Source organism: Onychomys torridus, chromosome 3, assembly GCF_903995425.1.
Source record: "Onychomys torridus chromosome 3, mOncTor1.1, whole genome shotgun sequence".
NCBI lineage: Eukaryota > Metazoa > Chordata > Mammalia > Rodentia > Cricetidae > Onychomys > Onychomys torridus.
Window position 1 is genome coordinate 140038909 of NC_050445.1, and position 144179 is coordinate 140183087.

General features: G+C 44.7%; 1 protein-coding gene across 1 annotated transcript; it reads right to left on the reverse strand.

Moving 5' to 3' along the window:
* Positions 1 to 260: 260 nt before the first annotated feature.
* Positions 261 to 70129, reverse strand: Ntf3 (neurotrophin 3). Its single transcript, XM_036182386.1, has 2 exons — positions 69903 to 70129; positions 261 to 1373 (listed from the first exon to the last, which is right to left on the reverse strand). The coding sequence occupies exons 1-2, from the start codon at positions 69918 to 69920 to the stop codon at positions 576 to 578; spliced, it is 816 nt and encodes a 271-aa protein (XP_036038279.1). The 5' UTR covers positions 69921 to 70129; the 3' UTR covers positions 261 to 575.
* Between the last annotated feature and the right edge of the window lie 74050 nt (positions 70130 to 144179).

Here is a 144179-nt window from a genome sequence, read left to right on the forward strand (position 1 = left end):
AACAAATGTGCTGAAAAGTAAAATTGCCAGGTTCATTATTATTGGCGCAAACCACAATTCTAATTGTCAGGCCCCAGGGCTGAGAGGAGCAAGTGAGGACCCGATTGTGAGCTTGCTGTCCAGAGGAGAATGCCAAGCCACACGCTACCAGGTACCTTCTTCAATGGAGGCCATAGTGGTTCTTTTTAATTAATTAATCCAACATGGAGTATATCAGAAGGAGGATAGAACTCTGTTTATACACAACTCTGACATCGTCTGATTTTAAGAAGTTTTACTAAAACCATGGTCATGGCCTTGACAATACTGAATGCAAAATACTGGTGTACACAGGTTTTTACAGAAGGGGTCCCGAGAGCCCAGTCACAAAACAAGGTTAACAGATGGGAGAGGCCTGAGGGAAGGGCAAGCACACGAGAATTTTATTGAGAAAAAAGCTTATATACTGTAAGGGTTGCTGAAGTTTAATAAATAAAGGTCAACTTATAATATATAAAAACAATATAAACATTTATATGCTACATGCATATCATATAATTTAAAGTAATAATTTATATGTAGGGACAGATGCCAATTCATGTTCTTCCGATTTTTCTCGACAAGGCACACACACAGGACGTGTCTATTCGTATCCAGCGCCAGCCTACGAGTTTGTTGTTTTCTGAGGTCAGTGCTCGGACGTAGGTTTGCGATGTCTTGCACTGAGAGTTCCAGTGTTTGTCATCAATTCCCCTGCAACCGTTTTTAACTGGCCTGGCTTCTTTACATCTTGTTTCATAAAAATATTGTTTGACAGGGGAGTTGCCGGTTTTGATCTCCCCTAGCACTGTGACCTGGTGTCCCCGAATGTCAATGGCTGAGGACTTGTCGGTCACCCACAGACTCTCACTGTCACACACTGAGTACTCTCCTCGGTGACTCTTATGCTCTGCGTACCGTTTCCGCCGTGATGATGTTCTATTGGCTACTACCGGGTTGCCCACATAATCCTCCATGAGATACAAGGGAGGGGGCTCCAAAGGGGTGCTGTCACTCAGCAGGACCCGGGGCGAATTGTAACGTCTCTGTTGTCGCAGTAGTTCTGTGTCTGTTGCAATCATTGGCTGGAATTCCGACCTGGTGGACTCTCCCTGCTCCGGTTCTCTAGGGGCTTCTGCTTTGGGCAGGGTGCTCTGGTAATTTTCCTTGACATCCACCATTTGCTTGGAGAGCTTGTTTTTCAAAATATCTGCCTGGATCAGCTTTATAATGAGGGAATTGAGCGAGTCTTCTGGCAAACTCCTTTGATCCATGTTGTTACCTTGGATGCCACGGAGATAAGCGAGAAATATCACATAAAACAAGATGGACATCACCTTGTTCACCTGTAAGATCTGAAAAAGGAAACACAGGTATTAACAGCTGGCTGCGAGAGTCTGGGTCATTCTGGTATCAGCTGCCTGAGGCTGGTCATCTCTAAGAGTAAAGAGAGGGAACCACCCTTTATGGAAGCAGCGGACTTCTCCTTGCTCTTTAGAAGGGGCAGTTTCCTCCCCCAGCCCCTGAGAAATACTGGGAAACACCCCACACAGGTCTTCTGATGGCTTGCTTCCTAGACTGAGCACCAGTTGCTTTTACATTAGATGTTTGGATGGTTCTCCAGCCTCCTGCTGTGCACCCATGACATCTGACAAGTCCCTTGAGCTTGGGAAGTCACTTATGGTCCACTGTACTGAGGCAGCAGCGAGGACTGCATCAGTGGATGGCTTGATCTGCTCAGAGCTTTACAGCGTTCTCAAGACATGGAATTCTTGTCCCCAATTCTAGCCTGTGGGGTCTTCCAGAGGGACACACTGAGGCTGGGAATTGGGTCTGTCGTTTTTATACTGTGGCTTCAGAGAGGGGCTTGTTCCTGGCCCCTTCTGTCCTTGGAAACAAACACAAGACCACTGGCCACCTGCCGAGAGGGCCTAAGTGTCAAGGTGCTCTGCCAGGCTCTCAGAAGGACATGTGTCACCAGGACACCCCTCAGATCTACCAACCCTAAAAGCCACAGCTCTGAAGCACTTCCTGCAGGAGACAGAGAGACCCCAGCTCCGCCTGCTCTGAGAAGCAACGGTTGATATTGGTTCCTTTTTTCCTCCTAGGGATTTTTAGTTTCTATTATACTATTTCTTTTTGTGATCCTATACTACTCCTCTGTAGTCCTCCCTTTTTAAATGGTTCTTTAACCCACCACACTCTTCTTCTGTTGCCATAACAGAACCTCAGCACAGGGCTCCTGGCGAGTCCTTGTGGAATTGCAGAGGGATCCTGAGTTCCTCCCCACTCACCTCTCCTGCCCTGGGGCCAAGCCCACGTTTCCAGCAGGTTAGCCCAGGAGGCAGATTCTCAGGTGGAAAGACAGCTGAGCCGGTGACCCTGACCTTACAGTTCCCTCACCCCACCCCCAGAGTGCTCACTTTTTAATCACCCCTGCTGCCACCCCAATGGCCCCATGGGTATTTTTTCTTCCGAGTTCTGCCTTCACATGGAAAATAAAATCCTTTCCCTTGGTTCGGTGTTGGTATTTTCAGAAAGATCTTCTAAGATCCAGAGGGAAAACAAAGGAACAAACAACCTTGACACAAGCTGTAGGAAAGGAGTTGTGATTCAGAATCTTCACCCAGGAGCCTGGCCCCAGAATCCACCTCACCCCCCCCACACACACTCCTCTCAGGTGGGACTTTCTCTCTCATCGCCAAAGGCTAACAAAGGTCCAGGCATTAACTGGACCGTCTACCCACTGGCTCCTGGCCTGCCTCTGTGATAAGGGGCCCATCTTCCTTCCCTGGGAACCACTCTTAGGATAACTGACTCCTTCGAGGTCAAAGCTAAGGGGAGGGTTCTACCATGGCCGCCTGCCCTAGAGACCACTCCAGGAATTGTGTTATCCCAGGAAAATGGCTCCCTCAGGGTAATTCCTCTCCCTCCCACTCTGCAGAGAAGTGACATTTCTGCCAGTCTTGTAAAGCTAGCAAAATGAAACTTTAAGAACACAAAATAAACAGCATGCACACAGCTTGAGTCTCCACCCTCACCCCAGTAGAGCTGCAATAAAACCATCTGAAACTGGAAGTCTATCAAAAAACAATTTATCAAATTATCCCAGAGCCTGGACACATGATGCTGCTTGCTTACAGGAAAAAAAAAAAAAAAAAAAAAATCAGGGATGATATTTGTATATGTGAGGTCCCAAATAAAATAAAAGGCTATACAGAGAGGTTGCCAAGGTAATTGTGAGGGTGATTTGGCAAGGTGGATATTGGATGGTGTGATGGACTTAGGATAAGAAGAAAGTCTTTGGGATGGTAGCTTGAACTTTGAAGCAAAAATTTACTGCTAGCAAAGACTTATTGAGGGCTGGAGAGCTGGCTCTGTGGGTAAAGATGCTTGCTGCTCTTCTAGAGGACCCAAGTTCAGTGCCTGCACTCATGTTGGGTGGTTTACAACTGCGTGTAACTATAATTTTAGGGGAGCTAACAGCCTCTGCTGACCTCCATGGGCACCAGCACACATGTGGCGTGCACATATACACACACATACAAATAAAAATAAAAGCAAACCTTTTAAAAACAAAAGCACATCTAACTTCATGCCTTCATTGGTTTGCTAGTCAGCATTCAGCTACTATAACAAATACCAAAGAGGATCAATATATAAAGAAAAAGAAAAGGTTTTCTTGGCTCACAGCCTCCAAGGCTTCAGCTCACAATGAATTGGTCTTGTTGCTTGGGTTTTGGTGTATGGCAAAAGAGTGCTTGAGTGAAAAAAAAAATTAATCATGATCTGGAGCTTAAATTAAAAAAAAAAAAAAAAAAAAAAAAAAAAAAAAAAAAAAGGAGGAAGGAGAAGAGAGCAATACCCCAGGGCACGCCTCCAGTGATGTGAAGATCTCTCACAAGCTTTCGGTACCTACCACCAAGTCAGGACCAAACCTGAACACATGGGCCTTTGAGAGAAATTCTAGGTAACTTCTAGCTATTTTACAGGGAGAGGAGGTGGGGTGTCTTTGCCCTCTTGCTCCGATTTCCCATCACAGTTCTATCTGGCTCTCATGCCCCACACTCCAACCCGATTCACTATTTCTCTGCTGCTTGAGCAAGCTTTGTGACTCATGGGTAAGTCTTCTGTCCTTGTTGAAATTGTTCCCATTCCTCACTTCTGGCTTCATAAGTTGGCCTTTCTCTGGTGCTCTCCAGTTACCTCCAACAACAGCAACCGTGCTCCCTTCACATTCTGTCAGCCTGTCCTCCAAGTGGCTACTTCAGTAGGTCTTGCCTCCTTCATAGACCTATGGAAGACCATGGCCTGGAACTCACACATTCCCTCATCCACACGGTCACTTACCCTCTATCCACTGTGGAGTGAGTCATGACAGTATGCCAGGTGCAGGTTGCTAAGTGTTTCTAAACTGTCTGCAAGGCTTTCTCAAATCCCAGCAGGCATCCTCTGGACTCCATTTTGAAAATCTATTTTTATCCTTTCCTTTCCTTCCTTCCTCTTTCTTCCCTCCCTCCCTCCCTTCACTCCTTTCTTTGTTTTTGGAAAAAAGCAATCCCAGGAATATTGGAACAAGAATTTTTCAAAATATCACATTTCAGGATGCATAGGATCCTAGATACCTCATTTCTGCAGATAGGAAACTGAAGCCTAGTGGACTGTTAGTTAACTGCAGGGCTCAGAGGACACTTGGTTCTTAAGCTCTGCAAGGCTTTTTCATCACCAGGTAACTGGAAGGACACAACCAGGCACACACTGAGTGTATTAGAATAGCAGTTGAACATGAACTTGAGTTGTCCATGGTAACAGGAGGGCTGTACATCTGCTCCTACTGCATGTATGCACAGAAGACCGAACATCTGGAAAATTCCTCTTTCTACATCTGGCCCCCAGCAGTCTGTACCTGCATGGTGCTTCCCAGTTGTCATTGCTCACACATGCTTGGAGCTCAGACCAGTCATGCTGGTTGTGGGAGAGAAGGAACACCATGAACTGGATACACAGGGATGGGAGATTAAGGAAACAAGTGTGGGAAGTGAGAAGTGGGGAGATTAAAGAAGCAAGTATGAGAAGTGGGAAGTAGAAAGTGGGGAGATTAAGGAAGCAAGTGTGGGGAAGTGGGAGGTGGGGAGATAAAGGAAGCAAGTGTGGGAAGTGGGAAGCAGGGAGATTAAGGAAGCAAGTGTGGGAAGTGGGAAGTGGGGAGATTAAGGAAGCAAGTGTGGGAAGTGGGAGATTAAGGAAGCAAGTGTGGGAAGTGGGAAGTGAGGTTCATGACTACACTGGCCATGAGGAGAGTCGAAGAGTGACTTCTGGTCCTTTTTGGGACAGCAGTCCCTACACTTCCTACCATGTCTCTTGGGGGTAGGACTCTCCCCTAGGGACTATTTCCCCAGGGTGGGGAGTGAAAACAGGAAGGCTGTGTCAGCTGGGCCAGGCAGACAGTGAATTTGCTTTCACTTATGGAGTGCTCACAGTCATCTGAAGAAGGTTCAACTTCAGCAAGTGTCCTATGGTTGTTATTAGCGGTAGGTCCCCTCTTCTGTGATGGGGAACCCTGTCTATTTAATCCACACATCCTTCAAGCCCAAGCCCAGGGCTCGACCTCACTGCAGAGCTTCAGTGTCTGCTGACTGAAGGGCACTGCCACCAATCAAGACCCACCCAAGGCATTGCTTACTGGCTTGAAATCCTGCATGGGCTTCTGCCAAGCCTGGATTGGAAGCCCATCAACTCTGCCTTATTTTCCCAAAGAAAATATAGGCTTGGCTCTGAAGCAGGCCACAGTCCCCAGGCTCTTCTTGGCTATAATTAGAAAAAGACCTGTTAAAGACCTCAGTAAAACCCCCTTCCTACCCTCTCTCTAGTGCCCATTTCCCTGCTTAGACTTTTCCAAGATCCGGACCAGCATACACATGCTATTTCCCTCACTTAGCAATGCTTTCCCACATATGGTGTTTTCTCAGTCCCCGGAGCAACATTCCTAACAAGGTTTCACCATCCTTCAAAATACTCAAAAGAGAGCAATTTCTGATTCCTCCTTTTTGGCTCAGTTTCCAACACATACAGAGGCTTTCTGGGTATTCGGCAAGTGGCTGAAATGGGAAAGGGAGCCGGGGCCCGAGGTGGTAGTGCACTGGAGACCACAACAGTCTGTATCTGTGCTGGCACTTGCAGAAGGGGTTTTGCCTCTCTGGGACCAGCTTCCCTACCCAGGAGCTGACTCCTGATTATACACCTGCAAATCACTCTTGTTGAACATGCATAGGGTTTTTTTGTTTGTTTGTTTGTTTGTTTTTTTTAATGAGCATACAGTCAGTCAGTCATTGCACAAACAAAGCAATGGGTTTCATTATGACACTCTTATCCACCAATGTCATGTACTCGGAACATAGTCACCTCTCAGTACCCTTATTTGTCCACTCCCAAGTAGTCAACCTTTCTGCTTGCACATCTCTTTTATATGAGAACAACCATATGATAAGTCTTTCCAAGTCCAATTCATTTGCTTAATATGGGGATTTCAGTGTACGGAGTACATTTTTTTAGCCCGGTGATGGTGAGCTCCTCGACAATAAAAATGCCAGGAGCCACATACTGCTATCTATGATATTGTTATTCTTGAGAACCACCCCATTGAGGTAGGTAGTTTCATATATCCCATTCTGGGGAAACTAGGAAGTGGGGTTAAATAAATAATAAGCAGGAGAGCTAGGGTTTGAGTATACTAGAGCTCGTGTTCCTCAAGATTACATCTGTGACCTCTTTGCCTTCCCTGCTCTTCCGTGTTCTAAGAGTTAAGTGCAGCCCCGACAGCTGCTGTCCAGCAGGTTAAGCACCTCCCAAAGATGCCTGGGCCATAAAACGAGTTTCTAGGGATTTGAGGCCATCACTTCTGTTTCTTCCTCTCTATAGTTCTTACGAAACCATTGCTCATGACAATAAATAAGTCAGTTGGCCCCTGTCCCCTCTCCACCTGGGATTCTGCAATGCGATCCCTCTAGTGGTCACCAATTCTTGCAGAGGTCGAATGTTGTAAGGGACAGAACACTGAGCATTCCATCTCATGTCCTGGATTTGCAGTCATCTCTGGAAACCTCGGGTGACTTCAGAGAAAGTAAAGAGGCGATGTTGGTGTTCCTCAGAGGGGAGAGGATCAGTCTGACATCAGCTTTTAATCTGACAACATTGTAAAATGAAAACCCAAGAGATTTTGTTATTTCTTACACATCCATGGTCCTCTGGAAGCAAATACATTGTTGTGGCTGGGGTTAAAGAAGAAGCAGTCCAGCCGTACCCAGATGGGTCTATTATTATCTGGAGGATTTCTGCCTCTGTGATGTGGCCTCTGACTAAAGCTAAGGACTTAGGACATACACAAAGCTAAATGACAAAAAGAGAAGGGATGTGGTGGAAATTGTAAATCGGGGCCATATAAATGGCTCAGCTTGTTCCCTGCTTCTTAATTGCAGATGAATTCACCCTGGCTTTGCTCTAGTCACAGGTCCTGAGGCTTCAGAATGAGTCAACAGTAACACAATGATGTTTTGACCTATGGCAAGGCTAGGAGGTTGGCCAGAGTGAGACCCTGGTGGAGCCTCTAGAGGAAATTGTTTGTAATATTCCTAAAGAACTGGAGATGGTGGGGAAAGAGAGGCAGATTCATTCAAATGCGCAAATGACACGGGGGGGGGGGGGAAGGCTCTGTAGATGCTGGTGAGGTCAGACCAGTTAGGCTCTACCATTCATGGGGGTGGGCAACCTGGAAATAGTGTAGTTCAATTCAAAGTGAAAACACACTGGCCAGCTCTCTGGAGGGAAGAGGAAACCAGATCCAACAGGGGATGGGGGAAATGTTTGGAGAGGGTGAAGGAAGGAACTTGGGATTGATGAATGAGAAATGAAGTCCCATCCATGGGACCATGTGAGTTCCCACCTTCTGCCTTCCCATTCAGCTCTACACTGGTGCTGTCCTTATTCATTCTCAGCATAGCTCAGGAGAGGAGGGGGGCACTCCCTGTCTTACAGTGGACAATAAGGAAAAGCAACTCCTCCAGCAGAGCAGTTAAATAATACCCACCCATCACTCAGATCATTTACAGGGCTGTTAAGAGTGAGATTGCATAATTATTACTATTTAAAGATATACAAGGTTACCCAATGGGGGGAAATAGGAAATTATTTAATGTGGCCATCTTACATGCATATATGTTTTCCAAAAACCTCAGTATCCTAGCGATGGTCTAATGAAATGACAGCCATCGATCACTGCAGACGTAGGCATGCTCTGATTCCTGATATTGTTTGGTTGTCGCAGCGCTATAGAGGGATGCACAAATCAAAACTTAAAGACAGGAAACAGAGGGTAAGGAGCAGAGAGCTGTGATCAAACAGCCCAGGGACTAGCCCAGGAAGCTGCAGAGGTGTGGGAGCACATTTTCGGGTTCCTCCTGGCTTTACCCAGCAGGTCCACATAGAGGATGATTAGGGCTATGGGCCTGGGTGCAGGTGTCTGAAATGGTCTGCACTTGGCTGTGCTGGGGGAGGAGGTCTTTTGCTCCACTCCCTTGGTGTCTCTATAAATACCCTGAGCCAGAGATAGGGCCCATTGGAAAAGGTTCCAGGCCCTCTCTAGGCTATCCTTTATTTTCTATCTATGTATCTTCATAATATAAATCCTTCTATCTAATATTTCCTGCTGCTCACACTCAAGAAAACTCTGGGGAGCTGTGGGGTTGGTGGGTAAACGCACCACACAGAGAAATACTTTAGATGTTCACAGAAAACCAAGAAACATCAGCAGTCAAGACAAGAACTAGCTGCATGATCTCTGCCTGTATTTGGTGGGAACTCTTCTGGGTCTCCCTGAGAATTAGGCAGGTTAGCATGAGCAGGTGCTGGCAGGCTGGCCCGGGCCAGGAACTGGATTCTTAGCCCGTTCTTTAAGATCAGGTTTTGCATGGCTGCTTCTTGTTAAATCTTACAATAGTCTGCCATAGTGAGTCATTCCTGCAATCCCAGGACCCTGAAGACCAAGGCAGGAGGAGGATGAGTTTGAGATCAGCCTGAGATGCATAGGAGTAACCCGGATGCAAACAAACAAACAAACAAACAAACAAACAAAAAAGCAGTAACAAAAAGCCTCAACACTTCAAAATAAGAATTTGGAAACTGGCTGACAGTGGATGCTTGTCCTGGAGTATAAGGTATGAGACAAGACAAGAGCCTCTAGCTTCATGAGATGCTAATTTCCCAGTGGCAACAGAGATCACAGCCAAGTGGAGTTAGATAGCATATGTTTGGATGAGCCAAAACAAACCAGAGACCCTCAGAAAGCTGACCCATCTCTGAAAGTACAAAACCAGTTTGTCCCAAGATCAGGCCGAGAGAAACAGAACCCCTTTGTGGACTAGAAACCTATACCTTCATCCCTGCTTCCAGGAAAGTTAACTATGCTGAGGAGGAGGTGGGAAGCCAGGAGTTCACTGCGTGCAGATGCTTGGGTAGTCCACAGAGTTGAAAGCACACCTTCCTCAGGCCCTCAGGCAGCGTGAGATGGAAGGCATGGTGTAGTGGATAGTCATCCCAGCATTGGCCTGGAAATTCCAACCCCCATTGAGGCTTCAGTAATGATCACACCCACAAGGCGGGGCAGAGGAGGGAGCGGAAGACCGAGGATCAAGAGGAGGTCACTCGCTTGGTACCGGGACCCTGGACGCAGGAGGTAGACCGAGCAGAGTTCTCCAGAGAACACCGCCGGACTGTGCTATACCTTTGCCAGACCCTGCAACCTACCCCTTCATTTGTAAGTTACCCTACAAAATAAACCTCCCTTTTAATTACGTGGAGTGGCCTTAATAATTTCACCAATAGCATGGCACATGTCAAAACAATGTGCACCACAGCCCCGAGCAGGGAGGTAGTGTGCTGACTCCCAGGCCAGGAGCCCTCTGGCTCAGCCTCCTCTTGGCAGAAGATCTAAAGGGTGCCTGGTAGGCCCATCGGAGCCCCAGGAAGCTCTTGTTTACATTATTCCTTGCAGGGCTCATTTCATGGTCAGAGGGTGGACTAGAAAGAAATGGTAGAGACTCATTAGTCCATCCAGCTACTGGTCATACTGGGCCTGTCTAGTAAATATTGCTCTGATCTAGATGGTCATTCTGGCTGCCACTGTTCACAGACTTGCTGCATTCACAGGACTGGACACACACACATACATATGGTATCTCCCTCTTGACAAAGATGGATGACTTATAATTAGACTATTTTCTCCTTCTTCCTCCCTCCCTTCCTTCCTTCTTTCCATATTTCCTTCCTCCTTCCTTCCTCCCAGTCCCTCTCTCTGAGACAGTGGCCTCAAAATCACCACATCATTGAGGATGACCTTCTGATCTCTTTGCCTCCACCTCCCAAGTGTAGGGATTATTACAATGTGTGGCACCACACTTGGTTTATGTTGTGTTGTGGATCATTCTCAGGGCTTCGAACATGCTGGTCAAGCACTCTACCAACCGAACTACATCCCTATCACTAGTTAGGCTTTTCCAAATCATTTAATGTTTTGATACATGCTAATTTGGAAGATGGTTTTCTGTGACTGGGTTAACTCCATTTTCCAAGGACAAATACACACGAGGGAAGGAGCTGCCCACAAGCTGCTAAGAAAGTGGACACCAGAGACTAACTTTAGCTTCAGAAAGTAACTTTCCCACATCAACATTTTTTTTTATTTTGTAAAAAAAAATTAATTATACATATCAGTCACGGATTCCCCTGTCCTCTTTCCTCCCCCCCCCCCCCCAATCCACCCCCATTCCCATCTCCTCCAGGGCAAGGACTCCCCTGGGGATTCAGCTCAGCCTGGTAGATTCAGTCCAGGCAGGTCCAGTCCCCTCCTCCCTTCACCACAGCTGAGCAAAGTGTCCCAGCATAGGGCCCAGGTTCCAAAAAACCAGTTCATGTACTAAGGACAGGTCCCAGTCCCACTTCCTGGGGGCCTCCTAAACAGTTCAAGCTCATCAACTGTCTCACTTATCCAGAGAGCCTGGTCCGGTAGTTCCATGGGGGCTCCTCAGCTATTGGGTCATAGTTCACCACATCAACATTTTTTTACGTCAATTTATGCCCAGTGTCTGCATTAGGCTTATGTTAATCCTTTGGTTGTGGGCAAGTGTTAGGTTACTGAGAGGAATGCTACCACAAGGCTGCTGAGAAACTGCTCTGTGATAATTACAACGGCTGGTAATGAGATGAATAATAATAGAGATGATGCCAAGGTACCCATCTTGTCTGCCCAGCAAACGGTGGGTCTCAAATCCAGAGAATAAGGACGCTGGCTGAGGGAACGCCCAGGGTACGGCTGCTATTCCGTGTATACTCCTGTCCTCTCTTCTAAACCAAGAACACCGGTGGCTTGGCAATGCCCATCCCGCTTTCTGCATCAGCCGAGGTGGCAGAAGGAAGTCTAGGTCAGGGACACCATCCTGGTTTGGCCCTGAGAGGATGTGGCTGTAGAAAATGTGGTCAGATGGCAGGCTTCCTCCTCTATGCTTGGTGACCTGGCTGGTACCAGGCATAGTCCCTCACAGACCCTTTCTTATCACAAGGCCAGCCTCCTTCCACGAGGGTGGGACATGCCGCGTTGAGGTGCTGGTCTGAAGACCATGGGAGTCACGGCCACCTTTCACTCTGCCTAGTAGCTCTTCTTTCATTTGGTGGCTGTCTCTCTTTGTACTCACTGTGGCCACCATCATTCACCGGAACACTTTCATAATTCAGGAGGCAGAAGCAAAGGAGGTATCTATTTGGTGACTTTATGGGTCTGTTCTCACCCACTCGCCCAGCAACACCAGGATATGTGTGTGGGAAGATAACCAGTCTTTCATACAAACTGGAATGAGAGGCAGGCCCTTACTAAATATTATGACTCCAACCCCAGATCGTCTAAGGGACTTTCTGGGCAGCAGGGCAAAACTCAAAAAAAAAAAAGTCAACCCAGAGCTTCTCCTCCGAAAGCAATTTTGGCACAAACACACTGAATTCAAAGCTGTGTTTAATCACAGACACAAGTCACGATAATCACTTGTACTAACTGCTAACCTTTGGTGAGCCTTCCCATATGCTAGACTCTGTGAGACACTTTGCATGGATTATCTCAATTTATCCTCCTAGATACAATTGTTATGCCCACTTTGCAGAGGAGGAAACTGAGGCTCAGAAGGATTAAATAATTTTGCCCAAGCTCACACATCAATTGAGATGCAGAGCCAGGATTTAAACCCCCATCTCTGTGACCTCACAGCCCTACCATTCAGCTAATATTGCATAATTCCTCCCACTTAGCTCTGAATCCAAGGCACCTGTTACTTCTTCGCAGCAAACTGGCAGCAACACCATGATGTTTTCAATGGTTCTTTCCATGTTTAGAGAAAAGAGGCATTCTAGCCTAGTCCCCTGAAGTGTCAGGAGGACATTCCACAGGCTGAGGCTGGCATCCCTGATTCAGAGTGGCTGGGAAAGAGTATTCATTCACCTCGAAGCTTGTAGTTTCATGTGTCTGTGCTTCCATTTTTCAAAGTTAAAGTATTCCTTTCCTTATTTGATGACAAAGAAGACCAAGTGCCTTGGAATTCCTTAAAAAACAAACAAACAAACAAACAACAACAAACACCGGCCCAGACTAGAGATCTACCTTAGCAGTAGAGTGCTTGTCCACCAAAGACAAAGTCACAGGCTCAATCCTCAGCACCCAAATGGGCTAGATTTTCTGAGATGAATGTTCTGGACTCTTGGTTTTCATAGATTGCAGTATCATTTTCAAAATGAGATTTGAAAATAGTGTGGACTCTAGCACATCTCTTGGTTTGATTGATTAATAAAACTAACTATGCCACTAACTAACTTTGGTGCTGATAGAGAATCATTGATGATTTGGGGTGGGGGGTGTCTCAGTTCCTGGCAGTTTCTCCAGTAGGGATGGTATTTGTATTTTAGGTGGGTCAGCTGTATTTCACACACATGAAACTTGCGTTCCTACCTGCTCAATACCTGTCACATTCCCCAACACAGATGACAACCCTCATCAATGTGCACTTTTCTAAACATTATCTGGGGAGGCTTACCCATCCTTTGTTAAGAATGCAGGTGGATGTGATTCAGAATTGTAATTAAAATTAAAGGCTTACGGGTTCAAAATGTACACACGTAAATAAAAAGGGAAAATTTTGCAAAATAATTTCAATGTAGTTTATAGACTCCCTTAAACCCAATTAGTGGCTCACAGATCTTAGGTTTTAATTTACTAATTTTGCAAGTATATGCGTGTGGTGTGTGTGCACATGTATACATGTTCATAAGAGCTTGGGTACACTGTATGTGTGTGCTTATATGTATGGAGACTAGCGAATGATAAAGAATGTCTTCCTTGATCATGCCCCACCTTATATATTGAAGTGGAGTCTTCACCTTGAGCCTGGGGCTCATTGATTTGGCTAGTCTAGATAGCCAGCTTGCTCGGGGATCCCAATGCTGCCTTTTGAGTACCACCGTGCCCACCAGACATTTATATGGCTTCTGAGGATCCGGACACCTGTCTTCATGTTTATAAAGCAAGTACTTTACCTACTGAGCCATCTGTCCAGCCCTGGAATTCTTGAGCTAAAGAATGTCTAAGGTTTTCTAACTGGAACATCTTGTGTTTCTATTGTTCATGCTAATCCCTAGTCATTTCCTCACCAGATCAAGTGATCCCTGTTGCTAGCCTCGTTTTCTGGCCTTAGTTCTCTGTCTCCTTGAAGACATGGAGGTGGGAACTGGCATCATAATCTGGTCTTGTATAACAACAGGCTGGGTATGGATGGAAAATGGTCAGTGGAAAGCCCAGGGAACCAGCCCTATGCTAAGTATATGATAGCATAAGCAAAACACATGGAAAGAAAACTGCTCATACTGGCCAGTAGGCTTTTCTTGAGCAGAGAGCACGGGGCCATAGGTGAATGTGAACAGCCTATAATGCTTAGCACTACTGTGAGAAGACGGGCTTGTCTAGACCCAGAGGTTGCCGTGGGGACAGACTCTGTAGCTACATCTATGACATTTCTACCCTCCATGCGTTAGAAGTCTGCATTTTTTATTTGTTTTCTTCATTCTGGATGGCGTCCTCTCCAACTTGATGGCTTTTTTTTTTTTTTTTTTTAAATCTCTTTGATCTCTCTGCTGCTCAATGTACTCTGGGCAAACACCCTTCCTGATATTTGAAGTTGCCACTGTTTCTGAAGGTCCGGCTTTTCATCTAGTCCTCTGCCATTGACATGGAGAATAGGGAACTGGCCTCTTGAGAAAAAAAATCAAATGGGGCAGGGTGGCTACAGGCTGCTGATCTCAGGAGACACCCCTGGAAAACCCGAGAGAGGAGGCTTTAGCATCGACAAGGGGTCCCTTGCTATAGCAGACAGCATTAAGTGGCAAAGAAGTTTTTTACAAGAAGTTCAGCAGTTAAGAATACTTGTATTCTTACAGATGACCCAGCAGACACCCAGCACATGATGACCAGACATACACAAAATAAAATAAGAGAGGAAAAGAGAGAAATTTTATACAGAAAAATACATTCTGTCCAGATACTTGCACATGTATGTTGGTTGCTAATTTTAAAACCCAGTGGTGGGTTTTTGACCCTTGTCCCTACTCACGATGGTAAATATGTCCCCTCCTTTGGTATCTGGGTGAAGTGGTGACTATTTTGAACAACTTGACACAAACTAGAGTCACCTGGGTAGAGAGAACTTTTGTGTGGGGGGTGGTGGTGGTGGTGGTAAAGCTAGTGAAAAAGAATGGGTGACTTCTTTATGGAGAGGACATTCAGTTGTTCAGCTGTCCCAAAGGCCCTTGGACAAATGTCTCATTACTGGACCAAAGAAAGAGGGGTAGATGAGGGACAGCAGGGACAAAACCCAACCACTACAGTTCCAGAGTGACACTCAAATTTGTAACTGTTCTACTCTGTTGACCCAAACCATCAGCCAGCTACCCCCACCCCCTTAGCACTATCTGGCATTGTTTTCCTGCCTCCAGAGACACAGCAAACAGGCACTGAAGACACAGCAGGGTTCCCAGATCAGGAACCGCAAAAGGAACTTCCTGCAGTGTCAGTACAGGCCATCTGTGTCTCAAGAGTAGACAAGGGGACACTAATCAAAGGCTGGGAGGAAGAGGCTCTCAGACAAGACACACACTGGGACATAGACAGGCAGTGTGTTTCTGTGTGAGTGGTGTGTGTGTGTGTGTGTGTGTGTGTGTGTGTGTGTAACACATGTATGCACGCTTCTATGTGAGTGCTTGTCTCTGTGTGTATGGTGTGTGTGTTACAGTGTTGTACATAGATTGCTGTGTGTATGAGTGAGTCTGTGAGTATATATTTGCATATGTGGTGTATATGGTATATACCCATATATATAGTATATAAATCTCTGTGTATGTATCTAAAAATTGTGTGCATGTGTGTGATATATGCATGAGAATGTGTGTGTGTGTGTGTGTGTGTGTGTGTGTGTGGTGCATATCTGTGTGGTGTGTCTGAATAAACATGTGTGTATGTGTGTATATATGTATGTGTAAATATATGTGTGTGTGGTGCATGTCTGTGTGGTGTGTCTGAATAAACATGTGTATATGTGTGTGTATATATGTATGTATGTATGTATGTATGTGTGTGTGTGTGTGTGTGTGTGTGTGTGTGTTTTATATGTTTAGAAAGGGCATTGAGAGAACAGAAAGGACTAAACACTCGAGGTCATCACCTGGAATCCCTTACAACCCCAGTGAGTCCTTGGGCAAGGCTTTCCACATCCCAGGGGACACCAGTTTGCTCTGTATAGAAGACAGTCATCCCTAGGGTCAATCCATTTCAGGCAGTCTGCCTGTCCCCAAGGCTCTGCAGTTGAGCTATATTTCCTTGAGCACAAAGGAATGAGACTATTCCAGGGTTCTTCTTAACCCCAGGCCAGGCATGCTGTCCACACTGAATGTGTGGGCCTTCTTGGGTCCCAGGAACTGGAAATGTGAAAACAGGCAGAGGAAAAGCCAGAGAGATAGAAGAAAACTCTGGGTCAAGTTTGCATTTCTCATTATCTCTCCAAGCCTTCTCAAATTTCTTTTGTTTAGAAAGCTCCTTGAGTTTCCAGAGGCTCCCTTCCCCCACCCCACCCCCTGAATACCCCTAGGAACTCCTTCAGACTGTAACCCTTCCAGATAACACGGTCCATATGTCGGTCACTCTCTGCATGAGACGCATGCACTCACTTTTCTGGTCACCTCCTCTGAGGTCTGCCAGGCAATGCCTCTTCCCAGAACAGCTCCTCAACCTCCTCTGGGGCCTTCCATCCAAGAAGCATGGACAACCAACCCTCTCTTTGCTTCCCTCTCGCATCTCTCCCAGTCGGGAATCCCACAGGTTTGCCTCCCCACTGTCCCGGAGCTATGGAGAGCTGCCCGCCTCCGCTCCTGCCTGCCACCAACAGCTGCGGGGAGACCCTCCTTTAAGCCCTGGGGCTAATTGAGCAGTGCTCTGAGCAGCTTGCCACATCATTTGGGAGAGCATGCTTTTATAGCAGGCAACACAGAATTCTATTGTCTCCCTTTCCCACCCCGCCCCCTCTCTTCCCTGTGGCTACCCACCACGGTAAACAGAGGCTAAGATTTTTTTTTTCCATAGCTTCCACCAGCTCCTTTGTGGATGTGAACAGACATCCTCCCCCTTCTGGCTTCAACCTCCAACCCACACATCCTGCACTCCAGCCCACCCCCACACCTTGTTGATACACCTTGGCGGCTTTAGATCAATGCTGAGCACAGCTTTATGATTGTGTTTATGGCTTCCCTGCAATGAGAAGGTGGGTTTCAGTGATGTTAGATGGCCTGCTAGGGCTGAAGATAACTTCCTATTAGTCACAAAAGCCTGAGAGTAGCCTGAAGATCCTCTTCCTTGGAAGCATTGTGGTCCTTAAAGGTACCAGGTTCCCAGAGATGTTCTAGGGACCAAGCAACTGCCACCTTGAAACAAGCAGGGGGGTTCTATTCAGCTTGAGAAGTCGGACAGAGCAGTGGGGCAAACCTGCTATACCAGGGACCAGATTGAGGGCACCCAGGGCTTCCAAAGGCACTTGGGTCTCCATTGAGAGACAGTTGTTGGACAGAGACATCAACTCTTAGAAAAGATGAGACTGAAGACCTACTATGAGCTGCAGTCTGTATTTTAGCACTTACTTCCTCCTATCTCTAGCTTTGGGAGAGAGATGGGATGGAAAAAATCCTACAGAGGAGACATTGCTATTTTTAAAGCTGAGAAAACCAGGGCATAGAGTAGGTGAGTGGTGAGCTAGACGGTGTCACAGCTGAAGTAAAGTACAATCCGAAAGCCCTGCTTCCAGACTCCTGAGACTGTACTTTCCCCAACGATCCCTTTCTATGACCAAAGTCTTATCATCCAGAACAAAAACCGAGCCTGGGAAAGAAGCAGTGACCCTTCATCCAGCTGTGAGCACAGGGGAGGGCGCGTGCGCTATGGACGGACTGCTCTTTTTCTCTGTTCTCACGGCATCATTTGATGGACCAGTTTACACCAAGCGGATTCTATCCCAAAGATGGACCACTGCTGGCTGCAAGAATATGTCTCCTGTCCAGACAGGCAGACTAGAGCTGTCTGCTCAGGTTCTGCATCCATTCATCTCTAATTTTAAGGAGAGGGATGTCTCCCGGCTTCCCTCCCCCTCCCCCAAACTCAGTTCTATTTAGTCTGCAGATTTATTGTATTATGAAGATCAAACAAGAGTTAAGCCAAAGTGGGTATTAAAAACAATCCTGCTCAACAATACCTGCATTGAGCAAATGGCAACAACTCGAAACAAAACACATTTGATGTTGGGTTTGGGTAGTGCTGGGGAACTAATGAGACTACTGAACTCATATGGCTGGGGGATTCTGACTTCACAAGCTCCGATTATGCCGATGGGCTTGGCAAGAAGCCCTGTGATTCGTTGCTAATGAATGGATTAATAAGGAGGATAAGTTGGAAGTCAAGGATGTGTAGGAATGTGCCCTGAGACTGATGGGCATTCCCCATGTGGTGCCAAAAAGGGCCTGATATATTGAAGTTCAAGGAGGCTGGAGCCCTCCTAGCAGGCAGACATTTCCGGCCAATAGGCTAGCTCTCAGGCCACTGGACCGATGAGCAAAATGTTGGAGCCATCCATTTCAGAAAGATCCAGTTTGTCGTACTTTCAAGAACGCTACAGTGCGTTTCTAGGATGCAGTCAGTCTACATGACTGAATTAACTAGAAGAAATGGCAAAGAAGTTCCCTGTAGACCTTGGGGAGGGTCTGTGGTTCTATGTTCACGCTGTGAATGCACAACCCTTCACCACGGGAGGCAGATGGGCCATGGCCTTGGGAGAGCAATGAGTGACCCTCACCCCACAATGGAGTGAGTCATCGGGTTGGTGGGAAGAGATCCCTGCTGCCTGTGGTCAGACCGAAGGGTCTGGAAATTCTTTGTATTGCTGGCACCGTTTCAGAGACTGGAACTTTTGATCCTATAACATGATACATTTAAATTCCCCTTGGTGGTGTTAATAATGGAGTTGGCCGATGCCCACACTAACAGAATTTATGACTTGTGGGCTCTTCCAAGAAAAAGAAACAGCAGTCCTAAGGGCTGTGCAGGTGGACCTCCACTTTTGCCTCATGTAGGCTTCTGCAAAGCTTGAATGTACATCAGTTTTTGTTAATTCAGTTGTAGTGTAACGGTATTAGAGACTTTGTAAAAAAAAATTAATTGTGAATTTCTACTGAAAGTACATAACAACTCTTTTGTTTAAAACAAGATTCCATGGGCTGAGGATATGGCTCAGTGGGTAAAGTATTTGGTGTTCAAATGTGAGGATCACAGTTCAGGTCCCCAGAATACACACCAGATGAGTGTGGCAGTCCACTTGCCTTCAAAGCATACGGGAGGCAGAGACAGGGAAGACCCAGTGAGGGGAAATGGCAGTCTAGTTCCAGGTTCAACAAGTACTTTCTTCAGTATATCAGGTGAGAGCAATTGAGGACAACACTCAATGTCAGCCTCAGGCCTCCAGACATACCAGTGTGTATTCACACAAGCACACACGGACACGCACATCACACACACACACACAAATCACATCCTGAGCTAGTTTTAGTTCAAAGCAAAGTACTATTGAAAATGTAGAACAAATATGCTATAAATACATTATAATTTCATTGTGAATAAAAAGGCTCTGAGGTTAAAATCCTTGTCAAGAAGAAAATGTTTTTAAGCTCTTCAACTGCTTAGGTACTGTTTTCCTGTTTCTTCCTTCCTTCCTCCCTCCCTCCTTCCCTCCCTCCCTCCTCCCTTCCTTCCTTCCTCCCTCCCTCCTTCCCTCCCTCCCTCCTCCCTTCCTTCCTTCCTTCCTCCCTCCTTCCTTCCTTCCTCCCTTCATTCCTTCCTTCTTTCCCTTCCCTCCCCTCCCCTTCTCTCTCTCTCTCTCTCTCTCTCTCTCTCTCTCTCTCTCTCTCTCTCTCCCTTCCTTCCTTTTTCCTTAATTTCTTCCTTTTTTTTTCTGTCAACTTGACACAAGCTTGCGTTATCTAGAAAGAGGAACCTCAGCTGAGAAAATGCCTCCATCCAGATGTTTGTAAGGCAATTCTGTAGGGCATTTTCTTTATAAGTGGTTGATGTGGGAGGGCCCAGGCTACTGTGGGTGGTGCCACACTTGGGCAGGTGGTTCTGAGTTGTATAAGAAGGCAATCTGAGCAAGCCTCGGCAAGCAAAGCAGTAAGCAGTGGCCCTCCATGGCTTCTGCTCCAGGTCCTGCCGCTAAGCCCTTACATTTAGAGTTCCTACCCTGGCTTCCGTCAGTGAGGGACTGTGACCCGAGAGTTGTAAGATCAAATAAACCCTTTCCTCTTCAAGTTGCTTTTGGTCATGGAGTTTTATCATAGTGATAGAAACCTAAGGCAACTGGTAATGTGCTGTACTTCTTGTGGCTAATTCCAAAGAATTCTAGAAACCTGGAAGAGGAAAGGGGGCAGGGTCATTCCCTTCTGGACATGTACATCCACTCCTATCTCCTGAGCATTCCTCACACTCCACCACACAGGCCACCTCAGTGTTCTCCCATATCCCGACAGCAAGAAGGGGCAGGCAAGCAGAAGACTCCCAGTCATACTTGATGACATCCATGCTTGTGATGACCAGCCAGCATCATGGAACACTTGCTGCCTGCTAGGAATTATATAGTCACAGTCCAATTTAGCCCAACACCCCTAGGTTGCAGATCCGACAGTCCAGTCTCATCTTTCAAACCTGAAAGTTGACTCTGAGCAGTATCCTACTGCAAAATAATAACTCTTCCTGTAAGTGAAACAGTGGCCATGTCAATTCAGGTTAGCTTTGAGACGAGATCAGTTCTCAGAGCTTTCTGGGTTTCAGAAGTGTAAAGAGGAGCACTGGGACATACCCCGCTGAACATCACAAATGAAGAAAGCCAGCCTGAGGTGTCCCCATGCCCCTACCATTGCCTTGACAGCAGAGCTGGGCTGCAAATCCAGGCATGCCTGACACTTACACCCAACCTCCCAGTGCCATCCCGACAGTCTCCATTCTGGAGGCAAAGGCAGTGGGACTAGTTCTCTCAAGAGGAAAGTTAAACTGTAATTGCATACCATCTTTTTTATATTTCAACAATTTTTTCCTTAAATAATTTCTCTTACATTTTATTTTGACTTATTATAAAAGTAATACAAGCACATTAAAAAAATTTCATGAACTCAAAAATGGATGCCTCAACAAACTCCTACAAGAAAAGGGATTCAAAGGACAGAGAAGTAAGGAAGGGTGATGTTGGGGATGAGGATGGTGGAACACTTGCTGCCCAAGCATGAGGACCTGAGTTTGGATCCCCTGCACCCATGGAAGGTACCAGACATGGTGGCACATGCCTAGAATCCTAGTGCAGGGGAGGCAGAGACAAAAGGATCCCTGAAACGTGCTGGCCACTCAGTCTTCTTTGTTCCCCGCATGCATTTTATTTTAGTAAGGTATCTCTGTTCTGTAGATACTATGTGTAACTGCTTGTTTTTGCAAGCAACCACCATTTAATTAAGAATACAGAATCTTTCAACTTAAGGTCTTTGTAAACATACCACACCACACACACACACACACACACACACACACACACCTATTTGTTACAGTTAAGGTACTCATGAATGAAATGTCCTTTCTTGGGTCTTCCCAACACTTTCGGCAACTATGAGGAAACATCATCCATCATGTTTACATACCTGAAAGTCAGGGATACTCTTTCATTTGGCTTTTTATTTCTTTTTAATTTTTTAAAAGATTTATTTATTTACTATGTGTACAGTGTTCTGCTTGCACGTATCCCTGCAGGCCAGAGAGACCACCAGATCTCATTACAGATGGTTGTGAGCCACCATGTGGTTGCTGGGAATTGAACTCAGGACCTCTGGAAGAGCAGCCAGTGCTCTCAACCTTCTAGCTGTCTCTCTAGCCCTCTCATTTGGCTTTTTAAAGAGTGATATGAAATAATTAATTCGTTAGCTTTGAGATAGGGCTTGTTTTCCAAGCTGGCCCTAAACTTGCCATCCTCCTGCCTCAGCCTTCTGGAAAGCTGGGATTAAATAGGTGTCTGTCACCATGAGAGATGGAGTTTTAGAGTTAGTATATTTAGATGTAGAAGTCTCCCACACACAAGTAACAATGTGAATTTTAGCTGCTCTGAATAAGGAAGTGGAGATAAAGGCAGGACTCAGTGGTCAGCACACTCATTGTTGATTGGCACTGGTGGCTGTGGGAAAATCCCCATCAAGGTCCACTCCAAAGTAACTGAGACTTGGCACTCTACATCTCTTCCTCTGCAGCCCTCCAGGTAATGACTCTTCCTCATTTCCTTCAAACTCTGAGTAGACTGGAGGCCCACCTGCTTCCCTGTGGTTGGTTACACCTGTAAATCCTCCCTCCCACACCTGTGGTCTTTGGATCACGAGACTTATTCCTTAGTGCACTCATACTCCAACTCTGGCTCTCTCATCCTTCCCTTCCTGAGTGTTTTAGCTCCCGCCTCACACGGATCTTCTCTCCCAGGCTACCTGGGGCGAATTCTTATGATTTCAGTATCCAGGTTTGTGCTTTGTTTTCACGGAGACAAGGCTTTGCTCTGCAGCCCAGGCCTGTCCTTGAGCTCACAATTCTCCCGTCCCAGTCTTCTGGGTGCTGAGACTACAACATAACTTCTCTGTCTTAAGTGCATGCTCTTGGTGCTCGGCTTTCTCAGCCCCTGGCTGCCTAGCTCGATTATTTATCTCTCACTAGGCTAGTCAGCCTTGCTCACCTTAGTGAGAGATCCTATATCAAAAAAAAAATAATAATAAGGTGGACAGAGATAGAGGAAGGACACACCCAACATCAACCCTTGGCTTCCACAGCGTATACTCTCACACAAAGGTACATGGAGACACATATACACGTGTACATGTGACACATCGCACACACACACACACACACACACACACACACACACACACACACTTTTAAAACAGCAGTGGAATACATATGACATGAAGCAGAAGGGAGAGCTAGTCAGGGAATGAGGGATGGGAGAGCAGCAGGAAAGGAAGATGGATAAGAACCAAGTAGAATGACTTATATGTAAGGAAATGTCATAGCGAAATCCATTACTTTGTATGCTAACGTAAAAAAATTAATTTTATAAAAGGATACTATAATTTACCGGGTGACATTCCCTTGTTGGACATTTATTATTTTTAATTCTCCACTCGTACACAATGAAGCAATAAATATCTTCCTGAACACAGCTCACTGAGGGCCTGAGTAATCCTCATGGCCCATCACTCTACCATTCCCTTACACTATGGTCACATCTGCCTGAACACTTGCCTCTTCCGATCAGTTCAAATGTGTTCTCCATGCTGACACTTGCCTTGCTGAGATGGGGAGCCATAACACATGGAATGGTTGGCCCCGAGCAAACTGCAGCTCTCAGGGTCAGTGGAGCATTGCTTGAAGTGGGTCAACAGTATGCTACCATTCTTTCCAAACTGAGCCTTTCTTCTTCAACATTCTCACAGCAGAATGCAGAAAGAAGATCTTGCTTCCTACTGCACACACACACACACACACACACACACACACACACACACACTCCATAATAATAGCAACACAAGATCTCTGAAGGTAGGAACTCTTTCTGTTTTAAATCCCATCTACAAATCTACTTGAATAGATTGTAGTTGAGGTGGCTGGGCACTGTGGCTTCTAAAACAGTATACTTCTAAAAGCCAGTGAAGCAGATCCATTAAGTGACCAGGGTCCCAGAGCCATTAAGTGACCAGGGTCTTGCTCCTGAAAACATTCATGCAAGCTTGTTTGACGGGTCACAGGTTCCAAACATTTGGGAACCTGGCCACAGATAGCCCTGAAAGGCAGCAGAATCCAACATCTCTGCCCTCTGAAATGCAAGGAAAAAGAGCAGTATGTTGAGGAGATACATTAGAGAGAACCCTGCTAGACCAGAATAACAAAGGGCCCAGAAGCTCCAGTAAAAAAGTATCCCCAGGTTCCAGACAGACCATGCACAGGGCCTTCTACTTCCTGTTACAATTGTCTCCCTAATTCTTCCTGCTCCACATTGCATTTGTTCCCTGGTTACTACCCCATCATTCTCCTGGTTGGCCACTCTTCAATAAAGCTGTGTCTTTTGGGAAAAACCAGGGCCTTGGGACTGTGCATCCTGCAGCAAGCCAGCTCTTCCACATACTAAAAGAGGGCATTACTCATCTTGTTCCGGATCACTCAGGATGTATGTCACACTGCATATAACCTCAGACTCTTCTTGAGGATCTTTTTCTCCCTCCAGGCTCTACACAGACATGTGTGTGCTCAACTACTGATTCCCTCAGATATTTCACTGCCATCCCCATCACCACCAGAACCACCATGCCAGCTAGAGCAGAACCCATCGGTCTCTGCAGGAGCTCCTTTCTTAGCATATACTGTTCCAGTGTTGTCAATCTTAGAAAACAAAAATGAAACAATTGTCCTCTAGTGATGAGAACCTGATCCTAGGACATCAGGAGAGCGCTGTGCCTGCTGTCTCCACTTGTAAACAGGCAATACCTGGGCCTTCCCTCATAGGTGCATCCGGAGAGCGCTGTGCCAGCCGTCTCCACTTGTAAACAGGCAATACCTGGGCCTTCCCTCAGAGGTACCAGCATCAGCATCCCTAGTGAAGCATTCTTCCTGCCTCATGGTTTCCCACTTGCCAACATCAGGACTTACCTTGGCTCTAGCGCCATGCTGACTCCCAACATTCCCTCCCCCGCTCTCGGTTATGAACGCACAGACAGTCTCACTTTCCCTGCTTACATGTGGATCCCTTTCACATCTACATCTCAGCAGAGGAGTCCATCTAATCTGCAATGCATGAGATGCAGCTGCCTGCAGAACACCTGAGGAAGCTTTGGAAGCAGCTCGAGGGTAGTGCTTTCAAAGGTGCAGTCGCCACCATATGCTCTCAACTACCCTTTCCTCACAGTTCCTGATTTATCTACAGAAAGGGCAACACCAGGGATGATCTTTGGGTCCTTTTTCTTTTCAGCCACACCCCACCCTAGAAACTGATTCTAATTCTAGTTCATCCTGCCTCTTCCTACAAAATCTAGCCCATTTCTTTCCACAATCCATGCTTTCTCTTGCCTGGATTCCATCAATACTCTTCAGTGCCTTCCAGGACCTTATTCTGCCAGCTTCCCTATTATTTTTTCCTGCACACTAGAATGGAATGATCCTTGTAAAGATAAACTAAATCAGACCACTTTTCTGCGAGGGGAATTTTGTTTCTTCTTTGTAACCTTTAAGAATAAGCCCAAAGTTCTCCGTATGGCACAAGGCCCTTCCCTAAGCCTCGCTCCCTAGCCTTGTCTGCCTCTGGCTGGTTCTTTCATCTTGCACACAGCAGCTACATTGAGGGACATCGAGTTCTCCATCCACAGCATGTGCCTGCTCATCTCTGTAACGTTCTGACTACTCCTGACTTCTGTAACATCCTTTCTGCCCCACCTTCCCTGGTCAACTCCTCTTGTCCTTCTGACCCTGCCCTGGCCTCCCCAAGAAGACTTCTTCTTGCACTCTTATAATCGTGTTTTTGCTTGCACATCTCTCCCACTTAAGTGCAAGCTGCATTTGTCCTTTCGCATTATGATGACCTCCACACTTACAATGATGCCCAGATCCCTAGGAATGTACCAGGAGCAAACTCATCAGCTCAAAAGGAGAAAGCTGCGAAGGCACATGCCCACTGGCAATTCTGTTCTGGCCTAACTCCTGTCGGCACTCATCGGAAGCCTTTAGGGTGTCCCACTTTGAGTGATGATTTCATGCCCATCCTGTGCCAAAGCTCATGTGCAGACTCCTTTCACTCTGTGGATCCTCAATCAGGAATGATAAAGTGGATGAGCGAGGCGGAAAACACAGAGTGGAGGGCGGGCTATGTGAGCATGATGGAGAAGAAGTTTCTGGGATGTTGTGGGACATGACATCTCCAAAGAAAATGTGTCAACAACTGTCCAGGATGGTCTCAGATGCCAGGACAGAAATAACATTTTACTTCCAGCAACCTTAGCATGGGGTCCAGATCAGCATGTCTCTGGAAAGAAAGGAGGATGGTAGCTTTCTAATGCACAGAAAACCACAGCTGTACTGAGGTGGGAAGCGGCTGTTCAGAAGCCACTCTTTTGCCCATTTCAGTCCCGAGTTTCACTTGTTTCCTCTCCACTTGATAGACTACCATTCCTCCAAGAAGCTTCCAGGCATAGAATCAGAATTAGACTTAAAATTCCTAGGTTTAAGAGAGAAGGCACACGACTAGATAAAAGACTAGCAAACAAAAGTAAGTGGGAACTGATATCCAAGATGCATCAGTCAACTTTTTATTACTGTAGCAAATTATCAGAGACAGTCTTCTTAAAAAGAGGAAAAGCTAATTCGGGTCATAGTTTCTGAGATTCAACCCACAGTCAGTTGACCTATTATCTTTAGACCATGTCAAGCGGTACATCGAGGTCTGAGAACATGGTGGAGAATGGCCACTCACCTCGTGTCGTTTGAGAAGAAAAGTCAATGAGGGCTGGGTATCCCACAGTCCCCTTTCCGGCCACACTGCCAATGACCTGACCTTTCTTCTGGGTTTCAATTCTTAAAGGCTTATGTCTCAGCCATCTCTATAGCACCAGTACCTAAAACAAAGCATCACCCCCGACACATCACACACTTATGTGTGAGAACTGAAAATAATTCAACCTCTGGAAGCTATAGAGGATCTGGGAATAGTTGAATAGGCAAAGGTCAAAGGTGAAACAGACCCAACTTCTTCCTGATGGCAACATGAGAGGCTGAGGTACTCAGCTGAGTCTGGGGTAGGGAAGATGTTTTTAGCAAGATCATCTAGACAGAGGAAGAGATCTGATATACCTTAGAACTTGGCTGCTGGGTCTCTTAAGGGTCATAAGCAAACTGGAGATGGAGAAATCATTTTTTGTTTTTAAGAAACTAACTGCTCTTAGGAGAAATGAATTCAACCAGTAATGGAAATATGAGGTCACTGGTTCTCAAGATGAATGGGAAATCCAGTTCAGAGACCACTCTCTGACAGTCATGGTGTCTGACCCTGCCATTTATCAATGCCATAGTGTCAACCCTGCAGGAACACTGAACATCAGAAGGAAAAGATGGGTGCCAGAGAGGAGGGAGCTACAACACTGGTCAGTCCCACTTTGAGACCCTCCTGTCCATCATCCAGTCTCCTGGGAGATAAATGCCTTCCTCACCCCAGGCAGGTCTCACCTGGAACCATGAAAGATCAGATTCAGGGAGACTTCGAGTGGGCAGATAGTCACTGGAGAAGAAAGGGCAGCTGGTGGCAATTGGTGACCCAAACATCATAGTCACTGCAGTGCTTTGAACGAGAATGTCCGGCCTAGGCTCAGATGTTTGCACACTTGCTCTCACTGTTTGGAAATGTTTAGGAGGTGTGGCTTTTCTGGAGGAAGAATGTCATGGGAGTGCTATTTGAATGATTATGGTATCATCCCACATCCAGTTCACTCCCACTGCTTTGTGCTTGTGGTTGAAGATGTAAGCACTCCGTTTCCTGCCCCTGCCACTTGCCACCATGCTGCCTCACCATGGCGGCATCTTACCCCTCTGGAACCCTAAGCAAAAAGGAACTTTTTTTTTTTAAATTGCCTTAGTTATGGTATTTTATCGCAGCAACATAGGAATAACTCTGACTTTAATCATTTCTGACCCCATTGCTGTATATTTTCAAGTCAATCATTACAGTAGCCCAAGAAATATAAAGAAAACTATTTTCTTCACTTTATATTAAAAAAACCCTGAATCTCAGGAAGGTTAAATGAACTAAATTTGCCATCCTCCGACCCAAGTTGTTTCTAACTACTCACTAAAGGCCTGTTCACACTCCCCCTCCCAGACCCCATCACCCAACAGGGCCTTGGGACCCTCAGCTATTCCAGGACAGCAAATGTGCATGTAGGAACTTCACATTGTTGCCATTAATACATTTTATAAGACCAAACCTTTTCCAGAGCTTGTTTATGTTCATATGATAACCTTCCCACTAGCCAAATATACTTCTTACCAGATGACACTTTCTTGGCCAGGATCCCAGGTGTCACATTCATCAAAATGAAACCAGGTAAACATGGACAACATATAAACATTCCAAGGCTTCCAGGCCCATTTCTGTCTGGCGTACAGAAACTTAGCAATCACCCTTGCAGCGGCTACATACTGTGCCAGGGATCTGATTCTCCTCTCCCAACCCTGGCCCAGAGGGAAGACCCCAGATGCCTGTGGGCCACTTTCTGTTTCATACTAGAAAAAAAAAAAAATCTATGTTTGAGTTCTCCAGATCCTGAAAGCTGTGAGCTAAGTCAGGCCTCTGTCCACACCTCTCCATGGAGATCCACTTTCTTCAGGACCTCCTCCACTCACAGCTCCTGCCTTGTCCCTGAAGAAGAGCTCCTGAAAACCACGGGGAGAGATGGAATGACACACAGCAGACTTAGAGGTGGACCCTTCGGAGAGGCCCTACTGTAGAGCAGTCTTTCCCCACTGTTTGCACAGAAGCTTCCTGATGAGAAGCCCGCCCCTTCCGTTTCTGTACGCTCTCAGAGGACAGCGCTTCAATATAATCGTCCTTCCATATTTTACCGATACTTTATACATTTTATACTATTTTATTCCCTTGGAGTTTCCCAAACTCACACAGGTCTTCTATGCGACAGACAAGGAAACTGAGGTCCTACAAAGAAAGTACCGTGTCTGAGGCTCACTGGTTGGTGACATGAAGGGAAATCTGAACCCATGTCTCCCCAGCCTCTGTGCACGGCTGTTTCCAAAGGCTGTCTGTTCCCCATTAATAGACCATGAAACAGTCTATAAAAGCCAGAGGAATGTCTAGCGCTAGAGGACCCCTAGCAGCCAGGGAGTTCAGGTTTCTTAACACGAATTACACTGTAGACAATTAAACTATTTAAAATGTTTATCCCCAGATCTGGTAATGGGGAGAGGAACGAGGGCTAGGGTGTGGAGGGACTTGAGCTGAAACTTGTGCTGCCAGAGGGAAGGGAGGAAGGCAGAGGGTAGAGCAGGCGCTGACAGTGGCCCAGCTTTCCTCAGTGTCAGCGATGGAAAGACATGCATTCTTCATTTAAAATCATACACTTTATCAGAACTCATCTGGGCTGCAGACAGCCCACCACCATTTCACTGGAAAGGAACCACGTGGCTGGGTGGCATGTGCTTATCATGTACGTGCTCCTCACAGGTAAGAGAGATGCTCTGTCTTATGGGCTCACAGTTCTGAGAAGTATAAGCCAGAGAAGGGGCAGAGGGGACAGACAGACAACACTAAATTCCACTGAAGGTCAGGCTAGTCCCTCAGACCTGGGGGAAGACAGGAACACCTTTACTTGGGGGCTGCAAATGAAGAGGAGGGTATGGCTATACCCAGACACTATGGAGGATGAAGTGGCTTAGGGGACTTAGCTACAAAATGCTCCAGAATCCAGATACCCCTGCTTCTGCCTTGGAGTCAGGACAAAGGATTTGGGAATTAGGCATCAGCTTGAGGGGTTGTTTTCTTGTTTGTAACTTGGATATTCTAGACATTCCCCTTGGAGTTTGTGACCATTAGTCCAGCCTTTTGCTCTCAGTGAGGAGGAGAGAGTAAATTCCCATCTTTATTTTGCAGAAGAGAATCCAGTAAAACTACAGTAAAAGTCTCTTAAAACACGACTGAGGCAAGAAGGAAGTGGGGTCTGTTTGTTGTTTTTTCGTTTTAATAAGATGAAGTCTCACTAAATCAAAGGCACGGGTCACCAGAAACACATGGATGCTGTGAGCCCAAGATGGTCTCAAAATAAAACGCTTCAATGTTAAAAGGCACTTGGTATTTCTAAACCCAGGGTCACACAGATGGCCTCACTTAAGCTCGGGTCACAAAACAAAGCCAAAGGGTATATATATATATATATATATATATATATATATATATATATGGGGGGGAGGGGAGGGGGGGGAAGGGGAAAGATGGCAGGGTGGGAGGTGACGGCAATTCGAAGCATTTTATACATGCTTAAGTAATAACAAAGCATGTGATTCAATGGTTAATTTTATATTGTCTCAAAGTGCAAGAGAGATACATTCGGCCAGATTCATGACCTTGAGAAAAACCTTCTAAATTTTACTTTATTGGTTGGGATTAATTGTAGATCAATACCAAAGCCTGTGTTTGCTATAGTTCAGTGAAGGTGTCGATCAAGTTCGTCACTGTGTTACACACTGTAGGACGTTCATGGTGTCCTACAGAATGTCCATACGCCCCACTGTGGTGGTGGAGGCCGCTAAGGAAACCTCAAGTGCAGTTCTCAGAGTCATCCCGACTTCTGTTTCTTACCTAGAATGTGGCCACACTCTGATGCCATGGGGCCCACCTTCTTCCCCAGCCTGCTGCTCTCAGGACATGATGCTGTGACTTCCCCAGACCTTGGCTTTCAATCCAAAAAGTCAAAGTTTTAGATTCTACAAAATACTTTTCTTTTCCTCTTAAGTGCCTTGCTCCAGTAGTTAAAAACCATGGCTTGGCAGAATTTCCGCTAGAGACTTGCAAAAGGGGTGGCTAATTCCTCAGACCTCTGTAGGTGTAGGTGTCCATTCTCATCTAGGAGATGAGTGTGGGGTTGGAGGATTTTTTTGCCACCCAAATCCCCGTGTCCCAGCATGGCCAGCAGAACTCAGCAGTTAGATGGTTACTCACACAGAGATGTCACTAAGTCACCACTTTGGAGTTCAGAACCCCGGTGCTGCTAATGGCCTCTACTCACAGACTTTCCCTGGCCACTTTACCTCTTTTACCAACAAATATGAGGCATTTACCACAGGAGAGAGTGGAACACTGTGTGGTATTGGCAAAGGATGCCTCAAATAGATACTCAGATCCTACCCCATCATAGGTCCATTTCCTGGGGAGGAACTGCTATGGGCATAGAAGTCTATCCTCAGAATATCACCAGTGTTCGACTTGGAATTAAATAGGTTACGAAAAAATAAAAAGTCCCCTGGTGTCCCCAAAGGGAAGCCAGTTTAGGTGAGATACATTAAAATATTGATCTAGAGAGATATAAATGGCAGTTATAAACATGACCAAAAGTGACTCTCTTTCACCATATTGTGCACCTACTTACACATATACAGGCCCCAGGAGTCACATGACCAAATCAAGGTAGAGCTGATATTATGGAAAAGATTGTGATGATGTTAACTGAAGCCAGCTTTAAAGGGACCAAGTACATTCATTTTGGAGCAGAAAAAAATGACCAGACTGTTCCTTTAGAGATGAATCTCAGCAGAAGAAACATCTGGGGTCCCCTATACTGGGAACATGACAGGGGTACCCTGTCCCTTATGTTAATGTCTAGGAGTGAAAGTGATCTCGGCATTCAAGGGAGGTACAGAAAAGGATGAACCTGGGGGACAGTGATGGGCAAAATGACATTTAGAGAGAGAGCGAGGAGTGGCCGGAAGGGCTGCCGAGAGGAACAGGTCCATTTACTGTTGCCTTGCTCATCCTGGTAAGCCGAGCCAGCTGTGGAGTAGTCACCTTATGCTAAGAGTCAGAATTCAAGGACGGATGCTCATCACAGGGAGGCTTGAAAGAAGGAAGATTAATGGGCAAGTCTAGCAGGGAGCATCAAAAGAATCTCTTTGGACGAGATCATGTGAGGAGAAAGATAGCAGAACCTGGCATTTGGCCAACTCCTGGGAAAAGAAAACAGCAAATTTGGAATTCCACCCCTCTAAGCCACTCAAAGCCACGTGCTTCTTTTGTGGTGACCGGAGCCTTACCAAAAGGCAAAACTTCAGGACAGTACAGCACAAGCTCACACTCATCAGAGGGATCTCTACAAATACACACTCCGAAATAGGGTGGCACCTAGCAGTCAGGGGATATTTGGATACCATCGAGTCCCTTCAGTCTTCAATTGAAAACTGGAGAAATTAAGGTCTGACAAACTGAAATGAAATGATTGAGATGCCGAGATCACACAGGAAACAGGGGAGGCAGAATTGGGTCCCCAGTCTTGTGACCCCAGTTAAATAAAATATCTATCTGTCTTTTTTTTCCCCTTTCAAAGTTTGTGTTCTTTTTATTACTATGTCATAATCAATGGATCAACTAAATGACAGAAGATGTCCCAGGGAGCGTCTCCTAAGAATATGGGAATCAAAAGCAGGAGACAACAGCCCTTTAAATGTGTTTTTCTCTCAGCCACTGAGATGCCTAACTTTGGGGAACCACTGACTGTTTGTTTTTTGTTTTTAATACAGTTCTGTTTTTTCCAAACTGAATTGGGGAGGGGTTAGGCAAAGGACTCAGAGAGTGACAGAAACACCAATCCCAGAGCTGCTTCTTTTCTGGAGAAGACCTGAGTGTGGTAGCTCCCCAGGGTGGAGAGCTTCCAGGGGTAGCAGATTACTGATGCTCCACCGGCTTGCTAACCCCTCCCACAAACAGAACCCACAAACACCCAGAATTCAGGTTCTACAGTCAGTCCCAGTCAGTGGTTTCCCTGCGAAAATCCAACTTGTGGCATTTCTTGCCTGTTCATTTTGAAGTGGAGACATTTCCATTTTCAAGTTTGAACAGGAAACATTTATTCACAAAAGAAGACTATCAAAAGACTGCACACAGTATTTGGATCAGTGAACAGTACTTTCTGGAAGACATTTCTTCCCAACATTTGAGTAGTCTGAGTTCTGTTCCTTGATTCTCTCCCCTCTGCTGCCTCCCTCCCCCGATGAAGAGTGTATGTGTGTGTGTGTGTGTGGGGGGGGTGCGTGCACGTATGCATGTGCGCACACACACAGGCACTTCTGAAAGAAGTAGGTGCTCTGAGAAGTTTGGGTCTGATGAGAACTTGTCAGAAGAGCTAGCTGTGAGGGGACAAAACCCTCATAAAGACACTCCCGGGGCTTAGAGGACATTCTATCATCATGTTTGCGAGCTGGCTTTAAAAGTGAACACTATGGAAACCAGACGGGCCTTCCGCTCCCATTCTGTTCACCGCACTGGTTGAAGGGGCTTACCTAGCTGTTTTCCCCTTAGGCTGCTTCTACCTCACCAGCAGAGCAGAAAAGACAGCTCCCAGCCATTCGGGAGGAACTTCCTAATGATGGTGTTAAGAGAGGCTACAGTGTGGGCCACATGATACCCAGGGGCCCCTATTTGGTCCCTATCCTGCATTAGGTCATCTTGGCTTGACCCTTCAAGGGACCCAGGTGTAAGGATGGCTGGGACCTGTCTTTGAACTTGGGCTCTATGGTTTCCAGGCTCTCTGAGTCTCCGTGTGGAGCTAAAAGGAGAAGTTTCTGGTGGGAATGCTTCTTAAACATATGCCCCCTGCGGCACGGGTCCTATTAGATGGACACAGATGCTGGTGTGCGATCCATGCCAAGTCCTTGCTGCAGCAGCTGCTGCCGCCGGGGCTCCCTCGCTAAAGCTGCTTAAGTGAGCTCACTGGCTTGGAAGCCAGATCCAGCAGGTGAGGTGCACATTGTGGGGCGGTGGGGGAGTCCAAGGGCTTGCTATGCCCTCATCAGTAGTCAGACAACAATTGGATCAGGATCTCTATAAACCTGGGAGTTTGTAGTCATAAAGTCAGCAGCAGTTATGAAGAATAAGGGGTGCACTGTACAGTATATGCCCACTGTGCCTACTGCCTGGTAGAGTGTGCTTTTGAGAAGTGGCAGTCTGTCCTTTGCTTTTAGTAGGCATCCTACCTCGGGCCTCAATTTCCCGTGAGTATACTTCTGAGGAATAAGTTTGCCTTCTCTTTGCATCCTGCAACAGATGAAGTAGTAAACACATGCTTCCTGGTGGGGCTACCTTGGAACACATATATGGAAACTGTCCTCAGCAGCAAGAGTCGGTGCAGAGCAAATAGAGTCACATGTCCTGTTCTATGACTACTCCACCTTGCTGAACCTTGCTCTCCCAGAAGCTGTCCCCAAAGACTCCAGCCTACACTGCCCCCTTCCAGAGTCAGGCTCCACCACTCGTGTGGAAGGTTTCTTTTCACTTGCTGTGGAGTAGGTAGCAGTCCTGAACTAAGGGAAGGAGATGCATCTCTCTCAGCCTAAGTTACATTTTTAGGGACTCTTCTCTGTCTCTGCTGATGAACTGTGAATTTTAAGTAAGTGCTGAAATGATGCCTTCAATTTCTACGTGAATAGCTTTCCTTCCTAGCAAGGCAGTGGGTGGTCCGGGTGCTCAGAAGCGAGTATTCGAACATGGTCTGGCTTGTGTTTTCCATATCCACATCATCCCCAGGGTGTATAAACACCAGTATCAGGACCACAGGGTACTTAGTAAACTTATGTAACAATAATTACTTCATATTATTATTATTATATTATATGAATGCATATAAATTCATAAAAATGAAAGCAAGCAGGAACATGAGAATTTCCTTTAGATCAGGCACTTCTAAACTTGGCCTTGAACCCCAGTCTTCTGGAACAGTTAATAGAATAGATTCTTGAGGTCCCCTTCAATCACTCACTGGTCTACCATCAACAAGGATGTGGCTTGGGAACCTGTTTGCTAAAGCAACCCTGTCCTATGGGGGTCTCAATAAACATCACGTCTGAGCCACGGGCCTCCTCCCAAGCCTTGAGTTTCTCCCTCCACTAATCTAAGGCAGCACAGCACAGGAGCTTCTAAGGTAGGACTCTAAGTTGGTGCGACACAGAATCTCCCAAGTCCTCCACATGGGAAGCAGCAGCCTTGTATCCCTCTGTAGAGACTTACACTTTGGTAAAGTATGAGTACTGACCCAGCACAGAAAAACAGGTCAAGCCCCGCTCCGCAAAGCCCAGAATCAGCCCCCAGACTTCTACACCTCTACTTATATTGGCAGCAGATACAGTTTTTCATATTCCATTTTTGGAGTAATATTCATATATATATATATACACACTTCTGTAAGCTTTTCATTATTATCACAAAACCATAGACCTAGAACAGGCTCATTCAACTTTTTAATCTTATAGACATGAAACTGGAGGCCCAGAGACAGGCAGCCACATAAAGTCACAAAGCAAAGTGACATTGCCTTAAGTGTGGTATAATGTAACTAGTCAAAATGTTCTACAGACTGGCCAAGACCCCACCCACACTAGATTCTTCTTAGTACCTGCTGGTACCAGAATCCCCTCCTCCAAAACTCAGCCTCAGCTTGGGGCCTCTACACAAGCCTCATCCCTCACACCCTACACCCTCATAGCAGCCATCACCATTCAGGGCTGTAGCTCTTCTACCTGCCACTCTCTGCCCTTAGTTATCTCTCTCCTGCTTCCCAAGGCCTTTTTTTTTTTTTTTAAGATAACGTTGCATGTAGTCCAGGGTGGCCTCAAACTAGGATGACCTTGAACTTTGGATCCTTCTGTCTCTATCTCTCAAGTGCTGGGATTATAGACATGTAACCGTCATGGCTGGTTTTTTTTTTTTTTTTATTATGCAGTAAATGCTGTTGATTGAATCCTGAGCTTCCTGCATGCTAGACAAATACTCTACCAACTAAGCTATATTCCCAAGCCCTGTCCATTTTGGTGCCCTTTTGTTAATTTTTCTATTTTTGTCTTGTCCATCATGTATGAGTATTCCTAAACTACATCATGGCATGGATTGTGTTTATACCTATCAATATCCTCAACATGAGGAAGCAGACACTTGGGTACTTAATATGCATCTGTTTCATTAAATTGAATTTTGATTGCATGTAGTTGTCTGAGTCCTGCCTCTTTGATGTCAGAAGGAAGAAGACAAAGCCTTTGGATGACCTTTGAAAAGTATGTCCATGCTGGAGAGGATTGATAAACAGAGTGAAAGTTGAGAAAATCTGAGACCATGTGGAAGAGGTCCCCTCAGCTCACCCTTTCAGTGAGTCATTAGGATGTGTGGTTGTTTAAAAAAAATGGCCCCCAAAGGAAGTGGCACTATTAGGAGGTCTGTCTTTGTTGGAGTAGGTGTGGCCTTGTAGGAGGAAGTGTGTCACTGTGGGGATGGGCTTTGAGGTCTCCTTTGCTCAAGTTCAGTGTGGTAGACAGTTCACTTCCTGTTGCCTATGGATCAAGATGTAGAACTCTTGTCTCCTTCTCTAGCACCATGCCTGCCTGCACGCTGCCATGAGGATAATGGACTGAAAGTGTAAGCCATCCTCAATTAAATGTTTTCCTTTGTAAGAGTTGCCGTGGCCATGGTGTCTTTTCACAGCAATAGAAACTCTAACTGAGACAGACAGGACAAAGATGAAGATGGCTGCTTGAGAGGGTAAAATGGCGGAAGCCATCCCCTGAGACAAGTGTTGGGAAGTCACTTAACCTTAGGATGTGTGGGTTTATGAGAGTAAGAGTTTGAATTGTTTAATGGATGCTCTCTGAGTTTGTTGCTATGAAAATGATTGTCTTGCTTGGGGAGGCAGGCCCAAGGCAGTGCCAGGGAAGTGTGTTTGGGGCCCAACAGACCACTTCCCATTTTTTGACTTTGGACCATGGTAAATGGCAGGGAAACCTCTTCTGGAGAAGCCTGTCCTCCTGCCCCAATATCCCACAAGATCTTGGTTTTCTCTCCCAATGGAAGCATCACCAACACAAGTCATATCATCAGCTAGTGGTTGCTCTTCTTGGCTACGAAGGAAGGGCTCTGGACAAGTGGAGTGTTAAGGCAAACCTGGTGTTAGCACACAGCTCTGAGAACCTATACACTGTGTCTTTCAGAACTCTGTTCACATCACCAAATGATGTGATTAATTTTGTGCCCCCCTCTCCAGGGCAACAAGGTGGCATTAAGAGATTTCATGCGCCCTAAGGATGTGAGGTTAAAGTAAGAGAGAATGGGAGGATCATCTGTTCTCCACCTGCCTGCAGTAAGGATGGTAAGAGAATCAAGAACAAGACTGGAAGAGGATGTACATCCTATTGTTCTGCAGATGGTGATGAGGTATGATGGATGAATGCACAATGTGCCCGTGCTACCTCAAATTCCTATGTGCCTATCATTTGCTGAGTGCAGACAATGTTCCCGGCACCATGTAGGCACTACCACATCGGCTTTCTTATGTCTTAAGTAATGTCTTACTTGATCATTACCTGGGGCCTCTGTGATAAGCATTGCTCTTTTAATTATGGAAAGGGAAACTGAGACTAGAGAGTCCTTTTTTTTTTTTTTTTTAAACTGGCAACTCAAATTCAGGTATGCTGCTGCTAAACTGAATGGTGTTTCTATTGAAGTAAGTGTGGCAAATGGGTTTTGATCCAAGTTTCAATAAAATTTGATAGCTGTCAGGATTAAAAGACCTTTTGAACCTCAGTGAGAAGCAATATTGTGATTGATTAGTGATGTCTGCTATTGGCAAAGGTGCAGGAGGTGAGATGTTATGACTGATTAGTGATGTCTGATTGGCAGCACATGTGTTGCATTCATTTGTCAATCTTGTGAAAGGACAGGTCTCTATATTGCAAAGTTTTACTGCAAATCCAATTCTCTACCATGTATGTCATTTTAAATCTCCCCATACATATACTCTGCAAAATAGTTTCAACATGCTTTTGAAAAAAATCAAGCATTTTCATTGTTTTTCCAGTTCTTCACAGTTCTCTTTAAATAACTAGCCTGAAAAAAAAAATCCCGGATCAGGATGGCTTACTGCCACAGATTTCCTTTCTAAGGACTTCTTCCTGTAGACTGCCCCAGTTTGACCTTCCTCATTATCGAGAAAGGCCCTTTGGGGATGGAAAATATTCTCAGGACACAGAAGGGGCATGCTTCATGTGACCCTTGGAAACTATTCTCTGGAATGGTCATTATTGACTGAAGGCTGTAGTTGATGGGGCCTGAGGAACTGACTTAAGGAGACTACAGTGTGTAAGCGGGTGGAAGGATGGTGGTGGAGATGAGCTTAGGTTTAGGTATCACAAGGTAAGCCAAGAAGACACTTTGAGAGTTTGAGCCTGACAATGCTGCCTGCTTTGAACAGAGAGCTCAGGAGAGCAAAGAGCATGTGTCACTACCAATTGCCTGTTCAGTCTTAATGTGGCCTACTGCTTTATGAACACAACCATTTGAGAAAAACTAGGAACACACAGAGGAAACATGCCTCTCCTTCGTTTTAACTCCATTGTCTTAATCATCTGAGTCATTTGAACATGCTGCATGCAGATCTGACTGCAGCTGAGCACGTGGAGAAACCAGATCCCACCCTAGACCCTTCTTAAATGATTTAACGTGTGTCAAGCCAGACTGGACACCCCCTCCCTAACAGCAAAGACGTCATGCTCCATGCTCGGAGCAGCAACCTTGAGAAATGCTCACTGGGCAAATCAAGATCCTAAAAAATAATTACAGTTTGCACACCCTGAAACAATAATGACTTCAAAACCCCCTTCACGCGTGATTTATACATGAGTATATTTCCCCCTTGACCCTTCTTCCTCATTCCCATTCTGCTCACTACACCCAAATCCAAATGGTTAGGAAGTCAGTATTCCTAGGTCCTGCTAGAAAGTCCAGATGGAAAAGTCCCTGGCCTGTATGAAGAAGCTAAAAACTAACACCACCTGCCACTAAAATTCTTTACACCCAATTGTGCAAGGACACGAGTATGTGTACAGTCCAAGAAGTTCAAAGAAGAAAAGAGAAAAATTAATTAAGGCTACACTGCAGTGCCAAGGAATCAAATGCTCTCTGGGGCCTGGTATCGAAGCAAAGAAACACACTCTGACAGAGCTGCTGGTTCCGATCCAGTGTGCTGTGGAAAGAAGGGAACATGAGGTTGAAGGTGGGATAGGAGGCTCTCCCAGTAAGAGAGCCTTTTCTAAGTAGTGTTGTCCTTGGGAAAGTGTCCTAGGACACGAGAGAGATCATTAAATGTGCATCTAATATATGCCAAGTGGTAGCACTCAGGGAGCTAGGAAAGAGAAAAGCTCTTTTGTATCACCAACCTTGTGTGGTAAAGGCATGAAACAGGTGAGTTCTGCCCCATGAGGTAGTGTGTGTGTGTGTGTGTGTGTGTGTGTGTGTGTGTGTGTGTGTGTTGATTAGGTGGGGTCAGGACAAAGGAATTGGCAAGAGGATAAGGTAGTATTTTGGGACACACTGCAAATCCCAGGCAGTGTCTGGAAGTGCTCATTGAATATATGTTCAATGTTGGATTTCAAGCCATGGACTGATTGCACACACAGACTTCCTGTGTGAGAATGAAGATTGAAAGCAGAGAACCTACAGAGAAGGCAGCTCAAGAGACAGTCCCTTCAGTCCCTGATGAGGCAGCCTGCTTAGGACCTCATCCCTCTTGGGAACCCACAGCCTTAGTGCCTTGATAACCCAGCTTTGGTCTTTTTTCTCTCTTATTGCAACCGCAGGTGTAAGAAATGGAAATGAAATTTCACAGCCAGGCAGCAATCCAACAGGCACATTCTTCCCTGAAGACTACTGAAACAGAAACAGCCCAGGCGATGATGGAACGGCTTCAAGGACCTCCAGGAAACGGCCGCCTGCTGTGAGGTGTGAGTGTGTGCGTTTGTGTGTGTGGGAGCTTGGGTTAGTGTGTCACCTTAGAAAAGGAGTCACAGCAAAATCCCTGCGTGTGAGGGACAGATGTGTCTTGACTGGGAGACTTGAGATTCCCCAAGGCCTTTTTCCAGTCACTCTGTTTTTACCAACAGAACTGGCTGCCTCTGGGTCCAAGGTTCCAAAGAGGCTTTCTTGGGATCAAGGAGAAGGGAATGGTCACCTTTCACATTTCTAACCTCATCCCACCTGATAAGTCAGGCAAAAAAAGAGGAGTCCTAAGCACAGAAGAAGTGGGTTCTGAAGGGCCAAACAGCATGAAAGGAAGGAGAGAGCAGGGTGGTGCTCCCAAATGAGATATAAAAAGAAGAGCCCTACAGAAACTTCATTGTAGGAACCAGGCTTGCCCCTCCTTGAGAGTTCTAGCTAATGAGAATCTCCATGGTATGCCAAAGAGCCCAGACTGCAGTACAGGTTCCCATCTTGTGAAACAGAAGAGAGGTTAAGGCATGCCCATTGATGAGTATGGATGTCCATCAGTGTGTGTGTGTGTGTGTGTGTGTGTGTGTGTGTGTGTGTGTGTGTGTGTGTGTTGTGCATGTGTGCCTGCATGCTCCTTTTCTTCACACTACTGGCCACAGGGAAACAAAGACCAATTTATCTACCTGCCAAAATCATTTCAGAGCTTTAAAGGATTTTCAAAGGGAGTCTAAGCTCCTTGTGAGAAGGAATTAATCCTCATTCAGCTTTTTGCCTGGCTATGGAGCATGGAATACATGTTTGTCAGAGTGAATGAAGGTTAGTCATCTACTCTGGGAATTCATAATGTTACCAGGAGGAACTATTTCCTTAATCTAGCTCTGGCCTTTCATCGTCTTCCAGGTCTTTGCTAGGAAAGTACCTTCCATCCACTCATCCATTGATTGAACATTTATTTGTTGGCTGGGATACACCAGGCACTAGGTATGGCTGGCAATATGTTCATAGTGGCATACACTGCTATGAACAGCAGAAACATTTCCTACCTTCAAGAAGCCTAGCATTCAGTGACAGGGGTGTTGAGCCAAGAGTTACAATAAGAAATGTTGGGAGTTAGGAAAAAGTTAAGGTATGATGGGAACATGTAGCAGGGAGCTGGAGCTAAGACAGGATTGGGGAAGCCTCTGGGAGTGATGCTCAAACTATCATCTCAAGGATGATGAAAGTCAGGATGCCCAGAAGTAGAGAGAGGGGTGGGTATCTGAGGAGTGGGACCCAAGACCTAGGTGCTGAGGCTCAGAGGTAAAGGTGTGGAGAGCCAGGAGAAGGAGGAGGAAATGATGGTGGTGGTACTGAGGCAATGCTGTGTTTCAAGTAGGACAATGAGCCAGTGGGCTTTGCCAAATGTGGAGAATGGTGAGATATTACAAGGTAGCTTTTATTGGGGTCGTGACACTTGGGAAGAGACAGGAGAAATTAAAGAGATAATCTTGGAGATTAGGGTTATGAGGCTTATGTGGTTATCTGATGACAGAGAGGGAGATCACCTGCAGGCATCTCCCACGGTCCTGACTTGACCATGCTTGTTTGTTTGTTTTGTTTTGTTTTTTGAGACAGGGTTTCTCTGTGTAGCTTTGCACCTTTCCTGGAACTCACTTGGTAGCCCAGGCTGGCCTCGAACTCACAGAGATACGCCTGGCTCTGCCTCCCGAGTGCTGGGATTAAAGGCGTGCGCCACCACCGCCCGGTTTGACCATGCTTATGAGCAGGTGGTTCCTTTATTAGAATGGAAAACGATGGAGAAGATTCACTGGAGGTGGAGAGGCTTGGGGATTCCTAGCTGGATTTGGGGAACACTTGTGAATTTAAGGGACCTATCAGTCACTTGGGGGAACACTTGTGAATCAGTTGGATATGTGGATGTGCGGCTTTGTGAAAATCCTTGAGTATTCGAGAGTCCTGCTCATGAAGGCTAAGTTCGTTGGAATCTTTGATATCAGCCAGGGATGGGGGTGGGGGCTCTATGAAAGGAGGAGTGAGCCTGGGGTAGAGGTGTCTATAGAGAAGTGAGCCCAGGTTAGAAAGAGGATAAGAGTCTTCAGGGAAGAGCCAGAGAAAAATTGCAGAGGAAGGATGAAAGTCAGGGCAGTGGAATGCCACCAGGGAGAGGGGAGATTTTGAGAAAGATGACATCCTCAAAGGCCAGGCAGCGCACTATCTCCAGGATACTGTGGGTCTCAACACCAAACAGGAATGTGGAAATGGAGATAAGTGACATCCTCTATGAAGATGTGAAGAATTACGGTAGGACCTGAACAGAGAGAGCCCAGCCAGGGAAGGGGACACCAGTAGCCACCAGACCACAGGTTCCTAGAATTTTCTGGCAATGAGGGCACTTAGCTAATGTCTAGCTTCTGGCCATGCACTTCTCATCTGCTAATATGTCAGGGGCTACACTCTGGCTGTCCATTCTAAATTCCAGAAGACACTAGAGAAGTCTGTGTCCCTTGCAAATATATGGATCCAGGTATAGATTATCTCAGCTCTGAAGCCATTGAGGGACGGGTGTAGCAACAGCAGGCCACTCTTCCTGCCATTCTCTTTCTGAAGCCACTTCTCTTGGATGAATTAGCAACATACTTACACTGGTCACAGAACACTCATTTAGGAACACCCGTTCAACTCGAGTCCAAGTCACTTGTCCTAAGGAAGCTTGCTCTGTTTCTCTGTCTATTCCGGGAAGCCTGGGAAAAGTCTTGGCAAATATCAGCACTCAGACACTGAATCTGGTCCTTGTCATCCCACAAGAGCAGAGCTCCAGGAAGAGAATCTTACATAAACCTCCCTCCAGCAGCCAGACACTTGACAGATTCATGTCACAGCTCTGACCTCAGGAACTAAGCCAGTGAGGCTGGAGGAGGTGGGGGTGGCCCCAGAACTCACAGCCAGAGATAAAAACAGAAGGCATGGAACATGGATGCTGTACACCTGACTGTCTCAAGGAGTTGGCCTCTGCTCTGCCTCAGGAGTTAATGCCATTGGTCCTGAGCAGGAGATGAATTAAAGAACACTGTTGAAATTCTACCTGGGGGACAAGAGTTGACAGATCCTGGCATCTGATAAATTCCAAGGATAAAAAATTGCAAAAAGAAAAAAAAAAGAAAAAAGAAAAAAGAAAAAGAAAAGAAATCCCCCAGTGAGCTATCATTCCCTTTTTAGGCAGTAATTCATGTTAACCTACGAGATCCCTAAAAGGGCTGGTATTGATTTCCCCATTAAAAGGCATTTGGAAATACATGCAGGTGTTTCTGGTTGTCATAGTAACTGAGGAAGCCGATGTTACTTGCTTGACATTTGCCATACAGTGTACCTTGTGCCAGTACATACCAGCTCATCCTAAGGGACCCAAATGTCTCTGTACAACTCAGTTCTATTTGACCACGGCTAGCATATCACCAGCTGTACGAATTCCCAGCGCATGGACAGGATGAAGTCACCAGTATAGAACAGCATGCCTCCCTGCTGTGGGACCACACTCTTCCTTTGCCCTTCTACTTAGACAGTGATAATGTCTACCAGGTTGGTGTTGGCTTTACCACCCTCAGCCTGCCGGAGTTAACACTGCTCTCCTAAGCCCTCTGTACTGCCCCCCCTCTAAAGCACCCTCATTTCTGATGCTTCTGTTGGCTTATCCTTCACCATCCCTGTCAAACTTTCAAGGGGCTTTGGAGGACAGATGGACAGAGGTCACTGTCTTAGAAATCACATCTTTGAGTCAGCAACACCTCTCAGTTTAGCTATTGAGTGCTCTGAGCAAGACTGGAACTTCTGTGAGTTACACCCTGCTCCCTTTCTCCATCTTCCATATGAACAAGGTTCAAGTCTTAGGTATCTGTAAAGAAGAGTACATGTAAGTTAGAATGGCATGGGTAGGCTTAGGGTCCTTCAGACGAGTTGCGTGTCTGTGTGTGTCTGTGTGTGTGTATGTGTGGGGGGGTGTTACATGCATGTCTATGTGTATGGGTATAACCCTGAGATGGGGTAGGCAGGTAAATATGGTCCAAAGATCCATTTTTCCCTCCTCTCCTGGAGTCTGAGGGGAGGCCAGGCCTTGGCACTGCTACTTGCAGCCCCAAGTCCCAAGCGTCTTCCTCTCACCTCACGGTTGCCTCACAGTATATAACCCAGGCAGTCTTAGTCTGCACTCAAGAAGCTTGGCGTAGTCTCCCAGAGCTGACAGCGATGGAAGACAGATGTGTACAGTCAGAGAGTAATGGGAATCATGAAAAGGAGTAGCAGGCTTCCATGCGGAGAGAGCCAGGAGCTGGGAGGGGGATAGTGGGGGCAGTTTAAAGACACGCAGGCAGGCGCCAGATGCGCGCTATATGACCGGGTGGGCAGGGCAGCCTTGCTCCCTACTTCCCACTTGAAGATGTCTCCACAGGAAGACAGGCTGTGCTCTTTGCAGGGGGGCGACCCAGAGCGCCCATTTGCTCTCCATGCTCTCCATGCTCTCCAGCTGAGAATTCTGCTTTGGCCAAGAAGGGATTCCCAAAGACACCATCTGCCTTAGTCTTCCTCACAGAAGCTGTTGGCCTAGGTAGTTCAAGGCCAAGCTCATGCAGGCCACGGGCAGGGCCAGGATGAGAATTCACAGTCACCTTCAATCTCTGTACCCTCCCCAAACTTCTGTTCAACTCCTTGCAAGTTTTCTGCTCTCCACCCCATCCCCCACACCCGTTCCTTCCTTCTGCTTCACACCACTCTCTATTCTCCCATAGCAGCCCACTTGTTTTTCCTTCACAAGCTTCAAACTCCCCAGGTGCTGATAGTGAAAGGCAAAAGTGGTGCTGTGAATATAAAAAGCTGAGCTGAGTCCTGGAAGGAAGGCCCCTTCCTCTTTGGCACTGCTGTTCTTGGATTGAGAAAAGTCCCAGCTCTCTGGGGGCTTTGTTCCTGGCAAGCGTCATCCTAAAAATAATTGGCTGTGTGACTCCACACAGCCCACCATGCACTTCACAGGAGTGACAGGTCCTTAGCCTCTTCTCTTCTGTTGTAAATTGAGTTGGGTTCCTCAAAGGAGGTATATAGGAGTCCTACACCCAACTTGGAACCTCAGAATGCTGTCTTATGCACAAGTAAAGTCTGTGTAGAAGAATCCAGTTAGAGTCAAGTGAGGAACATAGATCCAAATCCAGTAAGATTGGTGTTTTTATGAACACAGGGGCAAGTACGGAAGAGGTAAGGGGTATGAAGACAACCCTGAGGAAGGATATCAGGGCTAGTTGATAAACTAGGAAATGTCCATGGCAGATACAAGAAAGAGGCAGAGCCAGTCTTTTCTTTGATGTCTTTAGATGGAGCATGGCTCTGCTCACACCTTGCCTTTATATATCTGGCCTCTAGAACTGTTAAAAATAAGTTCCTGTTGCCTTTAGATGCACAATGTGTGGTGCTTTGTCATGGCAACCCCAGTAAACATGTGCATGTCCCAACTCTCAGTTGTCTGCTCAAGCTTACTGCTTCTGTGACGGTCTATTAACAGGCCAGGTAAGGTTAGGTTTCTGCTAACACGCCATAGAATACAAGCTATGTCATGTCTACCCTGGATCAAAAGCGCTCCTGGAATGTGTCTAGGAAACTCCATCTGCACCCTGCAGGGATCTCTAACATCTTCCCCCTCCTCCCTTGAAGTCAACACTTCAGAAAGTCCTGGTTGCCAAGCTTCTTCTGGTGCTGTTGGGCCTGGGAAACCTTAACAACAGATGGCTCTTCCCTGTGGTCAGCTAGAGACATGATCCCAAGTGAACATAAGCTTGAAGGGGCATGAGGCTAGGCAACTGGGAGAGGAAAAATCCTCTAACTACTCAGAAACATCTGCTAGGAGAAAAGATACAGCTAAACATGGATCAAAGAGATTTCTAAGCAACAGAGGGAACAGTTTTACAATGTGGCACAGAGGTAAAGCCAACTGTAAGAGCTGCCGGCCAGGCTCCAGTTCTTCCTAAGTGGAACAAATAAGCTGATAAGGAGAGAAGGTCCAAGAGGGATGGGAAAGAGAAACATGCGCATGGCATGTGGGCAGATCTGGACGCCAGAAAAACCCACACTTTGCAAAGCAACAAGCCCTACAGTGGAGGGGAAAGAGAAGAGTAGAAAACTGTGATAAGGGAGAAAGGGATGAGGACCAGGGTGGTGTCTAATTAGTAAGTCACCCACGTACTTGCAACAGACTTTGATTCCAAACAATATGAATATAGATGATAATGTTTATCTGTAGTTATTGTTTTATACCGTCTCTTATACAAGCACAAGTCAAAGCCCTTTGTGTGTATTAATCACTTAATCCTGATACCTTACATATCATGAAAATGAGGGTAACACAGGCATCACGTATCTACTCTAAATACTGCTGCATGAAGCTGAAGCTGGATTCAAAGCCAAGCCAGTCTGGCTCCTCTCCCTGCCCGCGTCCCCCCCCCCCCCCCCCAGTTTTTTTTTTTTTTTTCCAAAAACATAATGTCAGTTGTGCACTTAGCTGACATCCTGGGGGTGTGTGGGGCCCAAGAGACTGGAGGAGAAGCATTCTAAGATGAGATCAAGAAAGCATATACATCTAGATGATCGAGCTACTGGAGTAAAGGGGGAGGGGCTGTCCTTTCCTCATAATCTACAGTGCCCTGCACTGGCTGGCCCTTGTGTGAGTTAACCAGAGGCTTCTCTGCTGTCCTGTGAAGACCATCATCCTAAGTTCCCCACACAGCAGTGCCATAGATTTCAAGAATTGCATCTTTCTTAAAAACACTGACATCCCTCAGCCCAGAAAGATAAAACTTGTAGAAACTTGCTCTAAGTGAATGAACAGGGATGCCTATAAATGCAATGTAAAAAGATGGTAACTGCAGTACAAGAGCAAATGTGTGTACCAGTCATGAGATGGTTAAATATGGTACAGAGCAGAATGTGGTCTAGTGATAATCAGTGCAATAGTAAGTAGAAGAGACCAGGCAAAAATTCTGTATGTTGTACAGTGGGCTCCTCACTTTAAAAGCAATGAGGAGTTTGGGGTGTGACTTAGTTCCTAGAATGCCTAACATGCACAAAGCCCTTCATTTGATATTCAGTGCTACATTAAAAAAAATAGGGCATGGGGACACACACCTGTAATTCCAGCTCTCAGGAGGTAGAGACAGAGAAACGTAAGTTCAAGGTCATCATTGGATCCATAGAGTTCACGGCTAGCCTGGGTCAACTGTAAACCTGTCTCAAAAAAATTATGCATCTATACACAGAGAAGAAGAAAAAGAACTGAATAATACATACTGTCATGCTGGTGCTTCCTGTTAGGATTTTTATTTATTTATTTTTAATATTTTACTAATTCCATGTACTAAAATCATTAGAAAAGACAGTGCATGATCAAAAATCAATGTTGTTAGTTACAGTTTCTTCCAGACCCCCACCCTGGTTCACCTTTCTTGTAAAACCCTGACCAAGTTACTTATGAGAAGAAAGGGTTTATTATGATTACAGGTCATAGTCCATCCTTGAGGGAAGCCAAGGCAAGAACCCGGAGTTGGTAACTGAAGCAGAGACGGTGGAGTGATGCTGTTTACTGGCTTCCTTGGGGGTTATATCCAGCTGTCTTTCTTATACAACTTCAGACCACTTGTCTAGGAGTAGCACCACCCATAGTGGGCTACATCTTTCTTCATCAATTAGCCATCAAGAACCCCCCCCCCCCCCACACACACACACAATATACCAACAGGCTAATCTGATGGAGGCAAGTTCTCAGTTGAGGTTTCCTCCTCCCAAGTGTCTAGTTAGTATCAAGTTGACAAAAACTGACCAACACATACTCCAGTGCTAGAGCCCTGTGTCTCTTTTTCCCTTGCCCCCCCCACACCCCGAGTTCAAGAAAGAGCAATATCCTAGCAGTGGCAACCTACTGTATGGGGAATGGCTCACCCTTATTATTAACCTAGGAAAAGCCAAAACTGGTAACTTAGGGAAGTCAATATTTTCTATTTCTGATAAGGGAAAAGAACAAGTGAAACGTTAACTGTGTCGTATGACCTTGTTGAAGGAGTGAAACAGAAGAGCTGGCCCACAAAAAAGCATCTGTGTCTAACAAATGGCAGGAAGAAAGGCAAAGGGTGAGGGCACGAGGTGTGGGAGAAGGAGAGCTGCCCACAAGTGAACGAACAGGGGATGTGAAAGACTGGCTAAGACAACCTGGACCCCTGCATCAGAAGAGTGGCCCCAGGCTTCATGCCACCTCTTCCTAACCACTGGACTCCAGGAGAGTTGTTCAGTCATTCCACAAATCACAGAGCATCCAGCTACTGGAGCGGAACATGGATGGGCGTGCTCTGCCTTCTTGGAACATACATTCTCTTAGAGAGAACAGAACAGTGTGTGCATCAGAAAAATGAATGATGTGTCAGTTGTCAGAGATCCTAGGTGCAACTTTGAAAAATCATTGGGAGCCTTGGCTGTCTCATCGGCAAACTGGAATGAGATGATAAAATAGGTATTGCATGGATTTGTAGGCAGAGTCGGAGTCCACACAGCCTCTCGCTCGATAGTGAGGAACCACCTCCATTCCTGAGATGTTGACAAAGCCAGACTTAGAGTTCTTGCCTGCACGGTAATACAGTGAGAGTCTAAGAAGTGGGAGCAGCCATTTGGAAATGGCGGAGGCAAAGTGGTGAGAGATATTAAGGCAAAAGCCGAGCAGCAGGATTTGGGGGGCGGGGTTCTAATGGCTGAAGTTAAGAGCAGTGTTTCCTTCACTGTGGAATGTACCTAACAGCACAAGAAGCCAGAGGAATCTCTGACAAGCTCTGCCACTGAATAAAAGCACTGTCTGCTCCATCAGTGTCTCCCATTCCAAGGGATGGGTCCAGGTGTCATCTAGAAAGACCTCCTCTGCCAGGTTCCTAAAGGTGGCTCCGTACCCAGCTGAGCCTACAGGGAAGCAGTCTGTTGGCCTTCTGAGACCAAACATTCCAGGCCATGGCTGGTAATTGGGAGATTGACACATGTTCTTCCAAAGCCTTCAGTGGACTACAGGTCTCCTGGTAGATGCCCATCCAGGATCCAGGGGCAGCCCTCCGGATTACAAAGGCAATGCTGACCTTTGCTCCACCAGTGGAACAAGAGAAGGCAGTTCTCCAGGGAAGGGAAGGAATGACACCCTGACTGGACAGAAGGACAAGCTCTCTAGGTGTCAAATATGTGTTGGATCCCAGCCTGCCAAGAGAAAAAGTCTGGAAGGGGACAATAAGAGATAGATACATTTGATATTTGTATGTACACATGTTAGCAAACCCATGTTCTAGAAAATCTCATCTGAGTAAATACAGAGTGTAAATCAGACAGTAGCTGGTGACTGGTGAACCACAGAGAGTAAATGATTTGTTTGCACTTGACACCAAAGAGCAAGGTTTGTGTGGGTCCCTGTTCCCTGCATGGCCTAGCTTGGCTAAGTGCAGGAAAATTGGGTGGGCATCAGTTTTCTCTGAAGCCCTGCCTGCAATCCAGGTAAGCTTTTGCTCTTCTGGGCCTGAGATGGTAGAAAGACAGAAAACATGTATGGGATATTCAAGTCAAAAGAAAACCTCAGGATCTCAAACATTGCAACCTCCATAGCAGAACCCTACCAGATGGAACCACATTAAACAGAACAAGTTTCAAAGGAGGTGGAGGTGTCCCCAGAGTTCAAAGAGGCTAGCCTGCCTGTCTCCCTGTCAATCTGTCTCTCTCTCTGTCAGTCTGCCTGTCTCCCTGTCTGTCTCTTAGGGAGGACATGGTAGAAACCCAGACTAAGGAGAACTACATAGGGATGCAATGGGCTCTTTACTCTTTACCAAACCCTAGCTCTGCTGAGTGGGTGAAGCAGTCCCCAACACAGCTCCAGTCAGTTCTCCGCATGAATTTTCTTTAGGGCACACTGTAGAGCTCTATCCACCCCATGCCTCTCTGTATCTCCGCGTTTCCATCTGTGTTATCCTCAGCCCCCATAATGTTCTCACCTAATCTAGGACTCATCCATTACCTACCAGAAGTTTCTGGAATACCCACTGCCATCCTTGGGCTCCATTCCCATGACTCTATCACTTCTATCCTGAGTATTACTCAGTTGGCGATGCCTGGTTCCCTTACATATACTGTCCGTCCCAGGAGGTAAGGAAACACACATTTTTAAGGAATTCCTCACTGCCCAGAACACAATACCTTACCATATCAGGCCCTCAGAGGCCAGTCACTGAATGAGTTGCATTTTAACAACGGAGTTTATGTCCATTAGGTCAGTCGGCAGAGTTCATTTTTCAGATTAGATAAATGCAGCATACTGAACATTCTATTTTTCTTTTGCTGGGATGCTAGTAGCAGCACACAGTTCTCAGGCACAGAAAGTAACGTCTTTGGGGGCTTTAGGAGAACAATGTCCTAGTCTGACAAAGTTCATCTCTCTCTGAAGTATTGGTTGCTGTTTCTTCCAATGTATTTTTTTCTCCCACATTGTGCTAGCTCTACCTCCAAACAGGCCCTTGGTGTCCCGGCTTCTTGAGTCCTCCCTCCCGACCAGCCAGGTCAAGACCATTGTTCTATCTTAACCATTGTATTGGCATAAACTGGTGTAACTCTTTCCACAGCCCTTCTGTGGCAGAGGAAGCCAAGGGACCTTTAAAAGATGTTAATCAAATGGCACTATTCCCACTTTTATTTGTCCCAATAATTGCTTCATATCATATTTGTGAGGAGGATAAACCACGGGCTTCCTGGTCTGTTCAAGGGAGACAGCTGGGTGGAGGCTGCCAGCTTCCTACCCTAGGCCTCAGTTCATCATGACCAACAAGATGCAGCAAAGAACATATTTTCTACCACCCAACCTACCCCTCTGCCTTTCTGTCTTAGCCAAACAGCCTTCTGCTGTGTCCCTGTCTTTTTACCCCACTGTTTGTTTTTTCAGAATGGTACCAATCCCCACAAGGAAAATTTCGTGTATCTATTTATATGCTTGTATTTATGAATGCTGCCTACTGGAAGGTGAGTTTAACAAGGGCTGAGGGTGACTGGAGTTTGCTACTCTGTCCATTGCATTCATTCAGAACTGTGCCTAACTTACAGCAGAACTTGTTAGTATTTCCAGAATTCTGCTCCCAAGCTTAAAGAAATGAAGCATATTATACAGAGGAGCTGTGGGGCTGAACTTATGCACATAAGACACTTACCACATGCAATAACCAGGACTCAGGGCCTCATATGAAAATAAAGAAGATGGTAAATCCTAAACAGATTTTTAAAAAATTATCGCATTAAAAACCATCATATTGGATCAGACTGATGATCTAATTGCCTAGGATTTAAGGATCAAAATCTTTATTGTTTGGGCTCTCCCCAAGGCTTTCATTGTTTAAGCTGCTGTTTAGCTTGAAAACTACAGGAAGTTAACAGTAGAAGGTTCATACAGGTTGGCAATGGAATGTCTACAATGAGGATTGTAGCACTTTTTGAACTTAAGTGGTAGGGCTCAGTGCATTTTCTAAAGAAGAACATAAAATGTGCATCTGAAAAATGAAGGCACATAATAGAGGATCTGTCTTGAGCCAGGGAGTCCTGAGTTTTGGATCTGCTATCCTTAGGGAGTCTCATGGGGCAGCCTAGCCTTTCTAAACTTCTATGCAGAACTCATTCTGTGCTGATTTACCCCATAAAGGTCCTGACAGGCAATGGCCCTGACCAAATAATTATCAAGAGGTCAAGGACAGGGACAGTCTTGCTATGCCTTAAGTAAGGCTCAGTAACAGCTAAGGCCCTGCAGGCTAATCTTTCCCCTTCCTAGCTGGAAGCTCTAGGTCACCTGCTTATTTGTAACCCATATTGGTCTATGTCTTGGTCAGGGCCCCTACTAACCTTTGGGTAGAATCTGTTAAGAAGCAAAGGCCCTGCCTTATAGTTCCACATAGGTGCTTGCGTGCAGCCCAGGAAAGACTGGTTCTCTTCAGGTTATCCCTATTTAACCTCACTTAAGACTCTTCCTATCACCCACATCTGCGTCCGGTTATGACATCATTTTAACACAGATAGTTGTGGGGCATTCTTATCCTACCACGAAGAACAACTGCCCATTAGTTGAAGGTGGGTCCCTGAAGCAAACGTCTATTTTGATGGCAGTATAGATGGGTTGTTTCTCTGGTCCACAGCTTGATGAACTAGTGTGAGTCTCTGACTCAGGCTGGGCCAATCAGAATCTCTTCGCAAGGGATTTGGAATTCAGGATTCTGGGAGAACCAGTCAAAATGCTTAGATCCAGACAGGCAGATGGATGCAGAGCTTGGAGCACACATTGTTATACAGGTGGACAATGGTGTCCTGGTTTCTGATTTAGCCTCTTATGAAGTCTTTGAAGTTCCTGTCTTTGTATTACTTAAATTGGCACAAGATCCTTTATTTTCTCTTTAGGTTTATTCATAATATTCTAGACAGTCATCCCAGGACAGTGTTGGCTAACATCCCTTGAATCCCAACCTCATTCCAGACTTAGAAGCTATGGTGACTTTATCTTGTTGGGGACTCGCAACAATATGCTGGGATAATCATGGCTATTATCTAGCCTCATGTCACTTTGTACTTATAAACACTGACTGAATCTTGAAATTGCTGTCCATGTCCCACCTCTAAGAAGAGGTCAGAGTGAGATTTAAACCCAGGCTGATGCTCAATGGAACTTTTGTCTTAAAATGTAACAGTGTGTGGCTGGCCAGTTAGGAGTGCTAACTGCTTTTGCAGAGGACCTGGGTTCCATTCCCAGCAACCATATCAGAAGGCTCACAACCCCCTATTTCCAGGGATTCAATGCCCTCTGGCCTCGTTATGAATCTGCAAGTACATGATGCAGAAAAATTTGTGCAGGCACACATATGCGTAAATAAAAATTAGGTGTTTTAAAAATTACAACAATGTAAATCTAACTATGTAGTTTCATCTCTCTTAATCCAAGCTCTACAATGGGACAGGCACTGTGTAAAGCGCTCAGCTTTTCATATCATGCCTCCTCCTACTGTGACAGACAGCTTTTGTTTCTTATGTGATAGAACATTCTTAAGAACTTCGAAGAGATTCGCATGTCAAGTGTCAACCAAGCATGCTGAATGCTCATTACAATTCATTCATTTCTGCACAAAGACACACACACACACACACACACACACACACACACACACACACACACATGGAAATACACTAAAAATAAATTTCTAACTGCTTGAGCTTAGAAACAAGAAGGATTTTCACTGCCTGAGGGGGATCCCTACTAGAAGTCTACTGGCTTGGCTAATCTTATGTCAACTTGACATACAAACTAGAGTCATCTGAAAGGCGGGAACATCAACTGAGAGAAGGACTCAATAAGAGAAGAAAATGCTATAAGGCATTTTTTAAATTAGCGATCGATGTGGGAGGGCCCAGCCTATTGTGAGTGGTTCCATCCCTAGGCTGGTGGTCCTGTGTTCTATAAGAAAGTAGGCCAAGCAAGCCAGAAAGCAGCACCCCTTCACGGCTTCTGCATCAGCTCCTGCCTCCAGGTTCCCATCCTGTTTGAGTTCCTGTCCTGACTTCCTTCAATGTAAGTGTAAGCTGAATACACCCTTTCCTCCCCAATTTGCCTTTTGGTTATGGTGTTTTATCACAGCAATAGAAACCTTAACTAAGATAGTAGCATTCAAGAAGCCACTAACAATTCAATAAGCTGACACCAAACACTGAAGCCACACTCAGGTACATCACAGAACATGTGTCCCAGAAGGCCAGCTGAAATTGGAATAAGCAGCTGTCCACCTGAGAAAGCAGTCTTGTGAATACATAGGAAGCTCTACTCCAAAAGCTCGACCCCAACAACAACATTAGAAGAGCCATCAAGAAGGAATTTCAATGCTTAATCATCTCAAAGACACAGGAGCACTGCATATAGAAAAATGAGAACATGGACTTCCAAGGAGATAAGAAACTAAAGAAGATAGCCATCAGAACAGGGGAGGGGGTTGTCTATTAGATATACCATTGGATATGCTTTAAGGCTGGAAGGAAATTCTGTTCTGCAGGTACTAAGTGACTTCTGGGAATACAAACGCAGCTGGAGGCAAAGCCCTGGACCAGCTTTGCAGAAGTGATGGTTGGTCCATACTGAAGTATATCCAGGTTTCCCATCCAGCACAGGCCCCTCTGAGCATCTTGGCCATGTGTGCCCCTCACTGAGGGTGGAATTCCAAGCCCTAGCTCCCAGGAATGCTGTCAGAAAGAAGCAGAATAATGTGTTGTCTTTCCGGATGGTAGCAAAAGTTCTTCCCACTTCCAAATTCCTCCTGAAACTATTTCAGGCATACCTAGGAACTACAGGGTCTCCTCAGGCAATGTTTTCCCAGCTTGCTTTAGGGGAAAAACATTCATGTGCCATTTGTATAAGAAAGTTCCAGGTTAAGCTCAGTGAGACTGTAGCTCAATGGCAGAGTTCTTATCTTACATGCACAAAGTCCTGGGTTCCATGCTGTTTAGTTTTTTATTTGTTTTGTCAACTTGACATAAGCTAGGGTCATCCGAGGGGATGTCAATTGAGGAAATGCTACCATCATAGTGGCCTATAGGCAAGTCTGTGGGTCATTTTCTTGGTTAAGAATTGATGTGAGAAGGTCTACTGTGGGTGGTGCCACTCCTAGGCAGGTGGTCCTGGGCGCTTTAAGAAAGCAAACTGAGCAAGCCATGAAGAGCACACCAGTGAGCATCCTCCTCCTTAATCCCAGCTCAGCTCCTGTCTCCAGACTCCTGGGTTCCTGCTTTGGATTCCCTCAATGAAGGACTGTAAAGGATAAGATCAGATAAACCCATTCCTCTCCAGATGAGTTTTGGTCATGGTATTTAGCAGTAAGAAGCTAACTAGCGGGCTGGGGATTTAGCTCAGTGGTAGAGTGCTCACCTAGCAAGCGCAAGGCCCAGGGTTCTATCCTCAGCTCAAAAAAAAAAAAAGTCTTAAAAAAAAAAAAAAAAAGAAGCTAACTAGCCACAAACACACAACAATGTATATTAGGTTGAACCATCACATGTATCTGCAATTTGAAGCTTGCAAAGCCCTTTTCTGTATATGATCTCATCTGAAACTCCACTTAATGTTGTATAGATAAGGTTTATTTTATTATGTCGGTTTTTTTTTTTTTTTTCACAAGATAAAACTGAAGCTGTAAGAAGCTGGGACTATTAATGAGCAGTGCAAGAGGAGGAATCTGAGCTCCTTGGTTTGGCTCTTAGATTTCCAGATCTTCCTCTGTGAGGCTTAGACTCCTTCACTATTAGCTTAAGGCACGAACAGTCCGAAGAACCCTGTGCTTCACTGTCTGGGAAGGATCCAATAGGTGAGTTATAAGAGAATCATTCTTATAAACTGTCACAGTCATGCACTTGCTATTCCTCAACACTACAGCCAACTTTCTGTTAGTTCGTGGTCCTTGTCAACATGTCCTATATTAGACCCTATAAAACAAAGTAAATCACCTAGTGTTGAGAGTGGTCGCTTCTACCCATCTCCCTTAACTGCTCCTGGAAACATCACAATCCTCTAAACAAAACAAAATAAAACAAAATTCAGGGACTGAAAGAAAAGAAGGACAAAGGTCATCCTGCAGGTGTCTGTTGTAAATCTGGAACCAGGAAAAAGTTAGCATTCCTAACCAAGAAGGCTTTGGTCCAGTCTGCATGACCTACAGAAGAGGCAGTGGTGGCTTCTCCTGGCTCCACGGCCCTTTGTGGAACTTGTCTCTGTGATGTGTAGTTTACACAGCAGTCCCTCCTTAGGGCAACATGTCCCAGCCTCTCTGCTCACCCTACAGGTCATGGTGGCATCACCATTTCTATTCTCCTGAACAACCATCCATTGGGTTAGCGGGACTTGTTGCACAGTACGGCACGTCCTGTGCTGCATTTAGGCCACTCAGCAGTCCTGAGAATTCCAAGTCTGAGGCTCTTCAGAAGCACACACTCACAGCAGTGGGTGCCACACATCCTGCCCAGCACACTGGATGGCACCAGCAACAGGATCTTTCACAGAGTTGTGAGCAGGAAAGCTGGGGAGTGCAATGAGCTCCACACGGTTCACTTTGCAAACTGGGACTATATGGTTGGAAATGAACTTTTCCCAGCTTTGTGTTGAGCCCCTTTCCCCAAACCTCTGCTCCTCATGCCTCCTGCAAATCCCAGGAAGTGTAAAAACAAGTAACAAATGTGAACCTCTTTCCCCAGACCTCCACTCCCCATGAGTCCTGCAAATCCCAGGAAATGTACAAACAAGTAATACCTATTTCCTTCACAGGAAAGACTTTGGTTTAGATACAGGCTCAGGAGTGACTCTTGGAAGGACCATCCCAAGACTGATGCTTGGGTTAAGCCACCAGTCTCAGTAATGGGCTGATTTCATCCATGGTTAAGGGTAGCTGACAGCTTTTCCCAGGAAGCGCTATTGTAGGAAAGGTGATCAGAAACTATTGGCCATACAAGCACATTATGCAAACTGATTGCCCCGAGGGCTGCTGGGAGAACTAGAGACTGAAATGTCTACACCACCAATAATGACATATGAATGTTGGTCTGCTTTCTTCTTTCCCCTCCTCTCTACCCCACCATTCACACTCAGTACACCTTCCAGTAGAAGGTAAGGGTAGCAGTTCAGAATATGCAGAGAACCTGTCCATCTTCTGATTTCTAAGGCAAACACTGGATGAGTAAGTAGGCAGAGGGCTCAGTCCAAATGAGCTTGGCATTCTTAACAAAATGAGTTCTGAAGTGCACCAAGGGCCAGAAGAGGTCAGATGCACAGCAAGGCTGCAGGGAGGTAGGGTGCAGGCACAGTTGCTTAGTTCTGGAAGATAGTGGCTCCTAATCTGGGCTGCACAGGAGGGTGGTCACCTGACGATCTTTAAAAACTCTTAGCATACAGACTTAACTGGACTGAATAATAAGCTGAGTGAGCACTATCAGCTAGAGTTCACAGATCCTGGAGTGTAAGGTGAGAACAGACTAGGCAGAATATTGGAGTTTTTGTTGGGCAAATCCTTGAAGAAGACACTAGGTGTCCAAGATTCATCTTTGGCTCTAGCTGGCTTCACCAAAGAGAGTTCTAGTATTCCTACCTCCAAAGTTGCTGGGAGGCATGTTGGGTGCCTGCATGACTGTCATACATACTCATCGTACACACAGTAAGTAATGTGACCTTGCAAATAAGTTTCCATGTGAGCTAGTATTGAAAAAGAGATTCTTTGGGATTTAGAACTTCTCTTCTCTTCTCTTCTCTTCTCTTTTCCTCGCCTCTCCTCTCCTCTCCTCTCCTCTCTTCTTTCTCTCTTCCCCCATGTGTCTCTGTTTCTATCTCTGTCTCTCACCTTGTTTCTGTCTGTCTCTATCTACCCCATCTCTCTGTCTCTATCTCTGTCTGTCTGTCTGTCTCTATCTACCCCATCTCTCTGTCTCTCTGTCTCTCTCTCTCTCTGTCTCTCTGTCTCTCTGTCTGTCTGTCTGTCTCTCTCTCTCTCTCACACACACACACACACACACACACACACACACACACACACACACTTCAATCTATAGGAATCACCCATGGATGAATCTGAAAGCCCTTTGGGTGTCCCCAAAGCCATATTTCACCATGAGCCTAGAAAAGACCCTTAGTCCAAGTAGCCTTCTCTGGAGCAAGTCACAACCACAGTTTCAAAATTTCTAGTTGTAACCCCCAAAGCCATTTTTCCCTCTGATCTTGAATGAAATCAAATTAGGGTGAGAAAACACAGGAGGTAAATGACTGGCCTGCCCTCTCTGTCAACTCCCTGGACTCAGCATTAGAGTTACTCTCCGTAATTTTGACCCATGCAGCCAGCCACACACTAATCGTTTGTATCATGCCCTGTTCTCCAAGGCTGCCATCATCTCCCCAGAGGAAGAAATGCGAAAGTTTTTGTTGGGAACTGATTATCGCACTCTACATTAGTTGGTCTGAGAGGATTTCCTCTTTATCTCTGCCCCAACCCTGGCTCACTGTCTCTTTCAACAATAATCACAGATAACCATTATGCCACACGATAAACACCTGGAATCCTCCTCTAACCCTCTCACACCCCCCCCCACCCCTCCCTGGTCAAAACCTTAATCTTTGGAGCAAGGGAGATAGCTCAGCACTTAAGAGTACTTGCTGCTCTTTCAGTGGACCTGGGTTCAAGTCCCAGCTCTCACATGGTGATTTACAACTCTCTGTAACTCCAATTCTAGAAGGACCCAACAACTTTTTCTGTCTTCTGTGGGCACCACATGCACATAGTACACAGACATACATGGAGGCAAAACATTCATACATACATATGAAAATAGATAATTTAAAAACTTGGCCTTTTCTAATCGTCCTGTGGTCCACTTTATCTCTGTCAAATGGTCCGCTCAAAATTCTGGATATTTGTATGGAGAAGGGACTCTCTAGCAGAACCAAAAGGAGATATTAACACTGACAGGTCCAGGGGTAGCCAAAAAAGAAAAAGACAATGTGAGTGGACTGCAGTGAGGCTCTGAGATCTCTTAATTGGTAACCCAATCCTTAAAATGAAGTGGAATTCCTATTCCTCAATAGAATATACCCTCTCTTCCTGTCCTGCCCCGCCCCGCCCTCTGTCACGTGCACACATTCATATCTAAGGACAAGAACATGAGATAAACACTGGAAATTTCCATGCTGGTGATAAACACTAAGACAGAAGCACCTGGAGAATAAAACAAAGAATTACTGAAAAGTCGCCCCCGCCAAAAAGACACAGGCCAGGCAGAGTGGTGCGTGCCTGTAACCCCAGTGCTTGAGAGCTGAGACGGAAGGATTGCCATTAATGCAAGGCTGTCCTCAGCTACAAAGTGAGTCCCTGTCACTCTGGGCTAAAAAGAAGTCCCGTCTCAAAGAAAAAAAAAAATCAAATAAACAAACAACAAGCCTAAAGGAAACACCAGCAGTATCTCGGATACTTACTGGGGGAAAATGAATTCTAGCATGGAGGAATCTTAGACTTGAGTCAGGACATGGATGTAGTTTCTTTAAGAGAAGCTCTGATTCCAGCACTGGGCAGGTGTGATTTTAAAAAGAAGCTGAGGAGAGATGGGAGAAGGGGTATGAAGGAGCAGCATAGAGAAGTTCACTCCTTCCATTTAATGCTCAAACTCCCCTGCAGGCCAGGGGAGTCAAACAGCCGCTGCCTCGGGGGACTATTGCAGGACACCACAAGCTTCCAGGACCCTCTTTCCTAACATTAGGGTTAATGAGTGGAGATGCAGGACAAGCTGTCCACACATCTTTTTCTTTCAAAGACCTTCCTCTAAACCCCACAGCCACTACAGTCCTTGCTGTTCTCTACATTTTTCAGACCCATGGTGCCTCATCCTACCAGCTAGCTCTCTGTACTTCCAAGGATACCTCAAGGTCGCTGATGGTGAGACCTGCCTTTTACCTGGTATCCCTGCCATCTAGCCCTAGGAAGACTCAGGAGATGCTAGGCAGTCCCCTTCAAATGTCATGTACTGAAGCAGAGAGGCAAACCACCTAACATGTTATGTTTTTAGAAAGGCTTCCTTCTAAGTTCTGCAGAAACTGTTGAACAAGCACCTACTGTCTATTTCTTCTTGGTATCTGCACCCATTAAAATGGGACGTGTGTGGCAGGGGATGACAAGGAGCTGGCTGAGCAGGAGGGACTCAGAGGACAGAAGTGGACAGTAGATGGCAGTCTGTTCCTGTGAGAGAAGTGGCTGAAGAGATAAGGCATAGGGAGGGGGCAGGGGAAAAACAATTCTTAGAGGAGTGTCCACCTCCTTCCCACTTCCTTCTCATTATGCTGGTATCAACAAATGGAGACACTTCTAAACCTAATCTTGTGAACTCATACATTCCCATAAGCACTGCCTCTTCAACTAACCAAAATTACCATGAAGAACCAAACAAAGGCTCTGAGCATCCTCCTCTTAACCCCAGCCTGGTACCAGAAATTCAGAAGCAATAAAACCCCTGCCATGGGTGAAAGATACCATGATAGATGAGGACATCATGGGAATAGGAAGAGGCAGGGTGCTGAGGAGGCTCTCAGGAATCCACAAAGTTGACCCCACCTTGGTCTGCTGGCAGTGGTCCAGAGGGTGCCTAGACCGGTCTACTCTGGTGACCAGCCTAGCAAATAACCTAGCTGTCATCATAGAGCCTTTGTCCAGTGACTGATGGAGGCAGATACAGAGATCCACAGCCAGGCACCAGGCTGAGTTCCAGGAATCCAATTGATGAGACAGAGGAGGGATTCTGCAGGCAAGGGAGATTGAGACCATGATGGAAGGACTGCAGAGATGACCGGCCACACTAGTGGAAGTCCATGAACTGTGGACTGGTGGCTGTGGAGCCCCCATGGGACTGGACTAGGCCCTCCGGATACGGAAGACGGTTGTTTGGCTCAAACTGTTTGGGGGCACCCAGGCAGGGGGACCGGGGGATCTGTCCCTGGTCTGTGGGCAGGCTTCTGGAATCTGGTGCCTGTGGTGTGACACCTTGCACAGCCTTGGTGCAGTGGGAAGAGGCTTGAACTTACCTAGGCTCAGTGTGCTGGGCTCTGCTGACTCCCCATGGGAGACCTTGACTGGGGGATGTGGGGATGTGGGGTGGCTTGGGAAAGAGGGCTGGGAGGTGGGAGGAGGAAGGAGGGTGGAATCTGTGGATAGTATGTGGAGTGAGTAGAAAATTTCTTAATAAAGAAAAATGAAAACAAAAACAACAAACAAAAACAAAATCCTGCCACACAGAACTGAAGGTCAGCCAGCTACTGAACGGAGAGGACTCCCTGTCACATTAAAAATCCACACTCAGAGAGCCAGCCTTCTATCTTCAATATTCACCTTTCTCTCTCTTGGAGCCCAGTTATAGTGTGACTTGTCCTTACTCACTTCTAGCCCTCAAGTCCAGAGCCTCATCCATCTGTACATCTTCTCTAACACCTAGCACAGAGCCACCAACAGGACATGTACTGAGTCATCTTTACATATGTATTCAGATCTTAAGAGTGTCTTAAGGGGGATTACTCCAATTCATGTCCAGTGGCATCCAATTCCCAAGACCAAGAGCCCAGATATGCAGAACTATGTAGGTTAGGACATGAAAGAAAAGGTCCAAAAGAGAGCCCGAACCCTTTCCTGGCAAGTAAGCAGCTAGCATTTATGACCTAACCTTTGGGGCAGAGCAAAAGAGAAACACAGAGGACATAGTTTTGAGCCCTTGGCAAGGTGCATTGTGTCTCTAAGGCCAGTTCCTGTGTCATCTATTGCTGAACTCACCAATGATTCCCTCGTAAGATCATACATGCACTCCATGCATTTCTGTAGCAGACACTAGTCCAGGTATTGGTGAAAACAAAGATGACAGACCCCTCTTCAAGGGTTTCATCCTCTAGTAAGAAGACAGGGATACAAATGCAGCATAGGCTGCTAAGTGCTATAACATAAAGAAGGCTGGGAAGGGAGCCCCAAGCTCTGGGGGAGGCGGGCATGCAGGGAGGCTTCCCAAGGAAGGTAATGGAGAAACAGACATGGATGATTTTAATATTGTTGGTGGAGTTGGAGAGGTGAGCATTCAAATACAACACAAATACACACAGCACATGCTCTGTCATCATCTCCAACTCAAGAACAGATGCATATTTTGACCACTCCTATCCATATTCCATCAGGCTATTTCCCATCATACCTGTTTGAGGGTGTCCTTTTCTCCATCCATCCATCCATCCATCCATCCATCCATCCATCCACCCACCCATCCATCTATATAGGTTTTTCTTCTAGCCCTAAATTCCCACAATCTAATGAGAAGGCAGGAAAGACTTTAGCAGTCATCCAAGTTCTTAATTCTGCCATTTAATAGGCCAGAAAAGCAAGACCCAGGGTAGCTCAAGGATGTCTAATTTGCAACCGGTCTCTGGTAGTGTCAGAGGCAGGACTGGTCTCACAGAGCATAGTTGGGGATCATTCGGATTTGGCTTACTGAATTCAGCTACCCACAGACAATTTTATCCCACATAAACCTCTCCCCCATGCTCCCAGCTAGCAATCCAAGATCCGCCACAAATCTGGCAAGCTTGCTTCTTCGGCACTCTATAAACATTCACTCATCCATATGTTCAATAACTTATCTGGCATCACATAACTTAATTTCCTCCTCCACCCCCTCCACATTTCTGTACAGAAGTACTCCAGGCCAGAAGGAGTACCTGGAAATCCCAGGCATGGACCATAGTAAGGCAGAGGGAACAGCAGAGCCATGGAACATCTGAATAGTCACAGCCTTCAGGCTCCTTTTGATCAGCCAGTGACTCCAATTCCCTTCTTTTCCAGACCAGGAAACAGAGGCTCATGGAAGAAAAAGGTTCTGTTTAAAATTCACCATTAGTCTGAGTCCTATGTAGGGAGAAAAGCTACAAGCTGTTCTAGATAACCTACTGGGTGTCAGTCTGGCCAAGCTACTTCTCAGTGGTGGGACACACCTGTTGGGGGATCAGGTGAGTTTTACAGCTGCGTCTCCCTCTTGAACCCAGTGGAAGTACCTTATAAACCAGCAGGAACAGGTCTGCTAGACACAGGATGGAACTAATCCCAGACTGAGAACTTGAAATACATTCCTCAAGGGACACTGGGGAGCCAGAGGGGGAGGGAGGATATTTTTAAATGATGGAGGCTTAGGTCTAGAAACAGAAGGGAACAGTAAATTGTAGTAAGTTTCAAGTTCTTGGCAATCACTGAGAGAGAGAGAGAGAGAGAGAGAGAGAGAGAGAGAGAGAGAGAGAGAGAGAGAGAGAATATCTCCTCTGTAGAGAAGAAATGCATCACCCTAAATGTGAAAAGTTTAAAACAAAATAAATAAATGTATTTGGAGCATAAATATTGTAAAACAATCTAATGGGCATTTGGTCAGTGTTTTCTGCTGCACAATGAAAACACCTTCAAGCAATACAACAAAGTCACCTCTTTATTGGCCTTGGTGTGCGTGTGTGTGTGTGTGTGTGTGTGTGTGTGTGTGTGTTAGTTGTAGTGGGGAGATAAGGGGGAGGGGAAATCAAGAGCATTCATTCAGTTATACCCTTCAAAGAGGATAAACGTTACCTCCAAGAAGTCCTTTTGTTTCCCTATTCTTACAAGTACATCTGCCCCGAGAGGGAAATGTAGAGACAGATACCAGGGCTGGAGGACGTGAAGGACTGCTTTACTCTGTATCAAACATAGCTTGGGGATTCAGTCCTTTATAGCAACTCATGTTCCCCAACCCTCCAGCAAGAAATCTGCCTAGTCGAAGCTTGAGTCTAAATGGTTGAGTTCTCTAGCCTATCAAAGAAAGGAGTCTTCCAAACTTTCAAGAGATATCCTGCTCTCCATCGAAGTTTAGAATTTGTGCAGCCCTCATCCCAGGACTCAGGAATGCCAGGACCCACCACCTCTTATGGGTGTGTGGATCAAAACCAGATGTCCAGCTCCACTCTTCGAGAGTTTACAAGGAGGCAATTGTGGCTTAAATCAATACCTGTGTGCTGGAAGGGCAAACTCCCTTGTCAACACAGTAAGGGAAGTAAATGGGGAGGGCTGATAGAAGCTGTGACAGATTCGACACATGCTTGCCAGTGGGTGGCTAGAAAACCTAAACATTTGTCTTGCACATGAAAAGGAAGTTTCTGGTGGAGCAGGCTATCCTGTAGGGTGACAAACTTCTGCAAAGGGCTATAGAACCAGCTCCTGGATGACATCACAGAACACAGAAAACACAATCTGGTGGACATTGGGCCCAGGAAGGAAAGCACATCAGCATTCTGTTGTGCAACTATGGACCTATCCCTTAGCTTCGAATCAATTCAGTATCCCCAGTTTACATGGGATTTTCTGGGGATATTGAGATAATTTCATGTAATATTTGCCATAATGCCTGGCACCCACTCCAATATTATCATTGTCTTAAAGATGGGTACTTATCTTTATTAGAAATGTTGACAATGAAAGGTATTTGAGAAGAAGCTGCTGAATGATTAGCACCAGGTCTACCAGAAAGCCAAACCCAACTATTATCAGCTCTGTGTACTACATACTGTACAGACCAAGCCAACATCTTGAGCATTCTTGGCCAAAAAAATAAAAATATTCTGGTAAATTCTTTGCATGCCTTTCTGCCTTTCCCCGAAGATAAAAACAGGAGCCCCTTAGACTATGCCAAGGCACGATCCAAGTAAGGCAGATTAGCAAAGATTAGATAGGACAGGATTAATGTAGAATCTTAGGGTGATGGAGCTGGCACAGGGCTTTGAGGGCTACTAATTCAAGCCCTTCATTTATAGTCAGGGAAATCACAGCCTGAAGAGAACGTCCAGGATGACACAGCAACAGCTAATTAGTGACAGAGCTCAGCTGAAAGCTTGATCCCTACCTCCATGTCAGCAGGGTGCCTCATGCTGCTTCAGATCACCTTGCACTGAATGAAGTCTTTTGAGATGAGTCAGCTGTTTAGTTCTTTTGCTTCATTTGAAAATCACTTACTCAAATATCTTCTTTGGTGATGTTGTTAGATAACAGACCACACCAAATTTTGAGTCAAAATCTGTAAACCACTCTGAGCCAAACGTCTGTCTTGTGAGGATGCTTAGAGTCCTAGAGACCTGGGTTCCTAATCAATATTGTTAGAGGGGCAGTGTGACAGATAAGGATATGAAGAAACAGCAAGTGTATTCTGACCACATGAAAATACTATCTCCATTTAAGCTCCAAGTATTTGTACGTAAAATCAAAGTTGACTTCAAAGAAAACTGTCAAAAACTCTTGAACTATCTACGTGTATGGTCATAGTTAGAAAGTGAGAATTCTGAAAGCATTTCTTTCTCCTTCCTCCCTTCTCTCCTCCCCTCTCCTCTCCCCTCCCCTCCCCTCCCTTCCCCTCCCCTTCCCCCCTCTCTTTCCCAGCCTTTTGATCTTAGAAATCTTTTCAGGCAAGGATGAGGAAGGGTGAAGTAGTATTGGCATTGGCCTCACACTTGAAAACTCACAAACCCCATGTGCAAATGAACTGAAAGAAACTGTCCTTATTTTTTTCCCACAATAAATAAATGGTTGGCCCACCCATGGGAAGCAACGGAACATAAACTCTACGATGCTTCTTGCCCTTCCAGGACAGCTCCTGTTTTCAAGTGTCTTCCAACACACACACACACACACACACACACACACACACACACACACACACACACACACTGATCTCATCTCCACATGCTTGCCCATGCACAAAGTGTATCCACTGGCCTTATCAGCAACCCCACATGGGCCATAGGCTTTTCTCCAGTAAAAGATTTGGTCCTTTTCCAACAAAATCAGTCTTATATAAAACTCAATCCAACAGTCATTAGTTCAGTATTCCCAGTGTCAGAAACTGCCTGCCTCATGAATGAGTACAAGGGCAGTTGCTGAGATCTTGAAACAGAGTGGTGGGTTTAAAAGACCTTCCGTGGCAGCCCAAGCCCCCTCTCTCACTTGCAGCCAGCACCTGGATTTTGCAGCCCCTCTGCTTAGGGTTGGATCCTTGGAATTGTTCAGGAAGAGGACTGTCTGGAGGAGTCTGCAGCCAAAGCAGCCTGCTCAATTAGACATCCTGAATGGAAGGGAAGAGGAAAGGCCTGAACATCTGATCCATTTGGGAGTGCAATGGCAGGGATGGGAAATGTTATGTAATTAAACTCTGCTGGCCTGTCCTGCTTGGGGAATGTGAGACCCATCAGCAGTGACCTCTTCCAATCAACTTAATTGGCCCAATCTCGCCAAAAAAAGCAAAAGAATTGGTTTAGTGCCTCATGGAAATAGCTTAGCTCCTGACTATTTATGGCCACTGAACTCAAGGATGGGAGCCTTGACTCTCAGCCAGGAGTTGACAGCGTGTGCTAACTTCTGGGAGGACTGGGATGTTTCAGAGCCTCTGGGCCTTCATCCTCATCTCTGAGGAAAGTGGCTGTGCCCAACAAGCTGCACTGGGCATGCTGCATTTCACAACCTGAGCCCCGGGGTTCTTCTCTCCAGGCAGGCTGGGGCCTGCCAAGGACTTATCGGCTAGAAAAACACAGACCTTGACAGTAACACAGGGCGGCTGGACTTTGCTTCCCTCTTAGACAAACTGTGGCTATGCCAAGGACAACTTCTATGCTCTGGGCTTTCAAAGTCACATTTGTTTTGTCATTGTGGTTTGCATAGCTGATGCTAAAATAAAGTTTTTCTGAAAATTAATAACTGATTCCTGTATTGCCTCTCTTCCTGAATAATTCAGAGAACTATCAGACTTCCATAAATGAAAATCTAAGTTTAGCTGCCTCCAGTTTGTGGATGGATAAGTAGTAAACTGAGGGAGCCATGGAAGTTGTTGGGTTTTTTTTTCCTACAGTGGGTAAGGAGTGGAGATGTGATTGCTATCCAGACTTATGACTTGTCTTGCAGACAGACAAAGATTCCATTTTCCCAGTGACGGACATATGCCCGCACCTGTGTCCAAGTAGCTTGCATCTCTGTATAGCTTTTACAACTATTCCCTTTGAGCTGTGTTGGGTAAAGAGGAATGCATTTCCCTTCTTACTCAGTCCTCATCAATACAGTCACTCTACAGAGAGGGATGTGGAGAGTCCTAGACATCAGAAAACTTTAGAGTTCCACTGTTCCAAAGTGGCAGACAAAATGCAGACATTTCTGGCTGGGAGTCTCCTACCTCGTTATTGTGCTCAGAGAACAGTGGGCACCGGCTCTGCCTAACATCAGCTATTTCTCAGAGAGATGGACTTCTCTGAAACATTGAGGGAGAACCTGAAAAGAGTACAGCTTCAATTTCATGAAGCAAGACTGCCATTAACCGAATACTGTCCTACCCAGATGCCTTCCCATGATCAAAAGGGTTTCCTTGTCCCCTGGCCCAGGTGGACAGATGTGTGTACCCATAAAGTACATAACCTTCTTCTTGGTTTGTCCCAGTTAGCTCACACCTCAGTGAACTCAAGGAGCTTCTCCTTGCTTCCTCCCTGGGACCCACAGCTCTTCCTCTAACCACACCTTTGTTCACTTAAGACACATGTCTAAGCATCCGAGACCAGCTTCTCCCTTCCCCAGACCCACAGAATTCCCACAAAAACACACGGCCTATTCCTTCACTGGGGGCATTTCTCCACCCTGTAGGCTAGTTTTCTCATCGTTGCTTCAGCCCCAGCAAGCCCACAGACAAAAGTGTTAGTACATTTTACAGATGAGCAAGTGCTACCAGCCCAGCCTATCCTTTGCATCCCTGTATCTTTCTCCAGGTCCATGTATCAAGATCATTCTGGCACACTCCATCCTGGAATGCAGCACCTTCAATTCCCAGCCTAGTCTGTGCTCAGGTTAAGCAGCAGTAACACCCTCCAGCTCCCTTTCCACCCACCGAAGTATCCATCATCTTTACCTTTATCGAATCCTTCTGACAAAACCACAGATAGATTTCAAGTCAGCTTCCCTTTGGCTCCCCTGATCCATGAACAACTCTAGAAGAAACCTCCACAGGCACCGCACTCCCTATTCCTGGCACCAACGCAACCATCAGCTGAGCATGGAGAAGGAATTTTTCCAAGGCTGTGTGCCATGTCCCAGCACCCAACAATGAGCTGAGCATCTAGTAGGCATCCCATTAATTTTTTCATAATAATCAACTGCCGGTAGTGTGTCCTTCTACTAAAAGGAGCCCATTACACGATATTATACGATATACATCCTTACCACTTGGCATGCAAATGCATTCATTTACTCTTGTGCACACAGCACTTTCTGTCACTGGACCCTGTGCCAGCACACAAGAACTTTCCCCTTAAATGTGCAACCATCATTCTAAGCCTTTTCCAGTCCTTTCACTGGAAGGCAGAGAAGGAGGAGAGGCAAAAGCCATCCTTTTTTGCACGCTCTCTGCAAGAATGCCAGAGCCTATACTTCTTTATCTTCCATGTACCCCAATGCCCTTCCAGTCAAATCCCAGGGCTACACATGCTCATAAAGTTAACACTCCACTCTCTTCAGATCCTCTCCCCTCCACATCCCTTTGGTAATCTTCAGGCGTCCAGCTCCCACACATGTCCACCTTTAACACACACACACACACACACACACACACACACACAGCCCAGCCGCCCTCCCACACCACACCCACCCCATGTGTCTGTGCAGGCACGCACAAGCCATCTGTCTTCAGCACACTGTACTTCTCCAGCTCTGACACCCTTCACAGGCACAGATTTCTCATTAGCTACACCTATGTTCCCACAAGCTCTCATCTCCTGCTATGCACACAGATGCCCATCACACAGGCTCCCCACCCCTCCAGGGCCAGCCGGGCTGGAGGAGGCTGGAGCGAGCTCCACCTCTTTCCCTGCTCTCCCACCCCCAACCCCTCTCTTATTGAGACTTGAGAGGGCCCTCCTAGTCGTTCACTGGCCACCCAAGGATCAGTCTCCCTCCTTGGGAGATCAGACCCGACTCATAGATAGTTTTTTCAAGGCCATCTTCTACATAGTCCTCACCAAAGCGCAAGTCTACTTGCTCCCCCTGAGGCGAACGCCGCCGGCGGTAAACTTTGTTCTGTCCCTACGTACTGCTAGATACAGCAGCCCGCAGCCTGCTTCTTTTTCCTCCCTTTCTCCACTCTCAACGATACACTCGGGTCTGTTTGAGCCTAAGGCGGAGGTAGCTGGACTTTATCTTCTGTATTACACCTCTCAAATTTCTTTGAGCAACACGTCAGCATCAGGGGAGGTTGAGCAGGCTGGCAAAGTTCAGACTTTTTAGAAAACAGAACCGATTGTAAATCTCCCCTGTACCAGCCACCCCTCTGGTGCACTCTTTTTTCATCCTGACGTTCAGGGCACTGTGCTTAGGTACTTCCTCGCTCGCCGGCTTGCAGAGGAAAGGCATCCTTTTACTGAAAAGCAGGTTTGCCAGCACACTCCGTAACCCGCAGAATTCCCAACATCAGACTCAGCGAGTAACACACACCCTTACAGCCTTCCTTCTCCTCCCCCAGCAGGTCCCCGCCCCCAACCTCTTCGCACTCATAAACAAGTCCTGGCTCAGGGGCTCCAGCTCTCTGTGCTAGCAGCCTTGGCTGGCTAGGACCGCGTCCTAGAGCAGCCTCCACTCCCAACCTGCAGCCCGCTGGCCGCCAGAGGTCGGGGTCAACTTGGTGGGTGCTTCCCCGACCTGGAAAACGCGAGCCTCGATTCCAATTCCCGCCTGCGACTTCTCTAATCAACTGCGTCCACACCATTTGATGCTGGGGTCCCAGTGAGGCGCATCTGAGAGCTGCGGAAGAACGCCAAAATTGCGCAAAGCAGTAGCGCCTCTTGGATGCACACCCACTCACGCCCGAAAGCCACAAGCAGAGCGGACCTCCCAGCTCCCCACACCAGCTTCCCATTCCGCACCTTCGGTTCCCAAGCGTGCCAAATTTCATTAGAAGTATCCACCACTGTGCAGAGCCCCGTGGCAATGGAAACAGTCCGCTGTGGGTTCTTTTAACTCCGACCTAGCTCTGAGGGTCTCCTATGCTCTCGGCCTCCCTGCACTACCTCTGGCGGGGGGTGGGGGGGATGGGGGGACACGACTAAAATGGGCTCAGAGGAACTGCTACCAAATCCCTACCGATGACCCCGCCCCAGTGTCCACGGTTCCCTGGCGGGGTCTCAGACTGGCGGGCTGAGCGCTTGTTCCAACATCTGCGCGAAGACCCAGGGTGGGTAGCCGTTGAGTAGGTGCTGGCCAGAGCAGCCCGAGGCTGGGGAACGTCTCAGAGAAAAGGCTTGTGTGGGACACCAACGCAGGTACGCACTACTGGGCTGGGAATCCCAACTCCCCCAACCTGAGAAGTGACCACGCGGGTCCAGGGCTTTGCGTCCCCTCCCCCAGCCCACGCCCTGCTTGGCTGTGCGGTGGAGCAGGCGAACAGTGCCCGGTGGCCAGCGGGGTGCAGGGCGAATGCCGGGATCCTGGCCCCTTCCTAGCCCCGGTTTTGTCTGCTACCTCCTTTTGTTAGAGGATGCGCGGGAGTCTTCTGGGAGAACTAGGTAGGAGGGTTGGAGGTGTGTATGCATGAGGTGGAGGGGCAGAGGATGCAGAATCCTTTTCTTGCCTTTTCGTGGTCCCCATTTTCCCTCTCCTCCACCACCCTCCCTTTCCAATTGCAGGTTTATTAAACCTGATCACTTTCCCAGACTGAGGGCGGGTTCTTGGGCAGCCAGGGGACTAGAGGAAGGAGGAGGTGGGGAGCGGTATCCGCGCGCGAGCGTGTGCGTGCATGTGGAAGGAGGCTGGTGGTGATTGCACCCAGGCCTGGGCAGATCCCACCGCAAACTTTGAAGAAGGCACAAGAACCGTAAAGTTAAAAGCTTGTTGCACGGTGGGGGTGGGGCTCGGTGCAGAGTTGGGGACCCCCCACGCGGATCCTCAAGAAAAATCTTCCCCCACGCGATCCCCCACCCCCTCCCGGATCTGCCCACCCAGCGTGCCCGCCACCTCCCCTTACCGTGGCAGAAGTAACCATGGCATCCGTGTGACTATTTCCAGGGACGTCGACATGAAGAGAAAGGTGGACTCGAGTTCGGTCATTCAGTCTCGCCCACCCCAGCCGCAGCCACTACCCAGCGGTGGGAAAAAACGAGAGGAAGAAAGAGAGAAGAAAGTTGCGCCGGGCTCTCTCGCAGGGCGGTGCGCGGAGCTGCTGGGTAAGGAGAGGAGCCTTCAACTCTGAGTCCCGTGAACATAATCTGCGTGGTTATAACCAGCCAACCCGGCCAGATGGCTCTGCGCTCAGCGCCTTAACCCCTTCCGCGCCAAGCCCTCGCCCCCGAGCCCCGCCCGCAGTGATTCGCAGGCCGGTGCCCCAGCACTTTGGAGTTTGCTCTTGAGACCAACCGGGAGACCGGGGCAATTCTCCTAGTCCCCTTTAAAGGAAAACAAACGAACGAACGAACGAACAAACAAACACTTGCAAAATAGCCTATCCCCCAGTACCTCCTATATTTGATTTCCCTTTTAGAGATGGGGAGGAGTCATCGAAAACATTTAATTTATCGTTATGTTTTACACGTTGGTATCTTCGATCTGTCTTATTCTTGAAATTTTTCTTTTTGATTATTTTCTTTTAAAATTCTATTACCTTTCTTTCTTTTTTCTCTTAACGAGGTAGAAGGCCTTTCTTGCCCCTTGCTTCAGGAAAGCTTGAGTCTCAACCTTAAACTCTACCTCCAAACCTCAGACAGACCCTTCTAGCTTTGAATCTCTCCCCACCCCCTATCACCCCTACCCCCACCCCCACCCCAGGAACCCGCCCCAAGAACAATTGCTCTCCCAGGACTGAACTCGCCAGTCCTGGGTACCAAGGCGCAGGGAGGTTAAATCACAGAGGTAAGGTGGGGGTGGGGGTCCTGAGCAACCAAGGGAGGGGTTGGTTTGCGTGCGCGGCGCGTGCGTGAAAGAAAACTAGAGGCATGAGGCCAAGCCCCGCATTTTACTCGGTCTCCAACTTCTCTACCCCTTCCTTCCAAAGTAGAACCCGGGCCCTGGAGCTGAGCACTCACCCAGGACTCACCGCTCTGCACAAAATCAGCTTGCCCAGAAGAAAAAAGGCAAGCAACACACCTCTTCCCGACTTCCCGAAATTATCGACGCTCTCTTCCACAACGGCTAGATTCATTCGAGAAAGGATCCCAGGCAGAGGTCTTATTTGGAGATAATTTTAGCTACCCATTAGACCCCATTTGTTCACAGCTGGTTCTCTCAGAAGTTACAATGGTCAGTGCATCTAGATTTTGCTCTATCCCTGTCCAAGAGAAATGCAGGAGGGTGGGGGTGGGAGGGAGATCCTAGTGGTAAGGAGAAATGGAGAGAGACCCCGAGAGTAGAGTATTGCTCCTTCACTCCTTCCCTGATTCTTGCAAGGTGGAATTCAAAGTCCAAGCGCCCCCCCCCCCTCCCCCCCCCACCGCAGCCACTCTCCAAGTCGCCTCTTGTCAGGACATTTGACTCACACGCACTAGGAGAGGCGATTTAATAGTCCACCTCTTCCTTGCCTTCCCATTAAAGTGTCTGATAAGCAACCCGCAGTGTAGTTCAGCAAGGTTCCAGGTTCAAAACCTTGGAGTTGTATGAGCTTGGTCCACACCGAGGAGGGCCAGAATTGCACCCACCGGTTGAGGCCAAGAGAAGCTGCAGGGCGAAGGGAGGCCAGAAAGGATGGAGAGTCTGGGGGGCTGCATACTAGATAGATTGTACCTGCCTCATCATTATCCTGGCTGACGGGGGCTGCCACATCGAAAATGGCCTGCAGCACCCACGGAGGCCCAAGGACGTCACCTCCAACGGTCCCTCAGAAGGCCTGAGTCCTCCTTCAAAGGCTCCCCTCCTGCCAAAATATCTCCTTCTTCCTCTGGATCCGACCCGGCGGCAGAGTTTCCCTCTCGCCCTGCCACACAGCACTTTGGAGGTTTGGCTTGGGCGTGCTCTGTGGGGTTCTGGTTTTCTCGCGGTCCTCTGGCCCGCCCCTGCCCTCCCCCACTTCCCGCACTTGCCTCTCTCCCCCCTGCTTCCCCCTCCTTTCCCTTCAGTCTCTCTGCCGGCCGAGTTCTAGGGGCTCATTTCTCAAGCTCCTGGTCCTGGGGCTCCACAGACTGCAACCAAACTGGTGCTTGACTGCCGGGCAGGGAGGAACGGGTTAAATACACGTGTGGGCTGCTCAGCCGGCTGCTCCCCGGTCACTGGCCGTCTGGAGGGAGGAGGGGTCTAAGAGGGGCAAGCTTAAATATGAACAGTCAGAGAAAAGGCTGCAGAGTTCAAGACTCCGATTTGTTCTGCAGATGCGGTGCACTGGCTGGCTGCCTCCCTTTGCCAGACCTGGGCGACGGCTGGGAGAGTGCATTGTTTCCAACTCAAGGGTGCAGGAGGGTCTGTCTCCGCCTGCAGTCAACAGGCCTTGTAATATGAGAGGTGACACCTTAATCTTGCCAAATATGTGCGGTGTCTTGTGTGTGTGTGTGTGTGTGTGTGTGTGTGTGTGTGTGTGTGTGTGTGTGTGTGTTGGGGGGAGGGGAGCAGGGAGAGACCCAGGCAAGAGCAGGGGGCAAAAAACGCACTTTCCTAGGAGAACTGATCCACCCCCATCAACCCCCACCCATGTGGAGAAAGGTTGTCCTTTTCTTTATGCAAGACCTGAGGATTTTCTTTCGACAGCAGGCAGTTAATCTTCTCCTTCCTTGTTTCTTTCCACTGAAATAAAGCTAAGGGTCCTCTCGGTAGATGCAAAGACATCTTGGACTTGTAGGAGCTCAGATGTCTAAAGAGATGCTGGGCAGAAAAGTCAGGAAGGCACACTCGCTTACAGGTAGATAAAAGCCCCAGGGTCCTAGTGACCTCTAGGCACACCTAGGTTTCTAAATAGAGAGTTTAAGTTTTTGCAGAAAGACCAGAGCTAAGAGCCGTATAGATAGCTAGAGTTAAGAGAAGACTGGGCAGGAAGCTGTGGAGTGTGCTTACTCCACAGACAGTCCTGTCTTAGCCAGCTAGGTAGTGGCTTTTCTAAGCAGACTCCCTGGTTTTGGCCACCAACCTGTTGACAGCACCTTTGGGTCAAAGGATTTGCTTTTTCTCCCTATTGTATCCGAGTCCAGAAAGCAGTCAGTGAGAGCAGGAGCCCCCGCTCAGTTTTCTGAAAGCCCCCTTTCAACTCTTCTAAGGCGAATTCCTAGAGCTTGCCTTTGGCCTACCTTTATCTTTTGTAATAGCGCCACAGTGTGGTTGAAACGCAAAACAGAAACAAAATGAAAAGGCGGAAATGAATCGGAGCCTCCTGGAAAATGGCATTTTCTCTTGTTTCAGCTCAGTGAATGCCTTATGCTTATCTAGGGTGGAAAGGGTCCCTCATGCAGCAATAGCATATGGTTCATCCACCGTGAAATATTGACCCAGGAAATGAATGCATGGGACCTAATGGTCCTGCTTGACTATACATGACAAAGATAAGCTTCTTTATGCAGCTAGCCTTGGTTCACAGGGCTAGCCTTCACAGCAGTTCTTTTACTTGCCTTTGTATAAATAGCATACCTTAGCTGGACCTAAAATAATCACAAGTTGCCTGTGTTGCTGGAGGGTACTAGGGCTGACTAGCTAGAGCTCCTGTGCTTGCTTTTGGTCTCAGTCGCCACCCCCCACTCATACAGACAGCTGCTCCAGATGATGGAGTCAGAAAGTATACAGCTCTAAAACAAAGTGAATGCAAGAGGTGTTTGTGGCCAGGTGGTGGTGGCGCATGCCTTTAATCCCAGCACTCGAGAGGCAGAGCCAGGCAGATCTCTGTGAGTTCAAGGCCAGTCTGGCCTACCAAGTGAGTTCCAGGAAAGGTGCAAAGCTACATAGAGAAACCCTGTCTCGAAAAACCAAAACCAAACCAAAACAAAACAAAACAAAAAAAACCCCACAAAAACAAAAAAACCCCCCAAAACAAAAACAAACAAACAAAAAAACCCCAAACAAACAAACAAAACTGGCGTTTGCATTAGAAATGGGAATTTAGGGTCAGGAGAATGTGATGCATCATGTTATCTTGGCTCCCCACGCAATACACAGCTACACCTTTGTTAAGCAGTAAGCACATAAGTTAATCTGCCGGTTAGCAGCGCTTCCCAAATGTCCTGGACCATTTATGAGACATTATTTTCCGGGATTCTTCCCCCATCCATCCCCAAATGAGAGCAGTTGTCCCTGGAAACTGGATGAGGTGTCTGTGCTTATTCAGTAAACTTAGCTGTAAGAGGTCTTCCAAGCCCATCTTTGCTTCAAGGACTCATCTCAACATAGTGAACATATTATGATATTCTAACATCTTCTCAGACTCCTCCCTCCACACAGTCACTGAAGAAACTCAGTCCCCTAGTTTTTCAGCTACTTTCTTTAGAGGGACAGAAAATACTCAAGCAAACAAAAGATCACACAAGGAGACCAGGAAGTAGAATTAATTGAAAGGATCAATTTTGTAGTCTGACAAATCCAAGTTTCATGCTGTTGCTCTTCCCTCAACCTACTAAATGTGTTCTTAGGGTTCCTAGGTGATTGAAGCCCACTCAGAGTTGGTGAAATGGTGTCCATCCCGCAGGGGCACTATGAAGAACAAATGAACCCAGTAACTTAAAACTCATCACACAGTGCTTGGCATAGTGCAAACCCCAGATCCAAGTTCTGCAGCCCCAACACTGACATCTTTAGCACCCCCACTGAAGTGGTACCAGTCATTAGAAAGAAAAATGCCTATTATTCGGGTTCCATCCATGTTTCATTAATATAATTTCGTGTGTGTGTGTGTGTGTGTGTGTGTGTGTGTGTGTGTGTGTGTTCTCAGACAGTAAGAAATGAGCAGAATGAAGTAGTGGACATACTTAGAATTTATTTAATTTCCTAATGTGGACCTCATGAGAGACATAGATCAAGGGTTTAAAATCCTCATTCCTTCCTCGCCTCTGGGGCAGAATCACCTCATCATTTAAGAGGAAATTCCAGCACATTCTTCCACTGTTAACAGATTTCCTAGTGTGTTACTGTCCTGTTGTGATCACTAATTATGTTCCGGGCTTATGCTGAACAATCTAATGCATTACATGGAACAACAATGAATCAACTCACTTTGTGAAATAGAATGCATATTTATAATTAGGCCTCAAAAAATTACCCGTAATGATAGAGTGGAGGTATGTATCCCTGCCACACAGGTGGATCTAGAAGTCACAATGAAGTCTCCTGTTTCACTAGTTATGACACGAATTCCTAACCACCCTATAAATTAGCTTTATGTTGTACCAAACTCCACTCATTAAAAAAAAATGACATTAAGGTTTCCTAGGTAACTAATGCATTTCCAAAGGGAATAGGTCTCAGGAGACAAAGAGGACAGGGAAGAGAGTGGGGGAGGAGAAGAAAAAAATGTAAAAACCAAAAAAAAAAGCATTAGAGCATTAGATTGGACTCAAGTGACATAAACAGAATATTTCATGGAGAAGAACCATAAAGTTTTACTGTGTGTGTAGGACATAGATGTGGCATTGCCATTAATTCCATCTTTGGTCAATAAAATGCCCCACAGACTGTCCTATCACGGAGGCCTGTGTTTCTTTTTGCAGATTCGATTATGCAAACTGAGAAACCCCAAGCCTTCTATTCAACTGCTGAGCTGTATCCACTCTGAGCCCACTAACCTGAGCCTTCCACTAGTTGTGTTTAGAGGCCACCAAATGTCAGGATGAAAGGGAAAAGTTGACTCAATTTCGATGTTTTGAAACATGCACAATGCTTTTGATCACTATGGACTCAGGCTCCAAGAACCTTGGTGCAACCTCATAGACAGTTGAGGCCTGAGGGTTGAGTCAATAGAGATGGCTAATTTTTTTTTTTTTTTTTGCCAGAGCTGAGGATCGAACCCAGGGAGCGCTCTACCACTCAGCTAAATCCCCAACCCCTAGACGGCTAATTTTTAAATCCCTAACTTAACGGCTTTTCTGTGTGAGATGTCTGTCAGCTGAGGAATACCTTGAACACTTAGAAGGAACCAGAAAGGATGTAGATTGAGAGAGCTTAAGGCTCAGCTCCCTCTTATAACAATAGAGTAGTAATCCTGAAGTATTTTGTCACAGCAGCCAGAAAAGTACTTATTATACTGTGCCATGCAGAGCTTCTTTTACAAACTTCCTTTTAGATTTATTTTTATTTGTGTGTATGTGTATGTCTCTATGTGTGTATGCACATGAACAAGTACCCGTGGGGGCCAGAAGAGAGTGTTATAGAAACGTTAGAAGCAGTTTGTCAGGGCTCAAGGTTGTCTGGGAGTATGAGAGAAGGGCTGGCTATAGAGGCTGTGAGTGGGATTTGGTCCAGTCTACCTATGGACCAGATAGGTGAACATGTCTTACTCCAGGGCACTGACTTGACACACAGAAGAAAGAGGGATTTCAGCACCGAGCCCCCTCCCTGCTGGGTTCACTGTGTAAGACACACTACGGAACTGTTCATGACAGCGTGGGCAAGAGAGCTCTCACAGGCATGCTAGACAAAGCCTTTAGTGACAGAGTTGTAATAAATTTGTCTAAGGACCATTGGCTTTGCTCCAATGGTTGAAAAGACATTTACATCAAAACTATTTGCATTTGAAGAATCAAGATATGGCGGAAGAAAGTGGTTGAGTCTGGAGAGTGCCGTAAGTGAATGCCTACCCAGAACTATACAATTGGAACCTGGACCTGTGGACAATGGATGTTTTGTTCCATGTGTTACCATTTGAATCCCATCCAGTAGCAACTGGTCACTCATGTCTGTCCGTCTAGTATAGACACAGACTTAAATGTCAGCATCTGAAGTCTTCCTGTGGCCAAGCTTCAAAAGCTGGAGCTGCTTCTAGATAACAACCACAGAGCACATGATTTGCACATCACTGCTCCATCACACCCTCTTCTCTGCCTCCAAACAAGGATGAGAAACCTCTACTGGTTCTTTTCTCACTCTGTGAGCTCTCCCACAAGCAATTTGCAATAACAAGTCCAAAAATTAGACATTAGGTCCTTTGAAGTGGAGAGAGTCACTTAGCAAATGACAACAACGGTTGTCTCTTCACTCGTGTTCACCTCCCCATCCGACCCCAGGGACACTTTTCAGATAAAGCAGCCAGGAGAGTCAAATGGCAGAGTTGGAAATACTCAGTTTTCTTCACAGACATTCATAAATCAAATGCAAAGACTTTTTCCCAGAGTTAGCAGGGAGTCTGTGGTTAATGACAATGGAATCAGACCTGGCAGGGGATCACAAGATGACACACTGGTCCACACCCCTTATCTCAAGTTGGAGAACAGAGACTGGCTACCATGCGGAACCAGGGCATGAATGGCCTGCATTCTTTTAGAGTTGGAAAGTGCTGAGAGTTCCTGAGTCAAGCCCTCCATTTCACATCGGAAGTCATACAGAAAAATGAAGGGACTTGCCTGAGATCACACAGAGAATCAGACTCATCAGTGAGTGTGTGGTACCCATGCTCCTGACTCCCAGAATGCTCTCTGTTCTTCCCATACAGCCCCTAGAGACACAGGGCTGTTTCCTCCAGGGTACATTCTGTGCACCACTCTTGATCTCCAGCCATTTCTTTCTACTCCCTTTTTTTTTTTTTTACTTACTGCAAGTTATTTTAATATTTCATTTCCTTTATGTTTTTTCACTGTGAACTACTGACCAAAAATGAAAAGAGTAACTTAGAATCTAGAGGGCAAGGTTAACGTCGGAACTGGAAGGGTTTTAATCAAAGGAGGTGAAAAGATAGCCATTTAAATGTGAAATGGCTGCTGTCTTAGGGCTGGTGACATAGGGTTGACTCTTTCTAAAAGGAGAGTTTTACAGTGGTCCTTCCCCCTTCTCAGGGATTTCAAGCCCCCTAGAGGATGCCTAAAACCCCAAAGTATGTGTGCATGTGCTCTTTTCTATGCACATATGCCTACAATAAAATTTAACATGGAAATAAAATCTGGTAAGATTAATAACCAGTAACAAACCAGAACAATCAGAGCAATGGACTACCATAAAAGCTATTTCAAATTTACGAGTTTCATGTTTCTGGAATTTTCCATCAAAGATGTTCAGATTGTTGTTGGCTATGACGACAACTGAGCAAAGCAGAACCTTAGGTAAGTGGGTCTCTCTCCCCTTAGATGGCCTCGGTCTAATTTATTGATAGTTATAGCAGATGACCTTAGAAGTTTCTCACCCCCCCAAAAAAATCCTCCAAACAGCAGCAGCAGCAGCAACAACAACACCTTCAAGCATTGCTCTCTTGTTTCTTCATCTTCTCTTCTCTATATTTAAACAATAACCAGAAGATCCGTGTTACTAAAGGAATATCTGGTAGAACTTTTAGTTTCACTTTCCAACAAAAGCTGGCTCATCTACAAGATCTCCAGGGTGGAGCTCATGTAGGTGAGTGGGAGCTCTAGGGCACTGATGTCAAGTGAAGTCAAAGGTGGCGTTCCTGATATGCAGAATTTCCCAAAATAGAACCACTTGCCTCCTCCACAGCTCTTGAGTTGTTCTCTGCCACTGAGTGATCTTGGGCATAAAAATGCCTGGAGGGACTGGAGAGATGGCTCAGTGGTTAAGAGCACTGACTGCTCTTCCAGAGGACTGGGGTTCAGTTTCCAGCACCCATATGGCAGCTAACCACTGTCTATAGGTCCAAGATCTGACACCCTCACACAGACATAACATGCAGGCAAAACACCAATGCACATAGAATAAAAACAAATAAATTATTAAACAAACAAACAAACAAACAAACAAAAACTGACTTGAAGTGATGCTGTATAGGGGGTTCAAGGTTGTTTGGTTAGCTCGTCAGTCAAGATACCTTCTTTTCTTTTCTTTTATTATTAAGAAATTTTCTATTCATTTCACATACCAACCACAGATCCCCCTCTCTTCCCTCCTTCCACCCTTCAATTTTTCCCCCCAAACCACCCCCTATTCCCACCTCCAACAAGGCAAGGTCTCCCATGGGGAGTCAGCAGAGCCTGGTACCTTCAGTTGAGGCAGGTCCAAGACCCTCCCCCTGCACCAAGGCTGCACAAGGTGTCATACCATAGGCACTGGGCTCCAAAAAGCTCACTCATGCACCAGGGATGAGTCTCAATCCCACTGCCAGGGGCCCCCATAAACAGTTCAAAGTAAACAACTGTCTCATATATGTAGAGGGCCTAGTCCAGTTCCATGGGGGCTCCTTAGCAATTGGTCCACAGTTCGTGAGTTCCCACTAGTTTGGCCTGGCCATCTCTGTACATTTCCCTATCATGATCTCAATGTCCCTTGCTCATAGAATCCCTCCTCTTTCTCATTGACTGGACCCCTGGAGCTTGGCCTTCAAGATACCTTCTTAATATGAGATTCACATGCTAGTGACCCAATCCCTTCAGTATGTGGGTACTTTCTCAAAGTCTGTGCCACTGATGTTATGTAAAACTATTTTGGGTTGTGCATGGATAAACATTTTAAAATTTAATAGTGATACTTACATTGTGTTAATGCATTATATCTATTTGTGGAGATATAAAACTTTCCTTGACTAAATTTATTGTGAAACTTGACTTCTGGCTTTGGAGGCCAATTTGTAATACATGAAATCCTTCCATCGAGAATAAAAAGCTGGGAAAATACTTTAAAAATGATTTGAAGGTTCCACTTATGGCCTGCCTGCAGAAGCTCTAGAAGATCAGTTCTCCGACAGTTAAAAACTATGTCCTAGGACTTGAGGGTGAAGGTAAATGGACTCTGCAAAGGGGCTGACATTTCAAAGAAACCAGTACAGGGCGAAAGTTCCTTTTGTCTTTGTCTTTGTTTTGTGGTTAAAGGTTTTAGGTTTCTAGTTTAAGAGCAGGCCATGGTTGGGACCACATGAAGTAGCAAAAACTTGGGATGAGGAAGAAAAATAAAATTTCCAGTCCTATTTGAGATGCCAGTAGTCCTCTTTAGGAAATGAGAACAGAAAATAAAAAAATGTCAGTAAAGAAAAAGTTGGTCCCATGGGCAATTGTGATCTAATGGCTGTTTGCAGAACGTTACACTGATTTGTGCAAGATACACATTCAAGGATGTGTGGTCTGTTCAGCACAACAAGCCAAGTACTGGGCAGAGATCATATCCTAGTCAATTCAAAGAATGAATATAGAATTAAGCTAGAAATCCATAAGAAGAGGAAAAGAAAAGCAAGCTCTTAGATGTTGAGGAATAGAAAACTTACTTAGCAATAATGAGGAAAACTATAAATACGCAGAACAATGAGAGTGAATTTCAAAGATGTTATGCCCAGTTAAAGATGTTTTATAGAAAATATCTGGCCCCATTCTTGTTTAAACTAGCTTAAAAAAATTATGTGTGTATATGGTTGCCTCTGTGTAGGTATGTGCATGTGGGAATGAAGGTGTCCATGGAGACCAGAAGAGGGTGCCAGATCTTCTGAAGCTGGAATTTACAGGTGGATGTGAGCTGCCTGGTGTGAGTACTAGGAATTAAACTTGATTCTTCTGTGAAAATAGCACATGGTCCTAGCCTTTGAACCATCTCTAGCCCCCCTGATGTCATTCTTAGGAAGTCCTATAGTAGCCAACAGGAGGAATCTATTGACAAACATACTGTATTTTTACGTCTGTGGGGTGAGGAGTGAGTATTGGCTGGAAAGAGGTACTAAGGAACTTCCTGGAATGATAGAGCCTTAGATTATAATGTGCACATTTGTCAAAACAGTCAATGTTCATCTACGGTTTATGCAATTTGTTTTATGTATTTGTTGCATCTAATGAGAAATATCCATTAAGCAATATTGAACTCAATTTAATTAAATGCATGCAGAAGGATTTAAAGAGAAATGTCCTTTATTTATCCTGAAATTCACGAAAACTGAGATGAATTGGTGAACAGAGGGATAAGTAGATAGAGAGACATATAAGAAATCAAGAATTATAAAATTAAAATAATGGAGTCTGGTCTGTGGATATGACTGTTCACTATAATATAACCTTTTCTTGTGTCTGGAATTCCCACAATTAAGAGTTGAATGAAGATGAAAGCATTTTGAAATAACTAGGTAGCAGTCAAAGTCATGTGAATGTGAGGGGCCAGGAGCTCTGGAAAGGGAAGGAGCAGGAAGACAGAGGGTCAGCCTCACCACACAGCAGATTTGTAAGTGGTGGTTGAGAACAGATGAAGGACATGAGCCTTGGACAGTCTCCCTAGGATCCAGACATGAAAATTGAAGTTAAGCTTCACTGAGGATAAATGGTTCTTGGTACTGAATATCAAGAGTCTTCCCTTAGTGCCAGCAGGGAAACAAAGCAGTAACACTTTTACAATGGAAGAAATTCAGGTATTAATCCAAAGATTTTTTTTTCTCAGTCTGATTGCAAGCTGAAGACAAAAGAAAATCTTTATTGTTAAAAAAATAACATCATGCTTCAATGATTTGTACAATTCTTTCTATGCAATATCTATCCTTAGTTATAAATAATCAAGAACAAGAAATATGTTCAAATAATCAAATGTGTAAAGAAAAAAACACACACAACAAAAAGTATACTCAGGATAGTTCCGTATTGAACTCACCACACACAGACTTTTAAAATAATTTATCATGTTGAAAATCTGTGTATAGCAAAATAATGAATTTAATGAGAATAAAAATAGACTGTATGTTGTTCAACTTTCTATCTCCATATCTCTTGGGTGATGGTGAGACATCAGATCACAGCAGGAGTGTGTGGTGGAACAAAACTGCTTACTTCAAGAAACCATGAAGATGAATAAAGAGAGGGTTAGACCTAGGGTCTCTAGTTAGTCCTCATTCCTTAAAGACTTCACCACCTTCCACTATCCCTACTCTCAGGACCCATCTTTTAATATGTGGCTCTTTGGGGAAACATTTATCTAAACAATGACAAAATATAAATATTATAACTGAAAAACTCCAACAGAAATTAAGCTTTAATATTATATTGTAACACAAAATAAGTATTAGTCAATAGGAGGAAGGTCAGTAGAAAATATCCTGGCAAATTATGAAACAAAAATGCTGATAAATACAAATGAGAACATAAAACATGATACACTGAGTGAAGAGCTAACACATGTACAATTGGAGTCCCACCAGGAAAGGAAATGAAACAGTATCAAAGTGTTCCAAAATTGATGAAAGACACCAATTCACACACCCAAGGACTTAAGCAAAAACTGGATTTGTATAAATAAAGAAAAACACATTCTTTATGGTAAATTGTAGCAAATTCATTGAAAACAAAAATAGAAAGAAAAAAGCCATCAAAGGAAAACACACCTTATACTCAATTACTGCCAGAAGATATGGTGGTGAGGCAACAAGGGAGCATTAACGTACAGCAGAAAATGGCTGGATATCTTAAAATCTTTTATCTAGGAAGACTTATTCTTCAAAATAGCTGAAATAAAGTTACTTTCAGACTATTGAAATTTGAGTAGTTCATTATTGAAAGATGTGCAGTAATGGAATGTTAATGGCAGTTGTTCCAGCATGGGGAAAATAATTTCATATGAAAGACAGAGATGAGAAAAAAAGTGACAGAAGGCAACATAAAACTTTAGTATGAGAGGAATATGACTGTGTATTAACAATGGAGCTGTGCCACGTCTTGTAGAATTAAATCACCATCACAGCATGAAAGACATGTGAGCCATGAATGGATGAATAATCCAGACATCCTTGCATTCTTTGGAAAATAATAAAAATAAAAAATATTTGTACACATTAGACTTTAAACATTGGAGTTTAAGCACTGGAGAGAAGGCTCAGTGGTTAGGAACACTTGCTGCTTTTTCAGAGAACCCAGGTTCAGTTCACAGCACCCACTTGGAGACTTACTGTAAGGCCAGTTTTAGAGGGTATCTGAGCACTCTTGTGGCTCTGTGGGTACCAGAAGCACACATGGTACACATAAATACTGAAGGAGAAACACTTATACAAATAAAATAAATGATAATGTTTTAAAATTTTGAGTTTCTGTGTTGTCTCTATGACAATCACAGATTCACTAATAGAGGAGTGTTTAAGATGTCAGCCCAGAGGACAGGAAAATATCAATCAATTATGAAGAAAGCCAGGAAAGAGACAAAGTAGAACCTGGTACAGACAAGACAAATCCAAAGACATTCACTAGTTATTTATATATTTACTAATACGTAATTGAATACAATGAGATAAAGGAGTCTAAAGGACTCAAGACTGACTCCAAAAGTGTTAGCAAAAACCCCTATATAATATCAAAACATTAATCCAAAGAAAGATGGTACCCTATACAGACACCAAATGCAATGGCCAAGCAAGACTGGAGATGAGGAGGGAGAATGTAGGACAAAGTTTGATCTAACTAAAACCCAAACACTTGGTACTATGTGTATATTGACAGGGAAAATAACAGAGAGAACGAAACACAGACAGAAAGAAGAAAAGCAACAAATAAAACAGCAAACCCAAATGACACCATGTAAGACTTTAATATGCCTTTCTCCAAAATCCATAGAGCAAGTAGAAAAAAACAGTAAAGTTATGAAAGATTTGCATAATTCAGCCACTCATATTGACTTGCTGGTAACACATTTTAAAAATACTGTGACTGTTGTGTGTGGAACTGAAGCGAATCAGCTCTAACTTGGTGTCCTGTGATGAAGTCCCACCCATCAGTGTGGGATTGGGAGATGAGATTTTTGAAGGGCTAGCAGATTTAGATGATGTTCTCAGAAAGAAACCCTTTCTCTCCAATGCATATGAGGAGAAGGCAGCTACTTGGAACCTGGAGAGCCTTTGCGGGAACCTAACCATTGAATTCTAGCCTCTAGAACTGTGGAAAAATATACCCCTGTTACCTTAAGGAACATAGTTTATGGTGTTTTACTATTTGTCATGAGTGACTGTCCTATGAGCTACATGACTGCCATCTTGTGGCATTCATCTGTGAAAAAGATGATTCCAGATAAGCTTGTTGATAGTTTGAACCCCACTGTAGAGGGCCAGAGAGGGTAAGGAGATCTTCACTTGAGCATCCAGTTGCTTTCAACTTGGTCTTAATTGCACATGGCTCAAGGAGAGGTTAGAGTAGACAGGCCATAGAAGACCAAAGTCAGAGATGCATCTATGCATCTGTGGGAAAGCCCTTATCCCTGCTGGATAAGGCTTTTTGGGTGCAACCTGCTTAGGGGTGGCGAGGAGCTCCCGCATTCTATAAGTAACCCTTCACCTGTGCTCTGTAAGAAAGCCCAACAAACTCATTGGTTCCCTGGAGTGAACTTCAGTGGACTAGTGCCCTGATTTGTTCTTGGGACCTAAGGAGAAGGGTAGATGTTGCTGGGAAGCAATTTTAGTTACACCACTGGAACTGACTAGTATGGCATCCAATAGTTACTTTCAAACATACATGTAGCAAGTAATTAAAACTGATTACATGTTGGACCACAAAGAAAGATTTAAAAATTTCTACAGTTTAAAATTATATATTACATTTTCTTGTGAGACAAGTCTATATCAAATAGTGAAGAAACTTTGAATATTAATTCATATACTTTCATGTAACTCACAAGATGAGTTAAACATTTTAAACTAATTATTAAACAATAAGTAAATATGTGAGACTCAACTAAGTCAACAAATAAAAGCAAATACATAGCCTTGAATATATATTAGGAAAGAATCAAAGCTAAAATTAATTTAATCTAATACTATCTCAAGAAATCAGAAAACAAAGGACCAATTGAATAAAAATAGAAGCAATAAAATCATAACCTAAGAGCTCAAATTAATGATGAAGAAAACAAACTTACTACAGAGAAGTTAAAATTTTTAAATGATTTCCTTCAGCATCTTAATAAATGTCTAATATCGTTGATATTAGATATACTTGATCTTGGCAAAGCTCATTAATAAAGCCATGTAAGACATGCATTAAAACTATCTGGAGTAAAAAAGGAAAATCTTCAATTCTAAATAATTTAAATACAATTAAGAAGACGTGGTGGACATGATGTTATCAATGCATTTGAAAACTTATGTGAAATGTACAAACTTCCAGAAAAAGCCCTAGCTCCTGAGTCCCTCTAACTTGCAAATATGGATATGGACACTCAGCACAGGGTACCTTTCTAAGGATGCTGCACATCTCCAGGATCTAAGTCTAGTCCTCATTCTAGTCAACTTCCAGTAAAGCCTGATGAATGTAGTATATCCCATCACCCTTCATCTGGCTCCTGTGAAATGCCTACACCCTTCCCTCCTGGAGGATCCACACTCTAAAATAGGCTAATAGATGTGAGAGAATAAAAGATAATTCCAAAATCAAGGCAGAGGAGCAGACGGCGGGGAGGAGGGGGCAGTGGGGAGAAGAGAGGGAGGGAGGAGGTGGTGGGGAATGAGAGAAAAGGAGAGGGGAGAGAAAGCAGGACTTCAAAACCAAACAAACTGGCTCTTGGTGGAGATATTTGATAATGTGTAGTTGACTCTCTAAGATGTTTCCTCATGTGTGAAATGAGGTTGTAAAAGCCATATGTGGTCACTAAACAGGACAACATACATGAGGCTTTGCTCTACACCTGGGCACCACTGAGTTGAAAGTTCTGCATTACCTCAGTATGAAATGGCTTGCATGGAGGGATTCAAGAAGAAAGAAATGATCATCAGATCATCTCAGGCACAGGGTTTTATTATTCCTGGAACACTGGGTGCATGGCATCATTATACAAGGAAGAGGACAAGGTTAGCTCTCTTGAGAAAAATCTTTACTATGTCCCGCATGGCACCTGTATGTGGACAAGGCTGACTGAGAAGTTCATGCAGAGACTTCTGCTCCAGCAGTCCCTGCCAAAGGACACCCTCTCAGAGGGGTAGCTCATTTTACCTTCCTTAGTGCCCAGAAACTTATAAGCTCAGCTGCATCAGCTGAAGGAGGTACATTCTTTTGGAAGAGGCAGACATCTTGATAAGAACATCCTTCCAAGTCACTTGTGAGCAAGAGGGAGCATTTTCCCTATAGTTAAAATCACAACATTAGGAGCCTTGCCTTTTGGGAAGGAATCCCTTTAGCACTATGCAGGTTTAAAATGCTTCCTGACCTTTTTCTGTGCCCCAGTTTCCAGATCTATAAAACAGAAATGATTATAACAGTGCTTATTTTATAAGGACATTATGAACAGTACATAGATTATTTCATTCAAGAACCCAAGAACAGCACCTGCCATTCCCAGTTGTTTGTTACTCTAGTGAGGAGGAAGTAGGGTAATTGGAGGAATGACAAGGGGGAGGAGCCAGGGCCAAGCTTAGCACAACAGAATCTTTAAGAGCTGTGCTTGCTTCTGATTCAGGCCCCTTACTTAGCGTGCCCTTAAGGCAGAGTTACCTAAAATGTTACCATTGCTCAACCAAAATCAGTTGCCTCATTGATAATGGCTTCTAATATACTACCGAGTTTTGATTTCTATTCTATTTCATTGGTCTCTGTGTTTGTGTCTGATGTGTGTGTCTGTGGATGCAGACATGGCCCCACCACAGTACATGTGCCATGGTTGAGCACACGAAGGTCAGAGGACTACCTTTGGGAGCTGAGTCTCTCCTTCCACTGGGACCTAGGAATCAAACACAGACTTGTGATACAAAGCCTTCCCTCACTGAACTACGTCCAACAGGCCAACTTCTAAGGTTTAGCAAATTGTTCGTGTGTATTGAAGACCACCTGCCCAGAGTCAGGCAAAAGAGGCTGGTACTCACCTCTATCATAGGTGTGCTATATAAAACTCATCAGGTCCTGGTTCCTCTGCGAGAGGGACCCACACCAAGACTCTTAGAATCCCCTCCCACTTCTGAAATTGTACAGCCTTTTAAAAATTGCTAATTGGTTTCAGGGTCTGAGCTAATGAAGGTGTGAGGTGTCGACATGGCGTGACAAGAGGATGCTGTCTGCTGACCTCACTGGGTGGTCTCGAAAGGAGTGCAACTTTGTGTTCCCCAGAAACAGATTAAGGAGGAGGGGAAGTTTCCATGTGTGTTGCGTGTGAGACAGAGTCCAATTAATAGACTCCAAATGTGTCTACTTGAGCCCTCCATGGAAGAATAGACAAACAGCCACAAGAACAGCCAGGCCCTATTTAAATTCAGACCTGATCTGATAAAGTACCTATCAACATACTGAGTGAATCAGGGGTTAGAATCTTGTAAGCTTTGAAGTGTCCTGCAAAATTAAATGGGTACTGGAAACGGGCAAATGGAGAGAAAGATAATCACCGGCTGAATTAAATAGCTAAATATTATAGTACATGTTGGTGAATATCCTAGAATGTTATTGACTATTCTGAGTCTGTTCCTCATAAGAGAAAGAAGCAGATGTTGTAGGTCTCTTCAGGACTAGATGATTAATCAGGTGGCTCTCAGTCCTTAGCCTAGAAGGTGTAGGTCTTCAGATCTAGAGAGTGTCCCCTAGAAAATGTGCCACAGAAGACAGACTGGCTTGAGGCTGGGCTATCTCAAAGACTGGGGCCAGCCTGTGTCAGGTGCTGAGAAACATCTATGGAAGGCTGAATGTGTGTTTCTTACTTTTCATTAGGGTCTTGGAAGAAGAACAGAGTTCCTGACTTCTATGCTTGTAGATTGCTCAGTTCTTAGAAATAGGAATATAGTGAATTACAGGGATAGTATTAAAAATAATTTTGAGATTTGTAATGTGGGGGCATAAAAACTAGCAGCATCAAACTAAAATGAGATTAAAAAGGTAAAAGTTGCAAATCTAGGCTTAGATTGAAAAGGCACTTCTGCTAGGCAGGGTGTGTTGCAGGCTGCCTGGGTGGTGAGCAGCCCCCCTGGAAATGATCAGATTGTAGAAGACCCAGGTTGAAGCAAATGTGGCCTTTGGCTGCATTGAAAGAACTTCAAGTCCAGTGAATGGAAGCTGATCCCGGGGAACCCTGAGCTGGCCAGAAATGTTGGAGCTAGAGCTAATAATCTCCCAGCAGCAGTCTCTGGACCCCCAGACCCCCCACAATCAGTTAGTAAAGGGTCCTTAAAAGTCCAGAGTTCCATCTTGATGCCTTTTGGCTTGGAAGGCAAGGGATTTCCTCTCCTGTCCCCTGGTTAGGTTATCTCATGTATGGATATGTTCAGTGCATGGGCCCATTAGAATGGTAAATGAACCTCACTGAAAGTGGCCCTGTTTACTGAATGATTCTTCCTGAAAGCATGCTAGAAGCAACTTAGATGAGCTTTTGGAAGCAGAGTGCTTTCTGACTCAGGAGATGTGGATGTGGGTCTTTTTCATACTCTCAGAAGGCATGCAGGCTCTGACCAGAAGCCATAGTCAAGATTTGACAGAGACTTAAGGTGAAGAGATGAGTTTGGCAGGCATTGGGCCAAACTCCAGCTTAAGGCCTTATCAGCTATGTGGTGTGGGGCAAATCACAGAGAGAAGGAGGGTGATAACAGTCCATCCTTTCTATGAGCTTTGTCTTAATGAGACAGTGTGCTAAAGTCCTTAGAAATAGCTCTGCAGCCTTGAGCAAGTCACATACCTGCCCTGAGTTGGTTCTCTCATCTACAAACTAAAGGTGATCTGCTGTGCTTACAGAATTGCGGCACTGCTAGTATAAGATTCCAACCCAAGACTGTGGCCATCATATCTGGCATGCTGTATAAGCCTGCTAAACACTAATGGAAGGAAACCATACCATTGACCTGGGCCTTTGACAAATAACCTCTTGCAAAATGAGACCACTGTTCTGATGTCAAAATTCATAAAAAGCATTGTTATCTTGTTCAGAAAGCAACTGACCTGCTAATAACCATTGACTGAGAGTACTCAGGATGAGAACAAGCTCTTCAACAGTTCTTTCACATAGATGTTTATTTTGGCAGTCCTAACAAGCACAACTGCTACAAAGTAGTAACACATGTGGACAAGTACAATATAGACATGTCTATAGCAGTCCACAGACCCAGCACTGGGGTTTGCGTGTTAAATGTGCCCCACTGGGCTCATGTGTTTGAACACCTGGTCCCCAGCTAGAGGATGCTATGTTGAAGATTGTGTAACTTTAGGAGGTGGGTGGAGCCTTGCTGGTAGAAGCGGGCCACTCTGGCAGGCCTTGAGATTGGATAGCCTGGGCCCATCTTGTCTGTTCTCGCCTCCTTGGCTGGGGACAAAAATGGAACTGTCTGCCTCAGGCACCTCTCTATGCCTTCTGTTTCATGATGGTCTGTAGTCATTCTTAAAGGATAAGCCCAAATAAATAACTTAACCCTATATTGCTTCTTGTCAGCAATTTGGTCACAGCAATAAAGTGAGACTACAACTCTTAAGTCTCCAGTAAGAATACAAACACAGTGCTTGGTGGACACACTTCTGTGTGATTAGCTATAGTGGGAGTGGGCTCTACAGTTCTCACTGTAGATACAAGCAAGGCTTTTCCTGCTCCTCTCCCTTTTGTTATCAAACATAACCCTGATGTTTTCACTGGAATACCAGAAGTCATCTACTAAAAGTGGGTTTGAAATTCCAAGGCCTTGCCTTTTAATGCCTATATGAACCTGCACAATTCATGTAGTGTCAGTTCCTCAGTTCGTATGTGGTAGGGAAAGCCATGCCTTCCTTTCAGAAGTAAATAGTGTGTGTCAAATACTCCATGTAGTGTCTAAGAGCTAACAAGGCCAGCTCCATGACTTTTCTCCTTTTTCTTCTCATTTTGACTGTGTCCTGTATCCCCCATAGTGCTGAATTCCAGTTCACTTTACAAAATAGTCAACGTGTTTGGGTGGTAAATGGATTGCCTGTCAATTCTGTCTTTTCATACCTTTAGTAGTTAGGGTTATCTAAAGAAACAACTGACAGAATGAATATAATATAATAGAATAGAATAGAATAGAATAGAATAGAATAGAATAGAATAGAATAAATATAGATAGGGGATTTGTTAGACTGATTAACAGGGTATGGTCCAGCTAGTCTAACAATGGCTGTTTCACAATGGAAAGGCCAAGAATCCTGTTCAGTCTTCCAAGCTGGATGTCTCTGAAGTCCTGATCTGGTGCTGGAGTCTGGGAGGTTTCCTGAGGAACTGCTGTTTTCAGGCTGTGTTAGAACTCTGAAGAAGGTGCACTTATTGCCTTCTGCAGCAATAGGATAGACAAACTTGCCAGCAAGATTGAGGGAAAGCAGGCAAAAAGCAAAAGCTTTCCTCTTCCACATGTATTATGGGCTGCCACTAGAAGATAGGGCCCACATCAAGCAATCTGGTCAAGAGGATCTCTCACTGATGCACCCAACAACTTGGGATTTTGTTGATTCCAGATGTGGTCAAGTTGGCAATCAATATTAGCCATCACAATATTCTCTAGGTACATGGTTATTTTAAGTGGGTGAACTGAAGTTCCAGGCACCTGCACCTGTCAGTCAACAGTTCTTTGGCCTTTGCATCTGGAAGGATCACTGCTCTACAGAAACTGTGGCTTCCTTTGTCTAATGACAGCCACTGCTCAGGTGTGGCTCTTTCTTGGGTCCTTTGGTAGGCAGGTTCAACAGGACCTTCATTCCAGGATTCATTATGTCATTCGTTTATATCTGCCTGATGCTGATGCCTACCACAAAGCCAGAGCCCTGAGACTCATAGTCATCATTGTTCCACTGGCGTCGACACATACAAAATGAAGCATAGAAATTCCCAGAAGACAGGGTTTGTTTTTACAAGTAGAGGAGTCTAGTCTCATCTGGCAAGTGAGACCCACATCCTAGACAAATGAGCCTCAAACCCTGGTTTTAGCACTTGGCCTTGATGCTTAGTGTTAGATCGAGCTAATATGTAATAGAAGGCCCACATTTCTCTCCCAAGAATGCTACACAAGAAAGAGAAATTATATGACACTTTCCCAAGAAGCAATTTAGTTCCAAACACTCACATGACCATGGAGATTCTCCACACAGATGTTAGGGGTCTCTGATTTCATTCCTCTCTATTCTATATGGTTTTAGTTCAAATATAAGGGAAACTGATGGCATTGTGTCTGTTGGCTTCTACAGAAAAGGGTGTATCATCTCCATCTGATTACCTTCCCAAACTCTGACTTCACTGGCCTTTGTCCTGAGAGAATAAGAGTGCCATCTAGACACCTTTGCAGTGAGGGGGACCATTGCCCTTATTCTGCACCCTGTGGGTCACTTGCTAAATGAGGGCCCTGTCCAAGTCTTCCCATTCTTTGGTCCACTTCTCATAGACCTATACACATAAGTCAGCCTGGAGAGTTGGAGGCACACATGCTCAAAGCCCCAGCTCCACTACATAAAGAGGGTAAAATGTGGATCATTGGCACATGTCCAGACACGAGGCTGGGTTCACCATCTGTACCCAGCCTAGTGTCTCAGCTCTCACTCTTCTCTACAAGACACTGTTTAACCCCTAGCTTTCTCATGGGGTTATCTCTGAGTTTTGCATCTACTATTCTCTGTGTGGAACTGTTGTTGCACACTAAACATCCAATATACTCAGAAACTGTCTGGAATTGTGGGGGTATCATCACCAAATTTGTGCGAAACACCCACTTCTCCCAAGAAGATTCATTCCACCTGTTGGCTCTTCACATAGGATTGAGGCATTTTGTTTTCCTTTTTCATGTGAGTTGGCTGGAGATGTCCATTTTTCTGAGTGTGGAGAGTTTCTTTGATGTCACGGTGTTGAATTGTGCCCTTTCTCAACCTGTGCATTGGAGTCCTAATGTTGAAGTTCAGAATGTGACATGTTTGGCTGAAGATGATTTTTAAAAGGATGGCTGAGTTAAAATGAGACCCTTACAATGTGCCTTATCCAATCTGCCTTGGATCTTCACAAGCAGAGGAAATATGGGCCAGGCAAATAGAATAACCCTGTAACCAGCCTCCTGTGCGACTAGCTGTGAGTTCAGGGATTGCCAGTGCTACACAGCCCATTTGAAGCCAGCCTGGGAAATGTAACAAGATACTGTCTCAGATTCAAAAATAGTAACACTTTTTTAAAAAGGAGGGAGATGAGGCTCAGTAGTACACTGCTTGCCTAACACACAAGGGCCTGGGCCTTCACTAAAACATGTGCGCGCGTGTGTGTGCGCATACACACACACACACACACACACACACACACACACACACACACACACGAACATTTAAGAAGATGAGGAAATTTGTAAATAGAGAAGGAAACCAGGGATGCATGCACACAAAGAAAGGCCACACAAGTGTGTAGCAATAAGGCAGTCCTCTGCAGACCAAGGAGGAGAGTCTCATAGAAACCAAACCTGCCCACACTTCCGTCTTTAATTCCCAGCCTCCAGAGTAGTTGGATAGAAACTGTTGTTAGCTAAGTCACCGGGTCTGTGATGTTTTCTGTAGTAGCCCTAGAAAATCAATACATTTAAACTATTGGAAAACTTCTCTTAATTAATCTTTAAATACTTCAAGTTTCATGGAACCCTGGAAACAATCAAGGCATCTATAGCAAATGGCACAGAGAACCTGTGATGGGCATCATCCCAGGTGAGTTACAGAGAAGCACCACATTCTGGGGAGAAGGAAATAGCAGAGGAGTTCTAGAAGATCCACAGTGGTCTAGGGCATTAATGAAATGGGGGAGGGGGACTCTGGGCTCTTCTGTCCCCTCCTGCCATCCTAGCACATGCTTGGCATCCTCTCCTTCCTGAAGGTCCTCACATCACTTTGTGATGATATTGGGTTTCAAGATTCTTGACTTCATTTCCCTTTATCATAAGGAAACAAGCAAAAGACTCTTTTCTTTCCATGTCAAAATTTATTAGCATAACCTCCACCCCACATACTGCTTTCCACCCCTTAAAATAGGACATTCCTCTCCAGTGAAATAACATGCCAGCAACACAGACAAATGGAGAGCAGCGAGAAAAAGAACTGGGGAGGCTGTGAATTATTTTCTTTCTTTCCCACATAAGTATAGTAAAAGAATGTTTGAAGGCCTAATGGTGCTTTGGGGAAAGATCCCAGCCCGTTTATGGGGAAGAGCGAGGACTCTGTTTTTGACTTGGCCAACTTCTACTGGAAGGAAAATTGATGTTGAAGCCAAATTATGCCCAGAGTGACCTTTCCCTCTCTTCCTCCTCAAACTATAACATTTCCAGAATGCGTTCTGAGATTGCTGTTCCTATCTCACCCTGCCTATCATAATGTTCTTTTACACATGTCCTTACCCTGAGTTCGCTTGTGCAGTCTTGTAAGTTCCTCTCATTTATATACAGGTTAGCGTGTTCAAAACAGCCTCACAGATAACTTTGTTTTAAGGTGACACTTTAGTGTAGCATCTGGTGGCTAGAGTCGAACAGCGCGACACACACATGGTTACCTAGTTCTGTGTACCCACCCTAGTTCTGTGTACCCACCCTATTTCTGTGTTTTGCCTACAGCTAAAAGCATTCTGACTTGGTTCAATGTATATCCCCAGGACACCATGGAAAGGATTGAGCAGAGATTCTCCCAAGGGGGGCCATTGCCTTACTTTGCTTTCTAGTGCTATGATTAAAGCATTCTGACGCAAAGCAACTTGGGAAGGAAAGGGATTATTTGTTTGGACTTTCTGATCACAGTCCTCCATCACTGAGGGAAGTCATGATGGGAGCTCAAGGCAGGAACCTTAACATAGGAACTGAAGTAGAGACCATGGATCACTCAACCTGATTCTATGTACAACCTAGGACCAGCATCAAAATGAGCTATTGCTTGAATATGGGTGGAGGGATAGACCCTTACGCAATTCTGGACCTGCACAGATCTAGAAGAGGGTATGTTCTGAAAAGATGAGATGAGATGGTCCCTTCATTGTGTTGAATACTTGAATCTAACTAGTCTTGTCTTCAAATTCTCACTAAGGTAGAAGAAATTTTGTGACAAGCTATCCACAGCCCAATGTAGTAAACCCAGCCAGCCTACCATATAAGAAATACCCAGGGATGGAGCTGCCCATAGGGGATAGGCCCTCCCACACCAGTCACTAACCAAGGAACTGTCCACAGCCCAATCAGATAGAGGCATTTCCTCTGCTGTGGTTCCCTCTTCTCAGATGACCCCAGCTTGTGTCAAGTTACTAAAAAAACAAAACAAAAAACAAAAACAAAACAAAAAAACCACAACAGCCATCAAACACTGCTGAGGAGCAAAGGTTATTCACCACCACTGAAAGAGCCAGACAGAAACCTCTTAACTTCCAATTCCGTTCTGGGCTTGGTCTGCCAGCCCATAATCCCCACCTGGGTTTTTGGAGCTGGTTTGCTACCTTGCTGAATTTCTGAGGTCTATGTACTATGCTTTCAAGCGATTCTACATACAGTTGGGGGCGTGTTGCAGAGACTCTACCGGGCAAGTGAGAGTGTAGCATGCTATCAAATGAGGAGTGGAGAATGCGTAAGTATTTGTGCTGCATGCTTCTGTGTGGAGGATGGAGGAGTGGGGAGAGAGACAACAAAGTTTCAACAATTTGAGATGTGCTGCTGAAATCTCAGAACATGCCCAGGCCTTTATGTTCTGGGCTGCAAATCCTACATTAGAATGTTCTTTTTTTTTTTTTTTTTTGAGCTGAGGATTGAACCCAGGGACTTGCGCTTGCTAGGCAAACGCCCAACCACCTTTCACTAGTTCTTAATCCATCAATTGCCTCTGTTCCAGAATAACAATAAAAATTAAGCCCAAAGAAGTGACTTTCCAGCCAACTACTGTCAGGGGCAAATGGGAAAGGGCTTCCTTAGACTTCACCAGGGGTATTTCTTATATGGTAGGCTGGCTGGGTTTACTACATTGGGCTGTGGATAGCTTGTCACAAAATTTCTTCTACCTCAGTGAGAATTTGGAGAGAAGACTAATTAGATTTAAGTCTTCAACACGATGAAGGGACCATCTCATCTCATCTTTTCAGAACATACCCTCTTCTAGATCTGTGCAGGTCCAGAATTGCGTAAGGGTCTATCCCTCCACCCATATTTAAGCAATAGCTCATTTTGATGCTGGCTTGTCAGGCACAGTTCTTCAAGAGAGCAAGACAGTCTCCTTATCCCTCCAGGCTTGGGGACTAATTATCTCGATCCTGTGTAAACTCTCGGGAGTTGATGACAGCTGACCCTCTAAAGTAAATTAGGCAACGCAGCTGATGAATGAGGCGACAGTAATTAATGAACCTAGAATGAATGGCTTATGGTAATTCATTCATTTGCCATCTACTTACTTACCAAGCACCTTTGTTTTTGTTTTTCTCAAGGAGACGCTGACATGGCCTTGAAATACAGAGAAGTCAAAATCTGCCAGGCTCAGAAATAAAAGGCTGGAGAGACAAGGCTAAGCATTGGCTTCTTAATTTTAACTCTTCTAGGTGAGGGCATGCCACATGTGGTAAACTATATACATTCTGCTTTCTTTTCTGGTTAGTTTTTCTCATGGGCTCAGACAGCTCAGATAGTCCTTTATCATTGATGCAGTGATGTCTGTGGTTCCTCCCAATTCATGCTCCACACATTCATTGTACAATGGATTGATTTCGTAGAAAAACCCAGGCTTGCAAGTCAGTAAGGGATGAGTTTCAATTGTTTTTCTTTATAAATGTCAGCTCACATCTCTAAGATCTGTTTGCCTTATCTATAAAATCGACACAAATAGACAGAACTTGAATTATAAACAAGTGCATGTGTAAATGTGATGTTATGATGTAGATAGAAAGCATACCCTTCAAAAACAAAAACTGGTGTATGAAAGACTTGGTCTTTATTTGATGACTCTGTTTGGGAGGTGCTGGAAACTTTGGAAGGTGGCATCTAAATGGAGGTAGTAGGTAACTAGGGGTGGGTCTTCAAAGGTACCTTCTCAATGGTCCTTTGATTTTCATCTCTGTTTCCTGTTTCTCATGACTAAAGATCTTTCATATCACAGACTATCACAACCAAGATGTTCTTCACAAACACATGAGACCAAGCAAACATGGACCAAATGAACCCTCTGAACCATTAACCAAAACCAGCCTACCCTTCCTTAAGCTATTATTGTAAGTGATTGGGTCAGTTATCACAAAACACCTCTAGTCTCTGAGGAAAACTGTAGTCATGTGCACATGGCCACATTCAGGCACAAACACATATACTTAGTGAAGAAACAGAAAAATGAATCTGGAGGACAAGAAAATACCTAAGAAGTTCTTGTCTCCATAGGTAGAGCATAAATAGGTTTCTGATGATGATGAACTTCTGTGTCTTCCCGATTTCAGTCCTGAGTTTGAATGAACCAAATCCACATTTCCTTCTTTGTATCATGATTGACATCCTGGCTCTAACTGGCTTTTATGTAGACTTGAAGACCAGTTAAAGCAAAATGATGGGAGTCCTTGTGTGACCTACTTGATACGTCCCATCATCTCAGATGACCTCAGAGAAGGAGATTCCCAAACTCTCAACAACAATGCATGAGCATGTATGTACACACACACACACACACACACACACACACACACACACACACACACACACACACCATTGCCAGATGCTCCCAGGCAGTCCCCAGTATAATACAAATAACCTATAACTGTCAGATGAAACTCAAGACCTTTCCTCGTGTTTGCTTCTATAGCTGTATACAATTTTTTTAAAAAAAATGACCACAGAGGGAAAAACACCACAGAATCAAAGAATGAATTCACTTTCCTCACTTGACACGGTAAAGGGCTCCTTTGCTGAGGAGTGTTTCTCCTGAGGGGAAGCTCAGGCTTGTTTTCTGCAGAGCCGAACTTCATCACACTTTATCACAGCGCCAAGGGAACTCTGGAGGGTTGTGCATATGAGCCAAGGACAACTGCACACTAACCTCAGAAATCTCTGCAGGATCACCAACAATTTCCTAGACTCCCCGGTAAGGACCTGCTTGGCTTTTAGTAATTCAATCAGGCATGCATAGGAAGCCCATGTGTTGCACTTGGCTTTATGGTGCTCCTATTTTGCTGTTATTAGAAGGGAACAGTACCTCCTGGGATAACATCAGGGGCAGCATCGTCTAACATCAGACCCTGAAGTGTCCTTGGAGACCACCGAGTTCAACCCAAACTTTAAAGGACAGGAAACCAAGGCTCAAAGAGGGAATATGCTTTGGTCAGAGTTACATAGATCTCACAACTAGTGACAGATTGTGGGCAACAACCCAGATGTCTGGTTCAAACTCTACCGTGCACATGTTATTGTCTTATCGTTTTGGTTCTTACATGGAAATTCCTTGGTCTTTGCAATTCAACAAGCTGAGGTTTGTAGCCATCATTTATTTTTAAACATTGGTGATTTCTCTTATTTCAGCCATTATTGCTTCAGGGTCATGCTGGAAAACTGATGAATGAATAGAGTCATTGAATCAGGCACCTGTGTGCTGTGTGACTACCTTCAGGGATTATAATTGACTATGCAGTGACAAACCTCTAGTTTTCATGTAGTTTTCTGGTTTCTCTTAGTGTCAGGCTAAGAGTGGTCCTTCTCCTTCAGTCCCTAGGAAATTGATTGGTCCCTTCTTTCTCACCCACACAGTGCTTTAGTAGGGACCAGTGGGGTCCTACTAAAGAAAATAAACAAGTATATTAGGGAATGAGTTCCCACCATTTGGCATCCCACTAAATTCTTTTCTCCATACTGCCCCAGAACCAACCATACAGAATTGTAGAACCAGAAAAGAAGCTTCCAAATTACCTGATTCAACCCATGTGACTTTCCAGAATGGAGTTTAGAGATAGCATAAATGGGGTAAATGGTCAGAGAATGCCTCAGCATCAGGGCTAGAGCTGGATTCCAGAGGCTAAGTGTTTTTCTATCATTCCCCTGTTCCGGTGTGTTCCCCAAGGAACATCTTTCACCTTGGCTTTCAACTTGGAAAATATGTTCCAGGAGCCACTTTGCAAGCTCACACTGTGATCTGCTCCAGGGTGGCATCCTCATTAGAAAGAGCTTAAGCAGCTGGAAGAATGGCAAGTGGGCCCAGCTCAGGTTACCATAGGTATTGAAAGACATGCCTGTTTTTCCTCTCACTGCTGGGGCCTGTGAGTGAGAGCCAGCTTCCTCAAGGTTTATCCAGGACTGGTACTCAAATCTAGCTGATCCAAAGGCCTATGACATATAAATTTCTTTAAAATTTGCAATAAAGACTGACCATTTCTATTGAGTAAGATGGCTCAGGCCACCATCCCCTCCCTGCTGTTCCTCAGTTTCTACTTACACTTCATGTTTAAAAGGTGTTAGGACTATGTTTTCCCTTGATGAAACCCACGCAGTCAAGATGACACTCATAGGCAATTCATTTATTAATTCACTCATTCATCAAAAATAACATTGAACACCCTTTAAGTGACAGGTCCTAGGCTGTTAGTAGTATTATACTCAAAGCTGAGCAAAACAGTTGTGGTCTATCTCCTTAAGGACATTCTTAAGTAAAAAGAGTTATGCACATGACAACAAGACAAATAAAAACACCAATAAGAGTAACTGCACATGTGCAGAACAGGCTAAGTACTGTAGGGCAATGTCATGAGGGAGTACAATGGGAGACATCATTGGCTTCAACTGGGAGACCTGGGAAGATTCCATGGAGGAACACTGAGCCTTCTAGCTGCATTAGGTTATGTAGAAAGACAGAAGCAGAGGGTAGGAAGGGGTCTCCAGGCTGAGGGAGCGGCTTGTGTAAGGGTCTTGCAGCAGGGGGAGCTTGGCATGCTGAAGGCATAGGAAGGTGACCAGCCTGGAGCTTAGTGACAGCAGGAGAGCTATAAGGCATTGAAGGTGATCTGGAAGGCACAGGTCAGGCTGTGCAGTGCCTTGGAGCTGTTACGTTTGCTTTTCTATTCAGCAGAATGCATCTTCGGGAAGGCGGTCAATGGTTTACATGTTAGGAGGTCTCTTTCGATGGTATATGAAGAATGGATAGGGAGATGAGGCTGGAGACAGCTCAGAGGTTAAGAGTGCTCTTTGCACTTGCAGGAGACCTGAGGTTCAGTTCCCAGCACTCACGTGGTGGCTCCCAACCACCCATAACTCCAGTTCCAGCGGGTATGATGCCCTCTTCTGACCACCATGGGAACTAGGCTTGCACACGGTACACAAATGGATGCAGGCAAACACTCATACACTTGAAATAAAACAATGAAAGCTTTCAAAAAAGGAATGGATGGGAGAAGCAAACATGGTTCCGGAGGAAAGGCTATGAATTGGTTGTCGTCATTCAGGCAAGAAGCAATGTGGTCTGGACTGTGATGAGGGACCCGTTGAAGGGGGCAAGTGAAGGTGATGCTCAAGGTGGGCTTAGTGAAGACTTACTGCAGTTGAAGAATGACCAAGGAAAGGAATTAGGCTAGGCCTGCTCTTAGTGAGCTTCCATAGCCACACCATTGCTCATTAGTAAATGGAAAGACTATGGGTTTCACTCACTTCACTGGATTAGCCCAGGGCTGACTGCTGTCAGTAAGTCAGGGGAGAGTGACCAGGCATCCCTGGGAAACCTGTGCTATACTCCTGCTGTAGAGAAAGAAAACAGCCAACAATTGCTTGCTTGAATGCTTTTTTTAAATCATAAAATGAGATACAAATATTTTTCTACTTTTAAAATTGTATCTATTTTTATTTTATATGTATGAGTGTTTACTTGCATGTATGTAAGTCTATTTGGTACCTGCAGAAGCCAAAGGAAGAATTGGAGTTACAACAGTTGTGAGCTGCCACGTAGATGCTAGGAACTGACCTCAGGCCCTCTGAAAGTGTAGCCAGTACTCTTACCTGCTGAGCCATCTCCCCATCCATATGTTTCTCTATATAAGACATATTGCAAAATATGTAGCTATAATATAGGAATATTGACATCATTAGTAATAAATTATCTCAAATTATTTACAGTAAAGGAAACTGACCAGCCAAGAAATGTCCTCTTGACACTCTGGTCTCTCACCAGTTCCTGGAAGAAAACCAAGCATGCCTAGAGTTGTGTGCTCCCTTTCTGAGAAATTTCAATGAATAAAAATCCAAGTCAAAAAATCGATTTGGCTTCTCATCACCTCTAGTCTTGGGTGGGACAATTTTCCCTCCCCTGTCATGATGATAGTACCATTCCAACCTCCAGGCCACAGTGGCACACTGACTCCTCTCTGCCACACAAGTAATGCATTGCCTGCCTGATCCTCTGAGCAGGTGTTCTCTACCTCAGGAAGAGTCACTGTGCCTTTCAAGCCCTAAGCTCTCGCTGTGAGTGAAGACCAGATCCAGCCATGTTCTCAGGAGCAGGGCTATGATAATACACTGCAATCCTGGAAGGGACCCAGGGCACACATGCACTGATGGATGCATGCCGGATTCTTGTCTGAGGAGGAAGTTGCCTCCTTAGTCCTGGGCTCCATTTCATAGGAGTGGGAGTGGGAAGTCTGGCTGGGAGGTGACCTTCATTAGTTCTGAACCAGAACTTCCTCCCCTTTCTTTCCTTCTGAGAGATTTATTTGTTCAGTTGCCTCCGTGAAGCTAATGGGGACTTGGGGTGGAGATGGCGGGAGGCCAGTAGGCTGCTGTGGATGGAAGGTGTTATATATTGCTTCCTGAAGGGTAGCATGTTGGGAGGGAGGGGGAAGGAAGATGGGGTGAGCAAGATGAATGGCTCCCCCAAAGAGCAATTAGAACATGAAATAGCAGGAAAACATGGGAGGGAAAAGGCTGGACTGAGAAAGAGAAACCGAGTCTGGTGTTAAAACAGTGATGTTTGAATTTCAATGTCAGATTATAATCCCAGAAACAGAGGTAGGGCATGGAGTAGGAGAGGCTGTCTCATAGTCCTAACAGAAGTACCTGGAGGGCAGGGGCAGCTGAGTGTGGTTAAGGACCACCTTCCTATCTTTCTTTGTACCACCATCCATTCCATCATCCCCATCATCCCCATCATATCCATCATCTCCATCTTCATGTTTGATGATACATCAAGTTTCTTATTTTATGTCTAGGATTTTTAGCCTCTTCATTGAGCTGTAGTTTACATCTTTGTCATTATTTAACAGCATAGTATGAAAAAGCAACAGGAGGAGCAGAAGTCATTAGGAACACGTTAATGCTGGGAAAGGGAAGAGGAGACCAACAGAGGAGCCAATGGGATGAAGATACAAAAGCAGACACATCTCTTCCCTGTCATGCCCATCCTAGTCCCCATGTGCAGCACGAATCTTAACAGTTCTTATTCATAAAAACAAACCCGGAGCCAGGTATTAGGGTGAATGCTGGAAGATCAGAGAAGCATAACAAGCCACAGCTTCCTCACCTCGCCAGTTCCTCAGCTGATCCTGTTTCCTCAGGCTGGAAGCCTCTGAGTCCTCATCCACATGAATCTCAGCTGAACTGTGCTGTTCAAAAGCCTGAAAGCTTAACCAGCCCAATGCTTCTAGTTTCTGGTTTTCACGCCTTATATACCTCCCTGTCTTCTACCATCACTCCTTGGGTTAAAGGCTTGCTTTCTGGGATTAAAGGCGTGTGTCTCCATGCCTGGCTGTTTCCAATGTGGCCTTGAACTCACAGAGATCCAGAGGGATTTCTGTCTCTGAAATGCTAGGATTAAAGGCATGAGTGCCACCATTTTCTAGCCTCTGTATCTAGTGGTTGCCTGTTCTCTGACCCCCAGATAAATTGATTAGGGTGCATAATATTTTGGGGGAACATAATACCACACCCATGGCAGGATTTAGGTCATTCATTCTAACACTGGAACACTGAAGAAATGATGTGGGGGATCTAGAGAGAGGGATGTGATTAAGAGGGTACAACTAGCAAAACAGCAGGGACAGGTAAACATGTTTGACTACTTGGAAGGGAGACATTTGGTACCATAGCGAGGCATAAGTAAGTGCTGAAGAAGAGGTGTCTGGAGAGATATTGAAGGAAATGAGAACCCCAAACTGCATGGGTCCTGAACAACATTTGGACTTGATATTATAAGTCACCAGGAGACTGAGCACATCTTTCTAAGCAGGAGGAAGTGAAGAGGAAAGGCAGGAGGAAGTGAAGAGGAAAGGCAGGAGGAAGTGAAGAGGAAAGGCAGTATTTCCTTAGCTTCTGTACCAAGACAGACCTTCTCTCATCTTCCTTCAGAAGGGGCTTTGCAACTCATCTGAGAACATTCCTTGAGAAATGGTACAGTTGCGATCCAAGTCTGAGTCTCCCTGACACCCTGGGGTGTTTAGTAATACAGAAATGTCCCAGTTCCACGTGTATTTTCTCTGTATGTGGGTCTGTATGGCTATTGTAATGCATGACTTCAAACTCAGCATTTTTGAAGAAGATAGATATGTTGTCTTACTGTCCTGGAGACCAGGAGTCTGAAATCACCATTTCTACCAAAGACGTCAGAGGACAAATACTCTTGCCTATTCATTGTCTATTGTGACTTCAAGAAACCTGAGGTTCTCTTCATCTGTGGCAGCTTGATTCTATGGCTTTTGTCTTCATCTGGCCATATGCCTGGCTCCTGGCCTCTCATATGAACTCTTGTCTACGAAATTTGGATACTCTTATCCTCGGATCTTTAACATTAGTATATTTGCAAAAGTACCCCACTGTTCCCCTCTCTACCTTTCTTTTCATGCTGGGGCTGGAACCTTTTCATATATGCTAGGCAATCACTTGGGTAACTGATCTAATTCTTGTCTATAGCCTTAGGCTTTAATTTTTAATTTACACAAATATGGGGTGGATGGAGGCTCATGCATGTGTTCCTAACACTTGTGGGGCTAAAGCAGGAGGGTTGCCAAGAGTTTGAGGCCATTCTGGACTACATAGCAAACTTCAAGCTGGTCAATGCTGCATAGAGTGATCTTGTCTCAGAAACAAACAAACAAAAACTAAAATAGAACAGAAACAACAAAAAAACAGGTATGTATTTAAAGAAAAAAAAAGTTTCTTCACCCTCACCATCTGACTTCTTGCATTGTTCTGGGCATGGGAGAATAGAGAGTCAGTGCAAAGGAGCATCTTGCTCCAAGGCTGTCCACAAATGTGAAACCATCCTCAGGAAGTGACATGAGCATCAATACTGGACATTGTAGTCTTTGGGAAATGGAAACAAGGAACAGAGATATGGGTCCATGGTTCCATGAGACTGAGGTGCAATGCCTCACACTGAGACATCCACAGTGTCAATGCATCCTAAGTGTGATTCATGTCACTTTCAATCTCCCATTAGTGGTTCATTGAAACTGGAAGTACCTTGCTTTCAGGAAGGTCTTAAGGGGTCTCTGAAAACATTGATCAGTTCAGCAGGACATATTGCTTCACAGAGGTGGGTGAGGCTGGCACAGAACATGTGTGGCATGTACTGTGTATGGCAGGTTCCTGTTGTCTGAGACATGTGGGTCAAGGTGCACTTAACCCTTTTTGGGATAGACTTAATTTCTTTGAAAGAAGAGGCGCAGTTTCCCTGTAGTAAAAGACAATGTATGTAATCTGTTCCTTCGTGCTTACCATTGCTCTGTTCATAGGAAACCTTTCCCTGTTTGCTTTACTGGTTTTACTTTTCTGATTTTAAAAACACACTATTAGTTTCCTTTTCTTTATTTGTCACATTTGTCTAAAGAAGTCAAAGGTTTGGAGGGGTAGGGACAGGATAGAGCAGTTATGTGGCTTGAAAGTCAACTATCATCCCACAGACTCAGGTGTGAGAATACTGGGTCCTCAGTTGATGGGCTGTTTGGGGGAGGTTGTGGATCCTTTTGGACATGGGGCCTGGGAAGAAGGTACAAAATCATAGGGGCAAGGCCAGAGTGTTATGGCTGGGACAGGTTCCAGCTTGAGACCTGATTTCTGTTCAATGGCTGTGATGTGAACAAGCTGTGCAACACACTCCAACAGTCTCGTTTTCCCCACCAGGTTAGACTGTATCCCCTTAAACCATGACTCAAAATGAACCGCTCTTCTCTTAATTGCTTCCATTGGGTATTCTGTTACATGATGAAAATAGTAATTAATGCAAATAACAGTCAAACAGTTAACATGTGGATATTTATTTTTGAATCTACAGCTAAACACGTGGTCTGTCCACTCAGTGTGTTTATTGACTACCCCCTATGTTAATCCTCTTAGGGACACACAACATGATGAAGATGCATCTGAGTCACAAGACGAAATGCAGATGCAAAGAGAAATGACCTCAAAGGATGCAGACTTTTAGACCAGCATCCCTTAGAAGAACTTGGAGACTCTTGACATGGCATTCTCTTTAGATCTCAAGAATATAGCCATGGGAAGCAGCAGGGACTGTTGCCTGCTGAATGGTTGATGTGGCAAATGATACAAGTTGGATGAAGTTTAGGCAAAACAGGTGATGGAGAGTAGTGGCCTTTATGCTTGGGAGGATGTGCTGGCATCGGATGGAGCACTGTATTTGGTGTACTGAGCCTGCATAGGGATGGAACAATACCTCCCCTGCTCCACACACATGCATAAGGTGAAGGATGCAAGATGGGAAGAGAAGACCTCAAACTAGTGCACTGGAGATGGCCTGAGCTGCAAAAATAATAGCTGTGTTGGAGAGATGAATAATCTTCCTGGATGATCAGTTGTAGATACTGAATTGGTGGGATGTATAATGACCCTTAAATCACCATAGAAAACTGAAGTGTGTAGCATGAATCTTAGAAGGTCTTATTAATAAAATCAAACCTGGAGCCAGGTATTGAGGTGAATGCTGGAAGATCAGAGAAGCACAACAAGACACAGCCACCTTACTTCACCAGTTCCTCAGCTGATCCTGTTTCCTCAGACTGGAAGCCTCTGAGTCTTCATCCAGAATGAATCTCAGCTGAACTGTTGCTCAAAAGCCTAAAAGCTTAACCAGATCTAGTTCCTTGTCCTTACACCTTAAATACCTTTCTGCTTCCTGCTATCACTTCCTGGGATTAAAGGCGTGTGTCACCATGCCTGGCTGTTTCCAGTGTGTCTTTGAACTCACAGAGATCCAGATGGATCTCTGCCTCCCAAGTGATAGGGTTAAAGGCATGTGTGCCACCATTTTCTGGCCTCTATATCTAGTGGCTGTTCTGTGCTCTGATCCTAGATAAGGTTATTAGGGTGCACAATATATTTTGGGGAACATAATATCACCACATTTCCCCTTTTTTGTCTAAAATTTTAAAAAGCTCATAACTAATACAAGAAAAACTATATCCAATAAGTATATACAATATATACAGTCAAGAATTACATTAACAATGTCTAGTCCATTATCATTTGACAAATTCAGACAAAAACTCCATTATTTATATTAACAATGTCCAGTCCAGTAACATTTGATAAACTCAGACAAAAAATTTCATTACTTATTCTATTTAAAACAAGTAGTTCCTTTTTAAAAGTAGATTCAATAATTGACCTTTTTATCTTATCATATCCATAGTCTCTCTTTTTTCTTCATAATAGATTCAATAATCTACCTTTTGCCATTTTTATATCTTCCCCCTTTTCTTTTTAGAGTAGATTCAATGATCCACCCATTTGTCCTATTATTTCTTTATCTTTTTTCTCAGGGTAGATTCAGTGATCTACCTCATATCTATATTCTCTTTTTTCTTTTTCTTTTTTTGTCAAACAAAAACTCTGAATCTAATCTCCTTGTTCAGCTTTTTTCCTGACCATTAACAATTAACAACTTGTAACCAACCATCATAAACAATAACAATATTCATAATTCATTAAACAACCAAAAACCTCCCATCCTACCTCTTGGATATGTGGGCATTGTTTTCTTAAAATTACTTCCTGCTTTCTGGGGGTGAAGGCATCTTCAGGGAATCCTGAAAAAAAAATCTTGGGGTTAATTGATAAGTCCTAAGAGTTAGTTGTATCATTTGTCCAGTCTCTGCATGATGGGAAAATGTAGGACTTGTCTCAAGTCCTTGCTTGAGTAGACTATGAATCTGGATCATCTCAGCTAGCCATCTTGAAATTGTCCCGAACAGTTTGTAGTCCAAAGTCTACAAACTTTTGTTTGGTGTTAATCAGCTTAATGGCTTTTTCATAGTGCATGTGGAATCATTTTTGTGGGGTCCCACCATCCTTTTGAAGATTTCAAAGTTGTTGTTAGGCGTGGTCATGGTTCCCTACAGAATTTGTTTGTTTGTTTGTTTGTTTGTTTGTTTATTGCCTCCTCTGTAGTTTGGAGCAATCACAGTCTGATAACTGTCTGTCTCTTGGAACCATGAATGTTCTTCCCAAAAGAGAAAACCTTCACAGCAATTTCTCCCCACCATTTGTCTCACCAAACTTTTCCAAACTAACCTTTGCAGATGCTTTCTTGTAAAGCAGTGGTCCTGGAAATTCTTCTCTGAACAAGCAGCAGTAAACCCTTCATCCCAGGTAGCATCACTGCAGTGACCAACACGATGAGAAGCAACAGGCAACTTGGAGCAGCAGCCGCTGCCTCCATAGTCCCATTGCCACCAGTTTTGGCTTGACCCAGGCGAAGCTTCTCTTCAGCAAGCCTCCTAGGCAGGCCTCAAACTCGGGATCCTCCTGCCTCTGCCTCCTTCAGTAAATCCAACCAGTGTGCCACCACAAGTGGCAACGTGTGGCTCAGACCTGAGCTGGGGCCCACAAGGCCACAGGCAAGCGGCTTTTTCATGAATTTATACCATGAATGTTCAGCACCCAATGTAGCATGAATCTTAAGAGGCCTTATTAATAAAATAAAACCTGGAGCCAGGTATTAGGGTGAATTCTGGAAGATCAGAGAAGCAGAACAAGCCACAGCCACCTCACCTCACCAAATGTTACTGGACTGGATGTTGTTAATATATATAATGGAGTTTTTTTGGGTGAATTTGTCAAATGATAATGGACTAGACATTGTTAATGTAATTCTTGACTGTATATATTGTATATACTTATTGGATATAGTTTTTCTTGTATTAGTTATGAGCTTTTTAAAATTTTAGACAAAAAGGGGAAATGTGGTGATATTATGTTCCCCAAAATATATTGTGCACCCTAATAACCTTATCTAGGATCAGAGAACAGAACAGCCACTGATATAGAGGCCAGAAAATGGTGGCACACATGCCTTTAATGCTAACACTTGGGAGGCAGAGATCCATCTGGATCTCTGTAAGTTCAAAGCCACACTGGAAACAGCCAGGCATGGTGCCTCACACCTTTAATCCCAGTAAGTGATAGCAGGAAGCAGAAAGTTATTTAAGGTGTAAGGACAAGGAACTAGATCTGATTAAGCTTTTAGGCTTTTGAGCAACAGTTCAGCTGAGATTTATTCTGGATGAGGACTCAGAGGCTTCCAGTCTGAGGAAACAGGATCAGCTGAGGAATTGGTGAGGTAAGGTGGCTGTGTCTTGTTGTGCTTCTCTGATCTTCTAGTTTTAATCCCAGTACCTGGCTCCAGGTTTGATTTTATTAATAAGACCTTTCAGAAGTGCAAGATGACTTAGCTTCTAGTATGAGATATAAACTAACTTGGCTTCTGAGGTAACACGGACTGCACTTTTCCTTCAAATGCAAGACTGATTGAAGTTTCAAAACTAGGAGTCCTTAGAATGGAGGTTATGGTTAGAACAATGAGATTGTCAAGAAAGGGACAGGAAAGTGTGTGGCCTAGCTGGAAGACAGAGTCTAAGTGGGTTGGATCTAAGCGGACAGGGAAGAAAAAGCGCTGAAGGACTTTGACCTTGGACTGAAGAGTCTGCACTTATTTGTCCTCATGACTCTCATGACTGAGGCTGCACTGTGTTCTCCCTCTTCACCACAGTGTCTTCTTTTCTAAATGAATGAAATGAGGCTCCTCGGGACAAGTCATCAGTGGGAGGCACTCAGAACAATTCAGTGGCGATGGAAAGTAGTTAAGGCATCTGAGTTTGTAGAGTGGATGCTATTGAGCAAGTATTGCACCAGGAAAGTACCTGGGAAATTATTTCAGGAAGCTGGCTCCGTCCTGCCTGATGCCCATGGCCCTATACTGGGCCCCTGTCCCCTTCACTGCTGTCCTCTTTCAAAGCTCAGAGTCAGTGGTGATGCTGACTTATGGTGTAGCCCTTCCCTAGTCTTCATAGGAATTCAGTGGCACTCCTCCCTTTGAAAGCTTCAGGCTGAGTCTGAGAGGGCTTAGGCTTGGTCCTCTTCACTCTGGATCGCAGAGAGCCAGTGGGGTGCAGAAGCAGGTGGAAGGGTGAATTGCAGCTTGCTATCTTACTCAGCTTATCATCTGTATGTGCAGCCTCATGAGAGCCCACAGGGAAGGCAGAAAGGCCTGTCTGGGGATTTTGTACTCTCTCCTCTCTCCTCTCTGGGCTTCGCTGGCTCTGTTATTGAACCAGGGCCAGCACTATCTGCTGCCTTTGACTTATCAAACTTCTTTATAATAGCATTTGCATTTGAGCAGGATTTATGTGATCTAATTGGATCCTCACAATGCCCTGCACACAAGTAGAGCAGAGGTCGCTATCAACATTAGCAAAAAAGGAACTTGAGACTGTGTAGAGCTAAGAAATCAAGTTCCCAGTGACTGAGTTTCATGGGTGGGGCTCCTCTGGCTTTCTCATTCTCAATCTGTTAGTTGATTCTGGGGGATGGTGTTATTGGAGTTATTGAGACTCATCCAACCCTGGAGAGACTGGGCTGTTGGGGAAGGAATACTCAAGGACTTTTACTCCCAGGGCCAACTAGACAGGAAGAAAATGGCAGTTGAGGCTAGTTGCTGTGGGGTTGAAAGGTCAGGAAATGATCCCAAGGGAGCAGAGGCTGCTGGTATACCTGGCACTGGATGCTTGCCTCCATGACTATACTTCTAGAAATAGCTTCCAACAAAGAATGATACCTTAGTCTGCTTTGAGTCTTTGTAAGCACAATGCTCAAGGATGGATCACTTACAGAGAACAGATTTCCTTCCCAAATTTCTGGAAATAGGGAACTCCAAGATTGAGGGTCTCATGTGTGATTAGGATCCTTCTAATATAGCATCTATGCCAGAGGGCAAGAGAACAAGAGGGGACAGAATATACTTTTCTTGTACCTTTATCATTACTACTACTACTATTATTATTAATATTATTTGTGTGTGGGGGTGTGTGGGTGTGTGTGGGTGTGTGTGTATACCATTTGTGTCATGGGGATTCACATGCTAAGAAACTTGAATAGGCATCTTTCTAGAGTCATTTCTTTCCTACTTTCACCCGAGTTCCAGGGAACATCCTCAGGTTGCCAGGCTTGAGCAACAAGCACCTTTACCTGCTGAGCCATCTTGTCAACCCTGAACCCACTCTTATAGTGACTGGCTCCAGTGGTGACTACAACAATCCATTCATCATGCACCACTTCCCTATTCAAGGTCACACTTCTTTCTTGTTAATTAAATTTGTTCTTCGACAATTTCATATATGTATAATGCATAGTGATTACTCTCACCTCCACCCCTCTCTTATCTGCCACCCATCCCATAACCCTTTCACCATTTTCATGTCTTTTTGTTTGGTTTTGTGATCCACTGAGTTTAACTGGGGCCTTCTGTGTGACCATGGAATTGGAACTATTCATTGGAGCCTGATGAGCTCACAGTTGGGTACACAGTTGCAACAATGACTGCCACTCCCTCAGAGTTTATCAGTAGCCAATGGTTCAACTGGAAGTGGGTAGGGCCCAGTGAACCCTCCCTGATCCCTGATTGACATCTGACAGGCCCGGTCTTGTACAGGCTCAGTATAGGCAGGCACATCTGCTGTGAAATCCTCATTGCAATGGCTGTCTCATTCCCAGAAAATCTCTTAGTCCTCTTTGCCTTCTGGCTCTGACATCATCATCTCTTCCTCTTCTTGGGTGTCCCCTGAGCCTTATGGGGGCTGGCCTAAATGAATGGTTCAGGGCTAAGCATTCAACTGTCACTTATTCTCAACACTCTAGACAGCAAGGTCCCACCTCTTAACACACTGGGGATTGAGTTCCTACATGTGGGCTTTGGGGACACATTCACACTGTAGCAATTGTTATTCAAAAGGCTGTCTGCATTCAGCACCTAAAGTGGTGAGGAAAAATTTGTTCTTTTAGACAATTCAGGAGACGATTAACTTTACTTTATGAAAGTGACACACTTCTATCACTAATCTCTAACCTAAATTCAGCATTCCCTTCAATTATTAAATAGGCAACAATCTATTAGTAGTAACTGGCATTGAAATCAATAAAATGTTTTATACCTAGTATACCTTTTGAAGATAAGAAATATCCTTTATTCCCTTCTCTGATTCAGAATTAAAGTCATTCAATTTCACTGTAGTCATTATCTTGCTGTTACAAAAAGCATAGCTGTGAGTGAATCATTAATTTATTTTATTGTTGTATTGATACCTGTGTATCAATAAAACTAGTATCCATTTTAACCCCATGTATTTCATTTTATGCATTTGAGAAGATTGCTTCATCTATAAACTTCACCAAGCTGCTAACGTGGCCTATTATAGTAGTGGGGTTGAAGAACCTCAAATCATGGGGACACACCAAAGCTCTTATAGCAGGTGTCTTGAGAAAGCCCTTAAAAGACTTTAATTATGTTGAGATTAAACTTTTTAATGTGACATTCATTTCTTTCTTTCTTTTTTTTAAAGTAAATGTCACATGGTGGATGAATCTAGAAGAAACGGGACTGTGACAGGCACATGGGGAAGCAAAGGAAAGGAGAGAGGGTGTGAGCATGGGGCCAATGCTTAGTCTCAAAGGCAAGAGTCTTAAGGAAAAGAAGAAAAGGAAGATGAACAGAAAGAAGACGACCCAATACTGAAGGAGAGAGATGTCCTCAGAATCCTTGCTACTCATTCTTCCAACATAATCCCAGCCCAGCCCACATTCCATGGCCTGACTGATACCACCTTTTCCACTTTCTCACTAAAGCCAACTGGACTTTGTGAGATGATGACAGACTGACATTGTGCTGTGTGTCCCTGTGTAGCTCACTATAAAATGCTGAAGTTGAGAAATGGGGCAGAAGTTATCATTGGCTCTACAGATGTGGTGGCTTGAAAGAAAATGCTCCCAAAAGGGAGTGGCACTATTAGGAGGTATAGCTTTGTTGAAGTAGGTGTGGTCTTGTTGGAGGAAGTGTGTCACTATAGGGGTGGGCTTTGAGGTCTCCTATGCTCAAGCTATCTACTTCTCCAGCACCATTTCTGCATCCATGCCACCATGTTTCCCATCATGGTGATAATGGACTAAGCTGTTGTGGAAATTATTTTGACTATGTAAAGATGTGTCACATTTGTTTATGCTGCAGAATATTACTTTACCTATGCACTGATGTGTTACATTTGTTTATGCTGCATTTGTTTAACTATGTAAAGATGTGTTGCTGTTTACCTTGCCTGCCTAAGGTACCTGACTGGTCTAATAAAAAGCTGAATGGCCAATATCTAGGCAAGAAAAGAATAGGTGGGGCTGGCAGGAAAAGAGAATAAATAGGGTGAGGAATATAGGCTGGAAAAAAGAATGAGAGAGGAGAGAAAAATGAAGAGAGAGAGGGAGATGCCCAGGGCCATCCAGGCAGCCACCAGCCAATAGATGGAGAGTAGGACATATAGAAAGAAAGGTAAAAAGCCCAGAGGCAAAATGTAGATAAAGAGAAACAGATTAAAATAAGAGCTAAGCTAAGGAAGAACATTCAAAACTAATAATAAGTCTTCATGTCATGATTTGGGAACTGGTTAGTGGCCCCAAAGAAAAGCCCGTTACATTAAATCTCTGAAACTGCAAGCCACCTAAATTAAAAGTTTTCCTCTATAAAAGCTGCTGTGGTCATGGTGTCTCTTCACAACAACTGAAACCCTAAGACAACAGGTTTCCGAGGCTCTATGACTTAAGGTTTATTGTGCACATAGAGGAATCTATGCAGATCATTTCTTAGCATAAAGTAGCCCAGCATGTTACCTTGTGGAAGTTGTCGGTGACCTCAAAGAAAGGGTCTGAAAGATCCCTGGAGTTCTTCCTATGTTCATTTCTCTCTGTAGATGCAACATAATGCAGACACCAGACGGCTGTGGAATCCCTCGGTTCTAATTCTCACAAAGTCCCCCTGTCTCCTTTTCACTAATCTCTTTGATACAGCATGAATGACTGCTCTACAAATGCCATGAAGAGTGGATTGTGCTTAACTGCTTTCATTTTTATGCCTTTGGGATGTGAACACACACAAAAAAAGAACATTAAATCAGCAATAAATGTGGAACTAAGATGCTCAGCACAGGTGCCCAGAAAGTTGGAAGTTGTCATGTGGTCTATCATGGTGGAGCCATGGTACCACAGAGGAGGAATGCCCTGCAGGTTATGAGAAGGGAGAACATGGAGAGAGAACAGGGAAAGTATGTTCAAGCAGCTGTGGTTGTTGACAATGATGTTCAGTTTCCCTTTGCTGAGTTGTAATCCTCCTCTGTTCCTTCCATCTTCAGGGAAGTGTAGCAACCATCCAATTTGTTATGACTTGGGAAACTCAATGCAAAAGCCTGAGAGTCAGGGGCAGCTGCCAGAGCAGTGAGGTCCAACTGTAGCCTCTGGGACAATATCCTTCTCCTAAGAGATGCTTTGAAAGTGTTTGCTGGCTGACTTCATGAATGCAAGTGTTGCTTATGGTTGTGTTGAAGTTGAATAGAGAATTTAGGACTAATTCGCTCATTTCTAGAATGTGTGTATATGATGTATGTAAGCATGATATTCAGTGTGTGTACATATGAGGCACCTGTGTCTGTTTGGAGTCCAGAGCTTAGTGTTGAATATCTTCTTAAATTGGTAGCCTCCTTAATTTTTGAGACAACATTTCTCTCTGAATCTTGAGCTCACTTATTCAGCCAGACCTGCTGGCCAGCCAGCCCCAGGGATCCCCCAGTATTTGCTTCCGCAGCTCTAGGAGAACAGGCCCTTGCTGCCACACTAAATAAAAAAAAAAATTTTAACATGGATTCAGGGGAAGTAAACTTAGTTCCTCATGCTTTCCCAGTTGAGCCATCCCTCCAGCTCTCCATTTGTAGAATTTGTAGCTCATAGCCAGGACAACAGCCAGGCTAACTTTGAATCTGTTTCATCACAGTTCTTAAATTCCCCACTTATGTCACACTCTTTTCAGTTCACCTTGTGGTGAATCAAGCCAGAATAAGTAGATCAGATGCTTCTGACTGACAAAAATGAAGGAATAATGGTTTCTCTTTGAGGTTTCTCCCTGATGCTCTCCAGGCTCCAAGGAGCAGTGAGAAGTTACAGTTACATTGAGTGTAGAACTCAAACACAGAGAAAGCACAGGAAAGATGCTCAGTAAGTGTTCCCACCACAGTCCAAACGCTGCCCACCGTTCTCATCTCTCAGGGGCTGTTCAACACTTCCTTACCCTAACGGGGTGATTCCCCAAGGAAGTCATTGACCATTCACACAGCAGCTTAGGGGAGAGTGAGTCAGAAGAGAGGGCCATCTCCATTGGTCTTTCAGACCCAAATCTCAGTCCTGGACTGGTTCAGTTGCTTAGGAAAGGTAGGTGACAGAATTTCCCTAGGGATAATAGCAGCAGGGAAGAAGGGGGAGGGTGTTGACCATAGCCAGGTGGCTTGTTGAGAGGCTTTGTGAGGCCTAGTACAGCCCTATGTCTGTGAGTCACGATAGCTAAGTTTAGTGCTGGCTTTGGTCACCGAACAGATGGGCAGCCAGAGCAAAGACAGGCTGCTGAACTCCAGCCCAGTGTAGCCCTGTGCAGTTGGTACCTTCGCCTGGCCAAGTGCCACCAGGTGTGAATTGAAGCAAGCACAGACGCAAGCTCCTGAGACAGCACAGAGAGGACTGTGAACTGTAGCAGCCCATCATTCCTTCCTTACTCATTCATCAAAACCTCTGAGGAGGGGGCTGGAGAGATGGCTTAGCAGGTAATGGTGCTTGCTGCCAAGTCTGGCCACCTGAGTGCTGTAGCCTGGACCCAAATGGTGAAGGGAAGAACCTATTCCTAAAAATTGTCCTCTGACTTGCACATGCATGCCATGGAACATCCTCCCACACACAAATAAATACATTAAAAAAAACCCCTGTAGAACACCAATTACACAAAAGGAAATCTAAGTCCTTGCATCAAAAAGTATGCATTCTAAAATGGAAGACTGACCCTAACTGCTTAGTTTTATCAACAGGATACAAGTAATAGAAGATGGAAAGGAAATATCAATGGCTGGAAATACTGACAGTTCTCCACAATTATTCAAGATTCTCTCAAATCTATCTTGTCAGAATTAAGATCAATCTACCTGAACACAAGCAAAATTACATGTACCTGAGGCTAATTAGGATTGCAATCTGGGAAGCAGATTCATGCAATCCAGAAAATATGCTCTCAGGTTTGACAAAATGGCAGGTGTATTTATAGTCTTGAACAGCAAGAGAAGTTGGAAGTTGCCTTACTTGTTAGTCAGGCATTATGATGGGTGCTGGTAAAATGGTGTCTTGTTAGAGAGGTTGGGTGTGGTCACTGCCCCTGGGTGGTTTGGTGGAAGGAGTCTGCTGACCTGCTCATCAGGGGATAGTAGACAAGGCATCAAGAAGCTATATTTGGTTCAATGTGAAGGTCTGCCCACATGGAGGGTGGTCCAGCTATGGCCTAGATCAAAGGCTGAGCTGTGTTCGTGTTCAAGACCAGACTAAAGAAGCCCACTCAATTCCATTTCAAATGCCTTAAATCAGTGCTGATTTTGTTTCTTGACAATCATCATTGTGTTGTTTCAAACAGTAAACCTAAGAAGTGGCACTGTTACCCCCAGAACTGGCAAACTGAGAAGTTGCCCTATCTTCCAGAGAAATAAGGAAGTCAAGGGTACAGCATTACTAGTTCCTAACTCACAGCCAGTTTCGTACTTGGCCATGATGTCAGTGGATGTAGGGTGGTTTGCAAAGGGCGTGCTTCTCTTTGGCCTGACTGGAAGAAAACGCTGGTTAATTGAATCTTACTTTCAAACAGTATTGCTTGTTTAGTGATGTCAGTGTCTCCTAGCTAAATAGTTCTTTGCACCTCTGTTGCTCTGAACTTTCATAATTTAAGGCTGTGCATTGTTTTCTCCCTGGCTGTGCATGTGCATTAATCTCTTTATGACTTTGCCTACTTCTATACGCCCAGGGAGTGATGTAGACATACCAGGACCTGTGAGCCAGGTGATATAGGGAGAGCTAAGCAAAGCAGGACCCTGCTTGGCTTGAGCTATGCTCCTGTCCAAAGCCACACCCTTTAGCAACCTGGGACTTCTACATTCGTTGAGCTGCACCCTCTCCCCCAAACAAAGTAGTCACTCCTACCTGTCATTTCCAAGTAACCCTTGGTAATTCCTCCTTTGTGACCAAACACATTCTGATACACTTGCTGGAAGAAGAGGCATCACACCAATTCAGCCCAGACTGGTTTTGGGTGCATGCACAGTAAGACTGTGTCCTCAAAAATGAGCTTTAAAGGCAAAACTCCTGTTTACTATCTTACACTTATGTGTAATTGGGCATGCATGTGATTAAAATCAGAAGCATCTTTGGAAAGGACATACACAGCAAACCAAGGTCTTCATAACCCAAGCCTGTCAGTCAAATGAAAGACCACCTACATACTGCCCTTAGCAATGAATCTTCTTCCCCCTAGACCTACAACAGGAAATCCTGGGCAGTAACAGGTGCCCTTGAGATGCATTCTTGCTCAGGACACACTGAGCCTTTGCAGAACATCTCACCTGTAAGTGCATTTTATTTCTGAATAAAACTCTGGGTTGATTTACTGTTTTGTGTGTGCTTCTTCAGTTCCTCAAAAAAGGTTCCAAGAACCTGAAAAAGCCTCCTCTAGACAGAGACCACCAATAACACTTGTGCCTTGGACAAGGTGAACGATGAACAGGTTTGCAGGCAAGGTTGATTTTTTTAAGGCACTAGGAAAGCACTGTGTTACATTCTTTGAAGGCTTTGCTGAGCCTTTCACTTCCCTCCAGCACCTCCGAAGGGCTAGTGATGGCTAGACTTCAACACAATGGCATCCATCTCACCTTGCACTCTGGGAACTCAAGCCAAAGTGCCATTTCTTCAGGAAAACCCTCTCTTGCCCCAGGCAGGGAAAGCCCAGGATGAACCGACTGGGATCGAATCCAAAGGGCAAGGCAGGCCCTTTTCAAGTCTGTAGTATGCCATTGCAGGCAAGCACGGAGGGCTTGTTCTGCGATCTGGCATAGCCCTCTAACGGATGGATGCTTCATAGGTTTTCTAACTCAAACTCGCTTTGCTTTGCCACTGTACATGCTCATCATCAAGCTTTCAACACCATACAGTAAAGTGTCTGAAAGCCGCCGACAGACGCTGGCTGCTTCTAATCCTCAGCAGTGAATCCCGTTGGAGGCTGCTTCCTAATGAGATGGTGAATATGTCTTTGGGATGTGGGGAGGGGGCTGGCTGCAGGGAAGGGAAACTGTGAGAGTGGAGTGATGGTGTGGTGGGAAGGCCAGGATGGTTTATTGATGGTCTGCAGGATGACATTCTTGCTTCATCACGTGGTGAGTGTTTCCAAGGCACTGAGCCAAGACCAGCTATAAACCTGTCTGGGGAATCATCACTGTGAAATACTTCTGAGCTCACAAAGCAGATGTCTGCAGGCAGAGGCAGCTGAGTTCACCTGATTCTCTACGTATAGCATGTGATCGAGGGAGGGTAGAGAAAATGGGCTTCTCACATCTAGTTTGTGACAGTGTCAACTATGCACCCCAGCTCTGCCGATTTCCTAGTTCATGTTATTTTCACAGTCCAAGAATGTGGATGCTTGGATGACAGCCATTCCAGTTCTAGACGTTGATTGGCATCATGGCCTTAGCAATGTTACTTATCAGTTCTGGACTTAGTATCCTCTTTTATAAGACATAGCCTTGGCAAAGTTTCCCTCTATCTCTCTAAGGTGGGAGATGTAGCTGTAGAGCAGATGATGTTGCCTCACACCCACGAGACACAGGCATACGTGCAGAATGCATCGATTGATGTGCTGTTATATCTATGTGTCTGTTCTCAGATGAGCTCCAGACCTTTCATCTGCCCTCCATTTCTTTGTACCCAGTCCTCCCCACCTTCGGTCTATTTTACAAGGTGAGCCTTTAGCAAGAAAGAAAATCTTTAGTTTATTCTAATAGGATGATGGTTCCGGTTGCAGCACACCTGTGACAAAAGATGTTTCATTTGTTTTATTCATAGTGACTGTGACAGAGATGTAGTACACATGGAAATTTAAGGTGTTAGAATGTTCCATTTGAATGGTGGCTCCTTTTTTGTTCATTCTCTTAAGGTCATGGTTTTGTAGTAAGCTTTGTGAATGAGAATGTATGTAAGTATGACTCCCTCCTCCTCCTACTCTTCCTCCTCCTCCTCCTCCTCCTCCTCCTCCTCCTTCTTCTTCTTCTCTCTCTCTCTTTCTCTCTCTCTCTCTCTCTCTCTCTCTCTCTCTCTCTCTCTCTCTCGCGCGCGCGCGCGTGTGCGCGCTTGCGTTCTGGTCTTCAATGTAGTGGATCTATTTTTGCTTTGCTAACATCCATCCCCTTCATCCACCCCACACACACACAGCCTTTAGGCAGTAACCCTCTTCCACTCACACTCACGAGCAGAGCTCAGTCTACTTGCTTCAGAACTGATTCAACCCTTGCTGATTAGAGCTGTAAGGTCTCCCAGCCACAGGGCTTTGTTCAGTGATGGGCACATGAGCCAATCAGATCTAGAGACTCAGTTCCAGACTGTCTAACTTGAAATACTTTTATTCATTTTTTGGACTTAGAACTATACTTCCTATGGGCAACTCTGTCTTCAGGGGGAAACTTGCCTGAGAACAGAGCCTACACATAAAGAAGAACAGAGGAATGGAGATTTATTGAGCACCTGACACCAGTGGATCTAAGCCAAAGCTCCTCTGGGTTTTGTTCTTAAGCCAATATGGTTGAGATTACAGACTCTTGCAAAAGAGAAGTTGGTAAAACCCCTGGAACCTGAGAAGGTCTTGATCATCAGTATCATTGTTTTCCTTTTTCTCTGTATCCCCACTCAATGTCAAGTTCAGGTTGTGTTTTGTCTTTTAGTTGGTGGCTTGTTGGAGTTCAAGGGGAGCCTTGCACAAAGACTTGGCTAAGAATGAGGATGGCTAGTAGGGTTTGGGGCTGTTGAGCAGAGTCTGGGCTGAATCTTCTGAGGTCACCACCACATTGTCTAACCTTTACCTGGTTTGGGCAGTTGTTTTTCATATTTAAAACATTGCCTTGGTGATTGTGGACATTTCAAGTCCCTCAGATAGTTGACTCTTTCATTTCAGAGATGATTTCCCTCATCGTTTATGCAATCACTTTCTGTTGCCTTTGTTGAATGATTTACTTCAGGGCATCTGGTTATGTAAATCAGTAACACTTTCGATGCTCTTCCCTTTCCACCATGTCATTTATATTCCAGTTGATTATATAGCATTGTATTTTTTCTCCTGTATTTGCTGAGATTTTCTTGAGGCTTTATCCCATGTCCTATTGTGTTAAGACTTTGGTTTACGTTGGATGCAATACCTGGTGTAACTTCAGCGAGGAAAGACTGATTTGGGCCCATGGTTTAAGAGATCCTTATAGCCACCCACTCAGAGCCTATAATGAGGTAGATCATCATGGTGGTAGGAGCCTATGGCAGAGAGTACTCACCTCATGGACAACAAAGAGAAAACCAAGAGTTAGGTATAGCTTGGCCATTCCCTTTATTGAGGATCAACCTCTCTAAGTTTACACACTGCCTCTAACATAGTGCCACCACTTGGGGACCAAACACCAGGCACCTAACCTATAGGAGACGTTACCAGTCAGATCTTAACATCAGAACTGATGTTGTAATTTCCACCTAGAACTGCTCTTTCCTTCCTTTCCTTTTTGGTCTCTGATAATACTGTTTCTACTCATAACTTTCTTTTAGGTCAGAAAACACTTCATTTTGTGGCTTTACCAACAGATTTTCAAGATGTTTTTAAAATTAAGATCTGGGGCTGGAGAGATGGCTCAGCAGTTAAGAGCACTTGATGTTTTCAAAGAGGACCTGGGTTTGGTTCCCAGCATCCATGTGGTGGCTCACAACCATCTATAATTCCAATTCTAGGAGATCTGACAACCTCTTTGGGGGTCTGCAGGCACTGCACACATGAGGTACACAGACATACATACAGGAAAAATACCTGTACACATAAAATACAAATAAAGAAACTTTAAAAAATTAAGCTCAAACTCTAATTAAACATATTGTACAGTATGAAGCACAGAGGTAGGAAATCCTTTTTAGATTCTGTTTCATCTGGCCCAAGATGTTCTTCTGAATGGTGTTCCCTCTTCGTTGCTGTAGTTTCCCATGGCTGAATTATTGCATTGTGTCTTGCTGAGGCTTGATCTGAATGGCCTATGTTGATCTTCCATTTAGTTTGCTAGTAAGTGAGCCTAGCTTCTTTTCATTCTTGACTAGAGCCAACTGTCCTCCCCAGTTAGACTGAGGGGAAAGAGCTGCCATCCATCTGGCTCTCTGTATGAATGCCATGGAAAATCATCTAACTCTCTGCTTATTTTGTTTACTGTCCCCATTCACCGTTTGGGTATGTGTCTCTCTGTCCTATAGAAATCTCCCCAAATTCTGTGACTTGGCTCCATGTCCTCCCACCACACCAGGCAGAAAAATCCACCACTTCACTCACATCTCCTAAGTTTAAGAGTTGAAATACAACTTTTCTTATCTTGTCAACTTACCAGTTCTGTGGGAGGTTTGAGAGGTTGCCGAATGTTCTGTTTCTTTCCTTGAGTTCTCCCTTCAAAGTTTTAAGCTCAAGGCTGTGTCTTGTCTTTTCCTTTATGACATCACATTACAATTTTTCATCAAGCCTTAATATTAGTGCTATTTTTTTCTGTGATAAAATGAGGGAGATGTTTCCAGGGACAGGTAGGTATGACAGGAAGAGTCTACAACCTGCCAGACCAGCCACGGGACTCAGAAAGCTTCAGGTAACTTATTCTAAGGTCATGGGTATAGCTATACCTACTTGAAGAATTATTCTCTGGTTTACAGATATTGTTGGTGTTCGGCCATGTGGGATGGACAAACTTGAGTGGAATGGTGTGGAAAGTGAGGATAATGGATGCCCATATATACTTTTTATTATATTTATAAAATTCCTTGGTAAATGGGGAGCGGTGACAATTTAGGGATGCCATATGGTGCTTAGGTCAGCAATTTATATATACTTTTTAAGGGTCTCTCTTACAATTACAGGACTCCCTCAGGAAGTTCTTTTGGTTCACTATATTTCTTTTCTACAAATACTATAAGGGTCACCTGCAGACATTCAACAAAGGCTAGTTCCTTATAATTTCTAGTAGAGCTGGGACAATGCCCACTGGCTATAAGGACAAACACTCCTCTCCATCCTATGTTGTAGCAGATAGCAAGACTTTCTAAATAAGAAGATCTTCTCAAATGGGTAAGCCAGGCCTGGCTGTGGGTGGGATGTTCTTGATTTTGTCCTAACTCACCTTCAGGCTTTCCTTTAGACAGCTCCCAAATCACACAACACATTTGTAGGATAATGGGAGTAAGGAACCACTGTCAGTGGCTTCTTTGGGTGTGAAAAGCAAAGGCCTACCTGAAGAGTAGGTGTGACCTTATTTGTATTGGAGGTGAAGAACCATATCTGTCCAAGCGTTGAGGTAGCCAATGGTTTAGGCCTGCCATGGTTGCTGAAGGAAGAAAAATCTGGAACCACTATGGAAGTAAAGCCCAATGAAGGGCATGGTGTCATTAGGCCTCTCTCCAGTCCCTCAAAGTACTAGTTTCCTGTCAGGAGACAGGGAATCACATAGCACCCATCTCACAGTCTTGCTATTAGGATCAACTGGTCTTTTCTGAATGCTTGAAACTAAGTAAGGATTGGGTAAGTGAAACCTATTTATCCCTATAGTTGAGTTCATTTATGAGTTAACAGGCAGGGCTCAAGTGATGTGATATTTGTGTGTGTGCTTGTGTTTGTGTGTGTGCATACACGTACATACACATACAACTATGACATTGTATAATCATTCCTTCATGCAGTGATCATAGCACTTATTTAGGGTAAGCTAGGAATTATTTCCTCATCCTCATTTTAGTTCCCTTGTCTAGGCATGGATAGGGATTTAGTACAATGTACCACATGTGCCTGGACAGGATTATACTCAGCAAGGCTGATATGGAGTTAACATTCACAAAGTATATACTGGATGAATGTAATTGAATGAGTAGATATCATTTTATAGTTATCTTAGAAGAAAGTAAGATGACCCTATAGCATGAAGAACATAAACTACTAAGCAACAACAGACTCTAGACGTGATGGACATGTAGACCAAGTTCTTCTTTCCTTATGGAAGACAAAACTAGGATGAACAGGGTGAATACATACACAGCTTTCTAACCTCATGTTAGCAGACTCTCAGAATCCAACAAGAATCTGCGACCCTGGAGAACTACAGGTTGATGGATGTTCTCATGGAAGTAAACTGAGAGTCTGAGAGTCGATTGGAACAAATGCAGCATTAGCTTGGCCCCAGCGACAAGCCTATGTTTCAGCTTTAGGCACCTGCTGGAAGTCAGAGCCCTGTGTGAGTTCAGCTTCTTCACACATGGAAGAAGAAACACAGCCCTGACTCACAGAGCTGTGTCTATGACATCTCCCACTATGTATCCTCATATCTGGAAAGTAGCATATCAGTGTCCCAATCTCCAGGGACCCAAATGGAATAACTAATTCAGGAAATCTTTTGGGGTCAAGGGGTGGGACCGGGTTAGACATAAAGATGACTGAGTGCTACAGAAGAGCCTGCCGGTAAGTCTGTGTGCTGTGAGGGATCAGGAAGTGGGTAGAAGTGCTCACACTTCTGACTCCGAATAAAGCACTTGTTGACAACTTCGCTGTCTCCACTGGTTAGCACCACCCAGTTTAGTGCTGAGCTATTCTCAAATAGCTGTGCACATGTTAGCTTCTTTTTCTTTAAAAGTAGAAAAAAACACCTCATCTCTGAATTTCTCAATTGCCCCTCTCAATGTCAAAGGCAAAGAGAAGAAAAGAAGACCACACCGATGCCACAGATGGACAGGTACTCACTGCCTATGATGGGTGACACCAACCTATCTTGACTTTCCATGGAGCTGAGTGCCAGAGGTTTGACAGAATGCTGACAGCGCCCAGCGTAGACGTCACCCATCAAAAGGCGCTGACTAGGACCCTAGAAATTTCTGGAATTTATGTCTTTTTATTTTTATACTTGGAAGGAAGAAAAATTAGGGAGCCAAGTCCATGTGGGTTGTCAACAGGGCGCGAGGAGGAAAGGAGCAGTTGAAGTGTCTGAGTAATTTGGGCAGAAGTGTTTGCAGGCTTGGCATTTCAAAGACAGAACAGAAACGCCCCATGCGTGCCTTTGAATGTGCATGGGAGAATGTGATCAAGGGTCTGTAGCATCTAGAAAAAAAAAGTCTAAATTTGGGAAGAAGAAAAAGCCTAATTACATATTTTGTACTTTGTTTTGTAGTAAGATCATATTCCTGAAGAAGTAAAAACCACACAAAGGCCTTTCTTCTCTACCAAGAATCATTCTATTGTTCAGATCACACACACACACACACACACACACACACACACACACACACAGACAGAGAGAGAGAGAGAGAGAGAGAGAGAGAGAGAGAGAGAGAGAGAGAGAGGATGTAGATACAGATACATACATATAGCTTGGATGAATGCTCCTCCTCCCCAAATCTCTATAGAAGAACTCAGTTCCTAGGCGGGTAGTGTTGAGAGTTGCTGTAGACCACTAAGAGACAGAGCCAACTGGGACATTTTTAGGTCATTGGGTGGCAACACCTATCTTCCCAGGGGATTGTGGGAGCCAGTCTTGTCTGGTTCTCCCATCTTGCCTTATGTTCTAAGTGGCCTTCTCACTATTCACTCATATCATGATGTGCTACAATTCTTGGAGGTCCAACTCAGTGGGACTTCATCATCTTGAGTGTGTGAACCTTCTACAACTATAAACCAAGACAACCTTTTTTACTTCATCAGTAGACCATCTCTGGCATTTCATTGCAGTGATGAAAAGCTGACTAATATAGTGATCCACCATCTGCCTCGGCAAACAAAAGCAGGTCACCATAGAAACAGGAGACAATCAAGTTGAAGTCATCAGGTATGTCTTGTATCACCAGCCCATAAGGCCTTATAAGTGACCCAAAGACTGTTCAATTAGTGCTTGACCAGCTGGAGTATATGCAGAGACCATGGAATTAGGCATGTTCTTTGTACCTGGAGTGACATGATGGTTGAATTAGATGACTTAAATATGAAGAGGTAGATGTATTTCTTGAGTCAGACTATATTTAGATGCCAGCAGTGGACCTTAAAGCAACTAGAATCCTTGAAAGATTATCAATGTCAGGTTTTATTTTTTAAAAATGACTCCTTTGGGAGTAGTCCTCTTTCTTAGCAGTCCATGTAAGTAGAAATGGTAGGCTGGAGATATCCAACTGACATACTGCTGCATTCTAGGAGACTGTGTATATGTGTAGTATCTATCTATCTACCTATCTACCTTTCTACCTATCTATCTATCTACCTATCTATCTATCTATCTATCTATCTATCTATCTATCTATCTATCTATCTATCTATGTATCTATCTATCTATCTATGTATCTATCTATCTATCTATGTATCTATGTATCTATCTATCTATCTACTTACCTATCATCTTGTGTGTGCGTGTGTGAGTGTGTGTGTGTGTGTGTGTGTGTGTGTGTGTATGTAGAATCCACAAATAATAAAATGAAAAGAGAAGAATTTATGCAGTTGACTTTGAAGACCATCTGATAATGCTGATTTAGCATCTTATGACTGGGCTTCTTGAATACAGAATCACATTTATTTTTAGATTTTTTTCTGGTGATGGCTGAATCTCAAATGAAGAATAGATATGTGATCTGGCTCAGGTCAGATTTTATTACTTCATAATTGATTGAGACAAAAGGAAGTTTTAAAACCATAAAGAGACAGAATCTATGAAATGCTCCTTGATCTATCAGCGCATACTTTTAAGGCAAAATTAATCATAGATGCCAGAGAAAAGGGCTGCTATAGCGATGATTGAGGGAGGAGCTTGTGGCTGAGCTGATGGAGGGAGGGGAAATAGTGAAGGGAGGTGCAGGGGGTAGGTGGGTGCTGTGTTACCCATTGTCTCCCCTGAACTGCTTCAGCCCTCTGCTTTTTGGAGGGACTGGAGTGAGTCTCTCCTTTCGATCTATCCTGAGCACCTCAGTGGCCCTGTTAATCCTCCAAAGTCACTGTTCCTCTTTCATCCCCATTTTTTTCAAGACACAAGGATGGCTCCTTGTTACCTGCTAAATCAAATTCTCCTCCTTTTCATTGGCATTGATTTCTGGAATCCAGCCCTTTCTGGCTTGTTCTGTGCCATGTCCCCCAGAGCCTGCAGTCCAGATGCCTTACTTCTGCCCACACAGGCTGAGCTTCTCTCCTCTCTGCATCTTTGCTGGTACTGTTCTGCCCAATGGAGCACCGGTACCCACTTCCCCTCACCAAGTCTCCTTCTCTGACATAAGTGTTGGTTGATATTCTAACAAACAAACTCAAGTGAAACTACAAAGATAGAAGTCACATTTCTGTCCATTTTCAGTGACACACGAGAGACTGTTGAGTTCATGGCAGTTTCCAAATACTCAGTTGTATGTGTGATTCTGAATACAATGATTATAAATGCTGTAACTCTCACGTGCAGGAACATGTTTTTGGTTGTTTTAAGTGTATACAATCAACAAAACAATAAAGCCAGCCCCGGTTTACATCATTTGGCGGGATGTGTGTAAACAGTCTTATCATGGCTACTAACTTCAAGCTACTAACATGACATCACTGATGGCGAGAGTTGGGCAGGGAGGGCTGTGTGACTGCACGGTTACATTGCCAACAACTGGGAACATGCTCATCTGTGACCCCGAATGTACAGCCAACGAAGAGAAGTAGCATTTTTGTGTGATAAGTTATGAGAATTTTAACTTTGCTTTAAATATACTATTTGATTATTAAGGTTACATATACTTTCTAATGTTACCTAACAAAAGTTCTGAGACATCAACTGTTCTTACAAGCTGTCACTGTTGTACTTCCATCTGACTTTATGGTTAGCAAGTGGTCAAGGGCCAGGTGTCCTGGAAGACTCTGTAAACTAAGAGATGGGCAATCCATCCTTGTCCTCAAGGATCTCATAGTCTGGGCTACAAGGATGCTACTAGCTAATGACAACTAATATGAGCTATAATGAAAGAGGAGAGTACTAAGGATTGGGAAGGAGCCAGTTACTTCAAGGTAACCAGGAAGGCAACATGGAGAGGATTTAAAACTGAATTCAGAGAGAAAAAGAGGAGTGTGTGAGTGTGTGTGTGTGTGTGTGTGTGTGTGTGTGTGTGTGTGTGTGTGTGTGTTGCATGTGTGCGTGATGGTGGACAGGGAAGGACAGGCCAGTCAACCATGGGAATAAGACACATGTCCAAGGACACATATTCTTGGAACCTCAGAAGCTTTGATGTGGTTGGAGATAGCTCCAATGATGAAGATGGTGAGAACTGAAAAGATCTGGGAATCTGGAAGAAGATAGTAAATCATTGCCAGTTCCTTCAATATTAAATATTCTCTCTCTCTCTCTCTCTCTCTCTCTCTCTCTCTCTCTCTCTCTCTCTCTCTGCATTTTCAGTGCGATTGTGCCTTATGAAGACATGTGTTGATGGTAACTCCTTTGATACTGACTCATTTGTCAGAGCCACTGTCTGTGGAGCAGCCATATAAAGAAGAGCAGCACAACCTCCTGAGGCTTTGAGAATTACTTGATGACCTTGCTATCCTAGAAAGCACATGGGACCTTCATGGATAGTTTCAAACCCCTGGCTACCTTTGATCTGTTTTATCCAGAACATGGGGCACATGTCTTTGCTCCTGAATATTCAGAAAGAGTGACAAAGAACCCAGGGGGCCGGAGGCATAAAATCATCCTGATAATTGCGTACTTTGTGTATTGCAAAGTTACAAAATTGACCAGGAGTGGGGACTAGACCTATGGTCCGTTATTGTGACTCTGAAACCAAGCATATGCTCTCTAACTCTGGTTCCCCCTGACTTTCCAGATCATGGTCACACAACATGTTCCCTTCTGCAATTTTACTGCTCTCTGTGGCACAGCGATGTGGAACACATTTCAAATGTCAAAGGACATCACATGACTCACAGAATTGAGTAGCTTGGCCCAAAATGTCGAGCCAGATTGAGCTAGGAGTACACAACCGTCTGCAAAACACTTTGAGCCTCGGCAGAAACACTTTGGAATCCAACGCTTTTGAACCCAGGGCCATAAAAGGAAGATCTTAAGAAATTGTTTTACTTTATGTATGTTCGTTATGTTCAATTAACATGAGAGCAGATTGGTTTCCAAACATACGGAAGAGATTTTTCATCAAAAGGATTTTTCCCCCCACTGGGTTTCAAGTTTCTAGTTGTTGCCCTGTCATTTGATATAAAATATCTGATGTTCAAGACTCTTTTAAGCCAAGTAGAAAGTGTATTAGCCGCCTTCTCTCCCAAGATGGGTGGAAGTATGTGCGAGGCTCAAGTCACTGAGGCCAGAGAAGACGAAGGCGGGTTGAGGTTAGGTATTGACAGAAGAGACACTGGGTAAGGGGAGCGACTCCCATAGTGCATGAGGGAGGGGAAGCTGAATGAGTGGTGCAGTACTTAAAGGAGCCAGTCTATATCTATGGGCTGCATATACCAGGACTCCCATCACTAGATGCAGGGCCAGAAATGCTTTTATTTATTGAGCGGAGGCAATAGCACTTTGTACTATACTAGTTTGACATCTAGAAAACCTGCCTAGTGTCTTCCATCCCACTGACCCTCAGACTCTCAACTAGTCCAATCTGTTTTCTAAGAAGCTTTGCCTAGACATCTTCACAGCTCAGAGGAAAGAAAGAAAAACTGACAAGTCTGGGCTTCTGCCCTTCTCTACCATCAGAAAAGCAACTGCTTTTGAGTCCACCCACATTGTAATGATGGAGACCAGCCTTAGCCCTCCTAATTCGGTCTTTGTAGCCACATGCACCTCTGTGGTAGCATTACATTACATGTGTCATTTCTGTTAGTCACGTCTTGCTCTCTGGACATGCTGTTACTGCTCCTCATTGATCTGTTTTCAGAGGCTAATAAACAGATGATTATGAATCACTTTTTCTCTAGGACTCAGCTTATCTGTTTTTAGAGTGGAGACATTGGTATGAGGTCCCTTCAATGGGCACATTCAGTGATGGTTTGGGATTCTTGCCTCTTCCTCTCTGACATAATTCTGCAGGGTCAGAGGTCACATTTTGTAGTTCTAAGGAGAAGCCATTTACTTGCTGACAGCTCATCAGAAGCCAAAGCCCTAGTCTATAAACTTCCATTTACTTAGACGAGTTTTGGAAAAGTGAGAAACATTTATTTATTTATTTATTTGTTTATTTATTTATTTGTTTATTATGTATACAGTATTCTGTTTGTATGTATGACTGCACACCAGAAGAGGGCACCAGATCTCATTACAGATGGTTGTAAGCTACCATGCGGGTGCTGGAAATTGAAATCAGGACCTCTGGAAGAGCAGTCAGTGCTCTTAACCTCTGAGCCATCTCTCCAGCCCCGAAACATTTTTTCTTATGTGTCTAAAAATTCTTAGACTTTATTGAGTATTTATTAGGCTTGTAGGGAAATGAAATAGAATCATACACCATCCTAAATGAAGAACTCATATCACTCCCTGCAAGGCCCAGGAACATTGAGGAAGAGGGGCCAGAAAGAATGTTGACCTCTATTCTTGCTGCCTCTGTCTTTGGCACAGCCTTCTTCTACAGCTTTCTTCAGTCTGTTTGCTCTCCTTCAATGCTCTTGGCATCGGTCACCAAAAATTCTACAGGAATTCAACAACAACAACAATGATAACAACAACAACAACAACAACAACAACAACAATGCATTGCCCATTACTGAAGGTCAAAGCACACCCTTCCATGAATAGCCACAAGGTCTTCAGGAGCCTGGCTGTGCCCACCACTAGGACTCCTGAGCTATTTCCCAGTCCTCTCCCCTAGCTCCCCTATGATTAGCCACAGGGTTTGCAACGTTTTCAATTTCCCAAACACACAATGCTATTGTAAGACTTCTTACAGGTCATTCCACATCTCTGGAGCTCTTTGAGGAGAATTCCTATTCAGGTTTCAAGATCTAATTCCCTTATCATGCCCCCTGGCCCCTTGAAGAATGAAGCTTCCTTGTTAGGGTCCCCACTGAACCGAAAGAGCTAGTGGAGCTGTGCATTTATCTCACTGCTGGGTATTTATTCACAGATTGCCTGTCTCCCTTCTTGCACCTGTGGCTGGCTGTGCATTTCTTCACCTCCAAATGTACCTCACTCAAGAGTTTGCAGAATCAGCATTTTAAAAAGGACAGCTGGAGTTGGTGGGAAGGGGTAGCCATGTATCAAAAGTATGGACTCATTTTTCATCATGCATAAGCTTTCCACAACCACTGACTAGTTTAAACACTTAGATGGGAGAGCTATAGAAGAAGCAGATAAGAGGATAATGATATTTTCTGCATAGACCCCATTTACACATGCCTCCCTTCCCCACTCTCCTCCACGCCCCGCCCCCATAGTCATGATTTTGAACAGGTTCTAAGGGAGAAGAGGTCAAGGCCATTGCTTAACCACCACTCTTAGATTGGTGGGGGAGGGGAATTATAAAATGTGAGATATGCAATTAGTTAGATGGCTGCAGAAAGACCATAAAAATTACTCATTGTCACGGGAAGGATTTATTCTTGCTTATGGAAATTCCCCTGCTTCAGAGAAGAGGTTTTCAGGGAACTGCAGTAATTCTGCCCAAGCCTCTGTGGGTGGAATCCTGGCCTTCTAGGCGATCCTTCGAAGGTGCTGTTGTGTGGGGAATGGCAGGGGTGGAAGGAGCACATAGAAGCTGGTCTCTCCTTGCAGAACCCCAGAGCTTCTGATCCTAGAATGCTGGAAGCCTGCTCCATGGAGCTTTTCCTCCTCCTCCTCCTCCTCCTCCTCCTCCTCCTCCTCCTCCTCTTCCTCTTCTTCTTCTTCTTCTTCTTCTTCTTGTGGGTCTGAAAATGTTAGGCATGCTGAGATGGGCTGAGCATCTGAAGATGGGAGTGCCTGGCTGCTGGGTGAAGAGGGAAAGATGGTAGGTATGGTCCAACTATGACATTGGGCTGCATTCAGGGTCCCTAGCTTCTTTGTCCATCCTAATGTGAAACTGCTATATTTTAGTGGGTAAGTTCTTACAGACTTAGATATGATTGAAAAGGTGTTTTGGTAACTGGGAAGAACATTGGCTGAGATTTTATCATGATAAAACAAAATTAACACTTTGGCAGGCTTTTGAGAACCTATTCCTCATACTGGGTCGCCTTGCCCAGCCTTAAGACAAGGGGAGGAGCTTAGTCCTGCAGCAACTTGATAAGCCATGCTTTGTTGATATCCATGGGAGGTCAGTCCATTTCTGAGCAGAAACAGAGGAGGAGTGGATGATGGGATGGTGGTAGAGGGGAGGTGGGGATAGGGGGAGTGAATTGGGATGGTGGTGGTAGAGGGGAGGTGGGTTTAGGGGGAGTGGATTGGGGTGGTGGTGGTAGAGGGGAGGTGGGGGTAGGGGGAGTGGATTGGGGTGGTGGTGGTAGAGGGGAGGTGGGGACAGGGGGAGTGGATGGGGTGGTGGTAGAGGGGAGGTGGGGGTAGGGGGAGTGGATTGGGGTGGTGGTAGAGGGGAGGTGGGGGTAGGGGGAGTGGATTGGGGGGTGGTAGAGGGGAGGTGGGGGTAGGGGGAGTGAATTGGGGTGGTGGTGGTAGAGGGGAGATGGGAGTAGGGGGAGTGAATTGGGGTGGTGGTGGTAGAGGGGAGGTGGGAAGAGGGAATGGGAGGAGAGGGGGAAGGGAAACTGCAGTCAGGATGTAAAATAAATAAATTTAATTAATCAAAACAAACAAAATCCATGAGTGAATTAGGTCATGTATTCAAGTTATTCTCAAACTATTCCACTTATTTCTCTATTGCTGTGATAAAGGCTATGACCCAAATCAGGTTTGGGGAGGAAATGGGTCATTTCAGCTTACAAATTACAGTCCATCATGAAGGGAAAGTCGAGGCAAGAATCTGAAGTCAGGAACTGAAGCAGAGACTATGGAGAAACACTGTTTATGAACTTGTTCCTCATGGCTTGCTCAGACTGCTATTTTATACCTTTTCAGGGTGGTACTGCCCCCAGTGCATTGGGCCGTCCTCCCACATCAAATATTAATCAAGAAAGTGTCCCACGGACTTTCCCCCAGGTCTATCTGGTGTAGACATTTTTAACCGAGGTCCCTGTTGCCAGATAACTCCATGTTGTGTCAAGTTGACAAAACAAAACAAAACAAAACAAAACAAAACAAAACAAAACAACAACACCAAAAACCTGATCAGGACTTCAGAGATACAAAGTCAACCATACCTATTGTTACAAAAATGTCATGTGGGCCTTATAAAATGTTCAGCATGATGTTGAGACTTTACAGACATTAACTTGAGGTGGAGGAAACCCAACAACATTGCTGCTATTATCATGTCCACTTGATGGAAGAGGAAAATGAGGCCTGAATGTTTAATACTCCTAAAATCATCCATATGGCAAGACAGATAGGGTTTGCGCCCTGGAGGGCTGCTTGAAGTCTGTGCCCCAATCGATGCTATGAAAAAAACCATGAACACAAACCATGCCCTCCCTCTCACAGGGCCTCACACTTCTCAGTCTTCTTCCACTCTGGAACGGAGTTCTCAGGCGGCTTCCATCTTGCCTCTGGGACCTCATTTAAGCCCTGTCACTACTTGGCACCAACCATCTCATCACACATTGCTAATACACAGTATTTTTGTGGTTTGCTTTTTAAAGAAAAGAAGCTTACTTTGAAACCTTCAAATAGTCCCAATGCTAGTACTCTTTACTTTTTATGATATTGTAGTGTATAGGATTGTTAGGAAGAAAACTAGTCAGGGGGAATTTAGTCAGATTCAGCTGTTCTATCTTAAGAATTTAAAGGACCATTAATATTATTACTATCTATACTCCCAAGAATACTTTATGACTGGTCAGGATAGGTTTGCTCGCTCCCCATCTTCCATGGGTTTCCAGAAGTCATTTCTGCCCATGGTGTCCTTAGATGTCCTATCTTCTTTATATTTTTAGTTCTTAATATTCTGTGTTTTTTCTAGTTTCACCAATTTGACTGCCTGAACATGAACTAATCAAGGACAACAGCAATAGACATGCCCAAGTGGGTGGAGTAAAGCCCACAGGCTTCCACACTACACAAAGAACTGCAGGCAACTAGGGAATGCTGATGATGGGAAATATTGTCTTCTCTCGGGAACAGCACACCAGTTGGTTATCCAATACCAAATGGTCAGCCCCAAGGAAGTGTACGTGAATGGCATTGTGCAGGCTGAGCTCCTTATGCTTGGGAATATATGTCTATATACACACATGCACGTAGCAACCTTGAAAAGAAACACAGGCCCTGAGTTTGAAAGAGAGCCAGGAAGGTCATTTACTAGTGCCTGGAGGAGAGGGAAGGGAGAGGAGAAATCATGTAATTATATTAAAATAGCTGGACGCCACAAACAGATCAAGCCACACAATTGTCACCCACATTCAGCCGGCCTAATTCAGTCCCATGCAGGTTCCCGAGCTGTCAGTCCAGAGTCAGTGAGCTCCAACTAGCACCAGTCAGCTGTCTCTGTGGGTTTCCCCATCATGAGCTTGATCTCTTCTTCTTCTTCTTCTTCTTCTTCTTCTTCTTCTTCTTCTTCTTCTTCTTCTTCTTCTTCTTCTTCTTCTTCTTCTTCTCCTTCTCCTTCTCCTTCTCCTTCTCCTTCTCCTTCTCCTTCTCCTTCTCCTTCTCCTTCTCCTTCTCCTTCTCCTTCTCCTTCTCCTTCTTTTTTGAATGCCGTATGCCATTTATTGAAGGAGGGAGGAGGTCTTGATCTGTTAGTGGGGTCCCTGGCAGCAGGACCAGGACTTATCCCAGGTGCATGAACTGACTTTTTGGACCCCATTCCCTGTGATGGGATACCTTGCTCGGCCTTGATACAATGGGAGGGGCTAAGCTGTCCTTCAACTTGGTAAGCCAGACTTTGTTGACTACCATGGGAGTCCTTACTCTCTCTGAAGAGTGGATAAGGATAGAGTGGGAGGGAGGTGAGGAGGTGGGAGAAGGGGAGGGAGGGGAACTGGGGTTAATATGTAAAATGAAAAAAAATTTAATAAATAAATACATTTAAGTAAAAAAAAAATATCTGGACACTGGTGGTGGTGCACACCTTTAATCCCAGCACTCAAGAGGCAGAGCCAGGAGGATCTCCGTGAGTTTAAGGCCAGCCTGGTCTACAAAGCGAGATCCAGGACAGGCACCAAAACTACATGGAGAAACTCTGTCTTGAAAAAAACAAACAAAAAATCTCAAAAACAAAAAAATTAAAACATGTTTATTTGATTTTTTATGCATGATTTGTCTGCATGTATGTGCATGCACTGTATATGTGCTTAGTGCCCACAGAGGTCAGAAGAGGGTGTAAGATTTCCTGGAACTGGAGATACTGATGATTATGAGCTGCCCTGTGGATGCTGGGAACCAGACCAAGGTCCTCTACAAGAGCAGCCAGTGCTCTCAATTCTGAGCCACTTCTCCACATGCCTGTGCTTTTCTTTTAAAACTAATTTTTTTTTTTTGTTTTTTGACAGTTTCATACACATATGTATTGGATTAGATAGTTTTCAGCCCCATCAACCCAGTTCACCAACTTTTCTCTTGCTGAAATTTCTTCCTTGCAAATCCCCTCTGACTTTGTGTGTCTGTGAATGGGTGTGCATGTGTTGTGTGCATGTATGCATGCTTGCACGTGCATGTGTGTATCCGTGTGTGTGTGTGTGTGTGTGTGTGTGTGTGTGTGTGTGTGTGTTCATTGACTCAGTTTACTTATGGCTGCCTGCACAAGCATGAGTGGATGCTATTTTCTAGGACATGGACCCCTTCCTCCCCAGGCACCCATCAAACGCCCCAGTCCCTCAACGCAAGAAGAGTGGATGCTATTTTCTAGGACATGGACCCCTTCCTCCCCAGGCACCCATCAAACGCCCCAGTCCCTCAACGCAAGATGGAGAGGAACAACCCTAGTGTTAGCTTAGCTTTTTCAATTTATGATGTTTTTATAAGATGTATCATCGCTTTCACTACAGAGGAGCGTAAACATGAGTGTTTCTTGGGTTATAGATGTTCTTTACTCAATCTGTTGCTTTATTTGTTATACCCAGAAACGAAGCACACTTTGCCCAGTATTTCAGTGGAGTGAAACTTCGTATCATCCAAGTGTGGAGAAACTTCATACCCCTGATGAACAGTATCAGGAGAAATAGCTCTGCCTCGTGCCAGATGGTAGGAGCTCAAAGATGAGAAGTTGTGGCCGGCAAGGATGAGTGCCAATCCAATCTCATTTCAGGGCTCTGGATTCTGCCTCTCACCATCATCTTTCTGGAACAATCTTAGAGCTAAAAATGGAAACCACCAGGAAGTCAGGACCTGGGTACTATCGACACAGTTTTCAAATTTGCTTTGTACTAGGTGAGCTCCCACTGTCAAATCTTCAGTGCTGGAAGCCAGTTACCATCATTTCCTCCAAGAATCTTACACCCTCCTAACCTCCCCCCCAACCTCATGAGAAATGCTAATTTCCATTTCACGGAGATATTCATTCGAGATCACCTCAGATGTCACTGTCTTCATCCTTTTAACTTTTTGTCAAACTCCCTCCACATCCATAGCCACCCTGGCTACCTTTTCTCTGGTTTCAAAGTTATGATCACCATCTTTCAGTTAGCACATGAGTGGCTCCTAATTCCCAGGAGCCTGCTCCCCAACAGTCTCCTCACACACCTTCTTTCACTGAAGCCCCCAGTTCTGTAACTGCACCCGTATCTAATTGCTCATTCCTCTCCCAGCTCTGAACATGCTTGATTCTCTGTTATCCCACAGCAGAAAAGAACCTGTTTTTTGACCCTTAGTACCCCTTATCTACAGGTAATATTTTTCCTCATATGATGTTCTTTCCTCCTCTATTTTAAGTTAATTCAGGTTTGGGACCTTGTTTCTAATCCTTTATCTAACATTTTGCTTTGTTTTATTTTGAAGCTAAGAAGATTGTGAAAAAATAAGGAAATGGGATTTTATTTTATTTATTCTTCTCTCATACAATACATCCAAACCACAGCCTATCTTCCCTCCCTTCCTCCGAAATCTCCCTGCTTCCCTCTCCCCCAGATCTATTGCTCCTGTGTTTCCCTTCACAAAAGAGATAGCAAGAATCAGGAAGATGGATGGCTCAGAGACCCGGGGAAGAACTAAACACAAGTGACAAAACGTCAATGAGATGATTCCTACTGATGGTCTGCTATACATATAGAAGAGTTCCACGCCTTCAGAGGCTTCCTCCAGCAGCTGATGGGAGCAGATACAGAGACTCGTGGCCAAACATTAGGTGAAGCTCAGGGGAGCCCTGCAGAAGAAGAGGAGGAAGGAGCCAGAGGGGCTGAGGACACCAGAGCACTGTCTACAGAATCAACTAAGCAGGGCTCACAAGGGCTCACAGAGACTGAAGCAGCAACCATGGAACCTACACGGGTATGTGCCAGGCCCTCTGCATACATGCTGTGGTTCATTAGCTTGGGGTTTTTGCGGGAGTGGGGCTGTCTCTGACTCTCTTGCCAGAGAGAGAGAGAGAGAGAGAGAGAGAGAGATGTTTAGGGAAGTTGACATGGTTGGACTTTCAGCTTTCAGGAGATGTTCCATGGAAGAGTAGAATGCACCACAATGAGAAAGAGGAGAAACAGAGATGTTTTATTATTGTATCAGACTCAAAGTGGAAATGGAGGGGAAAGGACTACATACATACATATATGTATGTATGTATATTTTCTTAGTGGTTGCCTTAGGAATTGTAATCAACATCTTAACTTACAACAATTTAGAACATATCAATATCAACTTAATTTTAATCATACAGAAACTATTCTCCCTTAGAATTACACCCCTCCTGTGCTGTTATTACAATGCTCTTTCTCAGTTGCTTTTCATTGCATAAATCTAAGGAATTAACAAGCACACATTTAAGAATCCTTTTCTATTTGCTTATGAGGTTGTCTTTCCAGGTGCTCTTTCTGTCTTTACATAGAGTTCCACTGCTCCCTCACCCCTTTCATTTCAGCTTGGGAGGGCTCCTTTCACATTTCTTGTGGTGCACACCTGTCAACAATGAACTCACTATTTCATTTAACCAAGATTAGCTTAATTTCTCCTTTAGGTAAAAATAAATGCCTTGGGTAGATATGCTAGATAGCTAGTCTGGTGAATGAGGCTTTTCCAGGAAGCTGTCTGCCACATCCAATAGAGATCATTTTCTGGGGACAGGGTTTCAAGGGCAGCTCCAAACCTATCATTTCTTTTTAACAGTAGGCGTTATTGCCAAAATGAGTGGAAAGCTGTTGATTTTTCATGACTGCCATAGAGCTAGAGAAAGGCAGATGAAGAGAAGGTCATTGCCTTTCAATAATGGTCCTTGGCAATAACAAGGATTTGATGGCCTCTCAATAGTGGTCCTTGGTAAGGACAAGCCTTTGATGAATTCCAGAGTAATGAATTATTTTCACAATTTTGAAAGCAAATCCTTATCATACTGCTTCAGATGTGTTTTGGAAACTTATCTCGTCTTTGTGGAGAGGGACTACGGCAGGTCTTGTTCCTTAACTTAGAGATCTGCAGACGCTGTGCATGGATTCTCTTATGGAATGCCGTCCTTTCCACTTTGAGTCTGATACAGTAACAAAACATCTGTTTCTCCTCTTTCTCATTGTGGGGCATTCCACTCTTTCCTGTAAAATCTCCTGAAAGCTGAAAGTCCATGTCAACTTCCCTAAACCAGGCACTGTTAAATCAATAGTGCATAGGATGGAGACATGCGACTATTAGTTAACATCTATGTGGTCATTGCAGGGGGTGAGACAGCTCTGTCATGTTATGTACTAAAGTGGACAATATGCATTGAGCAAAGCCTAAACTTCTACAGCAAGTTATTTCTGGGTGCCAGGCCCCTGTTGGTTTCCGGTGTCTATCCTCTGTATCAGTTACATATCTAGCTGTAGATGGTTTTATATTATCATAACAAATGTATAAGGGGCAATAAGAATGTATAACAGCATGTGTGTAAGAGAGATTCATAGTTAAGTGTTGCAAGAAACTTTCTCATCTAACAGGCAACTCTGCTGTATGTGTTTGGAGGTAGTAGAGCCCAGGGGCATTCAAAGTTTTATCCAAGATTTTTAAGGGTCCACTGGTGAATCTGGATATTGAGGCTAAACACAGTTCTGTAATGAATGTGTTCCTCTTTTCATTTCACTTCCGTGGCTCACAGGACACTCCACTTGCTTCACCCTGGACGTGGGCTCCCATGTCCATTCCGTCACTTCCTGCCTTCTCTCGTAATGCTGACTGTATTTGTTTGCTTTTTGAAACCATGGGTGGTGGAGACCAAACAGAGACCATCTGAGTAGTTTGCTGGCTTTGCCTGCAGCCCACAGTAGACTCAGAGCAGAGACTGACAGCTCTCTTATCAAGTCTTTGTGGATTGTCTGCCTGGCCATGGGCTCCTGGAGTCCTAGCAGATTGTGGAGTGACATGGAGTGGGGCACTATGCTGGGGAGGGCGGGGCCTCTAGATGGGGGCTCAGTGTCAAAGGGGTTCCCTCTAGAAATTTAGCCTATTGAACCACAAGTGTGTACCAGCAGGCAAAAAGAAACGGGTGAATGTCTGGTCTGTGCCTGTGGGAAAGGTTTGCATTTCTCTGGTTTTTGTCTACTTGTACATTCCAAAATCACTAATTCCTTTAATCAATAGCAAAGGTCTGCTCCAGGTGTCCCTGGGACAGCAGGATCTTCTTGGCTCAGCTAATGCCCTTTAATCCTCTTTGTCACAGAGCCTGCGCGGGGATTTTGAGAAGACTTTAGCACAGGTTAGGAGTTGAGACCAGATATTGAAAGAGGCCAGTAGTGACCCATATTTCATTACTTTTTTGTTCACTTGCCATTTTACAAGGAACATTCACATTCACATTTCATCAGGCAGGCAGGTAGGACAGAGTTTCCTAAACTGCATAGAATCTGTCATCCAAACCAAGAGAAATACTGCAAATGAGAACTTCAGAGATAGGGGTTAGAGAGAAGGCTTGGTGCTTAAGAGCGCTTGCTGTCCTTCTAGAGAACAGGACATTGGTTCCAAGGACCCACATTAGTGGCCTGTAACTCCAGTTCCAAGGAGTCTAATGTGCTCTTCTGACCTCCGCACACACTTGCATATGTGTGGCATGCATTAAAACACATACACACACACACACACACACACACACACACACACACACACACTAAATAAAATAAAATATATTTTAAAAACACCTTCAAAGATATTAATATGCAATTGTAAAGTATGTGTGTATGTCTGTGTGTATATGTCTGTGAGTATATCTATGTATGCATGTATGTATACATTGTTTAACTTTTAACTGTTTAAGAAGTAAAGACTTGGAGTGGTCAGATGGCATGGGATAGTCAGATGGCATGGAGTAATCAGACAGCAAAGTAAATTCTGTGTTCACAAGTTCCCAGTTCTTCCAGTTCCTAGTTTGTTGAAAATTTTCATATAAAGACTGCAATATAGTACTTTAAAAAGCTTGGACATAAGGCATGATTCAGTAGTATAGCATGGGCATAGCATGTGTAAGACCTGAGGTTCAGTCTCTACACTTCAAAACAAACGTAATTATAGCAACAAGAACAGACAAAGAAAGCTTGGACAAATGATTTCCCTACCTCAGTCTTACTTCTCCTCTAGGGAAAGGCATTGGCCATCCTCAGAAGTTAAAGCAAAAAGGAAAAGATGCATTCGTTCTCTGGTTTAATTTCACTAACCAAGTGAGCATTTCCTTGGTGTCTCTAGGTGCAGAGTTCTGTACCAGGTTGAAGGGAGACTCATGAGGCCCTGCTTTGGGGAAGGTTCCCTGTATCTAGTTTGCATATGACTTAGGATTGCAATTCACCTTGCCGTGGTTGTTATAGAAGGTGATGCTGATGTCAAACCCTCCAAATGGGGCTTCGTGGCACTGACAGTGGGGAGTAGAAGGTGGTGTCCCGTGATTGTTCAAAATGAACCTTTAAATACAGCAGCTGGAATGTCTCCAGGGCTAATGAAAATGATGGAGCTTTATGAATTGAGAATTGGCCCCAGCATTCAGACTCTCTCAGGCTGTATGAATCCCGATTCCACATCCAGCCCCTTGAACTTGCCATCTGTGTGTCTTATTTCCATCCTTGCATCTTCCTGGCTCTTCCTGGCAAAGTCCTGCTTATCCTTAAGCCCCAGCTTTTCTGAATATTTTTCTAATCACTCGAGACCACAGTGATTATTCCCTCAGTTTCTTCAAGGTGTTCTTGCAGTCCCTGTCTTTGAGGACATATGATGTTCCTGTTTCAATGAATGCAGATCTGTGAATACCTTCTTCTTCCTCCTGAAGAAAGAGCCCTATCTCATTCACCTTTTCCCCAGGACCCAGCAACCATGTGTCCACAGACTGAATTGTCCAATTAAAGCTGCCCCGTCACCCTTGAACTCTACCTTTTGTAAAATAATGTAACCATTTATAAAGTTTCCTGCAAATTTCTCTGTGGTGAAGCCCCTGCTAAGACTTCAGATACCTCATCCACAAAAGATCTCCACGTTGAGGACTGAGACCAAGCAACACATGATTTTCCTAAGGTGTGTCTGAGGGCCCCATTGCACTTTGATTTCCCTTGTATTTTTAAAAACCTCCACCTTTTGTAAATTAATGTAACCATTTATAAAGTTTCCTGCAAACTTTAATCTTAAGAGAAGAATATATATAGTGTCTAATCAGAGTAGAGCACACAGTTAGCAGGGAAAGCTCTGTAGTGGTTGATGCTGTAACTGATGCTTAATGAATACTGACTGACTTACTGACTGAATGGATGCATGGATGGATGCATGGATGCATGGATGCATGGATGCATGGATGCATGGATGGATGGATGGATGCATGGATGCATGGATGGATGCATGGATGGATGGATGGATGGACGGACTAACAAAAGCACACTGGCCATGTGAAGGAGGAGGCCAAGCAAGTGGCAGAGACAAGTAGCCTGAGATACTTAGTCCTGGAGTTATGGGGTGTATTACATATGTTGCTGACTGGCTGATGACACCATTTTTGGCTAAGAGACCATTGTAAGATTACACAGTCCTCAAGATATTCTTTAAGACCATTAAGCCTACTCCTGCATCAGGACCTCAGCTCACCATTTCTACTCCACAGATGCTGCTGCTGCTTCTCCTTCTCCTCCTCTTCCTCTTCCTATCCTCCTCCTTTTTTTTCAGATTGCTTGTGGGGTATGTCCTCTTGCTTTACTCAAGACTGCTTGAAACTAAATTCTAAAACAGCTCCTTCCACCACTATCTATGCCCCAGATTGCTTATTTTTCCTTTCTATAACTCATCCCCACTGTATTAATCATCATCTACATGAAAGCATGACATGGGGGTATACAGTATCAAGCCTCCTAATACGTAGCTTTATACAGTATCTCTTTTAACTTGCTACATATTAATGTGTACATTCTATCTATCTATCTATCTATCTATCTATCTATCTATCTATCTATCATCTACCTACCTACTTACCTACCTACCTACCTACCTACCTACCTACCTACCTTTCAACTTACATATTCTAGGCTGGCCTTGTACTCTCTACACAGCAAGGATGACTTTGAGCTTCTCATCCTTCAGCCTCTATCTCCTGAGTACTGAGATCAGAGTTGAGCATCACATCATCATTCCTTGTTTATGGAGTTCTGGGAATGAAATCTAGTATTTCGTGTGTGCTTAGGAAAGGACTCTACCAAACCTAACTACATCCTCAGGCCTGACACATTAAATATGTATTTCTTGATTTGTACGTTATCTACGTTGTACCATTAGAAGCTGCAAGTTGTTGAGATATCTTGCTGTTACTGTGGCTGTTTATTGTATCCTTGATGTTTATAATAAAGCTTGACACAAAATAGGTATTCAGTAAGTATGAGGTGTATAGATGGATAGATGGACAAGACCAGAGAATGATTTCTAACCTTCATCTTCACCCCCAGTTCATGATATTGCCTTTTCTCTACATTGCTTGTCCAAAAATGGTAATTAGGACATAGAAACTTCTTGGGTGCATCCACCAGTATCATATCTGAGCTTAAAAGAATCAGTGACCATCTTATTAAAACAAGGTATTTAACAAGTGTAGAAGCCAAGCCTTGGAGTGGAGCTGTGGCTTTTACTGGATCGCCTAATATATTACAAACCTGGTGTTAGTATTAACTAGGACGCAGATTTTGATGCTGAACCCAGTGTTTCCACTCTTCTTTGTCAAACCCTCCCTCGCAGTATGGAGAACTGAGACTTTCTAAGGTACAAAGTAGATCTGTCCTTTGGAACAAGACTGTCTTTTTTTTTCTTTTCAAAGTTTCTAAAAATTAAACTACAGTTACATCATTTTCCCCTTTACCCTTTCTTTCCTTTAAGCCCTCTCATGTCCCTTACCCATCATTCGCTCTCAAATTCATAGCCTCCTTCTTTGAACACACACACACACACACACACACACACACACACACACACACACACACATGCACGCACACACACACACACACACACGAGTGAAATGAATAAATATATGTGTAAATATATAACTACAGCCTACTGAGTTCACTTAGTGTTGCTTGTATGTATATAATCTCAGGGGTGACCACTTGATATTGGATAACAAATTAGGGGACTCTTCCCTGGGAAGACTAATTTTTCCACTGTCAGTATTCCTTAGTTACCTGTAGTTCTCAGTCTAGGGGTGGGTTCCCCAGGAGATTTCCCTTTCCATTTTAGCATGTCTACTGATGTTCTTGTTTGCCTTGTTAGGAAGCCATCTTGTTGAGGTATCATGAATGATGCTTCCCTGTCTAGGGAATGTAATCCCATGGCAGATTCTATGGTCCTCTGGCTCTTAAAACATTTCTGCCCCATCTTCCATGATGGTCCTTGAGCCTTAGGTGCAGGAACTGTTTTGTAAATTTATCCCTTTTGGCCAGTTGTTGTTTTCTATAATGGTCTCTATGTAATGCAGAGGGAAGTCTGGTAATTGGCATTAATGTTTAGTCCCAAATTGGCTTTCAATCAACACTGACCATTGACTACCCTATCCACTTTATTTTTTCTGACATTGACTTACTTATAATAAATATTGACCCACATAAAAGAAAACTCTATTGTACCAGAATCTACCTCAGAATCTATCAAAAAACTTTGAAATGATCCTTTCTAGGTGGAGATTTCCAATAATATCAGTAACAACACAGGGCTTTTATAGACACAGGCAGCCATACACCTGCTTTGATGACATGTCCCAGGCTCAATAAGTTCTAAAATTTCATCATAGAAGGAAAAAGGATAAAACATTTTCAAATCCACTGTCTTTTTTTTTTTCTTTTTAGAGCTATTGCATACCTAATACTATATTACAATTCAGGTACAAGGATCAGGCAAGAAGCTATGCCAAGTTCACAGACCTTTAATGCTCAACTGTGATGAGTTGTATTTGGGCAACCACATCAGAGTCCAGAGGGGTGGGATGGGTCAGAGAGGGTTGTAATGAGGGTCTTTTGTCCTATGCTTGGAGGTGGATAGAAGTCACATAGAAGATGCACATTCAGAATGTGTGCCAAGCAAACAAAACACAGCCGTGGGAATGGTCTAGGACTTAGCTTCCAGGATCAACTCTTAGACTTCTAGAGTTCCTTTGAAGAATACCACCAGGAGCAGGATACTGTGAAGCATGTGGTGGTGCAGTTTGGGAGAGTGAGCAATGAAAAAGAGGGATTCAGGCGTAAAGTATAAGGACAGGTAGCTATGGAAAAATGAAGGTAACATGATGGGGGGTGTTGAGAAATTGATATCGTTTGGTTTAAAGGACAAGGAAGAGATGATTGAGGCAGGCAGCAAAAGTCTTGACTAAATCTGAAAGGTAAGCTTGTGTACCCAGGACTCAGTCTCTATCCCCTTATTGCCCTCTGCCACAGCAGGGGAATCCACAACTCTTCAATCTTACCATTGTTCCTCCTGATCCCCAAGAATGGAACTTGCTTCATTTGCCTTAACCCTAGTCATGTTCCTCATGAGCATTTCATCTATCCAAAATGGAAAGTTGGAGCCTAACTTCCTATAGATTCCCAAAGCTGCTATATATTTATGGTTGCAGTGGCCTTTTCACATTAAGATAGTAGCATTTTGTGGCACTTAGACCCATCCTCTGACTCTTAGACTCTTTCTACCATTTCTTCTGTGATGCTCCTTGGACCTTGAGGTAGAAGAGGTAATATAGACATTCCATTTAAGACTCTTTACTCACTCTCATCACTTTGAACAGATATGTGTCTCCGCATTGCCTGACATTCTCAGTCCTTGGCTGAGAGCCCCAGAAGTCTGTGGGCATAAACATAAATATGTAGAAGGCAGTTTGGCAACATGTTCATTTAGGTAAACTACAGTGGTGTATTACATTGTTGGGCCCATCCTTTCTTTCAGCTGTTGGCTTTTGATCAGACTTACAACATCAGGTCTGTATTCCTTCTTGCAAGGTGGATTTCAAATCGACAACAAAGTAGTTGGTTATCTCTGAATAGTCATGCCACTGTTGCATTAGTGGGCACACCTTGCCTGGCAAATTGGTATTGTGGTACATGTGGTCCTTGGCTGATGATGCTGTTGGTAAGTTTTCTCTCTCAACAGCCTGGGTAGCACCCTCTGGCACTATGAACACTTGCTAGTATGAAGGGAATTCTCAACATGCTTTTCTATTGATTTCTCTCTATCCTGAAATCAACGCATATGGTGTCTTCAGCAATAGATTATGCCAACTGGCTCTAGTGGGTAACAAAGAGCAATGGCAATTGTCTGTATACTTTGGGGACCTCTGAGACCTCTCTAGCCAGTAAGTCATAGGGAGGCTTTGTGTGCCCAGTGCTGGGGTTCTTGTTGGAAAAACCATGACTTCTGGAAATAACAACATCTACACAAGGAAGTTACCTCCATTTCTAGCACCTTTCTACTCTTATTTTCTTTAATTTAATGTTTTATATTATATTTTCTTTTTAGTTTATAAAGTAGTGATTTTCTTTATGAATCTTTAGTTTTTGTAACCCTGTTTACCCCCATCTTCTTGCCCCAACCTGATGTATGACTTTTCATGCTCATGTCTGTCACCTTGACTTTAGTATCTCCTGTGTCTTATTAACTCTCTCCTTAGTGCTTCTCTATCCCCGTGACTCCTTTCTTGTGTCTCTCAGGAAGAATTTTAAACTTCAGAAAGAGGTGTGTGGTATTAACAGTTTAAATTTTCTTCTTCTTTTTCTTTTCTTCCATTCCCTCCTCCTCCTCTTCCTCCTCCTCCTCCTCCTCCTCCTTCTCCTCCTCCTCCATCTTTGGAAGAGTGTCTCATTGTGTAGTTCTGTCTGGCCTGAAACTCACTGTGTGGACCAGGCTGACTTTGAACTCATAAGAGCTCTGCCTACCTCTGCCTACCAAGTGCTCAGATGAAAAGTGTGCCATCATGCCTAGCCCTACAATCTTCTTTTTGTTCCCAAATTCATTGTTCTCCTAATGATCTGGCTTCATCCTCCTTCAGCCTTCTGTAATAATCCCTCTGAGTCCTCCACCTGAGCAGCTGTGGGCACAGTGTTGTATGGCATCAATGAATATCTAGACTGTGTGGCATCCGGCAACCCTTCCTTCTCCTTAGCTCCAAGGCTGGCCCCCTTCAGCTTAGCAGCCTGGACTGCATATGGTG